This window comes from Macaca fascicularis, chromosome X (assembly GCF_037993035.2).
Source record: "Macaca fascicularis isolate 582-1 chromosome X, T2T-MFA8v1.1".
NCBI lineage: Eukaryota > Metazoa > Chordata > Mammalia > Primates > Cercopithecidae > Macaca > Macaca fascicularis.
In genome coordinates, this window is record NC_088395.1 from 159,699,138 (window position 1) to 159,822,023 (window position 122,886).

At 53.7% G+C, this 122,886-nt stretch overlaps 5 protein-coding genes, 1 long non-coding RNA gene and 1 pseudogene across 42 annotated transcripts; 4 read left to right on the forward strand and 3 right to left on the reverse strand.

The window, feature by feature from the left end:
* Positions 1 to 405: 405 nt before the first annotated feature.
* Positions 406 to 9,307, forward strand: DUSP9 (dual specificity phosphatase 9). 3 transcript variants are annotated; one of them, XM_005594909.5, is made up of 4 exons: positions 406 to 580; positions 5,868 to 6,275; positions 7,235 to 7,690; positions 7,959 to 9,307. In XM_005594909.5, exons 2-4 carry the CDS (start codon positions 5,903 to 5,905, stop codon positions 8,282 to 8,284), a joined length of 1,155 nt encoding a protein of 384 aa, XP_005594966.1. In that variant the 5' UTR covers positions 406 to 580; positions 5,868 to 5,902; the 3' UTR covers positions 8,285 to 9,307. The 3 variants fall into 3 exon arrangements, with proteins under 3 accessions (XP_005594966.1, XP_045239662.1, XP_065394921.1); XM_045383727.3 differs by lacking the exon at positions 406 to 580 and adding an exon at positions 1,347 to 1,638; XM_065538849.2 differs by lacking the exon at positions 406 to 580 and adding an exon at positions 5,170 to 5,383.
* An 8,877-nt stretch (positions 9,308 to 18,184) lies between these two features.
* On the forward strand, positions 18,185 to 18,966 carry LOC102129207 (large ribosomal subunit protein eL20 pseudogene; annotated as a pseudogene).
* A 6,969-nt stretch (positions 18,967 to 25,935) lies between these two features.
* Positions 25,936 to 41,985, reverse strand: PNCK (pregnancy up-regulated nonubiquitous CaM kinase). Of its 26 annotated transcripts, none has more exons than XM_065538857.1 (14): positions 41,763 to 41,985; positions 31,289 to 31,327; positions 30,809 to 31,103; positions 29,158 to 29,227; positions 28,736 to 28,867; positions 28,293 to 28,367; positions 28,047 to 28,185; positions 27,715 to 27,838; positions 27,451 to 27,526; positions 27,244 to 27,356; positions 27,084 to 27,162; positions 26,908 to 26,995; positions 26,617 to 26,761; positions 25,936 to 26,332 (listed from the first exon to the last, which is right to left on the reverse strand). In XM_065538857.1, the coding sequence occupies exons 4-13, from the start codon at positions 29,223 to 29,225 to the stop codon at positions 26,624 to 26,626; spliced, it is 1,032 nt and encodes a 343-aa protein (XP_065394929.1). In that variant the 5' UTR covers positions 29,226 to 29,227; positions 30,809 to 31,103; positions 31,289 to 31,327; positions 41,763 to 41,985; the 3' UTR covers positions 25,936 to 26,332; positions 26,617 to 26,623. The 26 variants fall into 26 exon arrangements, with proteins under 26 accessions (XP_065394929.1, XP_065394926.1, XP_065394928.1 ...); XM_065538854.1 differs by having other exon boundaries at positions 41,758 to 41,985; XM_065538856.2 differs by having other exon boundaries at positions 41,721 to 41,841.
* Positions 41,986 to 43,189: 1,204 nt separating this feature from the next.
* SLC6A8 (solute carrier family 6 member 8) lies at positions 43,190 to 51,775 on the forward strand. Of its 2 annotated transcripts, none has more exons than XM_045383731.3 (13): positions 43,190 to 44,091; positions 45,601 to 45,732; positions 46,518 to 46,767; positions 47,205 to 47,337; positions 48,237 to 48,371; positions 48,459 to 48,562; positions 48,653 to 48,777; positions 49,098 to 49,210; positions 49,324 to 49,461; positions 49,540 to 49,642; positions 49,728 to 49,828; positions 49,910 to 50,080; positions 50,249 to 51,775. In XM_045383731.3, exons 1-13 carry the CDS (start codon positions 43,830 to 43,832, stop codon positions 50,387 to 50,389), a joined length of 1,908 nt encoding a protein of 635 aa, XP_045239666.1. In that variant the 5' UTR covers positions 43,190 to 43,829; the 3' UTR covers positions 50,390 to 51,775. The 2 variants fall into 2 exon arrangements, with proteins under 2 accessions (XP_045239666.1, XP_073885706.1); XM_074029605.1 differs by lacking the exon at positions 43,190 to 44,091 and adding an exon at positions 44,300 to 44,411.
* On the reverse strand, positions 50,547 to 52,901 carry LOC141409425 (uncharacterized). The gene is made up of 2 exons (XR_012430044.1): positions 52,841 to 52,901; positions 50,547 to 52,740 (listed from the first exon to the last, which is right to left on the reverse strand). It is a non-coding gene; the product is annotated as an uncharacterized lncRNA (long non-coding RNA).
* A 2,714-nt stretch (positions 52,902 to 55,615) lies between these two features.
* Positions 55,616 to 84,196, reverse strand: BCAP31 (B cell receptor associated protein 31). 3 transcript variants are annotated; one of them, XM_005594916.3, is made up of 8 exons: positions 84,103 to 84,196; positions 82,901 to 83,036; positions 80,432 to 80,532; positions 74,165 to 74,312; positions 59,069 to 59,204; positions 58,046 to 58,169; positions 57,126 to 57,226; positions 55,616 to 56,096 (listed from the first exon to the last, which is right to left on the reverse strand). In XM_005594916.3, the coding sequence occupies exons 2-8, from the start codon at positions 82,990 to 82,992 to the stop codon at positions 56,058 to 56,060; spliced, it is 741 nt and encodes a 246-aa protein (XP_005594973.2). In that variant the 5' UTR covers positions 82,993 to 83,036; positions 84,103 to 84,196; the 3' UTR covers positions 55,616 to 56,057. The 3 variants fall into 3 exon arrangements, with proteins under 3 accessions (XP_005594973.2, XP_045239668.1, XP_073885718.1); XM_045383733.2 differs by having other exon boundaries at positions 83,972 to 84,196; XM_074029617.1 differs by lacking the exon at positions 84,103 to 84,196 and adding an exon at positions 83,259 to 83,447 and having other exon boundaries at positions 82,901 to 83,039.
* Positions 84,197 to 84,281: 85 nt separating this feature from the next.
* ABCD1 (ATP binding cassette subfamily D member 1) lies at positions 84,282 to 105,826 on the forward strand. 7 transcript variants are annotated; one of them, XR_012430042.1, is made up of 11 exons: positions 84,282 to 85,926; positions 88,944 to 89,124; positions 96,066 to 96,208; positions 96,299 to 96,467; positions 96,949 to 97,043; positions 99,766 to 100,030; positions 100,367 to 100,512; positions 102,762 to 102,846; positions 102,988 to 103,113; positions 103,256 to 103,448; positions 105,637 to 105,826. XR_012430042.1 is itself a non-coding variant. In XM_065538846.2 (11 exons), the coding sequence occupies exons 1-11, from the start codon at positions 85,027 to 85,029 to the stop codon at positions 105,724 to 105,726; spliced, it is 2,274 nt and encodes a 757-aa protein (XP_065394918.1). In that variant the 5' UTR covers positions 84,282 to 85,026; the 3' UTR covers positions 105,727 to 105,826. The 7 variants fall into 7 exon arrangements, 5 of the variants coding, with proteins under 5 accessions (XP_065394918.1, XP_065394919.1, XP_005594970.1 ...); XR_006695288.3 differs by lacking the exon at positions 105,637 to 105,826 and adding an exon at positions 104,150 to 104,499; XM_065538846.2 differs by having other exon boundaries at positions 99,885 to 100,030.
* Positions 105,827 to 122,886: the final 17,060 nt, after the last annotated feature.

Consider the following 122,886-nt stretch of genomic DNA (forward strand, 5'->3'; position numbering starts at 1 on the left):
GGGGGACCAAGCTGTGCCCGGTCCTCAATGGGCCCCTTCGCTGGGGTGCCAGTGCAGATTCTGCGCTGTAACTGTCCCCCTAGCCCAGGTCCAGCTTAGTTCAGGGCCCCCAACCCCACTCCCGCGCCCCAAGCTCGGGAGCCCCCACTCAGTAGCGCCACTGGGGACCGGGGAAAGCAGGGCGCGTCGCACAGGACTGGCCTAGAGGGCAGAGGCTTGCAGGTGGGAGGAAGGCGGGCGGGGGCGTGGGAGGTGGAGGGAGACGCCGGGCAGGCTGCGGCCCCTCCCCGCTCCCTCCCTGCGCGCCGCCAGCTACAGTGCCCCTCCTGGGCAGGGGGCGGAGAAGACGGCTACGGGAGGGGAGGAGGCGGCGGCAGAGGCGGAGGAGGCAGCGGCGGCGGAGGCGGGATTTGGAGTTTCCCTCCGCAGCGGCGGCGGCTGTCCCTCCGCTCCAGGCGAGGCCGCCACCCGGGGTTCCGGTGGCGTTAGGCGGCAGCAGTGGCGCTTCCCGCCGCCCGAGCTTCGGAAACTTCCCGGCCGCGACGCAGGGAACCGGCGCGGAGAACCGAGCAGAGCGGAGGTGAGTGGAGCACGCGGCGCCCAGGGGACCCCCACCCCACCCCCACCCCACCCGGCCTGACTGCCCCCGCCCCGACGTGCGCTCCTCCATCCTGCAGCCCCAAAGTCCTGACAACGCACACCCCACGAAGCCGGCGCACGCGCCCCCACGAGACCCATTCGGTGCTGCCGCCGCACACCCCCGCACCCCGCCCGTGCACCTCCCGTGTCCCCTGTCACTTACACCGGCTGCACACTCGCTCGCGTACAAACCTCGCACCACAGACCCGGGTTCCTGTAGTGCACACACTAGCAGCCCCTGCCCCACCACTCACCACTGTCCCCAACTCATGCCAACCCACCGAGACCCTGCCACGCCCCAATACACACCCAGGCGCACACGCACGCTTCCAACACATCTCTGCGATACCTGCACTAACATAGCTCCCCCTACCATGCCCCCACCACCTCGAACTCCCCATCTGCCCATTACAGACACCCCACCCACGTTCCCAGCCCACAGACACTGCAGTCCACCCACCCCGGAGCAAGGTCCCATCAGAAACCCACATCCCAGTGGCTGACACTCCCCACGTCCCAAGCACACACCTCCAGCATCTCCAAGGCGCACTCTCATCCACCCCAGCAAGCGCGCACACCTGCTGGATTCACGCTCTCCAGCACCCTGCCCCGCCCCCATCACAAATAGCCTTCGACACCCCCCAGCACATCTCTGAGTCCCTCCCTTCCTCCCCCCCAACACCTGGCACGCGGGCTCTAGAGGCTGCAGCATTTGGTGGCATCCCTGCCAGGCACCTCTGGCTCTCCTTCGGCAGCGGCTCAGCAGCCTTGGGCCCCCCAGGTGCCTCCCTAGACAGACCTTGAGACTCCCCAGCGACTGGTTTGGCCTCTTCCCTAAGAGATAAAGAAGGCACTTTGGGGTCCAAGGTAGGGTACTTAGATGTGGAAGCAAGGGGCCCCGGGGAGGGGCGGGGAGGAGGCGGAGAGAGCCCGGCGCTGAAATGGAGGCGGCCCAGGTGGGACCAAAAGGACGCCAGCTGCCCGGCAAGCACGTAGTAGGTGGGTTCCATGGGGGCTGGCGTCCGCGCGCGCTGTCTGGGTGCCTGCCTGCGTGTGTGTTACGGGGAGGGCTGTGTGTGCACGTGTGCTTGTGCGTGTCGGGGTGGGGGAGGAGTGTGTGATCCGCAGAAGGAAAAGCAGGAGCAGCTCCCTCAGGCAACAATTGGTTTCATTCATTCATGCCTTCTTTGTTAACGAGCATTTCTTCCGCGAGCGCCGGGCGCGTGCCAGGCCCTGCACTGGGGGCTGGGGCCAGCTTGGGGCCGGGCACACACCCGTTCCTGCCTTGGAGGAACTCCCAGTCCCGCGAGGAGACCGACCAGGAAAAGCAGAAAGCCATCCCCAGCAGAAAGTGGATTTGATGGAAAAGACACTGGATTTGGCAGGCACGCTGTCGCTGGGACTTGTGCTCTTGGCCATGTGACCCGGCCGCGACAGCCGAAATCCTGTCACTCGGCCCGGCGGGAAAGATGCATTTCGTGGGGGAAGGCGGCGCGGCGCCGCTCTCGGGAGGCTCCCGGGACCAGAGGGCGCACGCGGCGCGCGCGAGGCCTGCAGGCGGCGGCGTCCCCTCGGCCTCCAGGGGGCGCTGGCCCGGCCCGGCGGAGGCCCAGGGCGCCCGGCGGGGGCGGGGGCGGCAGGCGCAGCGCCCACCCTGCGGCGATCAGCGAGCGCGCGGCCTGGCTCCGCCAGCCGGAGGGGGCCAGGCGAGGCCCGGGCGCGCGGCGCGGCCTCCCCCAGCACAGCGCACCCGCGAGCGGCTGTGGGCGGGTCGGAGCCCAGAGCCGGCGCTGCAGGGGGCTTGAGTCGGGGCGGCCCGCCTAGGGTCGCCGGTGAGAGGGGCGTTAGGGGGTTGGCTGCGCTCAGCCCTGCAGTGCGGAGGTGGCAACAGGTTCCCATTTGTCCTGTTGCTGGCGCTGCGGGCGCTGTGGGCCCCAAGCACTGAGCTCTGACTTTGGAAATTGAGCCCCTAGTGGCCTCCTCCCAAATGCTTTCTCCCGGCGGGAGGGCTTGCCAGCAGGACTCCGCAGTTGGGTGCAGGGGAGTCCCTCGCCAGGCGTCAGGAGACGTGGACCCTTGGATCCTAGGCTTCCCCTTCCTTCACCATTGCGGAGGTTGCCTGTCCCCGTCCTCATCCCAGCCCAGCTCTCACCTCCAGGGATCCCTCTCCAGAGAGCACGTCTGAGCACCTCAGGAGCTCCTTCTCCAGCCAAACTGAGCCCCCACAGCAGGGCGGGCGGGGGAAGTGGCTGTCCAGCTCCCTGCTGGTCATAGCCCTGTGCCACCCCCACTATCCACAACCAGACTGGCACATGGCAGAACCTCCGTGGTGCCTTCAACCCCTGCCCACTCTTAGCTCCCACCCACAGCTGCAGTGGGCCTGGAGGCAGCCCCCAGGCTGGGTGCCGGTGTCCACCTCCGCCACTGTGGAGCTAGGCTGTGAGACAGGAGAAGGTAGAAGACAGAAGACAAAGTCCCTGCCCCAGGAACACACTGAGAAAGGGGGAAAGTGACCACACTAGGGAGCACAGAGGAGGGAGACTACTGGCTCTGAGTTGGGAAGGCTGCCTGGAGGAGAGGGCCTGAAGAATGAGCAGAATCTCAGAATCTGGGCAGGGGGCATGGGAGGGAGGCCTGGGCTGGGGCCCATGCCCACTGGGCAAGAGAAGGAAGGACACAGTCCAGTTGCCCAAGGTCCTTAGATGCAGGAATTAGGACTCATGTTAGATACAGGGACATGGGGGTGTGGCCAGACAGCAGCCCAGTGCCAGGGTCCTGGGAGTCCCCAGTTAGCAGCCCACTGCCCGAAAGGGAGGAAGAGGGGCAAACTGGAAGCCCCTTAGAGGTGACCCACCTAGCTTTCCATCACCTGCCCTCTTACCTAACCATGACCTTAGACATTTTCTCCTCTAACTCCATGGCTCCTGAGAGGAGTCTTTGGACTCATAGTTTGCTTTGCATTTTCCACTCGTTAGAAAAATGTTTTGTGGTGCCCATCTTTGTGTGCATAACTTTGCTTTCTTTTACTTTAGTTCCTTAGATTCCCAAAAGTGGTCAGAGGGTTGGGATTCTTTCGTAGCTCTTGATATTGCCAGATTAATTTCCAAAAGGGCCGTACCAATATATAACCCTGCAACAGTTGAACAGCACGCTGATTTCACAGCAATCTTGCCAGCACTGCGTGTTCTCAAAAATGAGAACATTTCTAACGCGGTAGGTGGGAAGTGTTACCTCCTTGGTCGTTGTTACTTGTTTATCGGAGTTGCTTTCCTTCTACGCCTGAAGTTGAACCTTCCCCCAAATATTTGTTAGGCCACCACATTCCCTCCTTCCTGCAGTATGCAGTGTTTTCAGGTTCTTTGCCCATTTATCTACAGGGGTCTTAACCTTTTGGTTGGGTATGAGCTTTATCTTATCTATTGTACATTTTCCTTCAACACTGTTATTTGCTTTTGTTGGGCTTTAAGCAGAGAAGGGACTTTTAGCCAGATCAGCATTGTGGACACCTCCCCCTGACCCTGGTCTCCTGCCTCAGTGCTCACCACACCTGAGACCTTGTCCAGTGCTCTTGCTGCCTGTGGATCTGTCCCTCCTGTTGTGCCCATAGAGGAAAGGATGGAGGCCGCCAGCCTTGGTTGAGTGGATGGCATTCTGACATTGGGCAGGGCTGGGCAGGGCAGGGTGGAGGGCAGGTCGTTGCAGGCCCAGAGGCAGGGAGACTGTTGTGCAAGACATGACAGTGACCTGGCCTAAAGCTGATGAATTTGAGCCCTTGGCTAGGGCAGGGGACAGGAGAGAGAGGCGTGGATGTGAGAGATATTTAGGTAGAAACTACTTCTCTCCACTTTGATCAGCCGAAGCGGGGTTAAGGGAAGGAGGCAGAGTGGGGAGACAGGGGTGACTCTTAGGATCAGTAATGTGATAAGACCAGAATGCCCCAGTTTAGGGCTGGGAACTCAGGGCTCCTGGATGCTTTTGGCCTGTCCTGTGCGAGTGAAGCAGGCTGGGGTTGGGAGGTATTCAGGAGCTGCTCCTGCCTGCCTTGCCCTGCAGCAGAGCTCTGGGACAAAGCTGCACTAGTTTCTGGTCCTGCTTCCTCCTCCCCTCCGTGATTTCGGTGGCATCTCATGTTTGCCCAAGCTGGTAGCTATGAGCCCATTACAGAGATGCGGCCACTGAGATCCAGGAAGGGGAGAAGATGGTCCAGTATCACCTAGTGAGTTGGGTTGGAGGCAGCTTCCGCGGCAGAGGGGCTGGGCTCTGGTCCCCACCCCTCCCCCTGCCTCCCGAGGCCAGGCTGGCGCCGGCCAGGGGAGCCGCAGCTGGTCCCCTGCTGGGCCCCTGACCTGCCCTTGGCCTCTGCCCCGACCCCGTCCCGCCTCGGTGGAAGCCCCAGCTCAGCCGACTCGCAGGTCCCACCCGACTGCTTCGGCTAGCACCCGTTGGCTCACCGGCCCCCCGGGCCCGCCCCCGGAGCCCCGCCCCGGCCCGCCCCTCGGAGTTGTAACTCCACGTCCGAAGGCAGTTTCCAAAGTGGAAGCTGGGTCCGGCTGCCAGGAAGCGGCCAGTGCGCGGGCTGCGCGGGGCTCGGCTTCCACGTGCAAGCCTGTACCGCCGCCCCGCCTTCTCCTGGCGGCCAGGCCTGGGGACTCCTTGCCCTGGGACGGCGCCCCGCGTTCCGCAGTGGCAGTGACCGTGGCCAGAACGTCCACGCGCGGTCGTCCACCTCCGGATTTCGCTCCAGGTCTCTCTCCTTTTGTTCTCTCCTAGGGGTGGGGGAGATGGGGGTCCGGGGGCCAGGTCACCTCTGAGAGGACTCGCTGAGGCCCAGAACCTCGGCGCCTCCTCTGTTCTCCTGGCCCACCTGGCCGTGGGGGAGATCTAGGCCTCGAACTGGCACCCCTCACACGCACACCCCCAACCAGAGTCGGAAGCTCGAACTTGGGGAGCATTCGCGAGAAGGCCGAGAGAGGAGCAGAAAGGCGGTATGGAGGGAGGCGGCTGCGGCCTCAGGGATGAGCCTCGAAGGGGCAGTTAGTCGCTCAGCCCTCTTCTCGAGGACCCTTCCCCGGGCCAAGCTGCTGCCTGGGGGTTTTCTTGGGGCGCCTTGTTGGGAGTCCTCACGGTGGGGGACCCTGGGCTCCCGCCTTCAGGACGCAGGGCGGGCTTCAAGTCTGAGCCCCCTCGGCCCTCCGGGAGCTCACACTGTGCCTTCTCTCTCTCCGCAGCGCCCGTGGCCCGGCGTGTAGGGAGCCGATCGCCCATGGAGGGTCTGGGCCGCTCGTGCCTGTGGCTGCGCCGGGAGCTGTCGCCCCCGCGACCGCGGCTTCTGCTCCTGGACTGCCGTAGCCGCGAGCTGTACGAGTCGGCGCGCATCGGTGGGGCGCTGAGCGTGGCACTGCCGGCGCTGCTGCTGCGCCGCCTGCGAAGGGGCAGCCTGTCGGTGCGCGCGCTCCTGCCCGGGCCGCCGCTGCAGCCGCCCCCACCTGCCCCGGTGCTCCTGTACGACCAGGGTGGGGGCCGGCGCCGGCGCGGGGAGGCAGAGGCCGAGGCCGAGGAGTGGGAGGCCGAGTCGGTGCTGGGCACCCTGCTGCAGAAGCTGCGAGAGGAAGGCTACCTGGCCTACTACCTTCAGGGTAGGTGCCGCGGGGCCCTCCTTCCAGGGCGTTTGGGATTCATTTGACCTTAGGCCAGCCCCACTTCTTTTTTTCCAAAGCGAGTTGAGGCCCCCCTCCTCTGATGACCTGCCAGGCTGCTTTGAGAGGAGGGAAGCCTGAGTGTGACCGTGGGCAAGTTCTTTACCCTCAGCAGCCCAGTCTCTGAGCCTGGAAAATGGGGAGAATTGGCCTGACCTGAGCTAGTTCTCAGGATGCTCAAGAGCGAAGTAGAAAGTGTGGGCTCCCCAGGGTCTCGGCAAGGGTATCGCCACCTCTCCCACCTGCTCAGCAAATGAGCAAGGGAGGCAGGGGTCAGACAGCATTGGTGCAATCACGGCTCACTGAAGCCTCCTGGGCTCAAGCGATCCTCCCACCTTAGCCTCCTGAACAGCATATAAAGTGTCAGGTTTCCAGCCCGGGGAAATAGTATCTGTAAATAGAGATGCTGGCTTCTTGAGACTTTAGAACCATTCTGGTGGAATGTCACATTCTCCCCCAAGTTCCCCACATCTTGGGGTCCCACTTCATCCCTGAGGGTCAGGACATGCCCAGGCAGAGAACTTCCTTTTCTTTAACTGATGGCCACAGTCCTCCCTAAGGCTGGCAGTATATCTCAGCTCTGTTGAGCCCTCACACCTGCCTCAGCTTGACCCTAGGGGTGTAAGATCCTCTCCGGTGGTTCAGCGTGAGCCCAGCTTCTTGCAGCCCCAGCAGCTGCAGTGGGCACTTGCTGTCCAGAGCAGTGGCCGAGAGTGCTGAGTGAGGGTGGCTAGGGCTCCACGTGGCACCAGGACACACCAAGCTGCTGGGTTTTGTGTTCCTTTTAGGAACATTTGCAAACCCTCCAAGTTGTCTAGGGTCAGCTCCCCAGCCCCAGACAGAGGTACTTGGCTGCCCAGGAGGCCAGGTCAGCAGGCCCCATGCCCTCTCCCCCACAGGTGGCTTCAGCAGATTCCAGGCCGAGTGCCCTCACCTGTGTGAGACCAGCCTTAGTGGCCGTGCCGGCTCCAGCATGGCCCCGGTGCCCAGTCCGGTGCCTGTAGTGGGGTTGGGCAGTCTGTGCCTGGGCTCCGACTGCTCTGATGCGGAATCCGAGGCTGACCGCGACTCCATGAGCTGTGGCCTGGATTCGGAGGGTGCCACACCCCCGCCAGTGGGGCTGCGGGCATCCTTCCCTGTCCAGATCCTGCCCAACCTCTATCTGGGCAGTGCCCGGGATTCCGCCAACTTGGAGAGCCTGGCCAAACTGGGCATCCGCTACATCCTCAATGTCACCCCCAACCTCCCAAACTTCTTCGAGAAGAATGGCGACTTTCACTACAAGCAGATCCCCATCTCCGACCACTGGAGCCAGAACCTGTCGCAGTTCTTCCCGGAGGCTATTGAGTTCATCGGTGAGTCCGCCCCACCCACCCTCCCCAAGACCTGCTCTGGCCTCCCCCTTGTGAGCACTCCTCCCAAGCCCAGCTGCCATTCCCAGAGCCAAAAGCCAGGGTGGCACTTCTAGGGGACAGGCAGAGCTAGGGCGGCCCCCAGAGGCCACCAGCGAAAACTCCAGGCCGTGGCCATCTGGCTCAGGGGGCAGGGCGGGGTCTTCGGAAGGCCTCGGCCTCACACACGCTTGCCCTCGGGGTCTCCCGGGCCCTGTCCTGCCCCATCTAGATGAGGCCTTGTCCCAGAACTGCGGGGTGCTCGTCCACTGCCTGGCGGGGGTCAGCCGTTCTGTCACCGTCACTGTGGCCTACCTCATGCAGAAGCTCCACCTCTCTCTCAACGATGCCTATGACCTGGTCAAGAGAAAGAAGTCTAACATCTCCCCCAACTTCAACTTCATGGGGCAGTTGCTGGACTTTGAGCGCAGCCTGCGGCTGGAGGAGCGCCGCTCACAGGAGCAGGGCAGTGGGGGGCAGGCATCCATGGCCTCTGACCCGCCCTCCTTCTTCACCACCCCCACCAGTGATGGCGCCTTCGAGCTGGCCCCCACCTAGGGCCCAGTGGCCGGCGGGCCGGCCCCTGCCCCACCCCCACCCACGGGTGTCCCTGCCCACTCGTGCGGCAAGGGAGGGGAGGGCGGGAGGGCTCGGCCTGAGCAGGGTGCTGGGGGGAGAGCGCAATACCTCACGCGGGCTGGCGTCCTAATCAACGTGCCTACGGCAGGGCTGCTCTGAGCCTGCCTCTTCTGCGACTGTTACTTTTTGCTTTGCGGGATGGGGGTGGGGGTTCCCTCTCCAGGTGGTTGTCCAGGCCCCGGCCCCGGCCCTGGGTGCTCGGCCAGCTCGGCTGGGCCCTGCACCTCCCTGCGCTTCCTCCTTCAGGAAGGGTGTGTCTCACCTTGTTGCCACAGGGACTGGCTCCCAGTCCCTCCCCTGTCCCCAAATGGTTGCTTGGGGGAGAGGAGTTTGCCATCACTGGTGTTGTCACCTCCCTGTTTCTCCACCAAGGGCTTGGGCCTCTCGGGGCTGGGGCCTCCCAGGGAATGGGGACCCAGAGGTGCAGTGGCTGCCTGCATCCATGGCCTAGGAGCGACTGGGCAGGTTCCCGGCCACACATCTGGTGGGCTTTTTTTTTTCCCTCTTCCCCCAGATGTCTTGACGGGATCACTGGCGCTCTTTGTGAGTGAGGGTGGTCAAACTGCTGCCGGAGGAGATGGGGTCTCAGAGCGAGAGCTGGGGAGGGGGAGGGGAAGAAGAAGGCCTCACTTTTGCTGCTGCGGGGCCCACACAGCCGCTGCTACTTTGGGGGCTGGGGAAGGGGCCAAGCTGCAGACACACACAGTCATTCATTTCTGCCCACACCCCTGTGGGTGGCGGGTGTGCGTGTGTGTGCGCGCGTGTCGGCACTCACACACACATGCTAGCCCACTGATTCACCCAGCCCAGGGCTGGCAGTCTTTGCGGCACGGGGCCATCTCACCCTGGAGCCTGGAGAGGAGCTATGCTTATTTGTTTTTGTAATCCATATCACAGTTGCTTTCTTTAATTATTCCTTCTGAATAAACAGTTTATTTAAGATACTGAGTAGAGAGGCAAGCTACCTCCTGAGCACCTTGGAGGGTTTGGGGGAAGGTGGGGAAGGAGGCCCTCTTGGTCTCTCTGGACTGCCCATGGTGGAAAGGGGGGTGTGTCGGGCTGGCCAGGGACTCAAGCACCACCCACTCCCCGCCCCATGTTATCATTTCCCATATTGTGCTTACACTGCCCGCTGGCCCAAGCTCTGAGTTGCACATTCATTCACCTCCATTTGAACCCCTAGTCTGTGCCACACACTGTCGGGGGACTGGGTTGCAGCAGTGAGCTCTGCCTGCTCAGAGCAGACTTTCTAGTGGGGGAAGAAATGATACATGCAACAGTCACAGCACTGCAGTTATGCCATAGATGTCCACTGCCATGGACAGAGCAGAAAAGCGAGGACCCAGCACTCACAAGTGATCCCTGAGACACCGGCCAAGTCAGCCCGGAGCCCTGCCTGGAACCTGAGGGCTGCCACGGCTGGGTGGCATCCTGAGAGTGACAGGGAGGGGTGTGGGCAGACTGGCACATGTGAGTGTTGTGGTTCTCTGGCTGTGGAATTTGGGCTGCAAAGCCCAGGCTGGGGACTAGAAGAACCCCATGGAGAACATGGAGACCAACAGGCCACCTAAAGGGACAGAGGTGAACTGCACCTCTCCTCATCTTGGGACACTGCCAATGCCTTCTCCACACCGTAGCTTCCGGGGTCTATAACCATGCTACACCATGGAGATGTAGCAGAGGGAAAGGGCAACTGGAGGGTGGCGGGGAGCAAGCGCAGCCCGAGAAAGCTGCGGAGACTTTGGGAGCAATGTGGCCCAGAACCCACAAGATGTTGGGGGCAATCTAAAGGCATTTGTGTGAATGGCTGAGCTAGTAGGAAAGGAAGAGCAAGGTGATGAGGTGAGAAATGATGCGAATCCTCTGGGCCAGTGGAGTAAGCCACCCTGGGGCTAGCCCAGGAGCCAGGACCCTCCATGGGAACGCAACCCCACCAACACCTTGATTTCAGTCCACTGAAATCTATTTTGGATGGCTGATCTTCTGAAATGGAAGATATGAAATCTGTGTTACTGTAAGCCACCAACTCTGTGGTAATTTATTACAGCAGCCACAGAAAACTACTAGAACAGGTGACCTAGGAAGATACATCCCAAAGAAAGAAGAGGGTGTGTGCTGATCTTGACCTTGGATCTGGGGGGAAGTGGAATAAAAGGAAAATGTTCCCCCTCCCCTGAGAGCTTATAGCCACAAGCTGAACTGTTCTTTTAGAGTGGTCTCAGCATAGAGTAGTGGACACTCCAGAATCTCTCTCGGAGGCACTTAGAAACAGTGATTCAGCCAGGCACCGTGGCTCACACCCATAATCCTAGTACTTTGGGAGGCCAAAGCAGGAGGATCACCTGAGGTCAGGAGTTCAATACCAGCCCGGCCAACATGGGGAAACCCTGTCTCTACTGAAAATACAAAAAAAAAAAAAAAAAACTGAGCTGGGCATGGTGGCACGTGCCTGTCCAAGCTACTTGGGAAGTTGAGGCACGAGAATCACTTGAACCCGGGAGGCGGAGGTTACAGTGAGCTGGGACTGCGCCACTGCACTCCAGCCTGGGTAACAGAGTGAGAGAATGATGAGAGAGTGAGAGTGAGGCCCTGTCTCAAAACAAAGAAACAAAACGAAACAAAAACAGTGATCTGGCTGCTGGAGAAGGCTCCTGGATTTGTCTCGAAGCTGTATTTGACTATCTTACATACAGTTTTACTTAGATTGTGACAGCCCAATAAAAAATAGCAGTTTAAAACATTAATAAAATACATTTTTAAAGTTTTTTATTTTAGAAACAAGGTCTCAATATAGAACTTAAATAGGCCAGGTGCAATGCCTCAGCCTCCCAAAGTGCTGAGATTACAGGCATGAGCCACCACACCTGGCCTATTTAAGTTTTAAATGAAATGGTTCAGAAGTCACATTGCTCCAGAGTGACCAGCAGAAGCAAGCACAAATCCTCTGTGGAGGGAGGGATGTCCTTTAAACACAGGCCTCAAAGTACTCCTATAGAAAATTCCAAAATATGTAATTTTTTTAAATCCTAAAATGTACAAGGAAACAAGCCACCATGAGTTATAGAAACATTTAACATGTGAATTCAAGTATCAGTCCTGCAAAGATAGCAGCTTTTGAAATCATATGACAAAGGCTATAAGTATAATTAATATGCGTAAAGAAATAAAAGGAAGTATTGAAACTGTAACAAAAAAGCAAGAGAATATAAAATGACTAGATACACTTGAAAGAAAACCAAAAAGAGCTCCTAGAAATGAAAAATATGACAATCGAAATTGGACATTTAAAGTTTAAACAGCATATTAAACATAGCTGAAGAAAGAAATAGTGAACTGGAAGATGGATTTAAGGAAATTACCCAGAATGCAGCACAGAGAGACAATAAGATAGACAGGTCACACATATATTTAGTTAGATTTCTAGAAGACAAAAAGGAGAATAGGGAATATAAAATATTTTAATAAACAATGCCTGAGAATTTTCCGAAACTGATGAAAGACACTGTGGAAGAGACTACTAAGTGTCCCCCAGTATCCATTCTCTGCTTCTCCTTTTTAGAAGTAAAATGTCCAAAGGTTAATAGTGTATATGGCTTCACAGCTAGAAACTTTATTTCCCATCCTCCCTTGCAGCTAATTGTGGCCATGTTTTTGCATATTGTCTCCTATTTCCATTACAGCCCTTAGCATTTTAATCATAGTTATTTTAAACTTCTGGTCTGATCGTTCCAACACCCCTGTCATAGCTGAGCCTGCTTCTGGTACTGGCTCTATCTTTTTGAACTGTGTTTTTTGGCCTTTAGCATGCTTTGTCTTTTTCTTTTTTTTTTTTTTTTTTTTTTTTTTGGTCAAAACCTGGACATGTACTGGGTAAAAGGACCTGCTACGAATAGGCCGTATCGATATAGCAGAATGTGGAGGGAGGAAAAGCGTTCAGTCCTGTGATTAGGTTTCTGTCTTTGGGCGTGCCTGTGCCTCTGGATTGTGAATTTCACCAGTGCTTCTCAGATTGTGCCCTGCTTAGATGGGCCAGAATGTCTACAAAAGACTGAGTTGGGTATTTTGCTTCCCTCAGTTCAGTTAGGCTCAGGCAAAACCCTAATAGGTTGGGCCTGGTAAGGGTTACTCTTGAGGGCAGGCCTAGTTAAGAACAGAATGCCCTGGGCCTCTTTCAAAATGACCACTTTCCCCTCCCCTTGCCAGAAGTATGATGAGATTTTTCTCCTGAACCAGGAGGTCGAGGCTGCAGTGAGCCATGATTGTGCCAGCAGTATGATCGGTGGAAATGACTTCTTGGAGGCAGGTTGGCAGGGAAGATTTTTTCCATTTAAAAATATATATTCTACTTAAAAATGTTAAGTCTGGTTTCCTAGGGGCTACCCTGTATCTGCCTAGCTTGGTGGTCAGCCAATGATTGGACAGAAGCTGTGCTCAAACATCTCAAGCCAGTAAGGCTTGTGTCCTCTGTAGATGGGTCTGGGTGTGGGTAGGGGAGCTTATTCAATGTTCAGGCTACTTTCAGGTCTTCTGGGCTTTCCTTTCCACCGGGCCCTCTCACATCTTTTATATACACGTGCATAGTCCCAGGGCAGTCCAGGAGAACGTGAGTAGTGTGGGACCCCTCCAGTCTCTGGTCGGCTAGAAATATACTGCCACAAGCACATCCATAGCCTCAGTTGAGTAGAGCTGATCTGTTTGCCCTTCCCAGCCCGCCCACCTCCAAGAAGTCACTTCCACCGATGACACCACTGGGCACAGGTGTTGTCCACCAATCCAAATGAGCGAGCGCCCTTCAAGCCTACGGGGAGAAGCTGCTGGGCTTCATGGCCTTCCCTGCCTTGGCGCAGCCTCCATGCCCAGCAAGCCAGGAGGGATGGGAGCAGCCCTGGGCCAGAATGCCATAGACTCCCGCTGTTCTTACTCAAAATCCAGCCGCTTGGATTATGAGACATCTTCGTTGGCTTCCAGATCAAAAAGCTTGTTTTTGTCAATTTGGTCCAGCTTTATGGTTACTTTCTTGGGGAGGTTGTTTGCTGATATCCACATTTGGCCACAGCTGGAGGTCCTGCCCTTTCTTTTTCTTTTCTTCTCTCTCTCTCTATTTTTTTTTTTTTTTTTTCAGACAGGGTCTCACTCAGTCAACCCAGGCTGGAGTACAGTGGCAAAATCACAGCTCACAACAGCCTCAACCTCCCGGTTCAAGTGATCCTCCTGCCTCAGTCTCCCAAGTAGTTGGGACCACAGGTTCGCACCACCACGCCCAACTAATTTTTTTTATTTTTTTGTGGAGATGGGGGTCTCACTATGTTGCCTAAACTGGTCTCAAACTCCTGGGCTCAAGTGATCTTCCCCCCTTGGCCTCCCCAAGTGCTGGGATTTCAGGCATGAGCCACCACTGTGCCCAGCCAGTCCTGCCCTTTCAGCCTTTTTCAGCCCTATTCTTTTAGATGTATCTCTTACAAACAGCTTATAGCTGGATTCTTTTTTAATCCTAACTGGATAATTTAATCTATTTATTTTGCTTAATGCTTTTTGGATCTATTTTTAACATATTATGTTATACTTTCTACTTATTCCAATGTTTCCGTTTCTTTTTTTTTTTTTTTTTTTTTTTTTTTTTGAGACGGAGTCTCGCTCTGTCGCCCAGGCTGGAGTGGAGTGGCCGGATCTCAGCTCACTGCAAGCTCTGCCTCCTGGGTTCATGCCATTCTCCTGCCTCAGCCTCCCGAGTAGCTGGGACTACAGGCGCCCGCCACCACGCCCGGCTAATTTTTTTGCATTTTTAGTAGAGACAGGGTTTCACCAAATTAGTCAGGATAGTCTCGATCTCCTGACTTCATGATCAGCCCGCCTCGGCCTCCCAAAGTGCTGGGATTACAGGCACGAGCCACCAGGCCCGGCCTATTTCCATTTCTTTATTTCCCTTACTTGACCTTTATTTGATTAACTGATATTTTCCTTCATTATCTGCTATTTTCTTCTACTAGTTTGGAAGTAGTACATCCTATTTATATTCTAGTTACTCTAAAAAAGTTAACATGCATATTTGTCTTAACAAAACGTAAAGTCACTCAATATCAATACGGCCATGAGGAAATAAGAGGGTCCAGAATTACTGTCTCACCATAAACAGCTAGAAACTGGGCAAAATATATGAAAATCCATTGTTTTCAGATGGGGGACAGCAATCAGTGAAGGACTGTGGTCCCTGAGAGAAAGGAGACAGACTAGGAGAGCTCTACGTCCCGGCTTTCTGACTCAGGTAGAAGAGACATAAAAATGTGGCCCATATGGATTGCTTTAGCCCAGGAGTTCAAGACCACTCTGGAAAGTATGGCAAAACCCCATCTCTACAAAAAACACAAAAAATTAGCCAGGTGTGGTGGTGCACACGTATAGTCCCAGCTACTCGGGAGGCTGCATCGGGAGGATTGCTTATTGCTTGAGCTCAGGAGGTGGAAGCTGTAGTGAGCCGTGATCACACTAGTGCACTCCAGCCTGGGTGACAGAGACTCCATCTCAAAAAAAAAAAAAAAGGATCCCATAATGAGAAGAAAAATCCGCCAATGAAAACAGACCCAGAGGAGTTTCAGTTTCTGGTCCAACATGTAAGAAGCCCCGAAGTCATCAGTGTCTCCTAACAACAAGTACAAGCGGAACAGACTTAAAACTGAACACATATTTTGATATATGTAATTGGAGGCTCTGAGGAAGAGGAGAAAGAGAAAGGGGCAGAATAAATATTTGAATAAATAATGGCTAAACACCAACGTTTGGTGAAAAGCATTAATCGGATACAAGAAGTTAGATTAACCCCAAGTAAGATAAACACAAAGAGAGCCACTCATAGACATTTCGTGGTTGAATTATTGAAAGCCAAAGACAGACAATTTTGAAAGTATTATAGCAGAAGAAATAAATGACCCACATAAAAGGGAACCGCAATAAAATTAACATCTGACTTATCATCAGGAACAATGGAGGCCAGAAGGGAGTGGAATGACAAACTGAAAGCATCGAAAAAAAAAATACTATCAACTAAAAAAAAAAAATTTGTTTTGAGACAGTCTCAGTCTGTCACCCAGGCTGGAGTGCAGTGGTGTGATCTCAGCTCATCGCAGCCTCAACCTCCTGGGCTCAAATGATCTGCCTGCCTCAGCCTCCCAAAGTGCTGAGATTACAGGTGTGAACTACTGCACACAGCCCCCAAATTTTATATCTAGCAAAACTATACTTTAAAAATTGAAGGTTTAGCTGGGTGTGTTGGCTCACGCCTGTAATCTCGACACTTTAGGAGGCCAAGGCAGGCGGATCACCTGAGGTCAACAGTTTGAGACCAACCTGACCAACATGGTGAAACCCCATCTCTACTAAAAATACAATAATTAGCCAGACGTGGTGGCATGCACCTGTAATCCCAGCTACTCGGGACACTGAGGCACAAGAATCGCTTGAACCTGGGAGGCAGAGGTTGCAGTGAGCTGAGATCACGCCACTGCACTCCAGCCTGGGCAACAGAGAGAGACTCCATCTCAAAAAAAAAAAAAAAAATTGAAGGTTTAAAAAAAGACATTCCCAGATAAACAAAGGCTGACGTAGTTCATTGCTAGCATGCCTCATTACAAGAAATACTCAAGGAAGTCCTTCAGGCTGAAAGGAAATGACACCAGTTAGTAACTGGAATTCAAAGTAAGAAATGGAAAGCAGAAAAAATGGTTAAAAAGTGAGCTAATATAAAAGCCACTCAACATATTTTTATTCATTTACTTTCTTTTAAAAACGTAAGATTGCATTTAAAAAAGGTATTACACTGTATTTCAGGGTTTATAACCTATATAGATGTAATATACATGGCATTACTAGCTCAAAAGAAGTGGGAAAGAATGTAGCCATACTGGGGCAAAGTCTCCATATTTCACCAAAATTAAGTGAGTAGTCACCTGAGGTGGATTGTGATTAGTTAAGACTCATAATGTAATCGCTAGAGAAAACCCTAAGAAAATAACTCAAACTTGGAGTGAATGAATGCCTATTTATGTTTAAATTTCTGCTTCAATGTAATTAAAAATCAACAGAGGAAAATTGGCCAGCGCAGTGGCTCACATCTATAATCCCAGCACTTTGTGAGGCCGAGGTGGGTGGATCACTTGAGGTCAGGAGTTCGAGACCAGCCTGGCCAACATGGGGAAATCCCGTCTCTACTAAAAATACAAAATAAAATTCAAATATAACATATGGACATTTCAATGCTCTATTTTCAATAGTTGATAGGACTACACAGAACATCAGCAAGGATATATAAAATCTGAACAATACTATCAACAAATTTGACCTAACTGATACCTATAGAACACACCATTCAACAATTGCCAAGTACACATTTTTTTCAAGTGCACATGAAACATTCTCCAGGATAGACCATAACCTAGGTCATAAAACAAGTCTCAATATATTTAAAGGAATTTAAATAATATAAAATATGTTCTCTGACCGCAAGAGAATTAAATTATAAATCCAAAAAGATAGAAACCTAGGAAGTCCAAAATACTTGGAAATTATGCAACACTCTTCTAAATAACTGGCAAGTCAAAGAAAAAACAAAGGAAATTAGAAAAGCCTGAAGAGAATGAAAATGAAAACACAACATATCAAAATCTATGGACTGCAGCTAAAGCAGTACTCAGAGGGAAACTTACAGCTTTAAAGGCCTACACCAGCAAAAAAAGAAAGATCTCAAATTAATAACCTTGCATCTACCTTGACAAACTAGAAAAAGAAGAGCATACTAAATCCAAAGCAAGCAGAAGGAAGGAAATAAAGATTAGCACAGAAACTAATGGAATTGAAAACAGGAAAACAATAGAGAAAAATCAATGAAAACAAAAGTCAGCTCTTTGAAAAATCAGCAAAATTGATCTTGGCTAGAGTGACCAAAAAGAAAAGAGAATCAAATTACCAAGATCAAGAAGAGAAAAGGGGGGCCGGGCGCGGTGGCTCACGCCTGTAATCCCAGCACTTCGGGAGGCCGAGGCGGGCGGATCACAAGGTCAGGAGATCGAGACCACGGTGAAACCCCGTTTCTACTAAAAATACAAAAAAATTAGCCGGGCGCGGTGGCGGGCGCCTGTAGTCCCAGCTACTCAGGAGGCTGAGGCAGGAGAATGGCGTGAACCCGGGAGGCGGAGCTTGCAGTGAGCAGAGATTGCGCCACTGCACTCCAGCCTGGGCGACAGAGCGAGACTCTGTCTCAAAAAAAAAAAAAAAAAAGAAGAGAAAAGGGGGGCATTACTACTGACCTATAGAAATGTAAAGGATTATAAGAGAATGCTTTGATGACTTCATGCCAAAAAAATTGGACAACTCAGATGAAATGGAGAAATTCCTAGAAAGACACATGACCAAAACTGACTTTAAAATAAATTAAAAATCTGAATAGACTTATACCAAGCAAATAAATTGAATTAGTAATTGAAAATATTCCCATAAAGAAAATCCAAGCCCAGATGGCTTCACTGGTGAATTCTATCAAATAACTGAAGAATGATGAACGCCAATCCTTCACAGACTCTTTCAGAAAATAGAGGAGTAGGAACACTTCCTATCTCATCCTATCAGCCCAGTATTACCCTCATACCAAGGATATCACAAGGAAACAACTACATCTCAATATGCTTCATGAACTCCTGGATGCAAAAATCTTTAACACAATATTTAAAAACTAAATCTAGCAGCACATAAGGATTAGACACCATCATCAAGTGGGATTTATACCAAGAATACAAGCTTGATTTAACATCTGAAACTCAGTGTAACACACCACATTAACAGAAAAAGGACAAAAACCACATGATCCTCTCAATAGGTGCATAAAAAGATTCGACAGAATCTAACATCCATTCATGACTTGAAACAGTCCTTTTGCGGGTGGCGGCGAGCGCAGAGGACGCCATGAAGGTCCCGAGCGCACTACAAGAGTACAAGGTGGTGGGTCGCTGCCTGCCCACCCCCAAATGCCACACACCGCCTCTCTACCGCATGCGAATCTTTGCGCCTAATCATGTCGTTGCCGAGTCCCCCTTCCGGCCCTTCGTATCTCAGTTAAAGATTAAGATTAAGAAGTCTTCAGGGGAGATTGTCTACTGTGGGCAGGTGTTTGAGAAGCGCCCCCTGCAGGTGAAGAACTTCGGCATCTGGCTGCGCTATGACTCCCCGAGCGGCACCCACAACATGTACCGGGAATACCGGGACCTGACCACCGCGGGGCTGTCACCCAGTGCTACTGAGACATGGGCGCCCGGCATGGCGCCCGGGTCCACTCCATCCAGATCATGAAGGTGAGGGAGATCGCAGCCAGCAAGTGCCGCTGGTCGGCCATCAAGCAGTTCCACGACTCCAAGATCAAGTTCCCGCTGCCCCACCGGGTCCTGCGCCGTCAGCACAAATCACGCTTCATCACCAAGAGGCCCAACACCTTCTGGGCGCAGGGGCCTCGCCCGGGTGTGCCCCAAATAAACTCAGGAAAGCCCAGTGAAAAAACAAAACAAAACAAAACAAAAAACAAAACAAAACAAAACAAAAAAAACCACCTTTCTACAAACTAGGAACAGGAACAGAATGGAAGTTACTCATGACAAAGGGCATCTATGAAAAATCCACAGCTAACATGACACTTAATGATGAAAGACTAAACGTTTTCCCTCTAAGATTAGGAACAAGGAAAGGATTCTTTTACCACTTGTATTTAATGTAGTATTGGAGGTTCTTGGTAGTGCAATAAGCAGGAGAAACAAAAAGAAAAAAGAGAGAAAAGGAAGGGAACAAGGAAATAAGCATCCCAATTAGAAAGGAATAAGTAAAATTCTCTTTACTTGCAGATGACACGTGCTGTGTGTAGAAAATCACAAAGAATCCACACAAATAAAACCTATTAGAACTAATAAAAAGGGCCAGGCATGGTGGCTTATGCCTATAATCCCAGTGCTTTGGGAGGCTGAGGCAGGAGGATTACTTGAGCCCAGGAGTTCAACACCAGCGTGTGCAGCATAGTGAGACTCCATCTCTAAAAATAAAATAAAATAAAGTAAATTAGAACCTAACATGGTGGCCTGCTCCTGTAGTCCCAGCTACTCTGGAGGCTGAGAAGGGAGGATTTGCTTGAGCCCAGGAGTTCAAGACCGCAGTGAGCTGTGATTGCACCACTGCACTCCGGCCTCTAGCCTGGGTGACAGAGCAAGACCCCGGTCCCCCGTCAAAAGAGAGAGACAGAGCGAGAACTAATAAAAAGTTTAGGAAGGCCACAGAATACAAGATCAATATATTTTTAAAAATCAATGGTTATTTCTATACACTTTTAATGAACAATTCAAAAATGAAATTATGAAAACAATTCTGTGTACAAGAGCATACAAAGAATAAAATCCACAAATAAATTTAACAACAAAAGAAGTGCGAAATGTATACACTGAAAACTGTAAAAGATCATTTAAAAAATTAAAGAACAAAATAAGTGGAATGATATTCTGTGTTCATGGATTGGAAAACAATATTGTTTTAACATAGCAACACTCTCCGGCTGAGCACGGTGGCTCACGCCTGTAACCCCAGCACTTTGGGAGGCTGAGACGGGCAAATCACCTGAGGTCAGAAGTTCGAGACCAGCCTGGCCAACATGGTGAAACCTTGTCTCTACTAAAAATACAAAAAAATTAGCCAGCCATGGTGGCAGGCATCTGCAATCCCAGCTACTTGGGAGACTGAGACAGGAGAATCATTTGAACCTGGGAGGCGAAGGTTGCAGTGAGCCAAGATCGTGCCATTGCACTCCAGCCTGGGTGACAACAGTGAAACTCTGTCTCAAAAAAAAAAACAAAACAAAAAACAAACAAACAAAAAAACCCATGTGCCTCAAAAGACACTATCAAAGAGTGAAAAGATAATCCACAGAATGGGAGAAAATATTTACAAATCATATATCTAATAAGGATCTAATATCCAGAATACATAAAGAACCCTTACAGCTCATCAATAAAAAGATAAATTATCCAATTAAAAAATGAACAGAAGTTTTGAATGAACATTTTTCCAAATAAGATATACAAATGACTAATAAGTACATGAAAAGATGCTCAATATCATTGGTCATTAGAGCAATACAAATCAAAACCACAATGAGATACCATTTCACACACACTAGGATGGCTATTTTAAAAATCACGCACAATAACAAGTGTTGACAAGGATGGAGAGAAATTTGAACCACATGCATTGCTGGTGGGAATGTAAAATGGTGCTGTTGCTTTGGAAAATGGCTTGGCATTTCCTTCAAAAGTTAAACATGGAGTTATCATATGGCCCAACAATAGTACTCCTAGGTGTATACTCAAGACAATTGAAAATACACATCCACACAAAAACTTGCACACAATTGTTCATAGCACTATTATTCACAATAGCTAAAAGTGGAAACAACCCAAATGTCCATCAATGATTAATAAAATGTGGTCTATCCATACAGTAAAATATTCTTCAGCTGTAAAAAAGAATGAAGTACTGATCCATGCTACAATATGGATGAACCCTGAAAACATCATAGTAAGGGTAAGCCAGACACAAAAGTCCACGTATGGTATGATTTCATTAATTTGAAATATTGAAACAAGCAAATCCACAGATAGAAAGTCAATTAGTGGTTGCCAAACACTGGGGGGGGGGGGTTGTAAATAGGGAGCTACTGCAAATGCATACAAGGTTTCCTTTCGGGGTGATGAAAATGTTCTGGAATTAGATAGTGGTGATGGTGGCAAAACACTGTAAATACACTAAAAACTGCTGAATTGTACATTTTACAGGGTGAATTTTATGGTACGTGAATTGTACCTCAATAAAAAACAAATTTTTAATTTGAACGGAAAAGGATTGAAAAAAATATACCAGTCAAATGTTAACCAAAAAAAGTTATAGTTGCTATGTTAATATCAGACCAAGTAGACTAGAAGGGAAAATCATTGCTAGTATTAATGTATATCACTATATTTTGATCAAATATTCAACTTACCTAAAATACATACCAATTCTAAACTCATATATACTGAATAACATAACTTATAAATACATAAAGCAATAATTGAAAGAACTACAAGGAGAAACTGGCAAAAAGCAGTTGAGCCTCTACTCAGGGCATCATGTGAGGAAAGACTTGGCTCCCTGGGGTGAGGGAAACTATGGAAATCTCCATGGGGTGTGAGGGAGGAGCTCTGGAGAGATGGGCATGAGCTTTTGTTTTTTCAAAGACCAGCGTGATAGTAAGCCTGGGCTTTTTCTATTTCTCAAAAGGGGGCAGATAATAGGGTTGAAAAATACTGAAAGATTCTCTTAAAGCAAAAATCAGATCCTGTCACTTGTTCTGTTTAAAACGTCAGTGGCTCCCAGTGCCCTCTTGAGAAAGTTCACTTTCCAGGCTGATCTCTACCCACCTCCTCTCACAACCTCTCTCAACCAGACGGGATTCTTTGTTATTTCTGAAACATTCCATACTTCTTATCTTGCCCACCTCGTGTTGGGCTGGTGATAGGGATCCCTGAATGAAGCTGGGGTGGGGTGGAGAACATGGTCACCACATGCCCAGATAGTGCCTGGCAGGAAGAAACATGTGGCTTATAGTGCCAACTCAGCCACCACCTGGCCAGGGGGCCTGACTTGGTCACTTCATCTCTTCAACAGACCTGCTGCTCTCCTGGGTTCCCTGGCAGCATCCTCAACTCCCTCACAACTCCCCCCCTCCCACTCCCATTGACTCCATGACCAAGCTCCATCCTTCCAGTAGCCCCACGTCTCTTGCCTTGTCCTATACATGGTTCAGGCTTGTCTCCCAGCCACCAGCCCTGCCCTGCCCCACTTCCAGGCCGTTGCTCACACCGAACTCCAAAGGGATCTTTGTAGGGCCCAGCTCCCATGCCCCATTTCCACCACTGTGAAAAGACCTCCCTGGTTCCCACTTAACAGGACATAAAATTGAGGCACAGAGGACCTTAAAGGCAACACAAGCCAGGTGGCATGGTGGCTCACAGCTGTAGTCCTAGCTACTCGGGAGGTTGAGAATCACTTGAACCCAGGAGTTCTGGGCTGTAGTGTGCTATGTCCATCAGGTGTCCATACTAAGTTCAGCATCAATATTCTGGGAGCAGAGGACCACTAGGTTGCCTATGGAGGGGTGAACCACCCCAGGTCGGAAACAGCGTAGGTCAAAACTCGTGTGCTGATCAGTAGTAGCATCACACTTGTGAAGTGAATAGCCACTGCACTCCATCCTGGGCAACATAGTGAGACTCCATCTCATAAAAAAAAGTAAAAAATAAAAAAAAAAATTTTTAAAAAAGGCAACACAAACCATGTGCAAGACCCAAACTCAAATCCAGCGTGGGGTCCCCCAGCCCAGGGTTCTCTTTCCTTCAGACACACAGAGTTTGCATTCACAAAGAGAAGTGGGGAACAAATGCCGCCTTGTTTTCTTCAATTCCCCACACAATTATGTCCCAAGCAAGACCTCGCTTGCATGGATGCAAGCAAGAGGATGCAGTGGGAGAGCATGGGTTCAAATCTTCACTCTGCCACAAGCTGTGTAACTTTGGCTCACTTAGCCTCTCTATGCCTCAGTTTCTCCATATGTGAAGTGGGGATGATGACCATGATAGCAGCTATCTCACAGGTGAGGTTCAAGTTAATACATAGGAAGCTTTTCAATAAAGAGTCGTTACTAGCTTTTTTTTTTTTCTTTTTTTTTTTTTTTTTTTTTGTAGAGACAGGTTCTCTCCATCTTACCCAGGCTAGTCTCAAACTCCTGGGCTCGAGGGATCAGTGTTCTTTTTATTACAAGGAATAAACCTTCCAGAACTACTAGATACAATGCTAGACACATATTTGCAAAGAGAAGGGTGAAAAGTAAGTCTACTTTCATACCCCTCAGGCAACTCGAACTCACCACATCCAGAATCAATCTCATCACTCCTCCCCCAAAGTGATGCTCATTGAACTCTTCTTGATGAATGTTCTGCTGCCAGAACCATGACCTACCTGGATCCTCTCGCTTCATTCCCTACCTGCAACCCATCACAAGACCTGTCCACGTGACTCCCAAAGAGCTCCTAGGACCACCTCCGTGTCTCCCTGTCCCTAGGGTGGACCCACAGGTTGAGCTTCCCTTGAAACTCTGCTACCTACGGGTTTGCTTCAAGATGGAGCACGTGACCCACCCCGTGTGACCCAGAACAGCAGAGACAGCTTCCTTTTGTGATGCCCACCAGGGTTCCCCCGACCCTCGATTCTGGTCTGGTTCCAGACACTCCAATTCCCAGCAGCCAGCCCCAGCTCAGCACCTAACCCACACTGGACAAGAATGCTCTCTGGCTAAAAACCCCTTCGATGGCTCCCCACTGCTCCTAGACTACAGCTCCAGCTCCTTCCCCTGCCAGGATTGGTCTGGCCCATTCCTCTTGCTGCCAGCCTCAGCAACGGCCCTGAGCCTGAGAAGCCCTCACAGGGTCCAGCGCAGCTCCCTTGCCATCACTTCACACACACACCACTTTTGCCTTTGGCTAAACCAGTCCTTTCTCTCTCCTTGGCTGCCATCCCACTGCCTAAGGGACCCAAATTGCCTTCCTCATATGGGGTCTTGGAGGGATGAAGGAGGGGTGCCACCTCTGCTTGACCTGGGAGTTCCCCCTCTCACCCCTATCACAGATGGGCAGGACCTCTCCCCCAAGGTTGGACTTCCCCAGGGCAGGATTTGCAGGGTGTGGGGTGGGGGCAGTGGCAAAGAGGAACGGGTTTGAGAGGCTGCCCAGGTGCTGAAGGAACTAGGGGAGGCTAATGGACGTCTAAAGATGGGGCCGTGGCTCCCCCTGCTGACGGGAGGCCATATTGCACCCTGTGTCAAGGCAGCCCAGAGCTGGCTTGAGCTCCAAGCGGAGGCGATCTGGCCAAGTGCCTGGACTGGAAGAGCTGGCTGTTCCTGAGCAAGTGCCGGTTTCTTCTGGAAGGTTGGCTCTGGCACTCCTGCTCACGGCTCCCAGACCCACAAAGATCATTTTTATCATCCCCGTAAAACCACCCCTAAAATAGAGGGTGTCCTCCTGGGGGGCAGGCACCTACTCAGCGCCCAGCACCTGACACAGAGTAGAGGCTCAGTCAACATCTGACCAAAACAAGAGCAAGTAGGTATCATGGGAGTCCAGTGTGAACAACGGAGAAGATGGGAAGGGGGACCCGCAGCAGGGGTGCCCACAGGCAACAAGGCCCCGGGTACGGGTGAGGGCAAGTGGGACAGGTCTTGGAGGTGAGGAGGCCATGGTACTGGCTGACTGAGGTCCCCTGTGCGGCCCAGAGTCTGGAGCGAAGGATGGCCTGGGAGTGGCTGTGGGGATGGAGGAGGAGGCTGCCCACCCACCTCCAGCCTGTTCTCCCTGGTGGAAGCCAGGTCCCCTGGCTCCAACCCTGAACCCCACTCCAGCCTTCACCCACAAGGCCCAGGCCAGCCTTGGTTTGACCCTCACCGCCTCCCTTTGGGGCCCAAAGTTCAACAGGGAGGGTAATCTTCTCTACCATTCTCGCCAGTCAAGCCGTGGGTCATCAGGCTACACTCTGGGGGCTGGCAGGGAGCAAGGGTCTCAGAAGGTAGGGAGGGGTGGCCAGCTTGCCTGGAACTCTGGCTGGGGCCAAGGAGTGGCTCTAGAGGTCTTCCCCTGATGGGCCCAAGAGAAAGGGCTAGAGGGGCCAGCAGAGGTTTGGGACCCAGCAAGGCAGGGCTCTGGAGCCCTGGCCGCTCCAGAATGGAGGTTGGTGGGCCTGGGGCCACTCAGACCAGAGGACAGGCCACGGCTCTTCACTTCAGAAGCCACTGCCAAGCTGCCACTGCTCCCAGAGTCCCAGCTTCCAGCCCAGGTCTACCCCAGCCTGGAACCTGAGGGTTCCAAAGCCCCCCACACAGCAGAGGGGAAGAGGGCCCCGTGTGGCCCTCTCCTGGACAAGGAGCTCCTCTCACCCCCTGACCCTGGGGTTCCCTATTCTTCTGCTTGGCAAGATGGCCTCTGGCCATCAAGAAAGGGAAGGGAGGGAGGGATGGAAGGTGACAGTTCTGGGCTCTGGTCGCCCTCCATGCACCTGTGAGCCCTTCCCAGTCCCAGGCACCTGGCTGAGGCACTCCAGGCCCGGCCCTGCATGGCAGGGGCACTGCAGCCCATCCCTGGGGGTCTGGAGCCACATTCAGCCTCCTGCCAGCGCCCCCTGCTGGCAGCCCAGCAGGCGTGTGCTGCCTCCACTTTGTCCCAGGACCCCAAGGCTGGGCAGTTACACCTCTGGGGTGGCAGAGCTGCCTGGCCACGCTGTCACTTGTTGGTGCTTTGGGGAGAGGGGACAGGAAGTTTTTGGACAGTTGGAAACTTGTCTGCCACGATGAGAGGGAGCAGAGGTTCAGGTGGCAGTGGGTAAAGCCGTGTGGCAGGGTCTCATTGGTTTCCTTCCCACAAGTGACCAGGTCTCCTCCACACTCGCCGCACCCCCAGTTCACCACTGGCCCATTGCTGTATCTTTCTTTATTGGTTTGGGGAAAACTGGAGGGGGCTGGAAGGCCATGACCATGGCACAAGCAGGACCACCCACACTCAGCGAAGCACAGAACAGCCATGCAGGAAAGACAGCCCCTGAGGCCCGCCTGCCAGCACCTCCTCGGCTTTTGGTGGGGTGGGGGGCAGGGGCGGGAGAGGCAACAGGGGAGGGGATCCACTGCCCCCAGGCAGGGCAGAGCCTGGGGACAGACTTGAGGGTGCTCCATTCCAACCCCAGCACCATGCGCCACACCCTCAAATCTCAAACTCCAGCAGAGGCCAGCCCCAGGAGTGAAGGGTTGGGGGAGGGGACCAAAAGCATCCAAGGGAAGGAAATCTGGGGGTCAGTCCACTTGGCCTTGGCATCTGCCTGAGAGCGAGAAGCAGAGGGAAAGGGGGTAGTTAGGAGCCGACCTGCCAGCCCTGTGCCCCCACCCCCACCTCGGTCAAATCCTGGATTTCTTAGAGGCCCTCTCCCCCTTCACTCCCTTGCCCAATCTCGGGCACCCACAGGCCCTCCCTGTCCTTCCACCTCTCCTGGGGCCCTGGCTCCTCCCTCTGCCCTCTGCCCTCAGCCCTCTGGCCTGTGGGGGCCACCCCACTTAGCTCTTGGCCACATGGAGTGCCACCACCCTCTAAGCTCTTCAAACACACCTGGGGATCACCACTTGGGGGGCTGGCCAGTATGGAGGCCTGAGTGGCTGTGGCGGGCCAGGCCCTGCTCAGAGGCCCCCTCGGCCTCTGGGCTCTGCCCCAGCTTCCGGATGTGGCGCAGGAATGAGGTGGCATTGAAGGCTCGCTGCCAGAAGAGAGGGAGATCAGGCCAGGCCTGGGCCAGGCCCCAGCCCCAAGACTGTGAGAGCCACAGTGGCCACTGGGCAGTCACAGTGATCGGGCTACAGCTGGGATGCAGCGGGTGACCACACTGGGTGTCTCCACACTGACCTTCCAGTGCATCCGAGCAAAGTTCTTCTGGATCTGCTCACTGACAGAGCCTAAGATGTCCCTGTCGAAGGCTGTGTCCCCAGAGATCCTGGGGAAAGGCTGAAGGTCGGAGGGGGGGCCTCTCTGCAGGTGCAGTCCCCCTGGCCCTGGGGCAGCTCGGCAGGGCTCCCACTCACCAAAGATGCTGCAAGGCCTGTTGGCAGGTGAACCTCTTCTGGGGGTCTCGCTCCAGAAGGTGCCGGATGAAGTCTTTGGCTGGAGCAGGGAGGCTGGGTCAGCCCATCGGGTCCCCACTCCCTTGCATCACCCCCAAGCATGGGCCAGCCTGAAGCTCACCTGATTCTGAGATGTCATCCCAGAAAGGAGAGTCAAACTCATAGCTGGCCCTCAGGATCTGGTTGAAGAGTTCAGGGTCGCTCTCGTCGTAGAAGGGGGGATACCCACACAGCCTGGCACCCACAGATGAATCACCCAGCTGTCCCACCCTCCCCAACCCAGCAGAGGCAGGCAGGCAGGAGACAAGCCTTCCCAGCAGTAACTCACAGGATGTAGGAGATGACGCCCAGTGCCCACACATCTACGGCCTTCCCGTAGGGTTTCTGCTCCAAGAGCTCTGGGGCTGGGGGCCAGAGACAGACAGACGCACGCACAGGCACACACGCAGCCATGCCGCTCAGTGTCGCTGGCTCAGCCTACTCAAGCCCAGGAATGGCCCACACAAAGGCAACGGGCACAACAGCCTTCCCGGCTATCTAGGGTCCCCCAGGCCACCCCACTCCCAGCAAGCCTCAGGGTGCCGTCCCTCACCCACATATCCGGGGGTCCCACAGGCGGTGCCTAGCATGTTGCCAGCCTGGATTTTGGAGAGTCCAAAGTCAGAGACCATGATCTTTGAGTCCTCAAAGGGTGTGGCATACAGGAGGTTTTCGGGCTGTGACACACGGACACCGGGAAAAGGGCCAGGTCAGTCCTGATGCGGTGCCGGTGCTGGGACAGGATGAGGACTACACACTCTCAGGTTCCCCAGAGCCTTGGTGGAGTGGGAGATCAAGAAAGGCCCCAGCCGTGCTCCCGGGAAAACAAAGGCAGGGCCAGGTGGGCAAGTGGGAGGGTGGGGCGCAGAGGCCCCAGCCAGGCACCTTGAGGTCCCGGTGCACGATCCCCAGGCTGTGCAGGTAGGAGACGGCGCCGAGGACCTGACCCACCAGATGGCTGGCATCCTTCTCTGTGTAGGAGCCGCGCTCCATGATGCGATCAAACAGCTCGCCACCCGTCACCCTGGGGGTGCCAGGGGTTTGGCTGACCCAGGCACTCAGCCTGGCCTTCAGCCCCACTCACTGCTCAGCCCCTCCCCGGCTCCCACAGCCTGCCCAGGCCCTCCTCACAGTTCCATGGCCAGGTAGAGGTGGGAAGGGCTCTCGTGGACATCCTCCAGAGCAACAATGTTGGGGTGGCTGATCCTGCAACGGCAAGGAAGCACCTGTGGGCCAACAGAGTCAAGGGGTGCTCTGTCCTGAGGCCCCGGGAAAAGCCTCCTCCCTCTTCTCCTCCTCCCACCTCTGTTCCCCATTCCCTACCACATGCCACCCCTGCCCGGTCCAGGAAGGCGGAGCTCCAGCCTGAGCCCTGGCCTTCCTTCTAAAGCCCATTTGAAAAGCACAGATCAATATCCACTAGCTCCCTGTGGCTGCCACAGGGACGTGCAGGCCCAGAGAGAGCACTGCCCCAGGCTTCCCAAAGGTTGGTGGCCAGGCCTAGACTAGAACCAGGGACTCCTTGCACCCCTCATCGACCTATGCCACATCCCAGGGCCCCGTGAGGTGCGCACCTACGGAGCACTGCGATCTCGTTCTCCACCAGGGCCTCCTTGCCCCGGAGGGCCTTCTTGGGGATGCACTTGAGGGCCACGAGGTGTGCCGAGCCCCGCTCCTGGGCCAGCACCACCTCGGAGAAGGCACCCCTGCCGCAGACACGAGCGGTGGGAGGTGGGAAGGAAGTGGGAAGAGAAAAGAGGCAGGAGGGAGAGAGAGGGGAGCGGGGAGGGCCCCCTGTGAAGAAGATGGGGAGGCCCTACCTGGCCCTGTGCCACCCCCCACAAAACTCAACACATGCCATCTCACAGACTCACTCACATTCACACACCCTTATATATTCACACACACATCATCTCACACCCACTCGCGTAGTCACACACACATGCCATCTCACACAGGTACACACACACACACGATCACACGCGCGCACACTCACGAGCCGAGCCTCTCGCGGATCTCATAGACGCTGCTGATGTCCTCCGTGTGTTTCTTCAGCAGCAGCATGTCTGCAGGGGCAGGGGAGAGGTGATGGGGGTCCCTCCTCCCTCCCCCGCACCGGAGGCGAGGGCAGCTTCCTCCTCCACCCCTGTCAGGCAGGCCTCAGCCGTTGCCGCTGCGCTCGACCCTCCCCTCCCCCGTCCAGGTCCACACCCCCAGACGGACGCCTTGCAGCGAGGCCACCGCAAACGCGCCTCCACATCCCAGGCCTACAGCTGCCATCCCACGCCCCCACACCCTGCACCCCGACAGCGACCAGCGCCTGGATGCTGCCTCTCTGCCTCCACACATCCGGCCGCTTTCCAGAAGGCTCCATGCTCACCCACGCCGGTCCCTCCCCCATCCACACATCCACAGAGCCCACGCCCCCACCCCCGCGTAGGCCCGCCACCCATGGCACAGCGCCCACAGGCACCCGCTGCCGAAGCCACCAAGCTGCCCGGGATGCACCTGCGACCCCCGCGCGCAGCCACCTGCCAAGACCGCGGCCACCCACGCGGCCGCAGACGCAGCCCGGCCTTCGGCGCCGCGGAGCAGGGGGACCTGGCAGCCTGGGCCGCACGCGTCCTGAGCTGCGTGGACCGAGCGCGAGCGGGCAGGGGGCGCGCCAGGCGTGACAGGTGTGCTGCGGGCGCGCAGGGCTGTGGCGGTTGTGGGCCAGACCTGGTGCGCCCCCGCCTCGCGCGTCCCCGCGCCCCAAAGCAGGTGCGGACCTGGAGCGGGTGCCGCAGCGTCGTTTAGTGCAGTGGCCGCCTCACCAAGCCCCCCGCCCGCTTCCCGCCGGCCCCGCCCCCTCCGCGCACGCCCCCGCCGGCCGCCCAAGCACGCAGTGGCCAAGCGCGGCCGCGGCGCCGCAGGGCACCTTGTAAGGCAATCGCCGGGCTCCGACTCGGGCGCCGGCCGCCACCGCCCGGCCCACTGCTCTCTCGCGCCGCCTCCCGGAGCTGCGGCCCAGCTGGGCCGACCCCAGGACCTTTGCACCACCGGTGGCTGTCTCCCAGAGAGCTCTCTTCGGCCACAGGTCGGCAAGGCTCTCTGCCTTCCAGTCTCTGCTTTCACCGCCTCTCCGAGGACAGGCCGACCAGGCCACTTGCCCGAAAACAGCCTCCATCCCTAGCTCCAGGACCCTGCAGCCCTGCACCACAGCTCTGCCACCCTGGGCTCCCGGCACTCACTGGGCTCCCTCTAGCTCCACCATTAATCCCTCACCCTCACTCTCTTCTCTACCCAGCAGCCAGAGCATTCCTTTTATTGAGATCATGTCACTCTCCCGCAGCTCTCTATGTCAATCCAAGTCAAAGCATGAGTCCTTAGGGGGTGGCCTAATGACTGCTCTGGCCCCTCCCCACCTTTCCCGGCCACTGGCCTCCTGACTGGCCCTAACCCGGACCACATTTGCAGCTGCGTCCCAGCCTTTGCTCCCCTGCCTGGAATGTTCTTCGCTCAGATATCTGCCTGGCTTGGCTCCTCACTCCATCAGATCTCGGCTCAAATGTCCCCTCCTCAAACCGGCCTCCCTGGCTCTGCCTCTCCCAATTCTCCCCGCATACCCCTGCCCTGTCTTTAGAACGTCCAACAGCAAAAATCACCTTCTTCGCCTGGTCTTCCTCACCAAAGCGTCTGCTCCTAGAGAGTGTATCTCCGCGAACCCAGCCAAGACGAGCACAGGAAATAAGTGCGGGTGACTGAATTCAATTCTGCATCCAACAGTTACTGGACGCCCCTCGCTGCCGGCCATCCAGTCCCATGAGGTTCTGGTACCCTCCCCAGGGTCTGTGCTCCACATCCCCGCAGGTCAGCATCACAGGGGTTCCATCAAGTGGCAGGGTCCAATCTTCACAGTGACCCATGGGCCCTGGCATGACACAGAGTCTTCAAGAGAGTCTGCGGGGCAGGAAGAGTTTTTTAAAAATCATTTTCCCAGACCTCAACTCCCATATATACTCTGTAAAAACTGGGAAATCTGAGGAGGCCCCTGGCAGCTCTTGCCCCCTGGCCTTTCCCAGTCACCCTCCCAGGGCACTGCAGAAGGCTCCAGGGACCCCGGCACTCAGAAGCGCCAGTCCTACCTGCTCATCTATGTGAACAGGGTTTCCTGGGACCGACATCTAAAACAGAAAAAAAACAGGAATGGAACTGATGCTGAGCCCCTTCTCATGACAGCAGGAAGTGCAATTTGTTCACAGATACCTACAGATAATTCCCCAGAATGTCTAATATGCCAATGGTGCTTTGCTCAAGCCAGAAGAAGCATTAGCAGAGTTCTACAACATGGTCCCGGGTTATAAAAAGAAATAGAAATACACATATTTCTGTGTCCCAGAGAAATATGGCGGCGTGAGTAATAAAAAACTGCCCACGTGTCCCAGAGAAATATGGCGGCGTGAGTAATAAAAAACTGCCCACGTGTCCCAGAGAAATATGGCGGCGTGAGTAATAAAAACTGCCCACGTGGACAGAGAAATATGGCGGCGTGAGTAATAAAAAACTGCCCACGTGTCCCAGAGAAATATGGCGGCGTGAGTAATAAAAACTGCCCACGTGGACAGAGAAATATGGCGGCGTGAGTAATAAAAAACTGCCCACGTGTCCCAGAGAAATATGGCGGCGTGAGTAATAAAAACTGCCCACGTGGACAGAGAAATATGGCGGCGTGAGTAATAAAAAACTGCCCACGTGTCCCAGAGAAATATGGCGGCGTGAGTAATAAAAACTGCCCACGTGGACAGAGAAATATGGCGGCGTGAGTAATAAAAACTGCCCACGTGTCCCAGAGAAATATGGCGGCGTGAGTAATAAAAACTGCCCACGTGTCCCAGAGAAATATGGCGGCGTGAGTAATAAAAACTGCCCACGTGGACAGAGATGGCACAAAGAGACCTCTCTGAGGGGCAGCAGATGGAAACTGGAGGCCAGAAGGAAAGCACCCACCTCCAAAGTGGGCCTGGGAAAGAAGAGCCAACGGGCAGGTATTGGTCCACGAGGTGACTCAGATGCCCCTGGCCTCATGTAAAAACTGATGGCACAATTTTTGTTTTAAATCATTGTATCATGGGGTTTTTTGGTTTGTTATTGTTGTTGTTGTTCTTGTCGTTGTTTGAGACAGAGTCTTACTCTGTCGCCTAGCCTGGAGTGCAGTGGTGCAATCTCAGCTCACTACAACCTCTGCCTCCTGGGTTCAAGCAATTCCCCTGTCTCAGCCTCCTGAGTAGGCTGGGACTACACGTGCACGCCACCACGCCCAGCTAATTTTTGTATTTTTAGTAGAGGCAGGGTTTCACCATGCCAGGCTGATCAGGCTGGTCTCGAACTCCTGACCTCAGGTGATCTGCCCACCTCAGCCTCCCAAAGTGCTGGGACTACAGGTGTGAGCCACCGCACCAGGCCTGTATCATGTGTTTACAAGAGGAATTACACCTTCCGGCCTGGCAAGGTGGCTCATGCTTGTAATCCCAGCACTTTGGGAGGCTGAGGCTGGAGGATCACTTGAGCCCAGGAGTTCCAGCCTAGCCTGGGCAACATAGCAAGACCCCACTTTCTTTTTTCCTTTTTTTGAGATGGAGTGTAGAAAGTAAAAAGTTCCTCTTCAAAGTTTCCCTTCTTATTAAAAAATAAATCATAAGTGTTAGAAATAATAGTTTCTTTTAAAGACTAACTTCCTTCAAGCCTCCTTGCTTTGTGCTAGTAACTCTTTGTTAAGCCCTATCCTATGTAGCTGTTAAACATGCTTACAGGCACGTAGTACATTCTGTGTCCTTGTACTTTAACCAAGATATCTGTGCTGGACGTGCTCACAGGCATGTCCCAGCTCGCAGCCTATGTCCCTTTCCTGTTTGGGAATATTATTACTTTTCTAAGTCATTTCGTAAGCAACTTCCTCTTTTCCTTTATCCTTCCATTGCTTTTACCTATTTTTAAAAGTTTTAAACTATTAGCCAATCAGGTTTTAGTTTAGATTGTGAGGTCTGGCTCCAGCCAATGGAAACAGGACACAGTAGCAAGGACAAACTGCGTAGGGGATAAAAATTGCTTCCCTCCTTTGTTTGGTGTACTTGCATGGCAAAACTGCTGGCAAGTGTAACCTTTCCGCAGAAAGTTAAAAAATAGCCTTGCTAAGAGAATTAAACTTATGCCAGGTGTGGTGGCTCACGCCTGTAATCCCAGCAGTTTGGGAGGCCGAGGCGGGCAGATCACCTGAGGTCAGGAATTCAAGACCAGCTGGGCCAACATGGTGAAACCCTGTCTCTACTAAAAATACAAAAATTAGCTGGGCATGGTGATGGGTGCCTGTAATCCCAGCTACTCGGGAGGCTGACGCAGGAGAATCGCTTGAACCCAGGAGGCAGAGGTTGCAGTGAGCTGAGATTGTACCACTACACTCCAGCCTGGGCAACAGAATAAGACTGTCTCAGAAAAGAAAAAAGAAAAGAAAAGAAAAGAAAAGAAAAGACCCAACTCAATAAGAAAACAACCCAATTTAAAAATGAGCAAAAGATCTAAACAGATGGCCGGGCGCGGTGGCTCACGCCTGTAATCCCAGCACTTTGGGAGGCCGAGGCAGGTGGATCACGAGGTCAGGAGATTGAGACCATCCTGGTTAACACGGTGAAACCCCATCTCTACTACAAATACAAAAAATTAGCCGGGCGAGGTGGCGGGTGCCTGTAGTCCCAGCTACTTGGGAGGCTGAGGCAGGAGAATAGCGTGAACCCGGGAGGTGGAGCTTGCAGTGAGCCGAGATCGTGCCACTGCACTCCAGTCTGGGCAACAGAGCGAAACTCCGTCTAAAAAAAAAAAAAAGATCTGAACAGATGCCTCTGCAAAGAAGAAATGCAAATGGAAAATAAGCATATCAGAAGATGTTTAACATTATACATCATTAGGGAATTGCAAATTAAAACCACAAGGAGATACCGCTGCATACCTACTAGATAGCCAAAACCCCAAACACTGACAACCCTAATGCTGGCAAGGACCTGGAGCAGCAGCAAGAACTCCCATTCATTGCTGGTGAGAATGCGACAAGGTACAGCCACCCTGAAAAACGGTTGGCAGTTCCTTCCGAAGTTAAGTATACTCTTACCATACAATTCAGCAATCATACTCCTTGGTATTTACCCAAATGATTTGAAAACTTATGTCCACACAAAAACCACCACACACATATTTATAGCAGCCTTTTTTTTCCTAAAAGACCAATGTGATAGCATTAGCAACTTTATTCGTAATTGGCAAAAACTGGAAGCATTTAAGATGTTCCTCAGTAGGTGAACAAATAAAATGTGGTATATCTGGACAATGGAATACTAGTCAGTGATAAAGAGGGAAAAGCTGTGAATCCATGCAAAGAAATAAGTGAATCTTAAATACATATTGCAGAGTAAAAAGCCTGACAAAGCTGCCTACTCTATGAGTCCATTTACCTGACATGACATTCCCGAAAAAGCAAAATAGACGGAAAAAAGACAGAAAACAGATCCACGGTTGCCAGGGGTCTGAGAGAGGGGATCGTGCTTGACTAGGGGCAGCACAGGGATTCTGTAGGGCAGGGAAACTTCTGTATGATGCTGTAATGGTGGACACGTGACACTCTGAATATGTCAAAACCCACAGAACTTTACAGCAGACAGAGGGAACTTAAAATAGGCACCTTTTAAAATAATCTTTTAGAAGGTTGGGAGATCACAAGACGGAATGCAGACTGCGACAAAAGGCAATTAGAAATGTACAAAACAAACAAACAAAAAAGGAACAGAAATGTACAAAACAGCCTTACTGAAGGGGGTCAGGGAGAAAGGGGCTGATCTCAGTCACTCTGGAAATGAGTGGCATCTGTCAGACTAAAAGCAAAAGGAAGCACACATAAGCGCTGTACTCTGATTGATAAGATCACTCCCCACCAGGGTAGGGGTGAATGATTCTGAAACCTCTCCACCTTTATACCGGAATTCAAGAACTATGGCAATGGATGGAAGATGGTGGGAGCCAGGTTTCTCACTTTAATTTGAATTTTTTATTTTATTTTTAGAGACAGGATCTTGCTGTGTAGCCCAGGCTAGAGTGCAGTGGCACAATCATGGCTCGCTGCAGCCTTGACCTCCTAGGCTCAAGAGATCCTCCCAACTCAGCCTCCCGAGTAGCTGGGACCACAGGCATGCACCACCATGCCTGGCTAATTTTTCATATTTTTGGTAGATTTGGGGTTTCACCATGTTGGCCAGGCTGGTCTTGAACTCCTGACCTCAGATAATTCACCCACCTCGACCTCCCAAAGTGCTGGGATTACAGGCGTGAGCCACCGCGCCTGGCCTGGGTTTCTCACTTTTAGAGTGGGAGGTTATAGACAAGCAAGGGCAGACAGCTAGAATGACCCAGGTGGTGATGGATTAGAGTTGGAGACATCAGTGTGCACTCGTGTTGAGTTTAATATAGATACTGATGCGCATATGTATCTGTTTATAGATGTTATGTTAGTAACATAACATGAGTTAGTATATATATAAAATGGGTTAGTATATATATGGGTTTATATATATCTCTCTATATGTATATGGGTTAGCATGCATATATATATATATATGTTCTTGCTGTCAGCAGAGAGGGCCTAGAAGCAGCAATACTCCAGGAACAATGGGCACACCTAGAGCCCAGATCTTTGTCTCCAACACCATTCTCTCAAAAATGGCTCCTTAAAGAAAATGGCTGGTTCTAGGACTGGTTCAGGAAATTTAAGGGATGAGCACAGAGCCAGAAAGTAAGGAAGTGCTCACACAGACAGCCACACCCACACCCACACAGGCATGCAGACACACAAGCAGTGATGAAGGGACATCAAAAGGACATAGGTGGCCGGGTGCGGTAGCTCACTCCTGTAATCTCAGCACTTTGGGAGGCCGAGGAGGGTGGATCATCTGAGGTCAGGAATTCGAGATCAGCCTGGCCAACGTGGTGAAACTGTCTCTACCAAAAAATACAAAAATGAGCTGGGCGTGGTGGCGGGCGCCTATAGTCCCAGCTACTTGGGAGGCTGAACTGGGAGAACTGCTTGAGCCCAGGAGGCGGAGGTTGCAGTGAGCAGAGATCACACAACTGCCCACCAGCCTGGTTGACAGAGTGAGAACCTGTCTCAAAAAAAAAAAAAAAAAAAGGACACAGGAGCCAACTGAAAGAGACCCCAATGGTCCAAGATGGAAATTTTGAGCAAGAAAATAAAGAGTTGTGTTAGATTAAAACCAAATATAAGGTACACATGTACGAGTCCATACGGTTATAAATAAATGATTACATAAATAAATGTGGGAGAACAGACGAAATTCCTGTGCAGAACTCCACATCACTTGTGTAGATATTCCCCCTCCAGGAGGTGGCCCCGCTCCCTAACTGGGCCACACGGAGTAGCTTCCTTCCCAAGAGCAAGGTATGGAAAGGGGGAACAATCACTTCCCAGTGGAGAAACCCGACAAACAGGACCCCAGCCGGTTGTTCCAGGTCCACATGGGCCCCGATGAGGCGCCTCATCCCCGTGGTCTTCCTCCTGATCACCCCTGAGGCCCACCTGATCATGGGAAACAGCAAAAGGTTCTCAAGAGAGGTTGTTTTACAACATACTGCCCAGTCCTCCTCGAAGCTGTCAGGGCTACCAAGAACAAGGAGTCTGAGAAACTGTCATAGCCAAGAGGAGCCTCAGGAGACAGGATGACTAAATGCAACATGTGATCCTGACAGAAAAAGGACATTAGGGAAAAGCCAAGAAAACCTGAATAAACTATGGGCTTTAGTTACTAACAATGTTGATTCATTGTTTGCAATAACTGATGTTGATTCATTAATTGCAATAAATGAGCTGTCCTAAGGTAAGAGGCTAATCAGGCGGGAGATGGGGGTGGGCTGTATGGGAATTCTTGATACCTCTTCACAGTTTGTCTATACATCTAAAACTAGTCCAGAAGGCGAGGGTTGAAAAATTACCTATTGGGTACAACGTTCACTATTCAGGTTGTAACCACCTAATGGGTTCATTTTGCCCGCTGCCCAAATAGATAGAGCCGATTTATCAAGACAGGGTAATTACAAAAAGGAAAGTTTTGTTTTTTTGAGACAGAGTCTCGCTCTGTCACCCAGGCTGGAGTACAGTGGCGCGAGCTCAGCTCACTGCAACCTCCGCCTCCCAGGTTCAAATGATTCTCCAGCCCCAGCCTCCTGAGTAGCTGGGACTACAGGCGTGCACCACCGTGTCCGGCTAATTTTTGTATTTTTAGTAGGGACAGGGTTTCACCATGTTGGCAAGGCTGATCTCGAACTCCTGACCTCAGGTGATCTGCCTGCCTCGGCCTCACAAAGTGCTGGGATTACAGGTGTGAGCCACTGCACCTGGCCTGTTTTGTTTTGTTTTGAGGCAGGGTGTTGCTCTCTAAGGCTGGAGTGCAGTGGTACAATCACGGCTCACTGCACCCTTGACCTCTTGAGCTCCTCTTGCCTCAGCCTCCCCAGTAGCTGGGACCACAGGTGCATGTCACCACCCCAGCTAATTTTTAAATTTTTTGTAGAGACAAGGTCTCGCTATGTTGCCCAGGCTGGTCTCGAACCCCTGGGATCAAGTGATCTGTGTCAGGCCTCTGAGCCCAAGCTAAGCCACCATATCCCCTGTGACCTGCACATATACATCCAGATGGCCTGAAGCAACTGAAGATCCATAAAATAAGTGAAAATAGCCTTAACTGATGACATTCCAGCATTGTAATTTGTTTCTGCCCTACCCTAACTGATCAATGTACTTTGTAATCTCCCCTACTCTTGAGAAGGTTCTTTGGAATTCTCCCCACCCTTGAGAATGTACTTTGTGAGATCTGCCAAACATTGCTCCTAACTCCACCGCCTATCCCAAAACCTATAAGCACTAATGATAATCCCATCACCCTTTGCTGACTCTTTTCGGACTCAGCCCACCTGCTCCCAGGTGAAATAAACAGCCTTGTTGCTCACACAGAGCCTGTTTGGTGGTCTCTTCACATGGACGCGTGAGACAACTGCCCACCTGGTCCTCCCAAAATGCTGGGATTATAGGTGTGAGTCACCAGGTCCAGCCCAGAAAGAGTTTAATACACGTAGAGGAGACTGGAGTTTTATTATTACTCAAATCAGCTGCCCTGAAATTTTGAAGGCTATGATTTTTTTTTTTTTTTTTTTTGAGACGGAGTCTCGCTCTGTCACCCAGGCTGGAGTGCAGTGGCATGATCTGGGCTCACTGCAACCTCCGCCTCCCCCAGGTTCAAGCGATTCTCCTGCCTCAGCCTCCTGAGTAGCTAGAATTACAGGCTCGTGCCACCACACCTGGTTAATTTTTTGTTGTTGTTTTTGTTTTTGGTAGAGACAGGGCTTCACCATGTTAGCCAGGATGGTCTTGATCTCCTGACCTCATGACCCACCCATGTCAGCCTCCCAAAGTGTTGGGATTACGGGCATGAGCCACCGTGCCCAGCCCTGAAGGCTAGGATTTTTTTTTTTTTTTTTTTTTTTTTTTTTTTTGAGACGGAGTGTCACTCTGTTGCCCAGGCTGGAGTGCAGTGGCACAATCTTGGCTCACTGCAATCTCCGCCTCCCGGGTTCAAGCGATTTCTGGCTAACTTTTGTATTTTTAGTAGAGACAGGGGTTTCACCATGTTGGCTAGGCTGCTCTTGAACTCCTGACCTCAAGTGACCTGCCCGCCTCGGCCTCCCAAAGTGCGAGGATTACAGGTGTGAGCCACCGTGCCCAGCCCGAAAGCCAGGATTTTTTTAAAGATAGTTTGGCGGACAGGGGACTAGGGAATGGGTGCCACTGACTGGTTGGGTGGGGGATGATTCTTGTGTGCTGAACTGAGTCTGCTTTTAGATGGGGCCACAGGACTTTGAGTCATAGGTCTCTGTGGTCCGGGTGGAGCCATCTGGTAGTGAGAAATGCAAAAATCTGCAAAGACCTCTCAAAAAGCCTTAGGTTCTACAATAGTGATATTATCTACAGGAGTAATCGGAGAAGTTACAAATCTCTTGACCTCTGAACAATGGCTGGTCATCATTAATGCTTACATGTTAGCAGAATTCAGGCCCCTCTCATCCTCCTAACCTCCTGGTCTTTAATTAGTTTTTCGTCTTGGGAAGGTCTATTATCATTTAAACTATAAACTAAATTTCTCCCAAAGTTAGCTTGGCCCATGCCCAGGAAAGACCAAGAGCAGTTTGGAGGGTAAATGCAGATAGGGTTGGTTAGATCAGATTTCTCACTGGCGTAATTTTGTTACTGTTACAGTTTTTGCAAGGCGGCTTTAGGGTGACGGGTCGGCTGAAAGCTTAGACTTCACCACCACGAAATACATGCATATAACAAAACCACACTTGTACCCCCTCAATCTATAAAACGAATAAAACCAGTCTAATAAAAGTTTATATAAAATGTAAAAAAACCAAAGCCTCCTTTCTGCGGGTCTGTGTAAAGGAGCACAGCTGGTGGGAAGGGCAGGGATGGGGGTTCTGCTGCCCCCCATCCCCTCGCTGCTGCAGGCCCTCTCCCCCAGCCCCATTCTTTCTGTTCTCCGCTTGGCTGCAGCCGCACATCGACCCCCTCCCCAGGAGCTGGAAGTACAAAGCCCTTCCAGGTGGACTCTGGCTCCCTCTTTGTTCCCAGCTTATTCTAATTCCGAAGCTCATTGTGCCCGGCTCGTCTCCAGAAGAGGAGGCGCCCCCACCCTGTCTCCAGCTGCCCGTCCTCCCAGGATAACCAGTCACCCCAGGACCGGGTGGCCCCCCACCCAGCCCCTCCCTCGTCCGCAGCTGCCCTAGACTTGAGTGGGCGCTGGCTCCGATTCCCAGGCCTCCCCCAACAAATGGGAGCATTCCGGCTAGCCCCCCTCCCCTGCCCTCCCTCCAGCTCCCTCTCTCCCTCCTCCTCAGCTCCTACTCCAACCTCCAGCCCCAGCTGGGGCCTGAAAGGCCGCCCGCTCCCTGGGACACCGTAGGGGGAGGGCGCAGCTCTCCTTGGTCGCCTCTGCCCCAGAGAAGAGTTTGCTTCTCACCCAGGAGCCACCATAAGAGCTCTGGGCTGGGCACAGGTCGCAGGGCACCCCCACCCCCTCCTGCACATGCTTGGAACCCCCTTTCGGTGAGTAGAACACAAGGGCTTGGCAAGACAGGCAGAGGCTTGGACAGGGCTGGCGCGGGAGAGCCACCTGGCCCTCAGCTGGGGGCCCGGAGAGCCCACCCTGCCCCTCCCCAGCAGCTGCTGCCCCCAGGCCGAGCCTGACATGCCTTGACAAAGCCTGAGAACGCTTTGAAGCCTTCGGACGTGGGAGAGGACCCAGCCAGGGCTGGAAATCGCTTTGGCTTCGTTCCCCCAACTGCTCAGCAGCTCATGGGAGCAGCCTCAGAAGACCCTGTCACTGGCCGCCCAGGTCAGAGCCTGTGACAGAGACCAGAGCTCTGTCCTGGGTTCCCCGGGAACTCCAGCCTCACCAGCCTGAACTTCATGCACTGCTCAAAGAGGCCCAGCTCGCCCTGGCTGGGCAGGGGCGGCTCCCAGGGTAGCTGACATGGGGAGGATTCCTGAACCTCCCTCAGGAGCCTCCTGGGACAGAGTCCTGGAGGTCAGCAGAGAAAGGGAAGCCCAGGCTGTGGGTCCCGCGTGGAGGGAAAACTCAGGGGGAATGCCCTGAGGCTGGGAGGCCACAGCCCCGTCACACTCCATCTTGTAGTCTTGGAGAAAAATTTAGTTCTACCTCCAGGGCACAGAAAAGCCCAGAGAAGGGATGAGACAAAGGAGGGGCTGCTTAGATTTGTGCTTCAGGAGGGTTCCTCTGGCTGCTCAGAGAATGCGGTTTGGGGTCTGGCCCAGGCCGTGAAGAGTTCAGTCACTACCAGGTCCAGACCAGCTGGAGGCAGGGAGGCGGGGGGCCTGGCCCAGGGGCTGGTAGTGGGTGCACCCCAGGCTGGGCTGGCAGGGGGTGGGGAAGAAGGTGGGTGTGGGAAGGGGTGGCTGCCCGGAGAAGAGCCCAGTTCCAGGAGGTCGAGGGAGTCAGGTATGGGGACCCACTGAACCTCCCCTCAGATGTGTGGGCCCCCACTCCGAGGGTCCGTGAAGCAGTGGCAGCCATTCTGGGCAGCCCCTCACCCTTCACTTCTGTCTCCAGTACCCTCCAGCCTGGCCACCTCGCCCTCTGCCTCGGGCACCTCTGATCTCACAGAGGCAGCAGCAGTCGGGGGTGGCAACTTCTCACGATCCTGCCCCTGGCCTCAGAACCCACCAGAGGAGGAACTGCAGCAGTGGGCACTTCCCCAAAGTGCCATCGGCTCTCCTACATCCTTCTCGAGCCTCCACTCTCTCTCCCTTCCACACCCACCCCTTGGACAAGCAAAATCTGAAAGTCTCCCCTGCCCGCGGCTCCCAGAGCTGTCTGGCGGTGGCCTGCACTCTCCCTCAAAGCGGCCCTCCCCCAGGTCACTATCCTCCCTTTGCTGACATCAAGCGCCCACCCCGCACTCCTGCTGGGCTGAGGCCCTCAGAGCCTACTTCACCGGGTCCTCTTCTCAGTTCTCTCAAAGGCCATGGGGTTTGCCTGCAGTCCAGCTGGGTCAGCCCTCTTCCCTCTGTCCTGGGTCCTTGAGTGGCCCCGCTTCTTTAGGCCATCTATGAGTCACTTCTCTAACGCCCCTGTCTCCAGACCAGCTTCAGTCAAAAGCTGGGCCAGAGAAGACCCTAGTGAGAAACTTCAGATGAGCAGTGTGACCCTGCCACCTCAAAGGTACCCACCCACCACCCCTAGTCTAAGCATAGGTGACACCGCCTGTCTCCCCCAATCACACACACCCCTTGAGGCTCCTCCTCCAAGGCTGGGTGGGGACACTGCCCCTCCCTCACCCAGCAAGCTCAATCTGGCTTGGGCCGGAACTGCTTTTCTTCCTAAAGCTGGCCGGATGGACTCGGGCTTAGCTTAACGGGATGAGCCATCTGGGGACTGCAGTGTCCACTATCAGATCAGGGAGCTTGAGGTTGAGGGGGGCACACCTTACCTCCCAGGCCAGGACAATGACCCCTTCCTTCCCCACCCCACCCCCAGGCTACTCTTAGCCCTAGAAAATTCTAAACAAGCTGCTCAGCTGGCGGCGGAGAGGCAGCCCAACAAGCTGACTCTTGCTGGGGAGGCCTTGAGGGTCCTGGGAAGAGGAACACGGGGTGGGTGGGGGGCGGGCATCCAGGACCTCAGGGCTGAGGCCTTTGGGGAAGGGTCTGTGCACCCGCCAGGCACCAGGGGGCAGCCTTGCCTCATTCCCGCTCCGGTCCCCTCAAGTCCGAAGCCCCTACCCACTCTCACGCCTGGCAAGGGGTGGGGGCCGCCGGGGTCATTTACCCAAGCCCCTTCTCTGCCTTGGTGACAAAGTCGAGCCTTGCTCATCAGCCAGGCAGGCTCGCCTCTGCCCACTGTGGAGACACAGAGGCCTGTCACCTGGAGAGCTGGTCCCGGCCTCCAGATCCAGGGTAGCCGGGAAGCTTTAGCCCCCATTGGGGGAGCCTTGGACAGAGCTCGAGGAAGGAGGGGATACCAGGAGGAGACGGCTGCAGCCTGCCAGGAGCGGGGAGAAAGGGAGAAAAGGGGAGGCGGAGGGCTGAGGGGGCCCGGGGGACGTCTTCCTAGGGCTGGGAGGGGCCGGCCGGCCGGGAAGCCTGGGCCGCACTGGGGACCGGCGACCCTGGGGCGAGGGGCGGCCCGGGGCCCTGCGGGAGGCGCTGCCGGCCGCCCTAGGTAGCAACCATCCGGCCTCCCGCTGGAGCCGCGTCTCCTCCCCGGGAGGAGGGCAGGGAGGAGGTGGGCGGAGTGTGACGAGGAGGGCGGGAGGGAGGGATGCGGGAGGGGGAGGGGGAGGGAGGCCGGCCGGCCGTGGGGGTGGGGCGATAGTGACATCACCCCGGAGTCGGTTTTTAAGCGGCGGCCGGCCGGGGACGGGGAAGAGAGGGACAGTCGGAGCGCGGTGGCGAGTTGCTGAGCCCGCCGCGGCCCCGAGAGCGGCTGCAGCCGCCGCCGCCGGGAAGGAGGGGGCGAGGCGCGCCCGAGCCGCCGTCGCTGTCGCCGCCGCCGCCGCCGCCGCCGCCACCGGAGTCGCGGGCAAGCCGGGCAGCCGCTGTGGGCCCCGGCCGGGGCGGGGGGCGCGGGCCGCAGGGCCCTGCTCCGGCCGCCGCTTGCAGACCGCCGGCGCCGATGTCGCCCGCGCCCCGCTAGGGTGAGCCTCTGGTGGGGCGAGGAGCCGCCGCAGCCTCCGCCGCCCGAGCCGCGGGCAGGAGCCTCGGGAGCCGCCGCCGCCGCCGCCCGGCCGGGCCCCGCCGCCGCCCGCGCGCCCCCGGGCCCCCGACACACATGAGATTCTTCAGGCTCACTTTCAAGTGCTTCGTGGACTGCTTCTGACTGCGCCGCCTGCGCCCCACACCCCGCCGCCCGCCCGCCGCCCCGTCCCCCGGCCCGGCCGCCCCCCGGCCCCCGGCGGGCCCGCGCCCTCGGGGTCCTCCCCGGTGCCCCCGGCGCCCCCGCCTGACCGCCGCCCCCCGCGAGGTGCCGCGACCCCGGCCCGGCCGTGCGGCCCGCCGGGGCCATGGCGAAGAAGAGCGCCGAGAACGGCATCTATAGCGTGTCCGGCGACGAGAAGAAGGGCCCCCTCATCGCGCCCGGGCCCGACGGGGCCCCGGCCAAGGGCGACGGCACCGCGGGCCTGGGGACACCCGGCGGCCGCCTGGCCGTGCCGCCGCGCGAGACCTGGACACGCCAGATGGACTTCATCATGTCGTGCGTGGGCTTCGCCGTGGGCCTGGGCAACGTGTGGCGCTTCCCCTACCTCTGCTACAAGAACGGCGGAGGTGAGCGCCCCCGCCCGCTGCGGCCCCCTCCCCCAGCAGGCCGCCGGCCCCCAACGCCCGACCCCTCGGGCCGCCGCGGAGAGGTGAAGTCCGGGCAGCGGGTGGCCCCCGGGCACGCGGGGGTCGGGGCCGCCCCTCGTCTGCCGCTGCCACTTGGTGGCCGGGCCGGGCGCCTCCACCCCCCTAGCAGTCATGTGCCTGGCAGGGTGGGGGGAGGGGGCCGGCGATGCCCGCGGGGCTGCCCCCCAGACTCGCGGGCTGGGAGGAGCGATTGGTCGCCGAGGTGGGAAACCAGGCCTGCGCCTTGGGGTCTACGCGAGGTAAGGAGCCCTGGCTGCCCCCGTGGGTCGGGCACACAAGCGGCATATTGTGTGGGCCCCCCACGTGTGCACACACACGAACACACACACACACAATGGGCCACTCTGTCCCTCCCCTGCCCTCCCCACCCCTCGCGGCCCTCCCACCCCTCCCCTCTGGCCCGGGCCTGGAACACTGGGTGCCCGAGCCAGGCTTGGGAAGCCTGCGGCCTGGCCCGCCTGGCGCCGCCACTGGACACACTGCATGCACGTCCCATGCCCGCCCGCCCGGGCTCAGCTTAGCAACAGCGATGGGCACGAGTGTGTCCTATGACTACAAAACAGCACTGGGGTTGCTGGAAGCTGAAGTGACCCGGTGATGGGTGGGAAACAGAGGTCCAGAGCAAAGGCCTTTGCCCAAGGTCAGGAGAAGGATGCTGGGACCTGGAGTCAGGCAAGTTGCAGCCAAGCTCAGCCTCTGAGTAGTGGAGGGAGCCCAGCCAGGGCAAGGGTAGGAGGCCTAGAGAGAAGGGGGCGGTGGCACCCGGCTCTCCCTGCCCTTCTGCCACCCTCACCCCAGCCTGCTGGCCAGGGCCTGTGTCTGGCCTTGCCTATATGCCTATCTCCTGCAGAGCCTGACTCCCTGGGCTTGCTAAGGCCGGCCTGGCCCCTCTTCCCATACCTGTCTCCCTCTGTCCTTGCACATCGCCATCCCACCAGCAGGAGACTTCGACCCACCCACCCTCTGCCTTGGACCTCACATTTGCAGGCAGGCATCCAAGTGCAGGACAGTCACGCTCCCTGCCTTTGGACAAGCCCCCCAGGCCTGATCACCCATCCTTGGCGCACATACCCCACTGTGCTGCCTGAAACAGGGAACTGTGGCACTAGGGACAGCCTGCATGTCTGAGCGTGTGTCCTCCATGGCCATCACCCCAAGTGACCATGGGGGTGGAAGCCCTATGGGCCTAGGGCCCCTCTGCCACCCAGGGAATAGGGCTCCAATGGCTCAGGGGCTACTGTAGCCCCTCTTCAACACACTCAACCCACCCCCACAAGACTCCACCTGGGGCCTGAGTCAGTGGCCACCCCTACACTGACTCACCCAGTGGGAAGTTGTGATGGGGCCTTTGGAGTCTGGGCTGGCCCGCTGGGCCTGGGCAGCCTGGCTGGGGGCCACCCTGAGTTCACCCTGTCCCTCCACCCCCAGGTGTGTTCCTTATTCCCTACGTCCTGATCGCCCTGGTCGGAGGAATCCCCATTTTCTTCTTGGAGATCTCGCTGGGCCAGTTCATGAAGGCCGGCAGCATCAATGTCTGGAACATCTGTCCCCTGTTCAAAGGTGAGCAGCCCTTGGCCAGCCTCAGGGACTGCCCCCTTTTTCCAGCTGGCTTCCACTTGAGATATCTTTTTCCTGTCCTGAGTACCAGGCCTGGGGCCACGTGATAGCGCCCCAGTCTCAAGGGGGGAGCCTGGAGATGTTCAGGCTGCACAGTGAACTTGGGGAAGCGGGGACTAGAGGGGGCATAGGCAGCTCCACAAGGCAAGGACAGGCCAGGCATAGCCAGGCTGGGGGCAGACCCGCCCAGCACACTTGGCTTTCTAGGTAGGTCCTACTATTACTATCCCCAAGGACGCGGGGGCACAGAGTGGAGCAACATACTGAGGCTGCCCACTGCGGGGGCAACTGTCTCCAACACTACCTTAGGCTACTAGAAACCGCCCCCCCAACCGACCACCACCACCAGCTGCTGTGGACTGGAGGCTACTGGGTGGCTAGGCGGAGGCTTGGACCTCCTGGAACCACCATGGTGGCAGTGGGACCCGAAGAAAGGGGCCAGGTGTTGTGAGGTTGGAGACTCAACAGCACTTGGTCACATGGGGACGGGGAGAGGGGCTCGCTCTGCCTTGGGTTTGGGGGGCGGCTGGAGGAGAGGAGACAGGCTGGGGAGTCAGCCTAGTGTTGGGGCTCACACAAGGGGGAGTCCAGGGGGGTCAGGAGCACCACACAGAAGGCTCCAGGAGGACAGACGGTGGGAGCATTGCCAGCCCGGGTCGGGAGATAAAGGGGTGGTGGAGGGAGGTGGCCAGGAAAGAATTCACATGGCAAGGACTTCCCGGCCCCAGGCCTGGGCTACGCCTCCATGGTGATCGTCTTCTACTGCAACACCTACTACATCATGGTGCTGGCCTGGGGCTTCTATTACCTGGTCAAGTCCTTCACCACCACGCTGCCCTGGGCCACATGTGGCCACACCTGGAACACTCCCGACTGCGTGGAGATCTTCCGCCATGAAGACTGTGCCAATGCCAGCCTGGCCAACCTCACCTGTGACCAGCTTGCTGACCGCCGGTCCCCTGTCATTGAGTTCTGGGAGTGAGTCCGGCACCTCTGGGCCAAGCCCATCCCATCCCCTAGGTCTCCCTCACATGGCCTGGCTCCAGGGGAATGGCCCTGAGTGGGGGGCCAGGGTGTTGCCTGGCAGTCCAACCTGGACCCTGCCTGCCCTCAGAGAGTCCTGGGGCTAGCCCCAGGGGCTGGGCCAGGTCGGGCCTCGCTCTTGGGTTCGGCAGCCTATCACTGTCCTGGTCACTCCCACCAGATGGGGGAGCTGGGGCTGCATGTGGGGTGGGATGGGAGTGGCCTCCCAATGGCCAGGGGCTCTTGGGCTCCAGGCCCAGCCCAGATGGACAAAGAGGGACCCGCTGAACCCTGGGCTGTAGGAGAGAAAGCAGCCACAATTCCTGGGGGTGGACCCTGTGGCTCCATCCTCTGCTGGCACAGGCCTCAAGGGACCTCCCTCCCTCCCCTAGGAACAAAGTCTTGAGGCTGTCTGGGGGACTGGAGGTGCCAGGGGCCCTCAACTGGGAGGTGACCCTTTGTCTGCTGGCCTGCTGGGTGCTGGTCTACTTCTGTGTCTGGAAGGGGGTCAAATCCACGGGAAAGGTACCACTAGAGGCATGCAGGGGGGAGGGTGTCTCAGCCCTGGGAGCTGGATGTCTGTGCCAGGCACACCTGTGGCAACAGGAGGTGACCAGACAGGGTCTAGCCCTAAGGAAGGGGGAGGTACTGAAAGCCAAGAAACGCTCCCCACCCTCCACATCCAGGGCCCAGCAGGTACTGCCCCTTCCCTGTGCCCATCACCCCCACCGGTGCCCTCCTGCCAGTCTCCGACTCTTGTGACAGTCTGGGTGGACCTGGTCTGACCATCTGTTACCTGCTTGTCTTGCCTTGGGGACCCAGAGCAAAGTCTGGCCACATCCCCTGGGGGCTCCCGGTCAGGCTGGGGAGTCACCTGAACAAAGAAGACAGTGTCTAGAGCTGTGGGACATGGCCAGGTCCCTGGGGGACAAGGTCCCCAGAGCAGCATGTGGGAAGAGGAGGCAGATGGTGTGGCGGCCGCATCTCGCCTGCCTCTGCCTGGCCCAGTTCCACTCTCCACCTGCTCAGCCCCCACCTCTCTGCAGAAGAGGAGGGGACCCGGCCCTGATCCAATACCCCGCTCCCTGTCTGGGCCTCCCACACCTGCACTGCCCACACACGCACACAGCCCTCACTCCCCACATGCTCCACGCCTCCTGTCCCCACTGAGGAGAGCTCCCAGAGGCTCACCTGCTCCCGAACGACATGCATCCTGCAGACAAGGTGCCCAGAGAGCTTCCCCCCGCAATTGCCAGGGCTGCCAGGGCCCAGCCTTGCCCCTAGCTTCCTCTGGTGGGAGCCATGGCTCCGAGGAGAATGGGGACCTCTGAACATACCTGTCCGCAAGGGGGACCGGAGGCGCCGGGAGTGGGGGTGTGAGGGAGGTGGTGCCATGGCGCCCACTGAGCAGCCTGGCCCCCCAGATCGTGTACTTCACTGCTACATTCCCCTACGTGGTCCTGGTCGTGCTGCTGGTGCGTGGAGTGCTGCTGCCTGGCGCCCTGGACGGCATCATTTACTATCTGAAGCCTGACTGGTCCAAGCTGGGGTCCCCTCAGGTGAGGTGGAGGTGGGGAGGCTGCAGCAGGGTGCTGCAGGGGAGCCCTACAGGCCCCTCACGCCTGTGCTCACCATACCTCCTCTAGGTGTGGATAGATGCGGGGACCCAGATTTTCTTTTCTTACGCCATTGGCCTGGGGGCCCTCACAGCCCTGGGCAGCTACAACCGCTTCAACAACAACTGCTACAAGTAAGCACCACCGCCCTACTACTGGTGCCCTGCCCTGCCCTGCCCTGCCCAGCAGCCTAACCCGTCCACTCTGGCCCCTCCACCCCTCAGGGACGCCATCATCCTGGCTCTCATCAACAGCGGGACCAGCTTCTTTGCTGGCTTTGTGGTCTTCTCCATCCTGGGCTTCATGGCTGCAGAGCAGGGTGTGCACATCTCCAAGGTGGCAGAGTCAGGTAGGGACCTACCCCCAGCCCCGCCTCCAGAGCAGCAACTGCCACCCAGATGCATGATGTACACGAACACACAATATAAATGCTGAAAAGTGACAAGGATTCAAACGGAACTTGTCAGATTGTGGGCCTGCGGGGGCAGGTCCTGGGATTTGTCAATGTTGACAGAGGGAGAAAGGACCTCCCAGCCCCTGCTGCACGACCCAGGGTTCACAGCTCCTGCGGCAAGAGAGGGCATGGGCGCGAGTGTTGCAGGCAGGGCTCAGGGTGCACATAGGGCAGGACGTCAGCTGCAAGGTCTAGAGCCTGCACCTTTCCCACAGGGCCGGGCCTGGCCTTCATCGCCTACCCGCGGGCTGTCACACTGATGCCAGTGGCCCCACTCTGGGCTGCCCTGTTCTTCTTCATGCTGTTGCTGCTTGGTCTCGACAGCCAGGTTTGCATGGAGCTCTGGGACAGGGAGCCAGGAGGGAGGCAGGGTGAGGGCTGCAGGCAAGGAAAGGGGTGGGAGGGTGGTGCGGGGCTCGGCCTGAGCTGCCCTGGCCACAGTTTGTAGGTGTGGAAGGCTTCATCACCGGCCTCCTCGACCTCCTCCCGGCCTCCTACTACTTCCGTTTCCAAAGGGAGATCTCTGTGGCCCTCTGTTGTGCCCTCTGCTTTGTCATCGATCTCTCCATGGTGACTGATGTGAGTGGGGTGGGGGGGTCTGCCTGTGACCTCTGGTGGCCATCCGCCATCCTTCCCTGACTGGGCTCTGTCCCCCAGGGCGGGATGTACGTCTTCCAGCTGTTTGACTACTACTCGGCCAGTGGCACCACCCTGCTCTGGCAGGCATTTTGGGAGTGCGTGGTGGTGGCCTGGGTGTATGGTAGGTCATGGCTGAGGGCTGGGCTGGGGGATGGTGGCAGGGAAGGCAGGTCTCCAGCTCAGCCCTCCCGCCTCTCCTGTCGCAGGAGCGGACCGCTTCATGGACGACATTGCCTGTATGATCGGGTACCGACCTTGCCCCTGGATGAAATGGTGCTGGTCCTTCTTCACCCCGCTGGTCTGCATGGTAAGGGCTAGGGGAGGTGGGGTGGGGGGGCGAGGCAGGGCGGGGTGGGGGCCCCATTAACCGCAGCATTCTGGTCCGTAGGGCATCTTCATCTTCAACGTTGTGTACTACGAGCCGCTGGTCTACAACAACACCTACGTGTACCCGTGGTGGGGCGAGGCCATGGGCTGGGCCTTCGCGCTGTCCTCCATGCTGTGTGTGCCGCTGCACCTCCTGGGCTGCCTCCTCAGGGCCAAGGGCACCATGGCCGAGGTAAGGCTCCCGCCTGGCCCACCCTCCCCTCCCCTGCTGTGAACATTCAACCCGGCCTGCTTCCTAGCCAGGGAGTGGCCCCAACTAGGGTGGCAGGCAGTGGGAACTGGAGAGAGGCAGAGGAAGTCAGTGACCCTGGGGGCTTCAGCATGTCCTCCTCTCCTGCAGCGCTGGCAGCACCTGACCCAGCCCATCTGGGGCCTCCACCACTTGGAGTACCGAGCTCAGGATGCGGATGTCAGGGGCCTGACCACCCTGACCCCAGTGTCCGAGAGCAGCAAGGTCGTCGTGGTGGAGAGTGTCATGTGACAGCCCAGCTCACATCACCAGCTCACCTCTGGTAGCCATAGCAGCCCCTGCTTCAGCCCCACCCACCCCATCCCTCCAGGGGGCCTGCCTTTCCCTGACACTTTTGGGGTCTGCCTGGAGGAGGAGGGGAGAAAGCACCATGAGTGCTCACTAAAACAACTTTTTCCATTTTTAATAAAACGCCAAAAATATCACAGCCCACCAAAAATAGATGCCTCTCCCCCTCCAGCCCTAGCCAAGCTGGTCCTAGGCCCTGCCTAGTGCCCCACCCCCAACCCACAGTGCTGCACTTCTCCTGCCCCTGCCATGCCCACCCCCTGCCCACCTCTCCAGCCTCTGCTCTGCAGCACACCCTTGGGTGACCCCTCACCCCAGAAGCAGCAGTGGCAGCTTGGGAAATGTGAGGAAGGGAAGGAGGGAGAGATGGGAGGGGGGAGAGAGAGGAGAAGGGAGGCAAGGGAGGGGCAGCAGAACCAAGGCAAATATTTCAGCTGGGCTACACCCCTCTCCCCATCCCTGTTATAGAAGCTTAGAGAGCCAGCCAGCAATGGAACCTTCTGGTTCCTGCGCCAATCGCCACCAATATCAATTGTGTGAGCTTGGGTGCGAGTGCACGCGTGCGTGACTACGTAGAGTATATATAGATCTCTATCTCTTAGCAAAGGTGAATACCAGATGTAAATGGTGCCTCTGGGCAATGGAGGCTTGTATTTTGCACATTTTATAAAAACTTGAGAGAATGAGATTTCTGCTTGTATATTTCTAAAGAGGAAGGAGCCCAAACCATCCTCTCCTTACCACTCCCATCCCTGTGAGCCCCACCTTACCCCTCTGCCCCTAGCCAAGGAGTGTGAATTTATAGATCTAACTTTCATAGGCAAAACAAAAGCTTTGAGCTGTTGCGTGTGTGAGTCTGTTGTGTGGATGTGCGTGTGTAGTCCCCAGCCCCAGACTGGATTGGAAAAGTGCATGGTGGGGGTCTTGGGGCTGTCCCCACGCTGTCCCTTTGCCCACAAGTCTGTGGGGCAAGAGACTGCAGTTCTCCGTCCTGGGTGTCTGGGCTGCTCACCTGGCCTGTTCAGGCTTCCCACCCCATGCCCTGGGCTGGGCATGCCCCCCGGAAGGGACCCCGGACACGGCTCCCACGTCCAGGCTTAAGGTGGATGCACTTCCCGCACCTCCAGTCTTCTGTGTAGCAGCTTTAACCCACGTACGTCTGTCACATCCAGTCCCAAGACGGCTGAGTGACCCAAGAAAAGCTTCCCCGACACCCAGACAGAGGCTGGAGGGCTGGGGCTGGGTGAGGGTGGCGGGCCTGCAGGGACATTCTTACTGTGCTAAAAAAGCCACTGCAAACATAGCAATAAAAACATGTCATTTTCCAAAGCAGGCTCCTGCTTCCGCCTCTGCTGCTCTAAGAAGGGGTTGGGGTACAGGAGGTAGGGGGAACCCCCTCCAACTGGAGCTGCTGCAGTGGGCAAGGCTCTGCTCTGGAGGCCTCTGAGGTCGGCACCCTTCTGGAGAGTGGGAAGGGAGTAGGGAAGGCAGCAGCCCGGGGAAAGCCTCATCCACCTGGAGCCTGGGCACTTGGGGAGAGCAGGACGAGAGTGAGCTGGAAAGCAGCCACACCCGTGGGGAAGGGTGGGTGTAAAGCCATGGGTGCTGAAATTTTCAAAACGTTGCCCCAAGAATTTGTCACTGAACAGGTGCCTTGTGTCACTTGGGCTGGGCTGGTAGCAGCAGAGAGGATAAGTCTTTGCATCAGGGATCAATTTTGAAGGTGGAGCCAATAGGGGCTGTGCATGACCAGGATGCAGGGCTCAAAGAAGAGTTAAGGACAACAGATTTGGCCTGAGCAAGAGGAAAGATGGAGCTGCCAGGTCCTGCAACGGGGAGGCAAGGAGAGAATGGTCCGGAGTCAGCCTTGGGTGTGTCATGCAGGAAGTGTCATCCAAGCGGAGATGTCTAGTTGGCAGGTGGACACAGAAGTTCCAGAAAGTACTGGAGATGGAACTTTGCAAGTTCTTACCACATAGAGATGACACTGAAAGCCCTGAGCCTGGGGAGCTCCCAGGGACACCACAAGTCCGGAGACAATGAGAGGGGCAGAGGGGAGATGCAGCAGCGATGGGGGAGGATGCCTGAGAGCTGGTGGGGTCCCTTCACATGTCAGGGAGGAGCAGTGGCTGGCTCCATCTGTCCAGTGCTGCTGCTGCTGGTGAAGGACAGTGACCTGCAGAATGCTCACTGGGTCTGGCAAGGGGGCCTGGCGAGGGTGGCTTGCATGAGGGGGTGCATGTGAAAGGCTGGTTGTGCGATTGAGAAAAGGGGTGGCGGCAGCCCAGTGTTATCTGCAGATAAAGGGAGAGACACAATGTAGTTCATCCAGACAAGGAAATATGAGCCGGTCTAGAAAAGGAAGGAACTCCAACACAAGATAACATGGCTGACCTTGGAGGACATCTGTGAAATGAGCCATCATAAAGGGACACTTGCTGTAGGGTTCTGCTCCTGTGAGACAGGGCCTTACGTGAGAGGAGGGAGATCCACAGAGACAGAGGGCAAGTGTGGGTACCAGGGGCTGGGGACAGGGTGAGGAGTGTTGAGTGGGGACAGAGTGTCAGTTTGAGAAAATAAATTCTAGAGGTGGATGGAAGTGGTGGCTGCGCAACACAGTGACTGCACTTGATGGTGAAAATGGCTCATTACATATACATTGATGACACTATATATATGTATGATATATATGCATTTTACCATGAGAAGAAGAGGCGGAGAGGAATTGGAGACAGTGAGTACAGACAGGTCCTTTGAGGGACGGGACCCCATGCACAAGATGAGCATGTGGCACCCCACCCTGAAAGGGCTGGGTGCCGTGGCGGGGCAGAGCAGGCAAGGCAGTGGGCGGCTCAGGTAGGCACAGAGAGCATCAGGGATTGGAGCCTGTGAAGGGGGAGCAGGTGGCCCCTCAGAGCAAAGTAACAGCTTGGGCTGCTCTGTTTGTGTCCTGTCCAGGACTGCTATCGTGCTATGGGAGAACACCCAGAGGCCCTGCTCCTCAGCAGGCAGCACCCCCTATGGAAGGGCTTTACCCCTAAACTTCTGGAGCCAGGGGAGGGACCTGAAGAGGCCAAGAAGAGCCTGGGTGAGAAATACATGGACCGGGCAGGGAGCAGAGAAAGGAGTGGCAGTGCAGTCCCACCCTAGCTCAGCTGGGGGCTCTGGAGCCTGTCCTGCGGTCCCCAGGCCCCATCTCTTCAGCACTATTGTTTCCAGTTTTCTTTCTCTTCCTGCGAAGCCTCTCCTCTCACCATGCCTGTACCTTCAAGAACCCTGCCTGCTGGCAGCTCCCAAATCTCCAGCCTGGCCCTCCTTAGCTGCAAAGGTGCTTCCAAACGTCAAGACCTCTCCCCAGGGTGCCCCAGTCCCTCACACAGCCCCTGCCCCCAACCAACTCCAACTGTCCTGCAGCCCACGGTCACCCTCAGGACCCCTTGAGCTCAGGCCAACTGCTTTATATACTGTCAGCCAGGTCTCTCTGCCTGGATGACAATCACCCTCTGCTAATTGTTCTCCACAACTCCAGGCCAAATGCCCTCCAAGTCACCTCATGCACCACAATGACACCAAACACACAGAAAAAAGACATTGAAGAAAGGAAACTTCACAGAGGCGTGTCATTTAAAGTGGGTCCTGAAATAGAGACACCATTTCCTCAGGACTTAGCTCCTGCATCAGGGGTTAGGACACAGAGATCAACAAGCAGCAGGCTTTGCCCTCAAGCAGCTCGCAGTCTAGCGGAAGATGGGTAAGAAAACAGATCAGGACGCCCACGGGTGTAGATGCCCTGGAATAGAAGCTGATCCAGGAAAACGTGAGCCAGCAGGTCGCCCTCCAGTCTAGGCTGGGCAAGCGCCTCAATTTCCATCTCTAAGAGCCTGTGCCCCCTCCCCCCGCCCAGTTGTTGTTCCATCACTCCACTAGAAAGGGCACTCCAGAAGCTGGCCTCGTGAAGCTTTCTGTCTGCTGCTGGCCTAGGCAGAACAGCGGAAAAGGCTGTCAGGGCTGGTGAGGGAAGCACCCATTTGGACTTTAGCCTTTCAAAGCTCAGAGAAGGGTGAGCTCAGGGAGGTCCAAGGTAGCAGAGAACATTTCCTGGAAAAGTGGGATCAGCCTTCGGCCTTGGCACAGCAACCAGAGGGCATCGCCCACGTGTCCCCTACTCCCTCAGACACCACCTCTCAGACCGCCTGGAAAGGGACAGAACTCAGCATGAAGCAGCTGTGCTCTGAGCACAGGGAAGGGTAACAGGATGCTAGAGAAGGGAACCACTGGCGTGGGCCCGGACAGGACAGGCAGAAGTGAGCATGCACAGCAGGCCATCAGCTACCCTGCCAGCATCAACATCCTTCAGGGGTCCCCCACCCCCGGTTCTAGGAGACACACCTCTAACCTGTTCCCCTGACCCTTCCGCCCAGTCCTCATGCAGACACCAGGCATGGCAGAGGCCCTGCAGGGTGGGAGCACTGTGCTACGGGCAGGGGCTGCCTTCCTCATGTGCTACTAGAGAGCAGCACAGTGCAGAGGCCTGGGCACCAGCGCCAGGCAGCAAGCCCCGGTTCTGGCCTGGCTTGCTGTGGGCCTGGAAGACACAGCTCTGAGGGAGCCACGCGAGGGACACCCTGGAGCCAGCACAGCGCTCTGGTGGCAGGCACACACCCAATACGTTCTCAGGGCCGGGGGCCCCAGCCCATTCCCAGCCCCTTTCTGCCTAGCTCTGCCCTGGGCCAGCTCCAGGTCACTGCCAAGGACAAGTCTCCTCTCCCAGCTGGCATTAGTCAGAGGTCATCCTGCAAACCTTCAGGAGGGGGTGGGGCAGGGAGTGACTAGTGGCGTTCTGCCACGTTCTGTCTGTCCCAAATGTGACGAACAGGAACCCAGAGAAGGCAAGCGAGTCCTCTACCCGGAAGCCCCGCCGCTTTACTGAGCCTCCCAAGCTGCCCACACCCAGGGAGGCAGACAGGACACACACTCGGCGGGTGGCCCTGAAGTGAGGCCTGGCCCGGCCCAGGGAGCAGGAGGGCAGACAGGGCAGGGCCTTTGAGAACAGGTGTGAGCCTGGCCTTCAGTGGGGGAAACAGGTTGAAGGGCTGTGGCCGCTTGGGGGCTCCGGGCAGGAGAGGAAGCAGAGCCCTCCCCACAGCCGCAGTCACACAACACACCACGTACACACCATGACAACATTTATTGCCCTCAAGAGAAACTCCAGTCCACCTGCTCCACCCACCCTCCTGCGGGACCAAAGAAAACACCCAGAGGGCAAAACTAAAAGGGCTCAACCCAACAGGAAGTCAGCCCCACCGCAAGCCAGACTACAACTAACTCGTGCCCTCCACGCTCAGGCGTGGAAGCCAGGGCTGCGCCAGGCCTGGCCAGGCCAAGCCAAACAGGATGACAGCAAATGCATTCTGAACGTGTAGCAATCAGGTCCCCTGTAATGTGCTGGGAGAGTGTGGACGGGCCGAGATGACGAGCTATGAGCTGTGGAAGGGAATGGGGGAAGCAGAAGGGCACAAACAGAAGTACTGGAGGAAGAGGCTGGGCTCTCAGGAAGCAGCAGGCACGTGCCAGGTGGAAGCCAGCTGCAGCCAGGGGAGGAAGGAGGCCCTTACTCTTCCTTCTTGTCCATGGGACCATCTACTGCAGCCTGGAAAGGGACAGAAATCCCACAGCAGTAGGTTGGTTGGGTCCACTCCTCCCCTGCCACCTCCAGCCCCATGCCCCAGAGGTCCAGCTCAGTTCTCCTATCTCCTAACAACAGCTGAATTCAATTAAGCAAGGGGCCCCCTCCTCAGCTGTACCCAAAGGCCTGCCAGGGTGGGAGCGTCAGCCCTGGCCCACCCTCTAGGATAGGGAAAGCCCTGGACCTAACGCCAGCCAGGGAGGACTGCCAGTACCTCACTGGGGGCTGAGTCCTGGCTGCAGGGAACAGCAAGGCATCCAGTCCCCTTGAAGACCTGATCAGGCCCTTCCCAACTCTGCACAACTTTGACAGATGCCCTCGAAGCCCAAGTCCCGTTCGCCAAGCCTGCCCCATACAGAGGGCATGGGTGCCCCCTCTGAGGCTGGACCCTTCCTCCCCATCTGCTGTGGTGCCCAAACTTGGGCCACCAAGCACTGATGCCAGGTGTCCAAAGTTGGGAGTATTCACTCCCAACGTCAAGACCTCCTGGGCTTCCAGATGCAGCCCGGTGCACCCAAGCTAATCTGAGGACTCGGATCAGGCCTAGGGCAGCAGGCGATGGCAACAACTAGTGCCTGCTGGGGGAGGTGCCTTTTTGACACCTTATGCCCTCACTTGCCCAGGGATGTTTGCCCAACATCACCCCCCCAGTGCTCTAGGAAAGAAGGCCACCAGTGGGTCCTAGAGTTTCACCTGCTTCTCTGTTCTTGACGGGGCCCCAAACCATGGACTGAACCTGAGCACAAAGGTAGGAAGGCTCAGAGCCTAGTGAGCCAGTGCCACTCCTGAGGGCCGCCTCGGCAAGTGCCTACATCTGCTGCCAGGCCACCCTCTCCTGTCCGGTGAAGGGTCCCACTCAGCAGGGCAGAGGTGGCCAGGGGGAGTCGGGGATAGGGCAGCCGGCCCCTCGGCCCCTGGAAGGTTCCCTCCCCACCCGTGGGGCTGCCTCATCCTGCTGTTCTGTCCTGGGCACAGTGACACGGGAGGGCTGACCTGCAGCTTTGCGTGTTCCTCCAGCAGGCGGTCGTACTCCTTGGTGAGGCCCTCAGACTGCTTCCGCATGGCCAGAACCTGGTTTTCAGCTTTCTCTAATTCTTGAAATGATGTAAATGACCAAGAAAACAGAAATGAAAAGACCAGAATTAGGGGGAAAAAAAACAACTGCTACAGACATAAGAAACTGGCCCAAATCCATCTCAAAGGAGGTTATACAGGAGACTACTTCTCAAAGCCCCTCTGCTTTTGCAGGTCCCCAAAGTAGAAGGAAAGGGCTGACAAAAAAGCTAGATAAAGCAAAAGAAATACAGAGGATGTCCCCCAGTCCCTTTCATGGAGGGGAACTCTAGTGGCTCTCTGCAGGGGTAACCTCCAGGGAGGCTGAGAGTGGGAAACAGGGAGCAAGATCCCAGCCTGAAAGCGACACCCAATGACAACCATGTCTTGCAGACAGCAGCAGCAGGCGAGGCCCGTGATGTTGGGGAAAAATGCCCCAGACTTAGTCTATGCGTGGGAGACCAAAGACAGGCAGGCCGCTCGGGAGCCGCCCACTCCCCTCCTGAACGCCACTCACACACTCCCCTCATTCTCAGCCCCCAGGCATGCTGGGGCTACCACGCCACACTGTGGACAGGAAAACCCCAGTGTGCATTGCTCTAGCATGGGGCAATCGAGGCCCACCAGCTGCAGCCTGGTTCCTCCTGAGCCCCATTCAAACCACTTAGCCTCACTGGCCTGAGGGCTAAGCATGACTGCATTGGGGATGGAGGCACAGGGTGCTATTTGTTTGTTTTCAGCCAGCCCTCCAGCATGCATGCAAGGCTTGTTACTAATAGTTTGGCACAAAATGGGCAGCAGCAGGCAGAGGAGGCTCCTCTGGACTTCCCTCCAGGTAAGGACACAAGGTCGAGCCTCACTTTGCTTAGTGCTGGCCAGCTCATCATTTAGCTTCTGCAGGTCAGCCTTCAGGCTCCTGTTCTCTGCCTCCAACTTCACCTCAGCATTCCCGACATCCAACTTGCCTCCGTCAACAGCAGCTCCCTGGGAAAAGTGCCAAAGGCCAAGGTTACTCAGGAGGGAGGGAGGGAGAGGCTCCAGCCCCATCCTCCCCACCGAGATGCGGTTCCTCAAGCTGCCCTGGCGACTCGCCCCTTCGGAAATGTCAACGCAGAACCGAGCCACCACTTGCTCCCAGCTCCTAGGCAAAGGCCAGGGCGTGGCTGCCAGCCGAGGGAAAGAGAAGCGCCAGCGGGGCCACCTGCTGCAGCTCGCCAGGCACGCCTTGTCTGCCCTGGCCCCTGGCCGTGCCTCCTTCCTGAGCAGCAGGGCTCACCAGCTCCATGGTGCTCACCAACCCCTCCACGGATGATGGTGCCTTCTGCTCCCCACATGGTGCCGTTCGCTGCCGTAAGGAGCCCGCTGTCTGTCTGGCCAGCTCTATCCCACTTCTGCATCCACATCCCTCCAAGCTTGGCTCGCAGCTCGCCTCCTGACAGGATGTCTAGGACTGGCCAACCACTCTGCCCCCACCTCCTCTCCAGCACTGAGGGATGCCACAGACCCCATGTTCCAGAGGGGGTGCGGCAATCTTGCAGGGAACAAGGGCCTAGCTGAGGGCCTTCAGTTCACACAGAGGGCCTGGCTCACTGAGGGGCCGTTTTTCTCAGGGAAGGGTCTGACTGGAAGCAGTGGATGGAAATGAGAGCAGCAACACCCTCCTCCTCACCCGGACCCTCGTACACAGACACCTCCAGCGGGCATACCCTCCCCATCGAGGACTTCCCCTCTGTGCCTCCACCCAACTCTGGTTTTTCAGGCAGTGGAAGTTTCATACATTTCCCAGCGTGACTGGCTAGCAGTGGCCACTGAGGCCCTACAGAACGTGGCTCCCACGGTGTAACACCAGGGCGCCCCATGGCGGGTCAGGAAGCTGGGCTCACCTTCTTGAGCTGGTCATTCTCCTCCATGTACTTCTTGGCCGCCTCACTAGCACTCTCTGCCTGCTTTTTAAAGGCTTCATTAGAGGCCAGCAGTGTGGCCTGCTGCGAGATGAGAGTCACCAGGCGTCTAAGCAGGCTGCAATTATTTACAAAAAGAAGGGAGAACTGAGAAAAAGAGCATGAAGCGCTGGCAGGAGCACCTCCTGGTTGCTCCCACCCCACACCTGGTTCCAGCCTGGGCCTGCCTTCTTGCCAAGGCAGCCGAGCGAGAAGCTGCCAACCTGGTGCTGGCAGCGGGTGGGAAAAGGTGGGGCTCAGAAGCTGTCCTCTTCCGCTGTGCCCAACGGCCACCCTCAGCTCTGGGAGGGGCTGGAAGCAGGAGCCTGGGGGGTTGGGAAGAGCCTTGCTACAGCATGAGGTCCCAGAACGCAGCACTTTCCAGATCGGGGCCTAAACGTGCCAGACAAGCCACAGCACCACCTTCCTCCCTGCGAGGCCGGGCTTGCCTCGGTAAGGTAACAAGAGAAGCTAATCAATTCGGGCACTTCCAACATGCCGGGCCGCATTCTCACATCTACCTGATGAGGAAGTTACTATCACTGCCCCAGCTTATAGACGAGGAAACTGAAGTTTAGCAGAGTAAATCAACATACCCAAGGCCAAAAACCAGAAATGGACATGGCTGGAATTCCAACTTATGTCTGCCTGACTCTGGAACCTGAGCTCAGAACCACTATACTCTCTAAACTAACAAGGAACAGCTCCCAGGTCCCAAGGTAAGATAGAACTCTCTACTCTGGCCAGCCTCCATCCCAACCCATCATGCAGGCTGCGCTGGAACACATCTGTTATGTAACAGCACCCCGAATGAGGTCTTCTTGGGCTGGAGGGTGTAGAGGAATCAGGACACAGGCGCACGCTGCCTATCTGAAGCAGCCAGGAGAGACAGGCAAACAGGTGGCAGCTGGAGGCAGATGCTGGTCCCCAAGCAGAGGTTAGAATGGCCACTTCATTTCCCTTGGTTCACCCCTGCCCCGAAATGTTAGCTGGCAGGAAAAGAAGAGGGAAGGACTCGTTCAAACAGTCAAAACAAGGCAGGGGTACCTTTCTCACACACTTCAGAAGGTAAGGGACACACAGGGCATGGGAGAAGGAAGAAACAAATCTGCTTAGTTCAGGGTGCTTCAACAACAGCTTACTCAGAAGAGTCGAAGTGGCCTCCTGCCCCAGCCAGGCCTTCACACTTCACAGCCTCTGCTCATGGCCAGGGGCAGCCCGGAAGGGCTAGAGAAAGTAGAGAGCAGACAAGGTGAGCTACCTCCCTGGCCCAAGCCATGGCTGTCCAGGGCCTCAGCAGAGCCCCTTTCTAGACGTACTCAGCACAAAAAGGACCCACCCGGGCCAGGAGATGCCCCTGAGGTTCCTGGTTTGGGGAGAGGCTCCCAGGGGCCCCTGGCAGCACCAGGAGAGCCAGGCCATTGATTCCTGGCAGAGAAGGAGAGTTTCCAGTGACATGTGCTTTCTAAAATTAGCGGCCCAGGACCTCGTGGCCTAGGGCTCAGGTTTCCCTGCCTCAGCCCCCAGCTGCCCACCAGCCTGCCTCCAACTGGGCTGGAGCCTGAAGGTAGAGGAAGCTACTGAGCACCCTAGGAGCCAGAGAGAAACAACGTGTCTGACTCACATCGGCATGGCCAGAAGTCACTGGGGAGACCTAGAAAGAAAGGCAAGTCTGACTAAGACCCAGCCCCCTGGCAAAGAGCTGCCCAGCCCCAGAGCAGATCCCAGTGATGTAGAAAGAGGAAGAGGACTGCTCCTCCCAGCTGGAATTGAGGGGTGGGGGTCATGCCACCTGGTGGTAGAGACAGGACCAAGCAAGACTGAAGGCTATACTCCCCGCCACCAGGCCAGGCAAGTGGCTGCTGGTGAGTGCCCATAGCTATCACCCCAGTACCCAGGGAGACAGCTAACACGAATGCTTCCGCGGCAGTGCAGGAGAGGCCCAGCTCTTTTCGGACCGTCCCAGGCCTTTCCCGGCTATTGAGAACCAGGGCTTCCAAGATAAGCCAGGGCACACACAATGTGCGGCGCAAAATCCACGCCGTGTCTGCCCGAAAGCCTGGCCCTGCTCAGCCCCAGCCCGGGCCTTCAGTTCCCAGCCTTGAGACAGTCTGGGGCTCCCCTGTGCCAGGTCCCAGTTCCCCTTCCTCTTGCCAACCCTCACAGGCGCTCCCCACCCCCACAGCACCCTGGGCATACTCCTCCCATTGCACCCCCAGCCCGACAGTTCTTTTTCACACCTTCTAGGTCCTCTCTCTTCCTGCTGAACGACCCAGGATCATTCTCCCCCCAGGAACCTCGTCTTCAACTGCCTCCTTCCTGGAGTCACCCTGACCAAGTTCCTGGTCTTTTCCTTCACATATATTCCTCAACCTAGGCTGGCCAAGGCCTGCCCTTCCAAGCCAGCAGCAGGGCCACCAGTGGCCTCCTAACCGCCAGTCCAGAGGCCACCCTGAACTCCTTGCTCTGCTGCTAAGTTACCCTCCGAGGTTCCCTCGCAACACCCTCCTCCCACGGTTATTCTGCTCCCTCTGGAGTCTGCTCTCTTCAGCTGACACCCTTCCTCCCAGCCACTCTTATCCCTGAAAGGGTTTTCTCTGCAGCCCAGACTCACACCTAACCTCCTGCTAAACGTTGGCTCCTGGATGTCCCCAGAGACATTCCAGACTCAGCTTGTCCAAAACAGGCCTTCCCTTGCCCTGCCTGACCTGACCACCTCATGTAGCCCCTGCTGTAGTGGTGGACAGGCAAACCGCCTTAGACTTGGCCCTCTTGGCCCCTTAGCCCGAGCCACAACCCAGTACTTTCCATGTCAACTGCAAACACGCCCGCCATCATCCCCACTGCCGGCGCCTCTTCCCTATCTGCCGCCATACGGCTTTCCCATCCACCTCCCAGAACAAGGCAAATCCAACCACGTCAGCCCTCTGCTTAAGCCACCTGCTGTCAGCACGCAGGCCCTCAGTGAGCTCTCCTCCCTCACTAACCACGTGGTCCCCTTGCTCTAGTAACACCTAACCCTTCACCATTCCTGGAACATGCCTGGCTCTGTGTGGCAGTCCTCCAGGCTGGAATGTCCTCTCAACCCAGCTCGATCCTCACCTCCCCGAAGAAACCCTTTCGGATCTCCCACCCCATCAGAGGGATGCCTTCTGGGGGCTCCTGCAGCAGCCCCCTAGGCACCCACATGTAACTACCTCATTTTCTGTTCTCTGCGTGGCTGCCATCCGTTTATATGGCTGCCCCACCAGACTATGAAAGTCTTTAGGCTGGGCACTGTGCCTCCATCTCTGCACTCCCATACCTGGCACACTGACAAGGGGTCTTCCGCCCACTCCAGCAAGTATAGCTAAAAAAAGGCTGGGCTTCCAGATGACCCGATCTCACTCCCAGAAGAGGAAGTGCTCCCTGACAGGTGAGGGGACAGGTTTGAGGCTGCACGTCAGGCTGGACAGAATCTCCCTGGGCCTAGACTGCACCTGCGTTCACCTGGGAGCCTGGCACCAAGAGGAGCAGAGGCAGACACAGAGCTGCTCAGTCTAGCAACCGAAGAGACAGAAGACAGTGGGAAGGAGCTGTCTCCGACCCGTGCTGATGAGCAAGCCAGGCTCATGGCTGCAGGGGGAAAAACCATTCACTGCCGCGAGCTGAAGGCGTAACCCAGAGCTCCAGCCTCTGCGTCCTCGCACCCTTAGCCCCCACCCAGGGCCCCAGCAATGCAGACCAGGTCCCCTCTGATCACTGGCATTTTTCAGCCTAGGAGCCAACCTTCTAGAACATTTTCCTGCTCCCTCACACTGGGTCACTCAGGAACATTAACGTGTGCTTCTGTCTGTTCCCTTGTAGCTTCCCAGGCGCCCAGGAGAGGGCACGGAACATGGCCTTTACCTTCTGCCTCTACTGGATCTCCCAAGTAGTCTTACTTGGGAGAATCACTGTTCTTAGCTATTCATTTCCAGAAAACAGGCAAGAACCTAAGAGCCAAAGGCATCTCCTACAGATATAGGGTGGTCACCAACAGAATGGCCCAGGGTCCAAGAAAAGGCCAGTGAACGAAACTTAACAGAATCCAGATGTGGCCTTGGCAGACACATGGCAGCTCCAAATGCCTCAATGTAACTGGGCTTTCTTGATAGAATGTTCTTGGACACTAAGCAGGGCTATCGTGCTTTTATAAAAGGTTGAGTAAACCAGAGAAGGCAGGAGAAACAGAACCTCTCCACAGACTCTAGAGAAACAGGGCCAACCATATCAAGTAGGGAGAGCCATGACTCATAAGTCCTTTTCGGCAGCCCTGTCTTCCCCCATGAGCAAGGGGAAGAGGACATGGACTTAATAGGAAATGGGGAGGCCGGGCGCGGTGGCTCACGCCTGTAATCCCAGCACTTTGGGAGGCCGAGATGGGCGGATCATGAGGTCAGGAGATCGAGACCATCCTGGCTAACACAGTGAAACTCCGTCTCTACTAAAAAAATACAAAAAGCATGGCCGGGCGCGGTGGCTCAAGCCTGTAATCCCAGCACTTTGGGAGGCCGAGAAGGGCGGATCACGAGGTCAGGAGATCGAGACCATCCTGGCTAACACGGTGAAACCCCATCTCTAATAAAAAATACAAAAAACTAGCCGGGCGAGGTGGCGGGCGCCTGTAGTCCCAGCTACTCGGGAGGCTGAGGCAGGAGAATGGCGTGAACCTGGGAGGCGGAGCTTGCTGTGAGCTGAGATCCGGCCACTGCACCCCAGCCTGGGCGACAGAGCAAGACTCTGTCTCAAAAAAAAAAAAAAAAAAAAAAAAATACAAAAAGCTAGGCGGGCGAGGTGGCGGGCGCCTGTAGTCCCAGCTACTCGGGAGGCTGAGGCAGGAGAATGGCGTGAACCCAGGAGACGGAGCTTGCAGTGAGGGGAGATCCCGCCACTGCACTCCAGCCTGGGCGACAGAGCGAGACTCCATCTCAAAAAAAAAAAAAAAAAAAAAAAAGGAAATGGGGAAAGAGCAAATCCCGACCAAAAGATTCCATGCTATGGCTCCCCCCGCCACCCCCTGGGCCCACCCTGCCGATGGGTTTCAGGTGAGTCAAGTCATTCAACCCCCAGCCCCTGCATACATAGTGTTCACACAAACTCACTCCTCTGCCCCCAGCCAGCAGAAAGCCTGTGTCCCAGCGCCACCTGCTGACTTTCCAGGCCTATCGCAGGTGGCCAATAGACTGGGTGAACACGCCCCAGCTGTGGAAGAAAAAATGAGGCAGCGCCCAGGCAAGGAACCAAGTCAGGCGACGCCTCAGGAAGGCTTCAGTGAAGGAGAATGACTAACACCAGGGCTTCCAGTGTCCTGAGCGACTCTTACCCACCAGTCTGGAATCAGGAAGACAGGTTACAACTAGGAGAGTCACCTAGAGCAGACCCGAGAAGGCCGCCCCGAAGGGCTGCCCCAAGTCCATTTTGGTACAGCTGCTTGGCCTTCCCTGTAGCCTCCCAGCACACAGATGCTGGAGAAGACGGGAAGAGGAGGGCTAGAGCTGGGGGAAATGAAGGCCGTTTCAAATGAGAACATGCCTTGTGGCAGCTCCAGCCCACAACCCAGATGGAGCTCGCCCGTCCTGAGGACAGTGCAGCAAGCACAGGGCGAAGGGGCAGGTGTGGGTCTGGCCTGTCCTCCCTTCTTCTTGAGAACAAGCGACATGGACCAGCTGGGTTTCTGGGGTTTTGCTGTGTATCTTTTTTAAAACCAGCTATCTGAGGGGTTTGGGGTAAGCTGGAGGGCAGAGAGCGACCGAGTGAGGTAAGACAACTTAGGCAAAGGTAGTCTGTGATTAGATGACTCAACCTAAAAAAGAAGAAAAAGGAGCTGAGCAAAGAGGCACGGGCAGCTCCATCTGGGCTAATGGCAGCGATGGGATTCTACCCTGGAGGGTAAGGAGGAAACAAAAGATGCGTGTGGATCAAGTTCAGGTCAGCAAAAATCCAGGGGGCTCCCACACAAACAGGGGCCTTCCTGCGCCTGGCTGCTAACCAGCACTTTGGGCCTAACCTTGACCGCCACCGAAGCTGAATAAGGCAGAGAAGGCAGTGCAAGTCCTCTGAATACACAAACCCCAGCCCAGAGGGAGCTGCTGTCCCCAACACACTCCAAGACTCAAGAGGGCCTCTAGCTAGCTGTGCCCCCGAAGCGCAAGGTTGGCAGGAAGAAACAGGAGCGACTGCCAGAGTCTTCCCCAAGCGGAAACCAGTGGCTCATCCAGTGTGGTCCCCTGGAGGTGGCCCCGATGCATCCATCTTCACAAACTGTCATAGCTCCTAAGACCTGAAAAGCTGGGCTTCTCATCTAAAAAGCCTGACAAGTTCGACACAGACACGCATCTAAAGCTGTCGCCATCATCCCAGGACAGCCCATTCAGTCACCAAAGATTTCAGCAGCCCTTCACACGTGCCAGGCCCTTGGCACTGAGCTGAACAGTCTAAAGGGCAAGAGCCCAGGTTTTCCATGATGGGCAACCCTGCCAAGTGCCACGCCTCAAGAGCTGGATGTGCAGGCTGCCCTAAGACCCAAGGACAGCACTATGGGTCAGCCAGGGACATGGTGTGGGACCCTCGGAACAGGCTCCACAGGGAAGCCTTGGAGATTCATGAAGAGGAGGTGCTGGCTAGGCCGGCACCTGGAGGGGGTGATCCGCACAGAGGCCCCCAAAATGCTAAGAGAATCAAGTCGGGGGAGAGCATGTGTTACGTGAGGCTCTCCCATGAGGCCCACATGACTGCTTCATGGCAGGGGGAGGTCGAAGCAGAGACTGTGGGGGAGCCACGTCCTGGAGGATCCATGTGATAGCAAGCCACTGGAAGCAGGGTACACAGGCCAAAGAGGGGAAGACAGGTGGCAGGGAGCCTGCTTGGTCTATACGGGATGGTGGTGGCCCCACCACAGCAGTGGTCCCAAGGGTTGTGAGAGAGAGGCTTAGGAGGTGACATCTACAGGCTGTTTCATGGGTGGAGTCCAGCTCTGCAGGGTGAAGACTTCTGGAGGTTGGCTACTTGACAATGTGAAAGCGCCTCAGCCTGCTGGGCCGCACACTGAGAAATGGTCACGATGGTTGGGCAGTCACATGGGACAAGAAGAAAGGGCAGAGCAGCCCCAGGCTTCTGGGTCAAGTCACAGGATTTAGATAGTAGTGGCAGAGGCAGGACAAAAGCTCAGAAGGCTTTGGCTAGGAAGCTGGGACTCTCCCACTGCTGTCCCAGGGAGCAGCAGCAGACTATGGGGGGCGAGGAGTACAGGCTTGCTTCTAGGTGTGATGTTTCCTTTCAGGCCAGGCCCCCTTTCCCAATTACAAGGGCTACTCGGGGGTTCTCAGGCTAACCTCCTGTATGTCCTGAGCCCAGTCCCGCTGAAAACTAGTGCCAAGCACAAGGCTTTCTCCGGAATGTGCTCCCCTCCTTGGCCACTAACCTGCTCACATCCTCCTTCTTGATCTTGCTTCCCTCTTCCTTCTGATCCCCGATCTTCTATTGCTCTGCTAGAGGTTGGAGTCCATCCTGCCAGCACATTCCCTTTGCCCTGGCCTCAACATCTCTGCAAAGCCAGCAACGCAAGCTCGACTGCCCGGAAGCACCCTATCCTGCTCATCTGCCAGGCCTCCCCTGCTCAATCCTGCTTTCCCTGTCCCCTCCTTTCCTTGCTGTCCCCAGGTCTGGCCAGAGGTCCCACTCTGCAACCAGCCCTCATGCCTAGCATGGTAGTGTTACCCCATGGGCAGCCAGAGCTCCCTTTCCAGCAGGGGGCTGGGTCCTCGCATTCTGCAAGTCCAGAGCAGAACCAATATCATCTCAGACTCCCAGAGACTGGAAAAGCCTGCTGATTCAACTCCACCTGGGCCCCTCAGGTCTGTCCCCTCCACCCTACTCCTGCTATCACTGCCTCAGTTCAGGTTCCCAGCAAGTCTCATTGACAACCTCCAACTTGGTCTCCCCACCTCAGGCTCTCCTGCTCCACTCCATCCCATACACCCTCGCAAAATATTAATCCACACAGGTGACCACATCCCAGCAGTACTGGAATACCCACTAGGCAGGCTCTCTACCACTCAGGAAAGTTGCATACAAAGTCTGGAACCCTTTACTCCTAACCGTCTAACCTGCTCGGGTCATGAATACCTGCTCACGTTCAAGAACTGAGCCTCTCAGTGGGACATAAAGAACATGGAGGCCGGGCGCGGTGGCTCAAGCCTGTAATCCCAGCACTTTGGGAGGCCGAGACGGGCGGATCACTAGGTCAGGAGATCGAGACCATCCTGGCTAACACGGTGAAACCCCGTCTCTACTAAAAAAATACAAAAAACTAGCCGGGCGACGTGGCGGGCGCCTGTAGTCCCAGCTACTCAGGAGGCTGAGACAGGAGAATGGCCCGAACCCGGGAGGCGGAGCTTGCAGTGAGCTGAGATCCGGCCACTGCACTCCAGCCTGGGCGACAGAGCGAGACTCCGTCTCAAAAAAAAAAAAAAAAAAAAAAAAAAAAACGTGGAAAGAAAGAGGGGTGGGCACGGTGGCTCGCACCTGTACTCCCAGTGCTTTGGGAGGCCGAGGTGGACGGATCACATGAGGCCAGGAGTCGGAGACCAGCCTGGCCAACATGGCGAAACCCTGTCTCTACTAAAAATACAAAAATTAGCCAGGTGTGGCGGCATGTGCCTGTAGTCCCAGCTACTCGGGAGGCTGAGGCACGAGAACTGCTTGAACCCAGGAGGCAGAGGTTGCAGTAAGCCGAGATTGTGCCAATGCACTCCGGCCTCGGCGACAGAGTGAGACTCTGTCTCAAAGAAAAAAAAAAGAAAAGAAAAAAAAAATCAACAACAACAAAAAAGAGAGAGACAGATAATAGGACTGGTACAGATGCTCCAAAGAGGATCAGGAGGCCGAAAGAAAGCTGACTAGCTGAGGCCACTGTTTATGACGTCAGAAACAGAGCTGCGGGCTCAACGTCCACCAAAGAGGAATTGGGTAGACACTCAAGAACACTCAAAAACGCTGGAGAGGCCAGGCATGGTGGCTCCTGCCTGTAATCCTAGCACTTTGGGAGGATGAGGTGGGAGGATCGCTTGAGCCCAGTAGTTTGAGATCAGCTTGGGCAACAGAGCAAGACTCTGTCTCTAAAACATTAGCAGGACGTGGTGGCACATGCCTGTAGCCTCAGCTACTCGGGAGGCTGAAGCAAAAGGGCAGGGCTGCGGTGAGCCATGATCACACCAATGCACTCCAGCCTGGGTGACAGAGCAAGATCCTGTCTCAAAAAAAAAAAATGCTGGAAACAGGTCAGTTGTCCCAGAAAAGCATTCATGATAAACTGAGTAGAACATTCAAGTCACCAAGGGGCATTTAAAGCATGTGGTGCTTTAAAGCCCCGTGGTTAACTTTTTTTAAACACGGAAATGTTTTTTAAAAAGCATGTGGAGGCTGGGTGCGCTGGCTCACGCCTGCAATCCCAGCACTTTGGGAGGCTGAGGCGGGTGGATCACCTGAGGTCAGGAGTTCAAAACCAGTCTGACCAATATGATGAAACCCCGTCTCTACTAAAAATGCAAAAATTAGCCGGGCATGGTGGCATGTGCTGCAATCCCAGCTACTCAGGAGGCTGAGGCAGAAGAATTGCCTGAACCTGGGAGGTGGAGAAGCCGAGATTGCACCACTGCACTCCAGCCTGGGCAACAGAGCGAGACTCCGTCTCAAAAAACAAACAAACAACAACAAAAAAAGAACCCGTCTTCTCATCGGCAGGCCTGAGAAGCCCAGGTCCTGCCAAGGTTGCTGGGCTCTGGGCCACACTTAGAGTATCAAGGTGCAGCAGAGCAGATGTCAGTTACCCCAGTTCCAATGATTAAGATGGGAAAAAGGAGAAAAGGAACACAGTGTGCAGAAAGCGCAGATGAGAAACCATGGATGTGGGACACTGGTTGTTTAGTAATAAAAATTGCAGCTGGGCGTGGTGGCTCACACTGGTAATCCTAGTACTTTGGGAGGTCAAGGTGGGCAAATCGCTTGAGCCCAGATGTTCAAGGCCAGCCTGGGCAACATGGCAAGACCTCACCTCTACCAAAAAAAAAAGTTAGCCAGGGTTGGTGGTGCACGCCTGTAGTCCCAGCAACTCGGGAGGCTGAGGAGGGTGAGGCTGCAATAAGTCACCTCACTCCAGCCTAAGTGTCACAATGAGACCCCATCACAAAATAAATAAATAAATAAATAAATAAATAAATAGATAGATGGCACAAAAAGGCTGGAGTAAAATAGAAAAAAAAGATTTCAAACCAGGTCACACATCTCTGAGTAGGGAACTGGTTAAACCCCAACAATCCCTTCCAACAACAGAACACTGCACAATGGCTGAGGATGAGGGAGGTCTATGTGAAGAATGTGGACCAATTGCTAAGATGCGCTGTTGGGTGGTAAGGGCTAGTCAAAACAGTGCAAAAGCAGCCCTGGCACTTGTAAGGAGAAAGTTATCCAAACATGGAAAAATTTACTGAACAGTTCAGAAATACACCAACCATTACCAGCCACTATCTCTGGGGATGGGGCCACAGGGGAGCTCACCTGACACTTCTCTATTATGTAAAGTTATTTTTTTGGGGGGGCGGGGGGGTTTGTTTTACAATGAGCAGGTATAACTTTCGTAACGGAAATATGAAGAGGACAGCTTTGTTTGTTTTGTTTTGTTTGAGATGGGAAGTTTAGTTCTTGTCACCCAGGCTGGAGTACGATGGTGCCATCTTGGCTCACTGCAACCTCCACCTCCCGGGTTCAAGTGATTCTCCTACCTCAGCCTCCAGAGTACCTGGGATTACAGGCGCCCACCACCACACCCGGCTAATTTTTGTATTTTTAGTAGAGACGCGGCTTTACCACGTTGGCCAGGCTGGTCTCAAACTCCTGAGCTCAGGTGATCTGCCCACCTCAGCCTCCCAAAGTGCTGGAATCACAGGCGTGAGCCACCGCGCCCAGCCTGCTTTGTTTTTTAAGTGTTTTCTGCAAGCTGCAAATGGGCTGCGTGGCCGTAAGGCTGGACGAGAGCATCACACAGAAAGCCAAGTTCCTCTAGGGTCACAGCCAACATCTTAGATTTAACTCTTAGACTAGCAAGGAATATATATTTCTGCCAAAATTCCAGAAATGATTAACTAGATCACTTATGGGCAACTGGTGAGCCAAGATGTGGGCAAGATGTGTGTGGCTGCTTGAACCATCTGGTTGAGAAAGTAGTAGAGCCACTCGCTTGTCAGACTTGTTCAACAGTGAATTAGGTGAGGCCTCACATGCGTGTCAAAGGGAATAGTAACAGAAAAGTGAGATAGGCTATAGACACCAGAGAGCAGATCAGGACTGTGAGAGCAGATTGCAACAGCAGGCCAAAGTGAACTCTGCATTCTAGCCTCCAGGCGTCACTTTGGGAGTATACTGGAGGGTCTCATGAGAACTGCCTTTACCAGAAGCCACGCATTCATGGTAGAAAGGAAAGTACAAGCTGTTCTGCATCCTGATTGTGGTGGTTATTAACTGATGCTCTGCATGTCAAAACACTCACAACTGTATGCCAGAAAGTTAATTTTACTATATGTCAACTTTTTAAAATGTCAACTGTAGAAATTAACCTGGAACATCCTAACTTCACACTAAGGCACACGGAGAGGACTACACTGAGCGTAACACATTCGTCTAGTAGCCTAGCTATCCCAAAGCCACAGGAGGGAGGTGACCATTCCACTGTCCTCTGGCATGGTCAGACAATACCCGTAGTGCCCAACCTGGAGTCGTCCTAGAAACAAGATCATGAAAGCAGAATGGAATCAGGAGAGCAAAGGACTTATTACTAAAAACCAGTCTGTGGGGAACCAGCACTGGCATACCTGCTACCACTATAACAGCTTCTGAGGCAGCAATCTGTTCTCAAAAAGTTGGCCCTTGAATGCAGCCCCCCAGATATCACAGAAATGGCAGCAAGCCTGACAGGGCCAGCACCTCCCTCCTAGTAGCTCCAGCCTTCACTCAAGGGTGCTAACAGCTCATTAACTTTCGCAGTAGCTCTGCCACTAACTCAAACTGAGTTGCAGTAAGCTCCAACCCCCAAGTCTTTGAGCTCCTGGGTAGCCCAGTCCTCCCTGCCCTTTATGAACCTACATGCATGCCTATAATAATGCCTCCCCATTGAAAACTCAAGTCTCATTAAAGTTGTTCTGATCAGGAAGCCCATCTAGATAGCTGAGGATGCTGAATGGTCACTAACCTTCTTGCTATTCCTCCTAGCATCCATTTCTCCCTACTTCTGCTCACCATGACAAACATCCTCGTGCAGATAAATACTGAGCAAGCCAGATGTAAAGAGTGAGCCCCCTGGCCAGGCGCGGTGGCTCACACCTGTAATCCCAGCACTCTGAGAGGCCGAGGCAGGCAGATCACGAGGTCAGGAGATCAAGACCATCTTGGCTAACACGGTGAAACCCCATCTCTACTAAAAATACAAAAAATTAGCCGGGCGTGGTGGCGGGTGCCTGTAGTCCCAGCTACTTGGGGGGCTGAGGCAGGAGAATGACATGAACCCGGGAGGTGGAGCTTGCAGTGAGCCAAGATGGAGTCACTGCACTCCAGCCTGGGCAACAGAGTGAGACTCCGTCTCAAAAAAAGAGTGAGCCCCCTAAGGCTTCTACGTGGATGTGTTGATGGAGCCAATCCACAAGGCAGCCACTCATGTAGGTCAGGACCACACCTAACTACACTGTTCTGCCGGCACCTTCCCCACACTTTGGCATCTGGTCCTTAAGAACAGACTCAGACTGGCAAGCGTCATGCTAAAAATCCATCTACACTCCATCTATAGAAGGCTGACAGAACTTCTCCAGGAATTCACAGCAGTCACCAATGATCCCACTCTTCTTTTCCGAAAGCATATAAGCTATTCTTTCTAGAGCATGGTTGGAGATTAAAGTCAACCCTCCCCAGGTCAATTCCTCATCTACCTTCTCCCTTTGGAAATTGGGATGTTTGCCAGGCTGCAGTCTGCCAGTATCTCTCCCACTCTGCAAATCCTCAAGCATCGGTGGCAATTTCATCTGCAGATGATCTCAACAGCTTCTGGACATAATCTCATCAAGTCTAAGTGCAAAGTACATCATTTAGGGATGCTACTCTTGCCCACCTGTAATTTCCATTTTCTCATCCCAGTGTTTCCTTTGCCCTTGATCACCTACCCTCCATCTCCTTCCTTACACAGACATATAAAAGGGACTGCCTTCTCCCCACTTCTCCATATCTTTCATGATTCAGAGCTCCCGGCAGGTTTTTACCTTCCCAATACTATTCCTTTTTTTTGAGGCAGAGTCTCGCTCTGTTGCCCAGGCTGGAGTACAGTGGTGCGATATCGGCTCACTGCAACCTCTGCCTCCCGGATTCAAGCAATTCTCCTGCCTCAGCCTCCAGAGTAGCTGGGATTACAGGCACCTACCACCAAGCCTGGCTAATTTTTTTTTTTTTGTATTTTTAGTAGAGACAGAGTGTCACCATGTTGGCCAGGCTGGTCTCAAACTCCTGGCCTCAGGTGATCTGCCTGCCTCAGCCTCCCAAAGTGCTGGGATTACAGGCGTAAGTTACCATGCCCAGCCCACCCCCTCCCCCATACTATTCTTAAAGCTCTAGATGCTTTTCTGGTAGATGGCCTAGTTTCCTCTCTTTCCCTCCTCACTGTGGTCTTTTTTCCTCATTTTGCTGACTATCATACTCAGAATTCTGGTTTTGAGACTCAGTCTTCCAGAGCTGCTTCCCTTTCAGCCTCAGACCACAAGATAATATTTGTTTGGAACTTCCTGAAAAATCTAGGGTATGTGTCTCATTCCTCCCAGCCTTCTCATTTCCTGACTTTCCTAAGTTTGAAGATAACAAGCTTGTTGATCAAATCTGTGATCAAACCCATCATCTTGAAAAAATGTGTTTGCCTTTTCTACCTCCACCCCTCTTTCCAACTTGGTCGCAGAGAATACAAAATCATCTAAACGACAGACTTTAAGACAAGTCTAGTGCCTGGTAAAGCACGACACACCAGGTGACTAGAGAGCAAGAATCTCTTAGGCATGGAGATTCTTGAGTCTCGCAGCACAAAACCAAGTGGGGAATAACTGTCTGTGAGCCTGAGAATCACTTGGTGCTATTGTCTGAGTGCCCTTCAAACTTCATGTGTTGGAATTTAATCCCCACTGCGGTAGCATTAAGAGGTGGGGCCTTTTGAGAAGTGATTAGCATTAAGAGGTGGGGCCTTTTGAGAAGTGATTAAGTCATGAGAGCTCCACCCTCCAAGCAAGCACCTTTCCAATGCCTTCATACACCCTTGGTCTGAGCTCCCATCCACCTCTCAGCCAGGCCCTGCTGATCAGAACGGCTGCGTGAAGCAGGAGGCAGCAAACAGGGCCCCAGGCTCAAATAGGCACTTCGTAGTTGTCTAGTTTTGCCCAACTAGTTACCCTTGGCCCTGATCAAGGCACTTAGTTTTACCAAAAACATCACCAGAAATACTCTGGCTGCCATGGAACGTAACATGCCCTCATGAGTTTCATGTGGGGAAGGCCCTGAGGTGAGGTGAGGAGAGGCCTAGCCTCTTCGTGTCACTTCTACCTGCTGTCCCTAGGTCAGCACCCCAAACACAAAGAGCCCCCCATTCAATTGCTCCCTTGTGAGTTGGACTCTGAAGGTCCTCTCCCAGAGGAGGGCAAGGCCTTACCCGTTACACCTCACTCTCCATGCAAACAGAGTATGAGACAGTAATCTGTTTGCCTCAGAGTATGTGGTGTGTGAGGGTCTTCTGATATTTCGAGCAGCCTTCTCCTATCCTCCACGCAGCCTCTGGAGGTCAGGAGAAAACTATGTGGCTTCCCTAACACAGACAGGGCTTTGGGGTCCAGGCCACAGGCTTAGGAGGAATCAAAGTCACAGGGGGAGACTGAGCCCACTGAGCTCCGTGTCCCTGGCTAGCCCATGGCTCCTTTCACAGCACCTGCCCCCTCAAACCCCACTCACAAGGACAGCAGCAAGGAAAACCCAGCAATGTAGAGATTCCTCTGGGCACGGAAAAGCTTCATGTGGAAGTGTTCCATGGCCCCAGGATTGTTCTGGAGGTTCACCTTTTCGGTCACATCATCATACTTCCGAATTTCGCGCACGGCATCTGTGGTGGAGCAGAGAGGAGACAGGCATTTAGCGGACGCTAGGGCAAGATAAGGCCATACCAGGCAGACAGGCGGCATGAAACAGGTCAGATTCACTTCCCTCAAATCGGCCTCCCCAGTTCTTCCCACTTCTACGCACACACACCCCTCATGGGATGCTGTTTGTCAGAAGCTCCCACCCTCAGGCCAGGCGCAGTGGCTCACACCTATAATCTCAACACTTTGGGAGGCAGAGGCAGGCAGATCACCTGAGGTCAGGAGTCCGAGACAAGCCTGGCCAACATGGCAAAACCCCATCTCTACTAAAAATACAAAAAAAAAAAAAAAAAAATAGCCCAGCATGGTGGTGGGCGCCTGTAATCCCAGCTACTCGGGAGGCTGAGGCAAAAGAATCATTTGAACCCAGGAGGCAGAGGTTGCAGTGAGCCGAGATCACGCCATTGCATTCCAGCCCGGGGGACAACAGCGAAACTCCATCTCAAAAAAAAAAAGGAAGCTCCCATCCTCAGACCCACTCCTTCCTCCAGCTTTTCAACCCCTGGCCCCATTCTACACAGGCCCCCAAGCTTGCTCTGCAGTTCAAGATGCGAACCAAGCCTAAAGAGTTTCTGGAAATGGGGGTGGCTTCCTTTTCCCATGGTGCTCCCAACCACGTCTTGTTCTGCTCATCTCAAGTCGGCCCAGAGGTACCTCCCTGCCATGATAAGCCAGGTTGAACCTGGTGATGGAAATGCCTGCTCAGGGGATCTAAGGTGCTTAAGAGTCAAGACCCAGGCCAGATGTGGTGGTTCACACCTATAATCCTAACACTTTGGGAGGCCAAGGCAGGAAGACTGCTTGAGGCCAAGAGTTCAAGACCAGCCTGGGCAACACAGGGAGACCATGTCTCTACAAAAAAAAATTTTTTTTTAAATAGCTGGGCATGGTGGTGCACACCTGCAGTCCCAACTACTCAGGAGGCTAAGACAGGAAGATCGCTTAAGCCCAAGAGGTCAAGGCTGCCATGAGTTATGATCACACCATTGCATTCCAGCCTGGGCGACAGAGCGAGACTCTGTCTCAAAAAAAACAAAACAAAACAAGCAAACAAACAAACAAACAAACAGGAGTCAAGACCTGCAGGATGCCAGCTAGCGGTCAAGGGTTTCATTTCAAAGCTTTACAACAGGTTTTATTATTTATAATGTTTTATTCTGGTTACAAAAGGAATTCACACTCATGGAAAGTTCAAACACACCCAAAATGTAGAAGGGGAAAGGATCCCATAACATAATCACCTCCAGCAATATACACAATAAAAATGTGGCCACCTCATCTAAAGTCATTTTTAGTCACATTACCCTATGTTACCTGCTTCGTAATAGACACCCATCTCTGAAATTATCTTAAACACATTTTTGGGGTCCATCTCTCCCAAACTAGACTACAAACTTCATAAGAGCAGAAATCTTTTATACTATATCCCCAGGGCCTGGGATAGTTTTGGGTGCAGAGTGGGCACTGAAATAATTGCTGAGTCAGTGAGCAGCCTCTGCTCCTGAAAGAGCCGCTGTTACACATAGAGCTCCAGTTAAAAACATATTTGCATTTGTCTCTAATGTAGAAATTGAGCCACACCAAACCTACTGCTTTTCCCCATGCATCCTGAGACATCGTTTTAAGTCAATACACTAAGATCTACCTAAAGAATGCTCTTAATAACTCCCATATGAGAGAGGCACTGTATGGGTATCAAGGTTTTTTTAGGGTGGGTTACAGGGTATCACTCTGTCACCCAGGCTGGAGTGCAATGGCATGATCCCGGCTCACTGCAACCTCCACCTCTCAGCCTCCCCAGTAGCTGGGACCACAAGTGTGTGCTACCACACTTAGTTAATCTTTTCTTTTTCTATTTTTGGTAGAGACAGGGTTTCGCCAAGTTGCCCAGGCTGGTTTCAAACTCCTGAGCTCAAGCAACTGCCTGGCCTCACGAAGTGTGGGGATTACAGGTGTGAGTCAGGGCACCGGTCTCATGGGGTTCTTAATTTCTGGTTTTAGGTTGCTTGGTTTTTATGTTGATCTTGCATTATAAAAATCTGCCCATCCCTCAGTACCATGAAGCAAGTACTCTCAAACGCTGTTAGCAGGGGTAAAGACAGCACACCTGTATAAAATGCAAAATGTTCATACCCTTGGGTTCAACAATCCACCTCTGAATTTATCCCACAGAAGTATTTGCATAAATTTGCAATGATTCAAGGATGCTTATAAAGAATGAATTATAGCACAACCACATGAGCGAATGCTACATGATCTTTTTTTTTTTTTTTTTTTTTTGAGACAAGAGTCTCGCTCTGTCGCCCGGGCTGGAGTGCAGTGGCCGGATCTCAGCTCACAGCAAGCTCCGCCTCCCGGGTTTATGCCATTCTCCTGCCTCAGCCTCCCGAGTAGCTGGGAATACAGGCGCCCGCCACCTCGCCCGGCTAGTTTTTTGTATTTTTTAGTAGAGACGGGGTTTCACCGGGTTAGCCAGGATGGTCTCGATCTCCTGACCTCGTGATCCGCCCGTCTCGGCCTCCCAAAGTGCTGGGATTACAGGTTTGAGCCACTGCGCCCGGCCTACATGATCTTTAAGAACAATGAGATTGCCGGGCGCGGTGGCTCAAGCCTGTAATCCCAGCACTTTGGGAGGCCGAGACGGGGGGATCACAAGGTCAGGAGATCGAGACCATCCTGGCTAACACGGTGAAACCCCGTCTCTACTAAAAAAAATACAAAAAATTAGCCGGGCGTGGTGGCGGGCGCCTGTAGTCCCAGCTACTCGGGAGGCTGAGGCAGGAGAATGGCATAAACCCGGGAGGCGGAGCTTGCAGTGAGCTGAGATCCGGCCACTGCACTCCAGCCCGGGCGACAGAGCGAGACTCCGTCTCAAAAAAAAAAAAAAGAAGAATGAGATTGCTATAAAAAGATGTCAGCCAGGCACAGTGGCTCACATCTGTCATCCCAACACTTTGGGAAGCCGAGGTGGGGCAGATCCACTTGAGGCCAGGAGTTCAAGACCACCCTGGCCAACATGGTGAAATCTCGTCTCCACTAAAAATAACAAAAAATTAGCTGGGCATGGCGGCAGGCGCCTGTAATCCGCAGCTACTCGGAAGCTGAGGCAGGAGAATCACTTGAACCTGGGAGGTGGAGGTTGCAGTGAGATAAGATGGCGCCACTGCACTCCAGTCTGGGCGAGAGTGACTCCATCTCAAAAAAAAAAAAAATGTTTAAGGTGCAGTAAGTAGAAAAAGCACAATCCAAAGTATTGGCTGGGCTCTGCTATGGACAGCAGTCTTGTCTCAGAGCTGTGCTGCCTGCTTAGGTGTGGAATGCTCCTCCTGCCATGTCCCAGCAGGAATGTGGAAGGAAACATAAATACTTTGTGAGTATGATCCCACTGCTGTAGACATTTTATTAAAGATGTCAGTATAGAAAACGCCTGTGGAAATGCACAACAAAATATTCATGATGGTTACCTGTGGGACATGGGATTATGGGGAGTTTAACTTTCTTTTTTATTTATTTATTTATTTATTTATTTATTTATTTATTTTTTTGAGATGGAGTTTCGCTCTGTTGCCCAGGCTGGAGTGCAGTGGCGCAATCTCGGCTCACTGCAAGCTCCGCTTCCCGGGTTCATGCCATTCTCCTGCCTGTCTCCTGAGTAGCTGGGACTACAGGAGCTCGCCACAGCGCCGGCTAATTTTTTTTTGTATTTTTAGTGGAGAAGGGGTTTCACCGTGTTAGCCAGGATGGTCTCGATCTCCTGACCTCGTGATCCACCCACCTTGGCCTCCCAAAGTGCTGGGATTACAGGCGTGAGCCACCGTGCCCAGCCAGGAGATTAACTTTCTAAATTCAATTTTTGAGTTTTTAAGATTACCCATTATTTTTGTAATCAGAAAAACAAGATAAACATGTTTCCTTACACTGTCACCTGCATCCAGGAATCCCACCATCCTAAGGACCACCTTGGCCAATGACCATGAGTGGGGATGGGAGACTGAGCAACACTAACCCAAGTCCCACAGTAGAACCCGGCCCTTCCTGTCTCGGGTCTCAGCCCAGGTGGGAAGATCCTGCACCCTCAGCAACTCCACCCTCCAGACGGATCTTCTCAACCCTCCCCGCCCCCAGGCAAGGCCACAGCTCTAGCTAGTTATGCCCGTTACCCTTCACTAGTACCTGTGACTAACACTTCTATTTGAAGAAGGCTCTGCAGATCTTTCTAGATTATGCTTAACATGAGAGTAGGAAGTAACCAGCCATCATGGCCATATGTCCCTCTAGAACTTCCAAGCAGTTCCCTGATCCCAAAAAAGAATGAAGGCTTTGTCAACTACCGGATTCCGCAAAGGATCTCTCAGCCCACTCAGCTGCTCTAGGAAAGAAACATACTCCTTCTGGTTTGGGGAAGGGGCAAGGCCCTGAGGGAATCATCCTCAGCGTGGTCCCTCCCTTCCCCAGTTCTTATCCCCACCCCAGACCCAAAAGCCAAAACACACATGCTCAGTTCAAAACCTCAGTAGCCTGGGGACAACACATACATTCCCTACCTACTCCTGGCTTGGAGGCTGCTCAAGGAGGGAACCCTGGTTAGAAAGAGCTACCTCTTGGGGCCTTGCCAAGTATTTCAAGAACACTGAGGTACTCGGGCAGCTGGCACCTACCCTATGTGGTTGGAAGCTGTCAGGTCACACTTGGCCTGTTCAGAGGCAATCCTGCCTGAACATATCCTATCAGGCTCTGAGACAGCAGGAAGGAGAAATGCCTAATGCTGAAGCTGGTGGGTGAGGCTTTGCACATTCCCCTGAACCACAGCCCCTCACCCGCTCAGCGTTTCTGCTGGGACTCGGTGGGAGGAGTGTTCCATACCTAGGCAGGCACCACAGCTCTGAGACAAAAGAGTGGTGTCCACAGCAGAGCCAAGCCAATATTTTGGAACCCTAACAGGGGAACATATCGATCACTTACCACAGCAAAACAACAAACATCTAACAGTCAGACAAGAGCTTTATTGATTCTTGTCTCCAGATGGTCACCCCACCACCTCATTGTAAAATGTCTGCCTTTCATCTTAACACCACCTGGCCTGGCCTTATCCCTGAGCTTGCTTGCCCTTAGACCAGTTTATCTTTCAAGCACCTGCTGGTATGCACCTCAATGTCAGAGTTTACAGAACTACAGAGCTGGAAGGACCTGGGAAAACCTCAAATCTAGCCCAGATGCAGAGAGGTCTAGGATTTCTCCCCAAGATATGCTGCCACACATTTCTGTGTCCTCCTCCTCCTACTACAGGGAACAGCAGGACTTCCCAGCTAGGCTCACTGTGTGCTTAGTTGCTCAGTCCCCCATTAAAGGTCCTGCTCCAGGCAACTCTGTTTAAGTGACTGGTGAGCAGCACTACTCAGACCAAGGTCACAGGCCAGTTAGCTTCCCTTAGCTTCAGTTCTAGAGTGACCTAAGGAGCAGCCTCAGAAACCTAAGGCGTCCCTTCTCCCAAGGTCTTGAAAAAAAGCAATGTAAGGTGGCCATCATAAGGCTGCACACAAACTGCTTTGGTATAAGCCCACGCCCACTGCTAGAGAGGCCTCTTTTTTTTTGAGATGGAGTTTCGCTCTTGTTGCCCAGGCTGGAGTGCAATGGAGCGATTTAGGCTCACTGCAAACTCTGCCTCCTGGGTTCAAGCGATTCTCCTGCCTGAGTCTCCCAAGTAGCTGGGATTACAGGCTCCCGCCACCATGCCCAAATAATTTTGTATTTTTCGTAGAGATGGGGTTTCACCACGTTGGCCAGGATGATCTTGAACTCCTCATCTCAGGTGATCCACCCACCTCAGCCTCCCAAAGTGCTGGGATTACAGGCATGAGCCACCATGCCCGGCCTAGAGGGGCCTCAAAGTGAAGAACCGACTAGAGGTCAGCAGCATGGGCAAAGGGGAGCCTCTTGCTTCCCACAAGAGAAAGACACAGCATTTCATTGGTCTATCTCCCAGCAGCCAAAACTGGATGCTACACATGAAAAGCAGCAAAGGGTTTTGCATCAGAGACCGGGGTCTAGGTCATGTAGCTGCCCTCAGCCACAGCTCACTCACCGATGACCAACAGCACAAGGATGACAATGAGAACCACAAAGAAGGTGTTGCCATAGGACACTACCAACTCCACCAGCCGGGACTTGAAAATCTTCTGCCATCTGTGAAGACGACAAAAAGGACGGGAGCTGAAGAGAAAGCACACACATGGGCTCTAGGGCCCTGAGCAAAATGGAAATCCAGCTTTGCACTCTTCTCCAATGGCCGAATAGCCCACACAAAGTCAGCCTCAGTGGCTTGCAATTCTCTAATTTGATATCCATTCAAGAGCGTTGGAAAAAAGGCCAGGTGCAGTGGCTCACACCTGTAATCACAGCACTTTGGGAGACCAAGGTGGGTGGATCACTTGAGGTCAGGAGTGCAAGACCAACCTGGCCAACATGGCGAAAACCCCGTCTCTACAAATAAAGTACAAAAATTAGCCAGGCATGGTGGTGGGTGCCTGTAATCCCAGCTACTCAGGAGGCTGAAACAGGAGAATCACTTGAACCTGGGAAGCAGAAGTTGCAGTGAGCTGAGATCACGCCACTGCACTCAAGTCTGGGCGACAGAGTGAGACCCTGTCTCAAAAAAAAAAAGGTGCTGGTCCACGTAGAGATCGAAATGTCTAGAAAACTAATCTTTTTTTTATTTTGAGACAGTCTCGCTCTGTCACCCAGGCTAGAGTGCAGTGGCATGATCTCGGCTCACTGCAAGCTCCGCCTCCCGGGTTCACGCCATTCTCCTGCCTCAGCCTCCCGAGTAGCTGGGACTACAGGCGCCCGCCACCACGCCCGGCTAATTTTTTGTATTTTTTATTAGAGACGGGGTTTCACCGTGTTAGCCACAATGGTCTCGATCTCCTGACCTCGTGATCCGCCTGCCTCAGCCTCCCAAAGTGCTGGGATTACAGGCGTGAGCCACCGCGCCTGGCCTGGAAAACTAATCTTAAACACGGGTAGTTGGCTGGGAACAGTGGCTCACGTCTGGAAACCCCATCTCTACAAAAAAAAAAAAAATATATATATATATATATATACACATACACACACACACACACACACATATATATAAAAAATCAGCTGCGCATGGTGGCAGGCGCCTGTAGTCCCAGCTACTCAGGAGGCTGAGGCAGGAGAATCACTTGAACCCAGTAGGTGGAGGTTGCTGTCAGCCGAGACCACACCACTGCACTCCAGCCTGGGTGACAGAGCAAGACTCTGTCTCAAAATTAAAAAAAAAAAAAAAAAAAAAAAGAAACCACAGCAACAAAAAGAAAACACACTGATAGTCTCTGAAAAGGGAAACTTACTTTTCATTGTTCTCCCCTTTGTAATATTCAAAATGTCTGCCCCATACACATGTTATTTCTTTAAACTGTCTTTCCACATGATAAACCTTGGTTTGCCTATATCCCCCCCCACCCTGGGTTATGATGAGATGGACCCTAGACCTCACATCATTTCCCTCCACAAATGCTTTGGGATGCAGCTCTAAGAAGAGACTTCAGAAGTGTTTACATATTGTTCAAACCAACAAGAAGCCCTCATCATCAGGGCTAGAGATGAAAATGCCAATCACGGTAGGCAACAGTATTTGTTTGAATCTGGACCCAGCAAGGTACCGATTTGGCATTTGGTAGATAAATGTCTTAAATCCCTCTTCTTATGGAAGCTCCCCCTTCCCTCCCCTCTTTCATTTGCTTTTCCAATTTGCTTTGTGTAGAAATCAGATTGTCTGTCCTCTAAAGCTTCCCAGATTAAAGCTCCCCGGGGCCCTCTATCTCTGCATGTCTTGTCAACTGTACAAAGGTTTGGTTTTCTGCAAGAATCCTCCTCAGGCAGCGCTGCATACTTTCTGTGGTATCACATCAGGGATAATTTTTCATGAAAAAACAGTTTTTAAAAATACCTGTGGAGATTTGGCCTTATTTGTAATACGTGAATTTAAATAGGGACGTGTTCAGGTATTATACATAATTAACAATTAACTTCCAATTCACTTTTAACAGGTCCTCTGTTCATTAAAAGGGAATATGGCTTCATCCTCCACAGGCTGAGTAATGTTCATGCAGCCACTGCGCAATGCCAGTGAGACTAGTTAGGACAAGAGTCACCAAATCAGCAACAACGTGACCCAGTGGTGCAAGTCTTCCGAATCCCACGCTGCCATCCCAAGACCCCGGGGGCCAAGAGTAGGCGGGAGGGCATCATTTCCAGAACTGTAACATGGATCTTCCTGCCTCTCGCGGGCATTCTGAAGACCAGAAGGCAGGGGACACAGGAAAAGGAACTGAGCAAGTCATGACGAAGCAGAACCCTGGGGAGGGTTGGCAATAACAAACACAACCCCTGCCACCCCCACCCCTGACAGGTTCTACCTGTTCCATCGGGTTCCAATTCCAGGGTCCACCAGCTGCACACACCAGTCCCAGGGCTAGGGCACAGGGACCCTCCCGCCTAACTCGCCTGCTTGCTCCACAAGCCATACCTTTTAGGAGAAATGAAGGGAATGCAGAGAAGCAACACAACAAAGACCTCCGCATAGAGGAAGGTGGCAACTGCAGTCCACTGCAGACTCATCCTGCTGCTAGAAGGTCTCCCACAGGGAGATGTGAGCTTGTTTCCTGGCAGGGCACAGAAGGAACAGGATTTGTAAGCGCTGGGCAGCCAAGAACATCCAGTTCAGTTACCCTGCGAGGCTGGGGCCGCCACTCTCCACTCGACCCCCTGCACTTTGCTTCACAGTCTCTGACGCGCTGGCGGAAGCAGGGCTCCACTAGGCAAGGCCGCTTGGCCAGCAGCGTTCACAGGCCCCACAAACTTCCGTTCGCTGGTCAGTTACCCGCCCCCCTCCAGCACGTGTGTCAACACGTCCAGAGCGGCCTCTCCCGACGATCCCTGTCCCAGGGAGCCCGAGATTTCCGACGCCCATTTAACTGAAAAGCGTTCTTCGGGAAGAGCAGTGCCAGAGCGCCAAGAGGAGGACGCCTCGGCACCCATTGGACGCTCCCTTCCCCGCCAGGCAGAACTCAGCCGCAGAGGCGGGCGCTCTGTTGGCCCAAATCCCCGCTACCAGGCGGGCCCAAGGCCGCATCTAGTCCAAGCGCTGCCGACACCCCCGCCTCCCACCGTCCCCACGGCGCCCGCGGAGAGAAACCGGCACCTCCCTCGAGGCTCAAGCGGCCTTCCGCCCGGGGCCGCTTCGCCTCCGGTGGGCTGGAGGCCCGCAAGAGCGACTCCTAGAGAGCAGAATTCGGGACCAAGCGCAAAAGCAGGTCTAGACCAAGCACCTCAAGGCCCCATACGGGGAAAGTTCTAGACGCAGTCTCCTCAGAAGCCAGGGGTCCTTCCAGTAGCCCTCGAGGGCCATAGCGCCCACCCAGAGCGAGAGCCTACTGCGCGCACCGTGGGCCCCGCCGACATGACCCCGGCCTGGCACACCGTCCCCGAGGCCCAGCAAGGCCGCTCCTCCAGGTGGGGCTTCACCGCCCCCCACCCCGCCCCCGAGCCCAGCTTCTAGAGGCACCGCCCGTTTTCCCCTCTCCCCTGCCCCTCACACCCAGGTAGGCTGCGGGCCCCGAGATTCCCCGGCCCCCGGGCCTCCCCGCGCCGCTCGCCTCTCTCCCTCGTCAAGGGGCCAGGGAGCCTCGGCGGTCCCGGAGCTCAGCCTGGCGCGCGGAGCCCGCTCACCGAGTTTCCCACAGTCAGCGTGCAGGCCCCGCCGCAGCAGCCGAACTCTCCCACAGCAGCCCCGGCCCCGCCCCTCATCCCGCGGCCGGAAACCGGAAGCGCCCGCCGGGCACCGCCCACTAGCCCTCGCGAGGCCCCGGAGGCTCCGCCCACCGCCGCTTCCCGCCCCGCCCCCGAGCGGAGGGCCGACGCCCCGAGCGCGAGAGGAAGCGGCGCCTGGGGCTCCGGGCGCGCGGGGAGGGGTGGAGCGAGCACGCGGGCGGGGCGGGGCTTTGGCGGGCCTACGAGGGCCGCTTATCTAGTCCGCGAGGCCGTCCCACGTCTCTGTGGTGCGGAGAGGCCCTGCCGAGGGGCGAGAACGGGGTTGGTGGGGGAGGGGCCTCGCCGAGGGGCGAGAACAGGGTGGGGCTCCCGCGCCCGGACTCCGCCCTTCGCCCCTCCTCCGCCTCCTCCCCTTCCCCCGACTCGCCCCTGGGGAGGGGTGGGTGGGGATTCTGGGCCGGTGGCGGAGTCACTGTCGCTTCAGCCAGGCTGCGGAGCGGACGGACGCGCTTGGTGCCCCGGGGAGGGGCGCCACCAGGGGAGGAGGAGGAGAAGAAGGTGGAGAGGAAGAGACGCCCCCTCTGCCCGAAATCCTTCCAGGCCCTGACCTCAGGAGCCAGGGCACTGACAGGACAGGAGAGCCAAGTTTCTCCACTTGGGCTGCCCGAAGAGGCCGCGACCCTGGAGGGCCCTGAGCCCACCGCACCAGGGGCCCCAGCAGCACCCCGGGGGCCTAAAGCGACAGTCTCAAGGGCCATCGCAAGGTTTCCAGTTGCCTAGACAACAGGCCCGGGGTCAGAACAACAACCCTTCCAGCCACCTGCCTCAACTGCTGCCCCAGGCACCAGCCCCAGTCCCTGCGCGCCAGCCAGCCCAGGTGACATGCCGGTGCTCTCCAGGCCCCGGCCCTGGCGGGGGAGCACGCTGAAGCGCACGGCCGTGCTCCTGGCCCTCGCGGCCTATGGAGTCCACAAAGTCTACCCCTTGGTGCGCCAGTGCCTGGCCCCGGTCAGGGGTTCTCAGGCGCCCGCCAGGGAGCCCACGCAGGAGTCCTCCGGGGCCGCGGCGGCCAAGGCCGGCATGAACCGGGTATTCCTGCAGCGGCTTATGTGGCTCCTGCGGCTGCTGTTCCCCCGGGTCCTGTGCCGGGAGACGGGGCTGCTGGCCTTGCACTCGGCCGCCCTGGTGAGCCGCACCTTCCTGTCGGTGTATGTGGCCCGCCTGGACGGAAGGCTGGCCCGCTGCATCGTGCGCAAGGACCCGCGGGCCTTTGGCTGGCAGCTGCTGCAATGGCTCCTCATCGCCCTCCCTGCTACCTTCGTCAACAGTGCCATCCGCTACCTGGAGGGCCAGCTGGCCCTGTCGTTCCGCAGCCGTCTGGTGGCCCACGCCTACCGCCTCTACTTCTCCCAGCAGACCTACTACCGGGTCAGCAACATGGACGGGCGGCTTCGCAACCCTGACCAGTCTCTGACAGAGGACGTGGTGGCCTTTGCGGCCTCTGTGGCCCACCTCTACTCCAACCTGACCAAGCCACTCCTGGACGTGGCTGTGACTTCCTACACCCTGCTTCAGGCGGCCCGCTCCCGTGGGGCCGGCACAGCCTGGCCCTCAGCCATCGCTGGCCTCGTGGTATTCCTCACGGCCAACGTGCTGCGGGCCTTCTCACCCAAGTTTGGGGAGCTGGTGGCAGAGGAGGCGCGGCGGAAGGGGGAGCTGCGCTACATGCACTCGCGTGTGGTGGCCAACTCGGAGGAGATCGCCTTCTATGGGGGCCACGAGGTGGGGCAGGTTGGGACGCTGGGCACGGAGGGAAGCGTGTGGCAGGGAGGCCCAGGGGCAGGCAGCCGTGAGCAGTGGGGACAGTCCAGGGCGGGCTGGGGCTGATGCCAAAGGTGTGGGAGGGCCATGGGAGAGCAGGGCTGGGGTGGGCAGGGCCTTGGGCAGCCGTGGACTCAGGTGTGGCAGTGGAGAGGCAGGAAGGCTGGGTGGGGACTGTCCTGTGCTGGTTGCCTGCACGCTCCTGGCCACTTCTGCTTCCTCTCCTCCTCAAGGAGGTTGTCCCAGCCTTAGAGCTGCGATCCTAGCAGTTTGAGCCTTGAGAGGAGATGCCTGCCATTCGGGAGCGGGGACCAAGGGACGTGACCTGCTGCCTAGCCCTTCCTGGGCCCTTGGGCCCTTTGAAGGCCGGTGTCCAGCAGAGCTGGCTGGCCAAGCAGGCAGGCATTATGGGCATGACTCAGCCCAAGCGAGGTTAATGAGCAGTGCCCAGCGCAGCAGTGGGACTTGGGGTCAAGGCCACCCCCGCCTGAGCCCACAGGCTTGCCCAGCTACCAACTGGCTCAGCTGCCTTCCCGGGCCCCCAGACCAGAGATGCCGGGTCCAGGCTGCCACTGCGGCGGGACACACTTCCTGCTCCTGGCGTGGCCGCCCTTCCGCCCCGTCTGTCTCCTAGTTCCCTGGTGGGCCGGGGCGGGGCGGGCCAGGCAGGCGCTGGGAAAGGTTACTCCAGGTCAATGCTCCCTTTATCTCGCCTCAGCCCCTCCCCTTCCTCGTGCCTGGGGTTGCAGTTGCCTTGGGCCCTGCTCTCTGCGACTCAGTTTCCGTTCCCCAGTGCTTCTTGGGAGGAGGGGCACAATGGCATCCATCCCCCAAAGGCCTGTGTGTGCTCCCTGGGTCAGGTAGCCTCTTGCCCTGGGACCTTGTCTTACTGTGCACCAGCAGAGAAGCAGGCTTGTCCTCGAACTCCACAGAGAGGGGCATCCCGGGTGTGGGCCAGACTGCAGATTCAGAGAAAAGGCCCCTGGACTTCAGCCACCACTCCAGCTTCCCTCTCCTCTTTACCCGCATGCTGGGCTGCAGGGCCTTGGCAAGCAGCCGCAGCCTTGGGCGAGGCGCTTGGCACATTCCCCGCAGCTACATTGTCAGCCTTGGCTGGCACCCCTGCCAGCTCCCAGCACGAGTCTGGATTGCCGGGGTGCTTGCTTCAGGAATGGGAGATCGGGCTTGCAGGGAGCTGAGCTGTGCAGGCCGACCTGGGTGGCGGGGGCAGAAGAGAGATCACTGGTTCTTTGAAGGCCTTCGTCCAGGCTAACTTCAGGAAGTAGATTACTGGTTCTTTGAAGGACTCCATCCGGGCTAGCTTCAGGAAGTAGCGCGTTGGCCAAGAGGGTTTGTTGGCCAGGGCAGGAGGGCCCGGTGTGCATTCACGGCCTGTTTGCATAGGCCTCGGCTGGAAAGCTGTGTGGGATAGGAAAGCTGTGTGATAGGACCCCTCAGGTGGCATGTGGCCCGTGGCGGTCCCACTGGCTGATGTCCCCATGGACACTGGCCTAGGCTCAGATCAGGGCAGAAGCAGCTGACTGGCTGGAGGGCACACAGCAGAGTATTCTGTCCTGCCTGGGATTGCCACGAGGAGGCTTATTGAAATACACATGCACATGATCTCTTGCTTGAGAACAAAGTAAAGCTCTCTTGATAAGTCTAAGCATCATTTACAAGAAAGTGGTTCTCCTGGCAGCTCTGCCAGTGTGGTTCAAATTCCCACACTGGTTGCCACCGTCAGGCTGTGTGGACTTGGGCAGGTCACTTTGCCTCCCTGGGCTTCAGTGTTCTGTGTACAATGGGCACGTGAATACACATGCAATGGGACGTGGTGAGAATCAGATGCAGAGACATGAAAGCACTTGGCAAACAGTGCCAAGCTGGGCAGCTGTCATCAGATGGCTATGGGGAGGCAAGGCTGGGGCACGTGCCCCTGGACTGAGCCCAGAAATTCACAACCCCTTGGCTACCTTGCTGGGAGCACTTCCCGACACCTCCCACCTCCCCCACCTGTCTGACTGCTGCTGCCACCTCTTCTCTGCAGATGTCCCTTTCCCCACCTGCTGGTGTCCTGACATAGTGGTGGCCAGTGCAAGAAGGGGAACAGAAGGACAGGGGAGGCCTACCCACTGCTGAAGGAGCGAGGTCCAGGCTCAGCAGTGGGGACATCCACTGGGGCGAGTCCTGTAGGGCCCAGCTCAGCAGCACATCCGTGCAAATTTCTCACCAAAAGGAACTGTGGGAAAGTTGAGGGGAGAGGGGGCCTAAATAGGCCAAGACTGTTGAACTGAGTTTTTCAGAACCAAGAGACAGGGTCTCACTGTGCTGTCCAGGCTGGGGTGCAGTGGTGCCATCACTACAGCTTCAAACTCCAGGGCTCCAGCGATCCTCCCACCTCAGCCTCGCGAGTAGCTGGGACTACACGTGTGTGCCACCACGCCTGGCTAATTTTTTTTTTTTTTTTAATTATTTTTGGTAGAGATAGCATCTCGCCATATTGGCCAGGCTGGTCTCCAACTCCTGGGCTCAGACAATTAGCCTCTCAAAGTGCTGGGATTGCAGGTGTGAGCTACTGCACTCAACCCAAGAGACACTGCCTTTTGCTGTCCTGCGCTGCTCTTTGCTTAGTTTAGTGGGGGAAAAATTAGAGCTGATGGATGATCTCTCTGGATCAGGAGGAGGGGCTAGCAGGGAGCCCAAAGAAATGGGCTCAGCAGAGGACAGAAACAAGGTGACTAGAGAGGGAGTGGAGAGGGGACGGCAGCCGCACTGTGACATCAGCCAGTCCCTTATATCCTGTCACACCTTGAGTTTGAGACCTGGCCCCACCCAATCGTAACCTCTGGCTCTCAGCCTTCTGATGGCCACCATGGCACAGTGTGTGTGAGTGGCACTCGAAGACTCTGACCATTGCCCCCATGGGAGCTGCCACTGTGCATGGCCATGAAGCCTGTCTGTTTCTGTCACCCCCTCAGGTGGAGCTGGCGCTGCTACAGCACTCCTACCAGGACCTGGCCTCGCAGATCAACCTCATCCTTCTGGAACGCCTGTGGTATGTCATGCTGGAGCAGTTCCTCATGAAGTATGTGTGGAGCGCCTCAGGCCTGCTCATGGTGGCTGTCCCCATCATCACCGCCACTGGTTACTCAGAGACAGGTGAGACCCAGGGCTCTAAGAGGATCCAGGCCAGGGGCCTGTCCCCCATACCGCTGGGTGCTGGGCTCATGAGGGCCCAGCTCAGCCAGCCCGCCTCCCACTTCTGCTGCCGGGGCTGCCGAGGCCCTGCTGCCACCCTTGATGCTCTCAGAGGTTGGGCTTGCCTTGCTCCTCCTTGTTGCCTTTTGCCCTGCGCTCACCTCACGTCCTTTGGTACCACTCAGCCAAGCCCAGGACTGCAAGTCAAGAACACAACATACCACTTCTCCAGGCACAGATACCCTCACCCACCTGTCCCTGTCCTCAACCCAACTGTGACTTAGAGGTGGGAGGATGTGCGGAGTACCTCGAGTGAGCCCCTTTATCACTCCAGCCTTGGTTTCCTCGCCCTGAAACAGCTCTTGTAGGTTGCAAAGGGGAAAGACCTCCACCCTAAGGCGTTTTAGAGGAGTGGGAAGCCTGTTCTACCTGTTATTTTAGTGATAAGATCAAAGATTTAGGTTTTCTGCATTCCTGTTGATTTTGTTTGTTTGTTTTATTTTCTTTTTGGTTTTTGAAACAGGAGTCTGATGTCGCCCAGGCTGGAGTGCAGTGGCACGACCTTGGCTTACTGCAGCCTTGACCTCCCAGGCTCAAGTGATCCTCCTACTTCAGCCTCCCCAGTAGCTGGGACTACAGGTGCAAGCCACCATACCTGGCTAATTTTCATATTTTTTGTAGAGACAGGGTTTCACCATGTTGCCCAGACTGATCTCGAACTCCTGGTCAGGTGGTCCTCCTGCCTCAGCCTCCCAAAGTGCTGGGATTACAGGCGTGAGCCGCCGCGCCCAGCCTGCATTCCTGTTTTGTTTCTCTACTGGATTGCAACTTCTGCGTTTGATTTTTTAGTCCATTAGTGGTTACCCTTTAAAGGATCAACACGTGGCTGGGCACGGTGGCTCACGCCTGTCATCCCAGCACTTTGGGAGGCCGAGGCAGGCAGATCACGAGGTCAGGAGATCGAGACCATCCTGGCTAACACGGTGAAACCCCATCTCTACTAAAAATACAAAAAAATTAGCTAGGCGCGGTGGTGGGCGCCTGTAGTCCCAGCTACTCCGGAGGCTGAGGCAGGAGAATGGCGTGAACCTGGGGGGCGGAGCTTGCAGTGAGCCAGGATAACGCCACTGCACTCCAGCCTGGGTGACAGAGTGAGACTCCGTCTCAAATAAAAATAAAAGTTAAAAATAAAAGATCAACACGCATACTTGTTAGGTTAATCAATAGCTCCGCCTCCTCCTGGACCTTAGAACACAGAAGACCCCCGTGGGGCATGGCGTCATAGCCCAGCCAAGAGTTGATTTGTACCTAGTTTTTCCTCTTTGCTGTCGCCTTATCCACACGTGATAAAACTCGCTCACACGTTTGCTGAGTTCTATGCTCACCATTTCGCTCCTACATCTCAATTTATCTTCTATGTTCCGTTGTCTTCCTCCAGATAGACATGTTTTTAGTTTTTATTTGTTTGTTTTTTAACTCACAACTATACTCAGGACAAACAGTCATCAGTGCTTCTAATTCTTGATTATTTTATTGTAATTCTTTGTGTTGTTTTGGTTTTTGTTTGTTTGTTTGTTTTTTGTAGAGGCAGGTTCTTGCTATGTTGCCCAGGCTAGTGTGGAACTCCTGGGCTCAAGCGGTCCTCCCATATCGACCTCTCGAAGTGCTGGGATGACAGATGTGAGCCCCCACACCTGGCCTGTTGTAATTCTTGATTATTTTTGTTGCAAATGTTTCTATTTCACCCTTATTCCGAAGCTAAAGTTGAGTTGCGCAATGGAGTCTAAGTGGACAATTCTTTTCTCTCAGCCCTTTCACAATGTCTTGCTGTCTCCCTGCTTCTTCTGTAGCTGCTGACAAATCTGTAGCTGCTGACAAATTGTCCTCCCTGAGTACCCTGTGTTTTTTCTCTGGGTACTCTGATCATTTTCTTTCTTTTTGGCATTCTGCAGTTTCACTATGATGTGTTTAGATGTCAGTTTTTGTTGATTCTGCTTGAGACTTGTTATATGTCCTTTGAATATTCAGGTTTTTCAATCATTCTGGAAGATTCTCAGCTATTAGCTTTTGAGATATTGTCTGACTCTCATTCTTTTATCCCGTTCTTCTAGAACTGGCAACCAGCGCTGGACTTCTGACTCTCTTCATTGTGTCTTTTGGTTTCTGTTTACTGTTTCCCATCTCACACTGTGCTGAATTCTGGGGATGCCCTCAGGCTTTCTTCCTGCTTGCTCATTTGCCAGTTCACCAGTTTTCTTTTCGGCCATGTCTAATTGGAATTTTGTTCACATTTCAGTGGCTGTTTCTGTAAGTTCTATTTCATTCTATTTCAAATAGAAATTTGAAAATGGATATTTCCTTTTTCAAGTAGAAATGTCAGGCTGTTTCTGTGTCTTATTTGCTCATCTTTTTGACTGCTCCTTTTATGCTGTGTATCATGTTAGTCATACTTACCCCACCGTCTCTATCCGATGGTTTGGTTAGCTTCAGTTCTTGGGAGTCTCATTCACCTGTCTTCTGTCTGCTGGTCCTCACTCATGGTGGATCATTTCCTTGTGGGTTTTGCAACAGAACTTCTGTAGGGATTGATACGACCTCAATGGAGGGTGTAAGTCCGTATTTCTTTCTGTTTTGGCCAAGCGCTCCAGGGTAAGCAGTTGGAGGCCGTTAGTTAGTGTGGAGGGGATGGTTCCTGAAATGAGAGGTGGTTTCATTTGAATTCATTTGAACTCCAGGCACATTGTTACAAATTCTTAGAGGAGGCTTTTTGTTCATTGCTTAGAGCCCAGGCTAAGCAAAGAAAGCTTCCTGGTCTTTGCCCTGCCTGCCTCTGGGGCTGCCTCTGGGGCTTTCAAAGGATCACCTGGCTGCCTGCTTCTCTTTGCTCCCAGGAGTTTCCCTTGCTTTCCATCAAGCGTGGCTCTGCTTGAAATAGTGTCATAGTTTTTACGCAGTTTGGTGGGAAGAGGGTTTTCAATTTATAAACAGAAGTCTGATTCTCTCCCTGTGTCTGTTTCCACCTCGGGGCTTCCATGCCCTCAGCCGTCTGTGTCGTCCTCTGGGTGACTCACCAAGAGGAAGGATCAGCCTTGATGCCGGCGTGGGTGCCCGGCCCAGTCAGCGCACCTAGCCCCAGGCACCGAGGCAGCCCATGAAACAGCACCTGCAGCCGCTTCACTCCATGGCTGCCACTGATTGCATCAGGCTGCTCCCTGCCCTGAAGGCCTAGGACTTTTCTGAGCCTCTGCTGTGCCAGGCTTTGTGGGCTCCTGGCCCTGCTCTGCTGGCCCTCAGAGCCAGCAGCCTTTGAAGGCTGTGAAGCGCTCCCTTTCCCCTGGCTTGATTGGTTCTGTCCTGTGGCCTTCCGTTTTTTGGGGGGGTTTTTTGAGATGGAGTCTCACTCTGTCTCCCAGGCTGGAGTGCAGTGGCACGATCTTGGCTCACTGCAACCTCCGCCTCCTAGGTTCAAGCAATTCTCCTGCCTCAGCCTCCCAAGTAGCTGGGACTACAGGTACACACCACCATGCCTGGCTAATTTTTGTATTTTTAGTAGAGATGGGGTTTCGCCATGTTGGCCAGGCTGGTCTTGAACTCCTGACCTCAAGTGATCCATCTCCCTTGGCCTCCCAAAGTGCTGGGATTATAGGCATGAGCCACTGTGCCTGGTCCTGTGGCCTTCTTATTTCCCCAAATGCCAGGCCTGCTCTGTCTTGGGGCCTGTGCCAGGAGCACTCTTTACTCTGCTGCCCTGTGGCACAGCCCACCTATGCAAGGCCCGACCTACCTACCACCACCTTTCCTGTCTCCTTCCCTGCCTCATTGCTCTCCCAAGCACTGAACACCCCGTCAGTGGCGCTTTTCTCTCTCCGTGCCATGGACTGCAAGCCCCGTGGAGGGCAGGGATTTTTGTCTGTTTTGTCCCTGCTATGTCCCCTGCACTGGGTGGCTAGTGAGGGCTCCAGGTGCTTCAAGGAGGTGCAGCGTGCTGGTTGGGGAAGATTTAGATAAGCTTTGCTGGGCTGGCGTGCAAGGCAGGTGGGCTCAGGAGATGGGCAGGGCCTGTGGCTCCCACTCCAGCCCAGAGGCCTTGCTCTGTCCAGCTCCAGGGCCCTGGCCTTAGTCGCCCAAGGCTCCAAGAGAACCTGCAGAGGGCAGCTGGTTCTGCGCCAGGATGCCCTAGGCACAAAGACTTGCAGACCCTTCCCTTTGTCCACAGAGACTGTCCAGCTCTTAGAATACCTGGGGAGGAGGGCTGTGTCCTTAAGAGCACGGTGGGGGCCGGGCGCGGTGGCTCAAGCCTGTAATCCCAGCACTTTGGGAGGCCGAGGCGGGCGGATCACGAGGTCAGGAGATCGAGACCATCCTGGCTAACACGGTGAAACCCCGTCTCTACTAAAAAAAATACAAAAAATTAGCCGGGCGTGGTGGCGGGCGCCTGTAGTCCCAGCTACTCGGGAGGCTGAGGCAGGAGAATGGCGTGAACCCGGGGGGCGGAGCTTGCAGTGAGCCGAGATCTCGCCACTGCACTCCAGCCTGGGGCACAGAGCAAGACTCCGTCTCAAAAAAAAAAAAAAAAAAAAAAAAAAAGCACGGTGGGAAGGAAGGTCCAAGGCCTTCAACCTTTAGGATTAATGTCCCCACCCTGCCAGCCCAATCTAGTTCCCTGGTTTCTCAGGCCAGGCCCCTTTCCACCCTGCATGGCCCTGAGCTGACTCTACGTTTCATGTCCTCCCCCAGCCCCCAGCCAATGATCCCTGAGGCTTACCCCTCAGGATCACACACACCCCTGGATAGAGTCCTCGGGTCCTTCACAGGACCTTCCCACCACCTCAGCCACACCCCAGTACCCTCAGAGGCAGCCTTCACCCTTGCTCCCCACCTCTGCTCCTGTGGGGACTCTAAGGATCAAGAAACTGAGAGGGCCATTGACGAGGGTCAAGGGTGCTGCCACGGGGCCCTAGAGTGTGACAGAAAAGCAAGTTAAGACAGGAGCAGCTCCTGGGAGAAACAGACACCAAACAATATGGCTGCTGGCCCAGAGGTCAAAAACCATGGTGTAGAGGTCAGGAAGTGGGACATTAGGCTGGGCGCAGTGGCTCACGCCTGTAATCCCAGCATCTTGGGAGGCCAAGGCGAGCAGATCACCTGAGGTCAGGAGTTTGAGACCAGCCTGGCCAACATGGTGAGACCCCGTCTCTACTAAAAATACAAAAAAATTAGCTGGGCTTGGTGGCAGGCGCCTGTAATCCCAGCTACTTGGGAGGCTGAGGCATAAGAGTCACTTGAACCTGGGAGGCAGAGGTTGCAGTGAGCCAAGATCACACCACTGCACTCCAGCCTGGACAACAGAGCAAGACTCTGTCTCAAAAAAAAAGAAAAGAAAGAAAGAAAAAAAAAAGAAAGTTGGTGTTTCAAAGCCAAACAGCCCTGGGCGTTGGATGACAAAGTTCAGATATTCCCCAGGAGGGGCGACATCAGTGGTGCAGGACAGAGGGCAGGTGGAAGGAGCTGGTTGTACCCAGAAACAAAGCGAGATGCCTGCTGGTGCATTTTAAAAATCAATGTTATTGAGATGTAATTAACATACCATACAATTCATCCTTTTCCATGTACAATTTAAATTCATTCACAGAGTTGTGCAGCCATCACCACTAACTCCAGAATGTTTTATTTTTATTTTATCCCCCAAAGAAACCCCAGACCCATGAACAGTCACTCCTCATTCCCTCTCTCCAGCCCCTGGCACCCACTCATCTGCTTCCTGTCTCTGTGGATTTGCCTATCTGGACATGTCCTAGAAATGGAATCATGTGCTCTGTGGCCTTTTGTGACTACCTTCCTTCACTGAGCATCATGGTTTCAAGATTCGTCCATGTCATAAGATGAATCAGTCTTTCATTCCTTTTCATAGCTGAATAATATTGCATTGTGTACATAGACCACAATTTCTTTATCCATTCATCCATTGATGGACATTTTGGGTTTCTTCATGTTTTGGCTATTGTGAATAACACTGCTGTGAACATCCATGGACAAGTCTCTATGTGCACAGATATTTTCGTTTCTCCTAGGTGTATAGCTAGGAGTGGAATTGCCAGGTCACACAGTAACTGGACAGTTCACTTTTTGAGGAGCTGCGAGACCGTTCTCCACAGCGGCTGCCCCATTTTACCTTTCCGCCAGCAGTGTTGGAGGGTTCCACCGTTTCATCCTGGCTAGCACTGGTTGTCATCTCCTTTGTGTTCTAGCCACCTAGTGGGTGGGAGGTGGTATCTCTTGGTGGTTTTGATTTGCATTTCCCTGATGACTAATGACGCTGAGCCACTTTTGATGTGCTGAGTGGCCATTTGTATGTCTTCTTTGGAGAAATGTCTGTTCACGTCCTTTGCCCACGTGTGATCGGGTTATCTCTGCCGTTGGGTTGTGAAAGCTCTTTGTATATTCTGGATACTGCACCCTCATCAGATGTGCGGTTCACCAGTCCAGAGTTTTCTCCCAGTCTGTGGTTGTCTTTTTCACTGTCTCGATGTTGTCCTTTGGTGCACAAAAGTGTTGAGTTGGATGAGGTTTAGTTGATGTGTTTTTCTCTTGTTGCTCATGCTTTTGGTGTCCTAGTGAAGGAACTGTTGCCATATCCAAGGTCGTGAAGCTTTATCCCATTTTCTTCTAAGAGTTTCATAGTTTGGGCTACGCTACACATCACCCTATGATGTGCTCTGGGTTGGTTTGTATGTATGGTGTGAGGAGTCCCTCTCTTGCACATGGAGAGAAAGAGAGAGAGATCTGGTTGCCTTGGCACCATCTGCAGAAGAGCCTGGCCTTTCTCTCCAGCGGCTCATTTTTAACTTTCCACTGTCTCTGCCCCTCCCCGCCCCGCCACCCACCCCTCTGGGGCTTTGCAGATGCAGAGGCCGTGAAGAAGGCAGCCTTGGAAAAGAAGGAGGAGGAGCTGGTGAGCGAGCGCACAGAAGCCTTCACTATTGCCCGCAACCTCCTGACAGCGGCTGCAGATGCCATTGAGCGGATCATGTCGTCGTACAAGGAGGTACCTCTGGCCCAGCCCCACCCTTGCCATCCTTGCCATGCTCCTCTCCCTGCAACTGGCAAGGGCTGAGCCAGGGTCACCCTCCCTCAGGTGACGGAGCTTGCTGGCTACACAGCCCGGGTGCACGAGATGTTCCAGGTGTTTGAAGATGTTCAGCGCTGTCACTTCAAGAGGCCCAGGGAGCTGGAGGACGCTCAGGCGGGGTCTGGGACCATCGGCCGGTCTGGTGTCCGCGTGGAGGGCCCCCTGAAGATCCGAGGTAAGGCTGTCCCCTCCCTATGAGTGACCCCGCCCCTGCTGCTACTGCAGATGCTGACCTGCTGCCCCAGCTCTTCCCATTCCTGCTCCCTCACTCAGGGACCTCTGTGCGCTTCTGGCCCATCCCAGTCCACCCAGGACGGGAGGGCTGCCCAGCAGGGTCTTTGAGGACTTCGGCCTGGTCGAGCTGGGCCCCTGGAGGGTTTCCTGGGGAGAGAAAGTTCCAGTCAGTGTGTCAGCCGCTGGCTGCCGTGGGAGGCAGGTGCTACAGAAGTGGGTGGCGGCCCAGGGCACCGTACTAGACACTGAGGGAAGAGTTCAGCTTGTTGGAAAACCTGGCTGTGTTCCCTAGGGGCCCTGGACCACAGGCTGCTGGTGGGGAACCAGCTGGCATGCTGCCGGGGGCACGCAGACCCCCCAGAATGCAGAGGGGTTGCCGCCACTCCTTCCCCTCCCCACCCCCCGCCGTACTCTCTCTGCAGGCCAGGTGGTGGATGTGGAGCAGGGGATCATCTGCGAGAACATCCCCATCATCACGCCCTCAGGAGAGGTGGTGGTGGCCAGCCTCAACATCAGGGTAGGTCCAGCGGGGAGGGCGCCAGCCACGCACATATGCAAGCCTCAGCCCTTGGTTCCCGCCTGTCTGTGCTGGCAACAGCCATTGTCCCTAGATCTACGTGGCAGGTGGGCCAAGGTCAAGGTGAGAGACCAACGTGTCTCTGACTGTTCATCCTGGGGCAACAGAGGCTGATAAGAGAGACCAGTGATACCAGGATTGGCCAAGGTTCACCCCGGCGTTCCTGGCCCTATCATCTGATGCCAGCTCCCCATACTCCTAAGAAAGCCAAGACCCGGGCGGGGGGCTCTGCTTCAAACCTTGCCACTCGACCTCCCTGGGAAGGCCACAGATTACCTGTGTCCCCAGCCAGGGGTTTAGATGGGGCTGGGGAGCAATGGAGTGAGGGGGAGACTGGGGTGGAGGGACAGGTAGAGAAGTGACAAGGAATCACTCATTCATTCATTCATTTAACCAATATGCCCTGAACTCTGAGCTGGGCACCAGAAACCTGAGGTAAATCAGGAGCCCTGCACTCAGGGAGTCCTCACCGTGGAGGGGGGCACTAAAGTGTTACAAAGGTCTCCAGGTGGACAGCTGTTCAAGGGACAGTGGGGATCACAAGAAGAGTGGTCAAAGTCCCTCGGGGTGGTGGGGGTGGGATGAAGCCTTGCCCAGGAGTCGCTGCGAGCAAGTGGGGAGGCAGCTGACGGTAGAGGCCGTGGGCCTGAGGGGCAGGTCACACAGGACAAAGCAGACAGGAGGGGCATGCCAGGGAGGAGGGGCATGCCAGGGAGGAGGGGCGTGCCAGGGAGGAGGGGCGTGCCAGGGAGGAGGGGCGTGCCAGGGAGGAGGGGCCAGCACAGGTGGTTACCCCTCACCGCCGGCAGTGGCCACTCCTAGGATATCGGGGGAGCTGATCACCAGTGAGTCTGAGGAGGGTGGTTTCCAGGCTGGCCCCGGGCAGCACAAGCAGGCAGGGGCAGCAGGCAAGCTCACAGGGCCCCTGCACACCCGGCCACAGCTGCTCAGGGAGCCAGGTGTGCAAGATGGGGCAAGGCCCAGGCCCGGCCCCTCAGGAGGGGACAGTCAGGTGGCTGCATTAGCATCCTGTGGCTGTGGTCACAAAGTGTTACAAACTTTGAGTGGCTTTCCCAGCAGAGATGGCCTCTCTCCCAGCTGGGGAACGGCAGTCCGAGAGGAAGGCGCAGGCGGGGCGGACTCTTGCCGAGTACCGAGAAGGCGCCTCCGCTCGGGGCCTCTGTCCCAGCTTCTGCTCTGCTGACCATCTGCGGGCTTCCTTGGCTTCTGCCACGGCAGATTGGCCTCAGCCTCTGTCTCCACACAGCACTCTCCCTCTGGGTGTGTCCGTGTCTCCGTCTGCCCTGCCATGACATGGGTCACATTGCATTAGGGCCCACCCTTCTGCAGAATGACCTCATCCAAACCTAATTCGTCACGTCCGCAACGACCCTGTTTCCAAATCAGCTCACACTCCAAGGTAGTGGGGATGAGGGTTCCCACATAGGAATTTCAGAAGACACAGTTCCGTCCATGACACTGCCTGAGGTAAGCTAAAGACTACGCCCTCAAGTCTTCCCAGGAGCCCTGTGTAGCATTGTTGTTACCATGGACTTCACTGACTCCAGGCCCCCGGCCTCCTCCCTGCACACAGCCCTCCCCCCAGCCTAGCTGGCATTTTCCCGAAGTAGACGTTTCCTAGCTCCAGTGAGGACCATGGAATCAGTGAATTGAGGAGCCTGGGGTCCATGATGCAGAGCCCAGGGGCCACTGTGGCATCTCTGGGTCATTCTGGCACCTGGGAAGGCAGTGGGTCTGTACTGTCAGTCTAGAGCCATAAAGAAAGTACCTTTTGGGCCGGGTGTGGTGGTTCATGCCTGTCATCCCAGCACTTTGGGAGGCCGAGGTGGGCAGATCGCTTCAGCCCAGGAGTTCAAGACCAGCCTGGGCAACATGGCAAATACCATCTCTACAAAAATTTTTAAAAATACAAAAATAAGCCAAGTGTGGTGGCCGTGCCTATAGTTCTAGCTACTTGAAAAGCTAAAGTGAGAGGATCTCTTGAGCCCAGTAGGTTGAGCCTGCAGTGAGCCATGATCCCACCACAAGGCCCTGTCTCAAAAAGAAAAGAAAGAAACTGCCTTTTGTCCCCAGTGACTCAGGAGGCCAAGGTGAGAGAATTGCTTGAGTCCAAGAGTTTGAGACCAGCCTGTACAACATAGCAAGACCCCGTCTCTAAAAAACATTTAAAACTTAGCCAGGCATGGTGGCGTGCATCTGTAGGCCCAGCTACTCAGGAGGCTGAGGTGGGAGGATGACTTGAGCCAAGGAGTTGGAGACAGCAGTGAGCTGTGGTCACACCACTGCACTCCAGCCTGGGCGACACTGAGATCTCGTCTCTTGAAAACAAAGTGCCTTTCAGGGCAGTTCCTTAAAGGGGGCTGAGAGTTGACCCTGCACTTGGATTCCTGGTGAAGTGGAAGTTGGATGGGACTGAGGATGGCACTGGCTGTGTTGAAACACACCTACTCGTTCAGCTGTGGCAGAATAGGCCCTTCCTCTTGTGCTGGACCCACGTTCTCTGGGCATGTCAGGGCCTGAGGACAGGACCAGGTCTTGTCCATTCCTATGTCCTGGGCCAGGCATTTAGCGAGAGCTAAATTTAGCTAGGGCCGTGGATGCTGGATCCCATCCCCCAGGCCCTGCTGTCCTTTATCAACAGATCAAGAATGGCCTGCCTGCTGGCCTCGGGCATTGGGAGCCTCTCAAGGCTGGACAGGAGGCCATAGGGTACGGGAAGGAGCCTGCGCTCTCTGGCGTCAGTGGCTGTTGCCCCTGCAGGTGGAGGAAGGCATGCATCTGCTCATCACGGGCCCCAACGGCTGCGGCAAGAGCTCCCTGTTCCGGATCCTGGGTGGGCTCTGGCCCACGTACGGCGGTGTGCTCTACAAGCCCCCACCCCAGCGCATGTTCTACATCCCACAGAGGTGAGGAAGCCCACGCGTCTCTCCTGCACCTCTTCCTGCCTGCGCGCTCACGCGTGGCTTCCTGCAGAGGCCCAGGAAGTGGTGAAGAGTCAGCACCTCAGGAGAGGACACCGAGGCACTGTCCCCAGAGCCAGAGACAGGCTATGGTTCCTGCTCCCTCCACACCCACCCAATCCACTGCCCTGTTTTGGATCTGTGTGGGGTGTGTGCCCGGGCGGCGACGTGAGCGTGTGGGTGCGTGTGAGCGTGGCATGTGGACACTGCCTGGGAGGCGCAGAGTATCTTGGGAGAGGCAGGGCCAGCCCTTCCCTCTATGGACACCCAGCTTTCCCACAGGCCCTATATGTCTGTGGGCTCCCTGCGTGACCAGGTGATCTACCCGGACTCAGTGGCGGACATGCGAAGGAAGGGCTACTCAGAGCAGGACCTGGAAGCCATCCTGGACATCGTGCATCTGCACCACATCCTGCAGCGGGAGGGAGGTAGGAGGCCTGGGGCTGGCAGCCGCCTTTTGTCTCACTGTGGCCTCTCCCTTGGCCTCCAGGGAGTGAAGATTATCTCAACATCCAGGAGTCTAAAGTGCCAGGTGCCACAGGGGCGGGACAGAGGATGCTGCCTCTAAGGCCTGCCTACCAGGGAGGACCAGCACGACACAGATGGCCCCAGGTGGCATGGGTGCTCTAGAGAAGGGGGCACCTAACAGGGATGTGCACCTCATTGGGGGACCCAGGATACCCTCTCCCAGAGAAAAGAGGTCTGAGCTGAGCCCTGCAGAATGCTGAGCGGTTACCCTGTCGGGGAGCCAGGGACAGCAGGGCGGAGTGTGGCCCACAGGCTTGGTGGCGCGAGAGGCTAGCTCACAGAGTCCCCTCCGGACCAGACGGGAGCCTAGGCTTTCCCTGAGCAGGATCAGACGCTCTTGGAAGGACCATGGGGCGGTGGGCAGGGGCAGGCACATGTGTGCAGTGATGGCTACTGTCCGGAGGTTTGTGCAGACGCTTGGAGGGGGCTGGGGCCAGCAGAGTCGGGCGGATTCTGAGATGAGTTCACGGAAAAGGAGGCCAGACTAAGCTGTTGTCTTGTCCTGGGCTTATCAAGGAATGCTGCTTGTTCACAGTGTCCATCGTGCTGGGAGAGCAGAGGAGGAGAGGGGGGTGCAGCTGCAGGGACATGGTAGGAGTGTTTAGTTCTCTCTTTGAATTCTGATCCTCTGGGTTCAGCTTCCAGCCCCCAGTGCTGGGTGCAAGATTGCCCTGGGCAAGGGCCTCGCCTTGCTGGGGCTCCCCTTCACGGTTCAAGGGCACAGGCACCAAGCCCTGCCTTGGTGGCAACATGAGAAGAAGTGGCTCCTGCAGGAAATGGCTGGGGTGTTGTCACCTGCCTGTGGAGGAAGCGGGGACACAGGTGGCGATGGCAGTGGAGCAGCCCCTGGCGCGGCCCTGCTTCTTGCTCCTGCTGCCCTCCGCCTGGGAGCAGTGGCCCCTCCCGCCTCTGTGGCAGCCTGAATGCCTAGGGCCTGTGGCCGGCCAGCATGAGCCGTTAGGATGGAGTTGAGCTGCGAGGAACAGAACCGGCCTCCCTGCAGTACTGGCTAAGATCGTTTGTGAGTTTATTCTCCTGAGCTGTTAGGTCCCAAGAGAGCCAGGCCACGGTTGCCGGGGCTGGCCCTGCTCTGTGAAGGTCCCAGGGCTCTAGGCTTTTCTACCAGGTCACTCTGCTGTGTGTGGCCTCCATTTCCAAAGTCACCTCATGATACAGGGGGGCTGCTGCAGCCCTCACATCATGTCCCAGGCTGTAGGATGGAGGAAGTAGAAGGGAAGGGGCAAAAGGTATGTGCCTTCTATCTTTTAAGGAAGGTTCCAGAAGCCACCATATTGAATACTTACAGTTACATCTCATTGGCCACAACTTAGTCTCATGCTCACACCTCACCACAAGGCCACCTGGGAAGCGTAATCTCTATTCTGGGTGGCCATACACCCTGTCGCCACTTCCAGTCCTGGGCCGCAGGGGAAGACAGCATGCCCGAGAATACGGGAGGGGCCACTTCTGCCACAGTGCCCCGGCCCAGTGGAGCAGCCAACTCACCTGCTTGTTCAAGCAGCCCACTCGAGCCTTGCCAAAGTGCTGGCACAGGGCAGTGACAGGAGGCCCAACCCCTGTGGGTGGTGACAAGCCCCTGGTCTGGGGAGAGCACTGTGGCAGCTCTGGGGCTCTGTGCCAGGGAATTGTGTGGGTGCCCTGGGGCTGCCATAAACCGCAGGGGTGGGTCGTCTCCTGCATCCAGCAGCCTGAGATCCAGGTGCCAGCAGGGTGGACTCCTTCTGGGTGTCGTGACAGAAGGATGTGTTCCAGGCCTCTGTCCTTGGCTCGCAGATAGCCCACTTCTCCCTGTATATCTTCACCTCATGTTCCCTCTATGCACGTCCTCTGCCCGCATACCCCCTTTTTATGAGGACATAGTCATATTGAATTAGAGTCTACTCTGATGACCTCATCTTAGTGTGATCACCTCCATGAAGGCCCTGTCTCCAAATAAGGTCACACTGAAGTGCTGGGGCTGGGACTCCACCATATCTCTTCTAGGAGAAGGCATGATTCCAGTCCCCACTCCTCCATGATTAATGCCTGTCATCACAGCCAGCTCATTCCCACAGCTCCCCCAGCTCCCCGGCCGGCCCCCAGGGCTGGGTGCTGGTGGAACTGAGCCAAGACCCTTGCCCCCGCCCAGGTTGGGAGGCTATGTGTGACTGGAAGGACGTCCTGTCGGGTGGCGAGAAGCAAAGAATCGGCATGGCCCGCATGTTCTACCACAGGTGAGCACTCTGGGCTCCCTGGGGTCCCCTGGAAGGGGAAGTAGCAGCCATGGGGAGGCCTGGGCTCAGTGGAGCCTGAGCTGGGCTGAGGTACTGGGCCCTGGAGGGTGCACAGACTCTCCTCTCGGCCCGGACCCCCAGGCCCAAGTACGCCCTCCTGGATGAATGCACCAGTGCCGTGAGCATCGATGTGGAAGGCAAGATCTTCCAGGCAGCCAAGGACGCGGGCATCGCCCTGCTCTCCATCACCCACCGGCCCTCCTTGTGGTAGGTGCCCTCTCTCCCTGTCTGGGGCCGGTGGGAGTGGCAGCCTGAGGGGAGGACGTGGCCTGGTGAGCCCAGCAGCAGCAGGCGGCTCTCATCAGCAGCCCTCGTGCCGTGCCCCTGACTCTGTCCCTCTCCTGGCCAGGAAGTACCACACACACTTGCTACAGTTCGACGGGGAGGGTGGCTGGAAGTTCGAGAAGCTGGACTCGGCTGCTCGCCTGAGCCTGACAGAGGAGAAGCAGCGGCTGGAGCAGCAGCTGGCAGGCATTCCCAAGATGCAGCGGCGCCTCCAAGAGCTCTGCCAGATCCTGGGCGAGGCCATGGCCCCAGCACAGGTGCCGGCACCTAGCCCACAAGACCCTGGCGGCCTCCAGGGTGCCTCCACCTGACTCGGCCTTCCCCGGCCCCTGCCCCGCCCCCAAGCTCAGATCATATGAAGGAGACAGCAGCACCCACCTGCGCATGCGCCCTGCCCCTGCATGCCTGGCCCCTCCTAGAAGACCCTTCCCGCCCTTGGGAAAGTAGATGTGGAGGGTGACGCCCTGCATCACCCCCACCCTGTCCCTCCCACTCCCTGGGGGGGCTGTTCCACAGTGACTGGGCCCTGTCCAGGGTAGTGAGTCTCCTACTTTGCTCCGCGGAGGAAGCTGGGGCACGGGGGCCCAGTGCTGGCCACAGCAGCGCAGCCGGGCCCCAGGAGCCACTCAGGCCACAGCCCCTGGTGCTGCAGGTGGCCTCCCTCCGGAGACTCGAGTCCCCATGATTCCCTCCTCGTCAGTCTCTCAAAGACCCCATGATCTATCCCCTGAGGGTGGCCAGCCAAGGCTTCTGTCGCATGGGATGCCATAAAAGCCACCCAGTGGGACCCATGGTCACACAGAGCCCCTCACCTGCATCCTCTCCCCCACGAGAGCCCTGAAGAGCCCACGGGAGAGGGACGCACAGCACTGCCTGCCAAGCGAGAATGTAGCCGCAGCCCCCTCGGCCCCTCACCTCTTCTTTCTACAGCCTAATTTATTGGATTCCCTATTCGTAGCCATCTCCATGGCCAATGTGACTACCCTGCCAGCAGCGGGGGTGGCCCAGCCTCTGAGTCCCATGGGGCCCTGGCTCCCACCGGTGCCAAACCCAGCCCCTGTGGCCGTCACCCCGCCAGCCTACACTGCCAGCCGCCACCGGGGCACACGGGCCTCTGCTTGCCAGCCGGGAGTGCGGACACCATGTTCCCAGCTCAGTGCCAAAGAGGGGTCACCAGGGGGAGCTGTCTATAGAGCCAGCGCCTGCCCGAGAGACCCCACCGCCACCGTGTGCCTTTCCCAGGCCCTCAGCCCTCGGGCCGGGCGCCACCCCCAGTCCCCCCAGTAAAAGCCTCCATTGGCAAATGCAGTCCTTCCTCCCTGCCTCGGAGTCTGATGGTGTCTGCTGCGGGTCTCGGGGAGAGATGGAGGAGAGGGAGTGGGTTGCCTGTGGGGGAAAGAGTGAGTTTGGGAAAGGAGTGGGCCTGACCCCCAAGCCCTTCTGCGGGGGAAGGTCACCAGAAGACACCGTCCAGCATGTCCTCCGCCAAGCCTCACACCAATGCTCTTAGGGTTCCCATGATGGTGGCGGGGCAGAACCTGCAACAACATTGCACAGAAATACTGGCTGAGCCCAAATAGGACTAGGGGAGGGGATCATGCTGGTCCCTGTGGGAGGAGCACGAAGGCAAGAGAAGGGATGTCTAAGCTGCCACACAGGGTGCTGCTGGCTCTTCTAGGGAGAAGGGGCCATTTGTGCAGGGACCTGGGGGGAACCAGGAGCACAGCACCGGGTGTTCGTGCTGCATGCAGGGTAAGGGAGGGCTGCGGCCGGCGGGCCTTGGAGGCCACACTACAGAGGCAGGACTTAGCCCAGAGGCCACCGAGGCGCTGTCAGCAACAGGGAAGCAGTGTTGAGTTCTGCAGGCTGCATGTGAGGGTGGCTGGTGGGAATGGGGTGCAGCAGCCCACCTGGCCTCAGAGGCACTAGAACTGAGAACAGCTGTACGGCCATACCTTTATGCATGGATGGCCATAGCCTCCCAAAGGTGGGGCAGCCTGAGTGCTCGTCAACAGACAAATGGACAAACAGCCTGTCCATAAGGCGCAGTGCCATTCCTCCATAACATGACAGATAGACCTTGAAGAGTTCATGCTGGGTGAAAGAAGCCAGACACAAACGTCCAGAATAGGCTCATCGGGACAGAAAGCAGACGAGTGGGTGTCAAGGGCTGGGGCAGGGGAAGGAAAATGGGGTGGGGGTCCTTTAAAAAAAAAAAAAATATATATATATATATATATATATATATATATAGTATGTATTTTTTATTTTTTAATGAGACAGGATCTCACCCTGTCACCCAGGCTGGAGTGCAGTGGTGCAGTCATAACTCACTGCAGCCTTGATCTCCCCGGCTCAAGCAATTCTCCTGCCCCAGCCTCCTGAGTAGCTGGAACTACAGGCGTGTGCCACCATACCCTGCTAATTTTGTGATTTCTTTTGTAGGCAGGATCTCACTATGTTGCCCAGGCTGGTCTCAAACTGCTGAGCTCAAGCGATCGTCCTGCCTCAGCCTCCCACAGTGCTGGATTATAGGCATGAGCCACCCCACCCAGCCTCAGATTTCTTTTTATTGTGAAGAAAATGTTCTGGCACTATAGAGCATACTAAATGCCACTGAATTGTGCACTTTAAAGGGATTGATTGTGTATTTTGTGAATATCACCTCAAAAGCAGATAGATGGTAGATGATTGATGGATAAATTGATACATAGATATATACATGTATAGACATGATTGATATAGATGATTGATAGATGATGGATGATTGATGGGTGATAAGTGATAGATAAAAGATAATACATGATAGATACATGGATAGATAGATGAATAGAGAGAGAGAGATGATTTAAAATTTTTTTAGAGATGAGATCTCACTATGTTGCCCAGTCTGGACTCGATGTGCTAGCATCAAGCAGTCCTCCTGCCTCAGCCTCCTGAGTTGCTGGGACTACAGCCACATGCTACTGTGCCTGGTGATAGATAAATGATTGAAAGATAGACATGATAGAGGCATAAATGATAGACAGATGGAGAGACATGATAACAGGTAGATAGGAAGATACATGGGATAGATCAATGATTGATTATATAGATAAATGATATAGATTGATAGATTATTCATTATAGACTGATAGGTGGATAGTTGATTGATAGATGATCGATTGATCGGTTGATTGATTGATGGAGAGAGAGAAGAAAGCATAGCCATTGCAGCCACCCAGACAAGACATGCTGAGGCCTGAAGTTCCAGAAGTTTCGAGCAGCTGGAAGAACTTGACAGGCATGGGGGCAGCTTCTTCAGGGAGTGGAGGGGGCAGCAAGGTGCCACTGGGTTCTGGTTTGGAAGGTTAGGTGAGTGACAGCACCCTTGGTGGACAGAGGCAGCTCCAAAGGAGGGGCAGACCTGGGGAGCAGGTGCAGCCTGAGGGGATGGTGCACAGGCAGTTGGTTCAGAGCTTGGTGCTCCTCAGTGGGACGTGGGTCAGCAGGGAGGCCAGTGGTCGTTGAAGTTTGGATGGAGACAGCCTGGCTGAGGGGAGGGGCATGCTTGGCATCTCATTTAGGGGACAGGAGGTAGACTGTTTACCTGCATTTTGAGATTAGGATTTATTCCTGATCCCAGGAAGTGGCCGATTCAGAGGGCTGGAAGTTGTTCCTCCATTTCTTCTGACGATTGTGTAAGTCGCCCATGCTTGATCATAAACCCCTTTTGTTTATTTTTGACACATAGCTGGAATGGCTCTAATTGCTACAGATAGAAGGAGACACATCTGGCAAAGACCATGCAAAAGGAAGCTAGTGGAGAGAAGCTCATATCGTACAAACTAGGCTCCAGGGCAAAATCATTATTAGGATTAAAAGAGGTTGCAGCATACTGATGAGTATTCATTCCAAAGCATTCACTGGCGGGGGAGGGGTGGGGGAAAATAATAAATACATAAATAAGTAAATTATTTTAAAAGAAGTATTAGCGGCTAGGCGTGGTTGCTCACACCTGTAATCCCAGCATTTTGGGAGGCCAAGGCGGGCAGATCACCTGAGGTCAGGAGATCGAGACCAGCCTGACCAACATGGTGACACCCCATCTCTACTGCAGTACAAAATTAGCCAGGCGTGGTGGCTCATACCTGTTGTCCCAGCTACTTGGGAGGCTGAGGCAGAACTGCTTGAACCTGGGAGGAGAAGGTTGCCATGAGCCAAGATCACGCCATTGCACTCCAGCCTGGGTGACAGGAAAAAAAATAAGCATTAGCCATTCTGATCTTGTGTGCCTGCATAATGATAGAGCCTCAAATGACTACAAAACAAGAAAAGGAAAAATTAATTTAAAAAAAGCACATTCTCCATGCAGGAAATTATACCACCTCTCACTGGAACTGCTGGTCTAAGCAGACTCAATTAGTAAGAATGTAGAAAAATTGGGCCAGGCATAGCGTCTCATGCTTGTAATCCCAACACTTTGGGAGGCGAAGGCAGGCAGATTACTTGAGGTCAGGAGTTCGAGACCAGCTTGGCCAACATGCTGAAACTAAAATAAAAAATATAAAAATGAGCCAGATGTGGTGGCTCGTGCCTGTAACCCCAGCTACTCAGGTGGCTAAGGCAGGAGAATCACTTGAACTTGAGGTTTCAGTGAGCTGAGATCGTGCCCCTGCACTCCAGCCTGGGCAACAGAGTGAGACTCTGTCAAAAAAAAAAAAAAGAATATGGAAAAGTTGAACAAGCTTAATTTAGTGGACACCCAAAAACTACAGACCACACATTGTTTTTAAGTTCACCTTGGACATTTACTAACACTCACCATATCCTAGGCTGCAAAACAAGACTCAGCAAATAGCAAAAGAACTCACATCACACCAGCCATGTTCTTGATGCAATAGAATAAAGGCATAAATTGGCAACCAAACTAAAACTAAGGGCTCCCCTATGTTTGGAAATTTAAAGATACACTACTGGCCAGACATGGTGCCTCACACCTATAATCCCAGAATTTCGGGAGGCCAAGGCGGGAGGATCGCTTGAGCCCAGGAGTTCAAGACCAGCCTAGGCAACATAGTGAGACCCCCCCATCTCTATAAAAATAAATTAAATTATTTTTTAAATTAAAAAAATTAAAACTAATGCACTGGTCTGAGAAGAATTATAATGAAAATCTAAAAGCATTTAGAACTGAACAATGAAAACTATGTACAAAAGCTTAAGCCATGTAACCCAAGCAGTACTATGAGGAAATTTTAAAAAAATAAAAGAAAAAAAAAGAAAAGAAAAAACGTGTGACCAGGCGCGGTGGCTCACGCCTCTAATCCCAGCACCTTGGGAGGCCAAGGTGAGTGGATCACCTGAGGTCAGGAATTCGAGACCATCCTGGTCAACATGATGAAACCCCGTCTCTACTAAAAATACAAAAATTAGCTGGGCGTAGTGGCGGGCACCTGTAATCCCAGCTACCTGGGAGGCTGAGGCAGGAGAATCACTTGAAACTGGAAGGCAGAGGTTGCACTGAGCCAAGATCCTACTGCTGCACTCCAGCCTGGGCGACAAGAGCAAAACTCCATCTCAAAAAAAAAAAAAGTAAAAAATAGAAATAATATTATGAACTACAGAGTGATCTCCCTCCAGGCACCACTGGGAGCTGAAACACCAGGGGCACCTGGGGGCGAAAGACATGAGTGGGAACAACTTCAGCCCTTCCTTCTTCTCCAAACGCCACTAAAAGGAATGCAAAGGGATTGCAGATGTAAAAGGGAAGAGTTCACAGCAGAGAGTGAGAGGAGTGCCTGCCAGGAACATCACAGAAGCTGGAAAACAAGTTGGGGAGTGATAACTGATTCAAGGGATCAGAGCGAACTTGGAAAAAAGTGATGGGAAGCACCAAGGGCACGTGCCCACAGAGGAAAGGCCACGTGAGGCCACCACCCAGAAGAGAGGCCTTGGAAGAAACCCACCCTGCTGGCACCATGATCCTGGGCTTCCAGCCTGCAGGACTGTCAGACCATTACAGTGTTGGACCGACACTGTAAAGAAAGAAGTAGTGATAGCAGGCATGGTTGTCTCGCTCCAGTTCTAAAAGGGGGAAGGATGCCAGGTGCGATGGTCTCCACAAGGCCCTTCCATGTTTCTCTGTGGCACCTGCAGTGCCTGGATGTCAGCACTGGGAGAAACCACCTCCAGATTCATCTGTAAAATCCAAGCATCAGTGAGCTCAACTCTCCCGCTTTCTCAGCTCTCTGTTTCCATTGGATTTGGTTGAACTGGGCCAGGGCCAGCATCAGAGGCAAACCCAAAGCTGCTCTCTGCGGACTGACTTCTCCCTTCTCTTACGTGTTTGCCATGTCCGCTAGCCTGTGAGCTTCAGGAGACAAAGGAGCATGTTTCTCCTTCCTGACACCCCCAAAACTTGCACAGCACATGCTATAAAACGCATGAGGGCTCTTTGCATTACAATTTTGAAAAAGAATCATGAACTATGATTTAGCGTCTCTTCCCATCAAACCCCAGGCCCATACAGCAATTGCCTCTACCTGTGACGCACACCTCCTACCTGTCCTCCCCCGAACCTGGCATCCCTGTCCTGCAGACCAGACACAAAACTCACTGCCATCCCTCTTCAACCTGGCTTCCTTTCTGACTTCCCTTCAGGTGCCCCAGGCAGAACCGTGGGGATCATCTGACCCTCTGTCTCTGTCATCCTTCCCTATTCCACTAGCCTGTGTCCTATTGACTCAGTCCCCAAAGTCCCTCTCGCTCCCTACCGGATCCTCAGTGTCTGGTAGCACAGTGCCTGGTGTAGAGCTACATAGCAACCACTAGGTGAATACAAGAATGATGTGATTGAGGGTGTCTGCAGTCTCATATGCTGCCCATGCTCGGTGACGCAGTGAATCATCATCTGTTTGGAACAGTCTAAGTCTCCAGCCAGAAAGGAGGGAGAAAGCACCATGTGACCCTGCATGTCTCTTGCCAGTGCTCTGATTTGACGTTATAGAAGAGTAGTCTTTATACCGGGGCACATGCTCCCCTGAGGATTATGAAGCCTGTCCAGGAGGGGCTCGGCATGGATGGTCCCAAGGAGCCAATGTCCCACCTCAGCTTGCACAGGGGCTCTAACCTGACGGTGCCCAGTGTCTTTCCCAGGAACCTGACCCCAGTTGACAAGAGCAGGGTGTTGCACCATGATATGCCGTGGGGTCAAAGGCTACCAGGCACCAGGAAAAGAAGTCATTTGAAATACTGCCTCCTGGCCCGGCGCGGTGGCTCAAGCCTGTAATCCCAGCACTTTGGGAGGCCGAGACGGGGGGATCACGAGGTCAGGAGATCGAGACCATCCTGGCTAACACGATGAAACCCCGTCTCTACTAAAAAATACAAAAAACAGCCGGGCAAGGTGGTGGGCGCCTGTAGTCCCAGCTACTCAGGAGGCTGAGGCAGGAGAATGGCGGGAACCCGGGAGGCGGAGCTTGCAGTGAGCTGAGATCCGGCCACAGCACTCCAGCCTGGGCGACAGAGCGAGACTCCGTCTCAATTAAAAAAAAAAAAAAAAAGAAATACTGCCTCCTTTCACCAACCTGACATCTCCACCTCTGCATTTCAGGAAGAGAAACCCTGTCTCTACTAAAAATACAAAAATTAGCCAGGTGTGGTGGCGTGCACCTGTAATCCCAGCTACTCGGAAAGCTGAGGCAGGAGAATCGCTTGAACCCGGGAGGCAGAGGTTGCAGTGAGCTGAGATTGTGCCATTGCACTCCAGCCTGGGTGATAGAGTGAGACTCCATCTCAAAAAAAAAAAAAGGTGGCCGGGCACGGTGGCTCACGCCTGTAATCCCAGCACTTTGGGAGGCCGAGGCGGGCGGATCACGAGGTCAGGAGATCAAGACCACCCTGGCTAACACGGTGAAACCTCGTCTCTACTAAAAATAAAAAAAATTAGCCGGGCATGGTGGTGGGCACCTGTAGTCCCAGCTACTTGGGAGGCTGAGGCAGGAGAATGGCGTGAACCCGGGAGGCGGAGCTTGCAGTGAGCCGAGATCGCGCCACTGCACTCTAGCCTGGGCAACTGAGTGAGACTCCGCCTCAAAAAAAAAAAAAAAAAAAAGATATTTTACTGTGGCTTTAATTTGCATCTCCACAGAAAAAAGTAGTGGGAGGCAGCCAGTGGCAGAGGTGGTTTGCACAAGAATCAGAGGCACCAAATAACTCAGAAACAATGTGTGTGTGTGTATGTGTTGGGGAGTGCAGAACAAGAAGATTGATTGAAAGTCTCTATAAGAAGCTACTGTCCTTGCACTGGCTATGCAGATTAAAAAAGAAAAAAGAAAACAAAGAAGCTGTTGGGTGCCCACATCTCTGCCCCACTTTGTACAGAAGACTGGAGTCTCACTCTATCTTTTCGAGCAGCTGGGATTACAGGTGCATGCCACCACACCTGGCTAATTTTTGTATTTTTAGTAGAGACAGGGTTTCATCATGTTGGTCAGGTCTGAAACTCCTGACCTCAGGTAATCCAAAGTGCTGGGATTACAGGCATGAGCCACCACGTCTGGCCCACAGTGAAGTATCTTTTTGCATCCACTGATTGGCAGAAATGTAAAGTCTGACAATACCAAGTGTTGGCAGTACTACAGAGCAGCAGGAACTCACACTTCCCTGGGGCAGGCAAACTGGGACAACCGCTTTGGAAAACAATGAGCATTATTTAGTATAGTTGAAGATGTGTGCATTTAGAACCTAACAATTTCACTCCTACACACCAGATTGCATGTACAAAATCGCTCACAGCAGCATTGTTTATAATGCTTAAAATAATGTTTAAATGTTTTTTAATAGGCAAAAGCCAGAAGCAACCCAAGTGTCCATTAGCAGAAGAACAGATGAAAGATCTATGTTAGAGTCATTCAATGAAACAGTCCCAGTGTCCCAATAGAAATGTCCCGGAGTCAGACCATAGAGGTCTAAAAAAATAAAAAATAAAAAAATGAATAAACTACAGTTGTGTGCATCAACTTGGATATCTATCACAAATGTCATGTGGAGTAAAAACAGCAGGTTAGAGAAAAATATATCCAGTACGATTCCATTTATAAGGAAGTTAAAAAAATAATAATGCTGCAGGACTTGAACAACACTCTAGACCAGGGGTCCCCAACCTCAGGCCACTGACCAGTACTGGTCTGTGGCCCATTAGGAACTGGGCTGCAGAGCAGGAGGTGACTGGTGGGCAAGTGAGCATTCCCACCTAAGCTCCATCTCCTGGCAGATCAGCAGCGGCATGAGATTCTCATAGTAGCATGAGCCGTAATCATGAACTGAGAATGTGAGGGATCAAAGTTGTGCCTGATGATCTGAGGTGGAACAGTTTCATCCTGAAACCATACCCCCCAACCCTTCATCCATGGAAAAATTGTCTTCCATGAAACTGGTCCTCGGTGCCAAAAAGATTGGGGACCACTGCTCTAGAGCAAATGGACCTAGCAGACATACACAGAACATTCCATCCAGCAGCAGCAGAATTCACTTTCTTCTCAGCTGCGCATGGGGCAGTCTCCAGGATAGACCATATGTTAGGCCACAAAACAAGTCTTAACAAATTCAAGAAGATCAAATCACATTAAGCATCTTTCCCAACCACAAAAGAGAAATCACTAACAGAAAGCAAACTGGAAAACTCACAGATATGTGGAAATACACAACACCCTCCTGAACAACCGATGGGTCAAAGAAGAAATCAAAAGGGAAACCAAAAAAAAAATCTCTTGAGACAAATGAACGTGGAAACACAACATACAAAATGCAGTGTGCAGCAAAGCAATTCGAAGAGGGAAGTTTAGAGTCTTAAATGCCTCCATTAAGAAATAAGAAAGAAGCTGGGCATAGTGGCTCACACCTATAATCCCAGCACTTTGGAAGGCCAAGGTTGGTGGGTCACTTGAGGCCAGAAGTTCAAGACCAGCCTGAGCAACATGGTGAAAACCCGTCTCTACTAAAAATACAAAAATTAGTGGGCATGGTGGCACATGCCTGTAGTCCCAGCTACTTGGGAGGCTGAGGCACAAGAGTCACTGGAAAAAAAAAAAAGAAAAGAAAAGAAAATAGAAGTAAGAAAGATTTCAAACAACCTAACTTTACACATCAAGGAACTAGAAAAGGAAGAACAAAATAAGCCCAAAGTCAGCAGAAAGAAGGAAATAACAAAGATCAAAGCAGAAATACATGAAATAGAGACTAGAAAAATAACAGAGGCCGGGCGCGGTGGCTCAAGCCTGTAATCCCAGCACTTTGGGAGGCCGAGACGGGGGGATCACAAGGTCAGGAGATCGAGACCATCCTGGCTAACACAGTGAAACCCCGTCTCTACTAAAAAAAAATACAAAAAACTAGCCGGGCGAGGTGGCGGGCGCCTGTAGTCCCAGCTACTCTGGAGGCTGAGGCAGGAGAATGGCGTAAACCCGGGAGGCGGAGCTTGCAGTGAGCTGAGATCCGGCCACTGCACTCCAGCCTGGGCGACAGAGCGAGACTCCGTCTCAAAAAAAAAATAAAAATAAAAAAAAAATAACAGAAAAGATCAATGAAACTAAGAGTTGGGATTTTTTTTTAAAGATAAAATCAATAAACCTCTAGCTAGACCAAGTAAGAAGAGATAAGACTCGAATAAATCAATCAGAAATGAGACATTATAACTGATACCACAGAAATGCAAAGGATCATAAGAAACTATTATGAATAGGCTGGGCGCAGTGGTTCACGCCTGTAATCCCAGCACTTTGGGAGGCCAAGGCAGGTGGATCATGACGTCAGGAGATCAAGACCAGCCTGGCTAACACGGTGAAACCCTGTCTCCACTAAAAATACAAAAAATTAGGTGGGCATGGTGGCACATGCCTGTAATCCCAGCTACTCGGGAGGCTGAGGCAGGAGAATGGCGTGAACCCAGGAGGCGGAACTTGCAGTGAGCCGAGATTATGCCACTGCACGCCAGCCTGGGCAACAGAGTGAGACTCCATCTCCAAAAAAAAAAAAAAAAAAAAAAAAAAAAAAGGAGAGAGAGAGAAAAGAAACTACTATGAATAATTATACTCCAACAAATTGGGTATCCTAGAAGAAATGGATACACTCCTAGACACATCCAACCTACCAAGACTGACTTAAGAAGAAATAGAAAATCTGAACAGACCAATAATGAGTAAGGAGATTGGACAAGTAATAAAGAGTCTCTCATCAAAGAAAAGCCCAGGACCTGATGGCTTCATTGATAAATTCTACCAAACATCTAAAGAACTAATACCAATCCTTCTCAAACTTCCAAAACACTAGAGGAGGGAACACTTCCAAACTCATTTTATGAGGTCAGAAAATTCCCTGATATCAAAGCCAGACAAGAACACTAAAAGAAAAAAAGCTACAGGCCAATATCCCTGATTAACACAGGTGCAAAAATCTTCAACAAAATACTAGCAAACCGAATTCAATAGCACATTAAAAGGATCATTCACCGTGAGCAAGTAGAATTTATCCCTGGGATGCAAGGGTGGTTCAATATATGCAAACCAATAAATGTAATGCACCACATTAACAGAATGGAGAATAAAATCATTTCTTGATTGATGCAGAAAAAGCATTTGACAAAATCCAACGTTCTTTCGTGATTTAAAAAAAAAAAATTAGCTCTTGGCCTGGTGCAGTGGCTTACACTTGTAATCTCAGCACTTTGGGATGCCGAGGCAGGAGGATCTCTTGAGCCCAGTTCAAACCAGCCTGGGCAACATAGCAAGACACGTCTACAAAAAAAAAAAATTAAAAATTAACCAGGCATGGTGATATGTGCCTGTAGTCCCAGCTACTCTGGAGGCTTGAGCCCTGGAGTTCGAGGCTGCTGTGAGCCAGGATTATATCAGTGCACTCCAGTTTGGGTGACAGAGCAAGACCCTGTCTCAAAAAACAAACAAACACAAATTAGCCAGGTACAATGGTGCATGCCTGTAGTTCTAGCACTCTGGGAGGCCAAGGCAGGAGGATCACTTGGGCCCAGGAGTTCAAGACCAGCCTGGGCAACATAGAGAGGCCCTGTCTCTACAAAAAGAAAAAACAAAATTAAAAAGAAACTCTCAACAAATTAGGTATAGAAGGAATATACCTCAACATCATAAAGGCCATATATGACAAAGCCACAGCTAACATCATACTCAATGGTGAAAAGCTGAAAACTTTTCCTTTAAGATCAGGAGTAAGACAAGGATGCCCACTCTCACCACTTCTACTCAGCATAGTCCTGGAAGGCCTAGCCAGAGCAATGAGGCAAGAAAAAAAAAAATTCAAATTAGGCCAGGCTCAGAGGCTCACACTTGTAATCCCAGCACTTTGGGAGGCCGAGGTGGGCAGATCACCTGAGGTCAGGAGTTCGAGACCAGCCTGGCTAACATAGTGAAACCCTATCTCTACTAAAAATACAATAATTAGCCGGGTGTGGTGGCGCATGCCTGTAATCCCAGCTACTCAAGAGGTTGAGGCAGGAGAATCACTTGAACTTGAGAGGCAGAGGTTGCAGTGAGCCGAGATCACGCTACTGCACTCCAGCCTGGACGACAGAGTGACGCTTCATCTAAAAAAAAAAAGAGAGAGAGAGAGAGAGAGATTAAGTTGTCTCTGTTTGCAGATCACATAATCCTGTATGTAGAAAACCCTAAAGACTCCACCAAAAAACTATTAGAATTCAGTCAAGGTGCAGGATACAAAATCAGCATACAAAAATTAATAGCATTTCTTTCTTTCTTTTCTTTTTCTCTTTTTTTTTTTTTTTTTTTTTTTTTTGAGACAGAATCTTGCTCTGTCACTCCACCTGGAGTACAGTGGCTAGATCACAGTTCACTGCAGGCTTGACCTCCTGGGCTCCTCCCACCTCAGCTTCCTGAGTAGCTGGGACTACAAATGTGCACCATCACGCCTGGCTAATTACTATTCTTTTTATTATTATTATTATTACTATTATTGAGACAGGGTCTGGTTTGGTTGCCCGGGCTGGTCTTGAATTTCTGGGCTCAAGTGATCCTCCTGCCTTGGCCTCCCAAAGTGCTGGGATTACAGATGTGAGCCATCATGCCCTACCTAGTAGCATTTCTATATGCTAACAATGCACTTTCTAAAAAAGAAATCATCAAAGAAGATTTATTTTGTTATCCAAAAAGGAAATCAACACAACAATCTCATTTACAATAGCTATAAAAAATAAAATACTTAGGAATAAGCTTAACCAAGGAGGTGAAAGACCTATACACTGAAAACTGTAAACCACTGATGAAAGAAACTGAAGAAAACACAAATAAATGGAAAGATATCCTGTGTTCATGGATTGGGATAATTAACATTGTTAAAATGTCTATACTACCCAAAGTGATCTACACATTCAATGTAATCCCTATCAACATTCCCATGAGATTTTTCACAGAAATAGAAAAAGCAATTCTAAAATGTATATGAAACCACAAGTGACCCCAAACAGCCAAAGCAATCTTGAACAAAAAGAACAAAACTGGAAGACTCATGCTATCTGATCTCAAAATATACTACAAAGCTATAATAACCAAAACAGCATGGTGCTGGCATGAAAACAGACACATATACCAATGTAACAGAATAGAGAACCCAGAAATAAATCTATGCATTTACAATTGATTGATCTTTGACAAAGGTGCCAATAACACATGATAGACAAAAGACAGTCTTGTCAACAAATGGTGTTGGGAAAACTGGATATTCACTTGCAGAATAATGAAATTGGACCCTTATCTCACACAATGCACAAAGATCAACTCAAAATGGACTAAAGATTCAAATGTGAGACCCGAAACTAGAAAACTACTAGAAGAAACTTAGGGGAAAAATTTCTTGGCACTGGTCTGGGCAATACGTTTTTCAATGACACCAAAAGCACAGGCAACAAAACAAAAACAGACAAATGAGTTTGCATCAAACTAAAAAGCTTCTGCACAGCAGAGGAAGCAATCAACAGAGTGAAGAGACAACCTACGGAATGGAAAAACATAGTTGTAAACCATCCATCTGATACAAGGTTAATACACAGAACACATAAGGAACTCAAACAACTCAATAGCAAGCAAATGTATTTTCTAACCAAGTTAAAATAACCCAGTTACACCTACTATGTACTCCTAAAAATTAAAAATTGAAAATTGAAAAAATAAACACCAGAAATAAATAACCCAAATAAAAATGGGCAAAGGACCTGAACAGGCATTTCTCAAAAGAAGACATACAAATGGCGAATAGGTCTATTTTTAAAAATGCTCAACATCAGCTGGGTGCAGTGGCTCACGCCTGTAATCCTAGCCCTTTGGGAGGCCAAGGTGGGTAGATCACCTGAGGTCAAGAGTTCGGGACCAGCCTGGCCAATATGGTGAAACCCTGTCTCTACTAAAAATACAAAAATTAGCCAGGTGTGGTGGCATGTGCCTGTAATCCCAGCTATTCCAGAGGCTGAGGCAGGAGAATTGCTTGAATCCGGGGGGCAGAGGTTGAGGTGAGCCGAGATCGCACCACTGCACTCCAGCCTGGGTGAAAGAGCAAAACTCCATCTCAAAAAAAAAAAAAAAGAAAGAAAGAAAAAAAATGCTCGACATCACCAATCATCAGGGAAATGCAACTCAAAACCACAATGAGACACCACCTCGCTCAAATTAGAATGACCGTTTTAAAAAACACAAAAGAAGACAAACTTTGGCGAGGGTGTGGAGAAAAGGGAACATTTCCACACTGTTGGTGGGATTGGAAACTAGTACAGCCAGTATGGAAAATGGTATGCATGGTAGTTCCTCAAAATATTTAAAATGAGAATGACCATACAATCCAGCAATCCCATTTCTGGGTATGTATCCAAAGGAAATGAAATAGGTATGTTGAAGCAATATCTACACTTGCGTGTCCATTGCAGCACTACTCACAATCGCCAAGATATGGAATCAAATGAAGTGCCCACCAACAGATGAATGGATAAAGAAAATGTGGTACAGATACACAATGGATCACTATTCAGCCCTTAAAAAGAAGGCAATCCTGGCTGGGCGTGGTGGCTCACGCCTGTAATCCCAGCAGTTTGGGAGGCCGAGGCGGGCAGATCACCTGAGGTCAGGAATTCAAGACCATCCTGGCTAACACGGTGAAACCCCATCTCTACTAAAAATACAAAACATTAGTCGGGCGTGGTAGCAGGCACCTGTAGTCCCAGATACTCGGGAGGCTGAGGCAGGAGAAGGGCGTGAACTCGGGAGGCGGAGCTTACAGTGAGCCACTGCACTCCAGCCTGAGCAACAGAGCAAGACTCTGTCTCAAAAATAAATAAATAAATAATAAAAAGAAGGCAATCCTGCCATTTGCAACATGGAGGAACCCGGAGGACATTACATTAAGTGAAATAAGCCAGGCATAGAAAGACAAATACTGTATGACCTCGCTCATGCAGAATGTAAAAATGTCAGCCTCATGGAAACAGAGCGGAACAGTGGCCACCAGGACTGGGGTAGGGGAAATGGGGAAATGCTGGCCAAAGGGTACCAAGTTTCAGTTATGCAGGATGGAGACGTTCCAGAGATCTGATGTACAGCATGGTGATTCTAGTTAACACTTTTAAAAAAATAAAACAAAAAAAAATTGCTGCAAAAGTAAATACTTTATTGTTTAAAGCTAATTCATATTTGGGACAAGTATAAAGAAAACCAAGGAAAGGCTAGGACTAACTGTGAAGGGAAAAAGAAGGGTCCATGATGGCTGTCAGTGGGGACAGATGTGCAATAGTTGATCATCATTCTTTATGATTCATCTAAGCAGCATATTCTCTTTCGTGTGTATTAGGTTGAACAAGATGAAGCTGCAATTTTTGTAGGTTAAAAATAAATGAACATTAAGCAACGTCATCTGGTTTTGACCCAAGAAGTTTCTTTTTTTTTTGAGACGGAGTCTCGCTCTGTCGCCCAGGCTGGAGTGCAGTGGCATGATCTCAGCTCACTGCAAACTCTGCCTCCCGGGTTCACGCCATTCTCCTGCCTCAGCCTCCCGAGTAGCTGGGACTACAGGCGCCCGCCACCACGCCCCGGTTAATTTTTTGTATTTTTTTTTTTTTTTTTTTTTTTTTTTTTTTTTTGAGACGGAGTCTCGCTCTGTCGCCCAGGCTGGAGTGCAGTGGCCTGATCTCAGCTCACTGCAAGCTCCGCCTCCCGGGTTCACGCCATTCTCCTGCCTCAGCCTCCCGAGTAGCTGGGACTACAGGCGCCCGCCACCTCGCCCGGCTAGTTTTTTGTAGTTTTTAGTAGAGACAGGGTTTCACTGTGTTCACCAGGATGGTCTCGATCTCCTGACCTCGTGATCCACCCGTCTCGGCCTCCCAAAGTGCTGGGATTACAGGCTTGAGCCACCGCGCCCGGCCAATTTTTTGTATTTTTAGTAGAGACGGGGTTTCACCATGTTAGCCAGGATGGTCTCGATCTCCTGACCTTGTGATCCGCCCTCCTCGGTCTCCCAAAGTGCTGGGATTACAGGCGTGAGCCACCGCGCCCGGCCAACCCAAGAAGTTTCTTAATAATAAATCAACGAAAAAATAAAACCAAAACACTTTATGCTAATCAACTTGAAAACTTCAACAAAATGGGCATGTTCCAGCCAGGCGCGGTGGCTCACGCTTGTAATCCCAGCACTTTGGAAGGCCGAGGTGGGTGAATCACCTGAGGTCAGGAGTTCGAGACCAGCCTGGCCAACACAGTGAAACTCTGTCTCTACTAAAAGTACAAAAATTAGCTGGGCGTGGTAGCGGGTGCCTGTAATCCCAGCTACTCGAGAGGCTGAGGCAGGAGAATTGCTTGAACCCAGAAGGCAGAGGTTGCAGTGAGCCAAGATCATGCCACTGCACTCCAGCCTGGGCAACAGAGCTAGACTCTGTTTAAAAAAAAAAAAAAAAAAAAAAAGGCATGTTCCTAGAAAACTATTGTTTATCAAAACTTGACTCAAAATAGAATGATTCATCCTAAATTCAGGTAGAATCTCAAGGGACTCCAAATAACCAAAACAATTCTGAAAAAGAAGAACAAAGTTCAAGGACTCACACTTCCTGATTTCCAAAATATATTACAAAATAAAACATATTTCAGTGTGGTCCTGGCAAAAAGGGACAGAATATAATCCAGAGCCCAGAAAGAAACTCTCAAGTATATGGTCAGATGATTTTTGGCAAGGGTATCAAGGCTACAAATTGGGAAAAGGGCAGTCTTTTTAACAAATGGTATAGGGGAAACTTGATATCCACATACAAAAGAATAAAGCTGGAGGCTGGGCATGGTGGCTCACACCTGTGATCCCAGCGCTTTGGGAAGCCAAGGGAGGAGGACTGATTGAGGCTGGGAATTGGAGACCAGCCTGGGCAAAGTAACAAGATCCCATCTCTACCAAAAACATTAAAAATTTGAGACTGAGGCACAAAAATTGCTTGAACCCAGGAGGCAGAGGTTGCAGTGAGCTGAGATCACACCACTGTACTCCAGCTTGGGTGACAAAGTGAGATTTGTCTTTAAAAAAAAAAATTAAAAATTAGCTGGGCATGGTGGTGAATACCTGTAGTCCCAGCTACCCAGGAGGCTGAGGCAGGAGAATTCCTTGAGACCAGGAGTTTGAGGTTACAATGATCATGCCACTGCACCCCAGCCTGGGCAATAGCGCAAGACCCTGTCTCACCCTGTCTCAAAAAAAAAAAAAAAGGCAAATTTTGTGTTATGTATTTTTTCCCCACAATAAAAAAATTACTCAAGAAGAAACAGAAAACCTAAATGGTCCCATAACTATTACAGAAGTTGGATCCATTGTTTAAAATCTATAGAGGGACAGGCAGGAAGCTAACAAGGAAGGCCAGGCCAGATGCTACAGGTGTGGCTCACACCTGTAATCCCAGCACTTTGTGGGGCCAAGGCAGGCACATCACCTGAGGTCAAGAGTTCAAGACCAGCCTGGCCAACATGGCGAAACACCGTCTCTACTAAAAATACAAAAATTAGCTGGACGTGGTGGTGCACGCTTGCAGTCCCAGCTACTCAGGAGGTTGAGGCAGGAGAATCGCTTGCACCCGGGAGGCAGAGGTTGCAGTGAGCCAAGACTGCACCACTGCACTCCAGCCTGGGCAACAGAGTGAGTCTCTGTCTCAAAACAACAACAACAACAAAAACAAAACAAAACAAAAAACAGAAAACAAAAACCAAAAAACAAAAACCAAAAAAACAAGGAAGGCCTAGCTGGTTTTACAGATGATCTCCAGCAAACATGGAAGTAACTGATCATCTCCATCTTAGACTAACTGTTCCAGTGAACAGCTGAAAAAGGAAATACTGCCTCAACTCACCTTACGATGTCTTGATACCAAAACCAGACGAGGATAATACGAGGCTAAAAACAAAACAAAACAAAACAAAAAACCCCCCAATCCAGAATTGTATATGAAAATAATACATCATGCAAAGTTGAGTTTAGATCAGAAAATACAAGAGTGGTTTAACATTTTAAAATGAATTAATGTAATTTGCCACATTAACAGATTAGAGGAGGAAAACCCTCTGATCATATTAATGCACTCAGAAAATGCATTTTATAAAAATTCAACATATGGCACACTAGGAATGGAAGGGAGCTTTCTAAATCTGATAAACATATCTACCAAACGCTCCCTGCAAACATACTTAGTAATGGAACATTGAGAATGCCTCCTATGCTTTCATTTAAAGGAAGTAAAAGCACGATAAAGCAAGTCCAGGGAAGTAAAGCAGGAAAAAGAAATCAGCCAGGCACAGTGGCTCATGCCTGTAATCCTAACACTTTGGGAGGCCAAAGCAGGTGGATCAGGAGTTCCAGATCAGCCTGGCCAACATGGTGAAACCCTGTGTCTGGTGAAGATACGAAAATCAGGCCGGGCGTGGTGGCTCATGCCTGTAATCCCAGCACTTTGGGAGGCCAAGGCGGGCGGATCACGAGGTCAGGAGATCGAGACCATCCCGGCTAACACGGTGAAACCCCGTCTCTACTAAAAATGCAAAAAATTAGCCGGGCGTGGCGGCGGGCGCCTGTAGTCCCAGCTACTTGGGAGGCTGAGGCAGGAGAATGGCGTGAACCCGGGAGGCGGAGCTTGCAGTGAGCTGAGATCGTGCCACTGCACTCCAGCCTGGGCAACTGAGGGAGACTCCGTCTCAAAAAACAAACAAAAAAAAAAAAAAAAAAAAAAAACACACAAAAAAACACAAAACAAACAACAAAAAAAAGATACAAAAATTAGCCAGGTGTGGTGGTGGGCGCCTGTAGTCCCAGCTTCTTGGGAGGCTGAGGCAGGACAATTGCTTGAACCAGGGAGGCGGAGGTTGCAGTGAGCCAAGATTGTGCCACTGCACTCCAGCCTGGGGGACAGAGCCACACTCCACCTCAAAAAAAGAAATCAAAGCTAAAAGGACTGGAATAGAAGAAACAAAACAATCATTACTTGCAGATGATAGGATTGTGTACGCAGAAAATAAAAAAGAATCCACAAAGAGAACCCAAAGATAGTTATTAGACTTAATATGAGAGTTTACAAGGTTATTTGATACAAAAATCAGTACATAGAAATTCATTGTTTTTCTATATACCAGCAACACACAGTCTGAATAGGAATTCGAAAGAAGGTAG

Bases quoted from the DNA above. Each gene is read 5' to 3' on its own strand.
- DUSP9 (XM_045383727.3), top strand. From the start codon at position 1,581: ATGGAGGCGGCCCAGGTGGGACCAAAAGGACGCCAGCTGCCCGGCAAG. The intron at 1,639-5,867 runs GTGGGTTCCATG...CTCTCTCCGCAG, and splicing joins GCCCGGCAAGCACGTAGTAG to CGCCCGTGGCCCGGCGTGTA. The intron at 6,276-7,234 runs GTAGGTGCCGCG...TCTCCCCCACAG, and splicing joins CCTGGCCTACTACCTTCAGG to GTGGCTTCAGCAGATTCCAG.
- PNCK (XM_065538850.2), bottom strand. From the start codon at position 29,535: ATGGAGCCTTCTGGAAAGCGGCCGGATGTGTGGAGGCAGAGAGGCAGC. The intron at 29,228-29,372 runs GTGTGGACCTGG...CTGCCCCTGCAG, and splicing joins TGCAAGGCGTCCGTCTGGGG to ACATGCTGCTGCTGAAGAAA. The intron at 28,868-29,157 runs GTGAGTGTGCGC...TGTCTGCGGCAG, and splicing joins ATCCGCGAGAGGCTCGGCTC to GGGTGCCTTCTCCGAGGTGG.
- SLC6A8 (XM_045383731.3), top strand. From the start codon at position 43,830: ATGGCGAAGAAGAGCGCCGAGAACGGCATCTATAGCGTGTCCGGCGAC. The intron at 46,768-47,204 runs GTGAGTCCGGCA...TCCCTCCCCTAG, and splicing joins CCTGTCATTGAGTTCTGGGA to GAACAAAGTCTTGAGGCTGT. The intron at 48,372-48,458 runs GTGAGGTGGAGG...TACCTCCTCTAG, and splicing joins CCAAGCTGGGGTCCCCTCAG to GTGTGGATAGATGCGGGGAC.
- BCAP31 (XM_074029617.1), bottom strand. From the start codon at position 83,412: ATGGGTGCCGAGGCGTCCTCCTCTTGGCGCTCTGGCACTGCTCTTCCC. The intron at 83,040-83,258 runs GCGGGTAACTGA...TCTGTGCCCTGC, and splicing joins GACACACGTGCTGGAGGGGG to CAGGAAACAAGCTCACATCT. The intron at 74,313-80,431 runs GTGAGTGAGCTG...GCTCCACCACAG, and splicing joins CCTTGTGCTGTTGGTCATCG to ATGCCGTGCGCGAAATTCGG.
- ABCD1 (XM_065538846.2), top strand. From the start codon at position 85,027: ATGCCGGTGCTCTCCAGGCCCCGGCCCTGGCGGGGGAGCACGCTGAAG. The intron at 89,125-96,065 runs GTGAGACCCAGG...GGGGCTTTGCAG, and splicing joins CACTGGTTACTCAGAGACAG to ATGCAGAGGCCGTGAAGAAG. The intron at 96,468-96,948 runs GTAAGGCTGTCC...CTCTCTCTGCAG, and splicing joins GGGCCCCCTGAAGATCCGAG to GCCAGGTGGTGGATGTGGAG.